The following is a 144,179-nucleotide window of genomic DNA, read 5'->3' as shown; positions in this document are numbered from 1 at the left end:
TGCGTGGGGCCGCGCATCCAGGTGCCCCTCAGACACCGCCTAACAGACATAAGATTAGTGCCCCAACAGACGCAGGGAGGGCCCGCTGGACACACAGAAGACTGTGCGCAGACACCCCTAGCCAGCTCCAGTGGGTGCCAGGCTGGAGTGCAGACCACTTGTTCAGGCTCTGCTCATGCCTGCCCAAGCGGATTTGGGAACGGCGGTGGCTGCGACAAGGGAACAGCAGGCAGCAGTGACTCACAGACACTAACTTTCACTGTGCACAAGTGTCCACGGCCCTGCCCAAAGAGGCGAGAGAGCAACTCCGGGAGCCCGGCTCGGCAGGCCTAAGGCTGGCTCTTGGGCCGTCTTGTGCAGGCATGGGTGCGCAAGTGCAAAAGCACCTCGTCTGGCTCCAACAGACGCCAAAGGAACATGCTGTGCCGGCCACTGCGGGCGCACACTGCCACTGCAAGGAACAGGAAACTCTGGCCTGCCTCATTAGACCAGCTATGGATCCAGAAAAAAAAGACAATACACAAAGACTGAACTGAGTAAAAACATTTCTTTTATATATTTTTAAAATTTTTATTTCTATTTTAGTTTTTTTATTTGTATTTTATTTTATTTTAATTTCTTTAACTTCTTATTTTTAATTTTAAATTTAATTTTAATTTTTACAGTTTTTAAAATTTTTTCTTTCCTTAAAAAACTATATCTTTAATTTGTTTTATAGCATCTCTCCTTATAATTTCTGTTTATTTTTTGTGTGTCTAGTTTAGCCTCCTTTTCACACTAAAAAATAAAATATAACTACTATATAAATCTAATACTATACAATCCCATTTTCTTACATATTCTGCATTCTTCCCTCATTTTCTTTTATCTTTATTAACATACAATGTAAATATTACCTACTGTCTTGCATAGTCTCGACACTACTTGCTACTATTATTAACTGATCATCCCCTCTCTCAAAAATCATATTTTTTCTCATTAAAAAAAACTCTTATCTATTCTTCCTATTTTATAAAAACTCTAATCCCTTTACATTTATATTAATACTGGCTCATTGGCTGACGACTGCAGGATAGAGGGGGGGATATATTTTTGAGGGTGTGGGTTTCCTGCCTGGGCTGTATGTTTATGATTTTAACAGCATCTCCACAAAAGAACTCAAGACAAAGTGGACAGAGTGACTCTCAATCAACTAACCAGAGGGAAGATCCTACCAAAGAGCATCTGAAATATAACCAGACAACATAAACAAACGACATAAAGGGTATCCCAAGAACATCAGGTTTAGGAGATCAAAGAGATTGCACCACTAAAATAACCAGATCTCCTATAAAGAATCTCATACCACAAAGGTGGGAAGTCAAAGCAGACAAATCCAAAAAACAAAAGCAAACAAGAAGAATCTAACATGGTAAGATGCAGAAACAACCTCTCAGTGAAAAGAAAAGAGGAATCCCCAGAAAGAGAGGTAGACGGAATAGACATAGCCCAAATGTCAAACACGGAATTCAAAACAATGGTGGTGAAGAAGCTCAATATACTCAACAACCTCAAAAACAACTATGACAACCTCCAAGGAAGTTACCAACAGCTCCAAGAAAATTACAGGGAACTTGCAGAGAACTACACCAGCATAAAAAAGGACAAGAAACTATTAACAAGAACCAGGAAGAAATGAAGAATTCAATCTCTGAACTGAAAAACAAAAGCAGACTAAATGAAGCAGAGGATCGAATCAGTGAGTTAGAGGATAATGTAGAAAAAAATTCCCAGACAATACAACAAAATGAAAAAAGATTGAAAAGGTACAAAGAAGATGTAAGGGAATTAGAGAATAGCGTAAGGAAAAACAACATCAGAGTCATCGGAATTAAAGAGGGAGAAGAAGAGGAACAAGTAATAAAAAAGCTGATAGGAGAAATAATGACAAAATTTTCCCAACCGAATAAGAGAAAAAGTTATGCAAGTTCAGAAAGCACAGACAATTCCAATGAAGAGGAACCCAAAAAAACCCACTCCAAGGCACATCATAATTAAAATGGCAACATTCAAAGACAAAGAGAAAATCCTAAAAGCAACAAGAGAAAAACAGCAAATAACATACAAGGGAGCTCCGATGAGGCTATCGACTGATTTCTCAACAGAAACACTACGAGCCAGAAGGGAATGGTCAAAAATATTTCAAGAAATGAAAAACAAAGGCTTACAACCAAAAATACTCTATTCAGCAAGGCTCTCATTCAAAATGTAAGGTGAAATAAAGAGTTTCTCAGACAAAAGAAGACTAAAAGAATACATCTCCAGCAAATCAGCATTGCAAGATATGCTAAAGGGAATGTTCTAAGAAAAAAGAAGAAACAAAAAAGAGGAGAGGAACAGAGGTAAAAGGGAAATGAATAAATACACGTCAATAATAACCTTAAATGTAAATGGATTAAATGATCCAATTAAAAGACATAGGCTAACGAAATGGATAAGAAAACAAGACCCACATATTTGCTGTCTACAAGAAACACACCTCAAAGCAAAAGATTTACATAGACTGAAAGTAAAGGGATATAAAAAAGCATTCCAAGAAAATGGACATGAAAAAAAAGCAGGAGTAGCAGTCCTCATATCAGACAAAACGGATTTCAAAGCAAGGGCAATAAAAAGAGAAAAAGAAGGACATTTCATAATACTTAAGGGAACAATCTATCAAGAAGATATAACACTTATAAACATATATGCACCCAGCATAGGAGCATCCAAATACATAAAGAAAATACTAGAAGACCATAAGAAGGATATCAACAACAACACACTCATAGTAGAGGACTTTAACACTCCATTATCAATAATAGACAGATCTTCAAAGCAAAGAAACACCAAAGATATACAGGCATTGAACAACACATTAAACCACGTGGACTTAACTTATATATATAGAACTTTTCACCCCAAAGAAGCAAATTATACATTCTTTTCAAATGCACTTGGGACATTTTCAAAGATAGACCACGTGATAGGAAACAAAACAAGCCTCAACAAATTCAAGAAAATTGAAATTATATCAAGCATCTTTTCAGACCACAATGCTTTGAAACTAAAAATCAACCTCAGAGAAAAAAATCAAAGACACCCAAACTCATGGAGAATGAATAACATGCTATTAAATAATGGATGGGTTAACAATGACATCAAAGAAGAAATCAAGTAATTTCTGAAAACTAATGATAATGAACACACAACAGCCCCAAACCTGTGGGACAGAGCAAAAGCAGTCCTAAGAGGGAGGTACATAGCAATACAGTCATCTCTGAAAAGGATAGAAGAATCTCAAATAAAAAAAAATCTAACCCTAAAGCTACAATAACTAGAAAAACAACAACAAACAAAGCCTAGGGCAAGAAGAAGGAAGGAAATCAAGATCAGAGCAGAATTAAATGACATAGAGACCAAACAACAACTCAAAAGATCAACAAAACTAGGAGCTGGTTCTTCGAAAAAATAAACAAAATCAACAAGCCTCTAGCCTGGCTCATCAAGAAAAAAAATAGAGAAGACCCAAATAAACAAAATCAGAAATGAAAGAGGAGAAATCATGACTGATACCACAGAAATACAAACGATTGTAAGAAATTACTATAAACAACTATATGGCAAGAAATTTGACAACCTATAAGAAATTGACAAATTTCTAGAAACATATAACCTTCCAAAACTGAATCAAGAAGAAGTAGAAGATCTCAACAGACCAATAACAAAGAAGGAAATTGAAACAGTAATCTAAAATCTCCCAGCACACAAAAGCCCTGGACTGGATGGCTTCACAGGTGAATTTTACAAAACATTTAGGGAAGAACTAACTCCTACCCTCCTCTAACTATTCCAAAAATCCAAATAGAGGGAAGATTCCCAAACTCTTTCTATGAAGCCAGTATTACCAGAATTCCGAAACCAGGTCAACACAACAAAGAAAGAAAACTACAGGCCAATATCACTGATGAACATAGATGCTAAAATCCTCAACAGAATATTGGCAAACAGGATCCAGCAACACATCAAAAAGATCATACACCACGATCAAGTGGGATTCATCCCAGGAATGCAAGGATGGTTTAATATTTGCAAAGCAATAAATATAATACATCACCTCAACAGCATGAAAGACAAAAATCACATGATCAGATCAATAGATGCTGATAAAGCATTTGATCAAGTACAACACCCATTTATGATGAAAACACTCAGCAAAATAGGAATAGAGGGAGCATACCTTAACATACTTAAGGCTATATATGAGAAGCCTGAAGCCAACATCATACTCAATGGACAAAAACTGAAAGCATTCCCCATGAAATAAGGAACTACACAAGGCTGTGCACTCTCTCCACTCCTATTCAACATAGTGTTGGAAGTCCTAGCCACATTAATCAGACAAGACAAAGAAATAAAAGGCATCCAAATTGGGAAAGAAGAAGTAAAACTATCATTATATGCAGATGACATGATAGTATACATAGAAAACCCTATAAACTCCACTAAAAGATTACTCAATATAATAAGTGAATTTGGCAAAATAGCAAGGTACAAAATAAATATACAGAAACCTAAGGCATTTCTGTACACCAACAATAAAATATCAGAGACAGAGACAAAAAAGAAAATACAGTTTACCATAGCAACAAGAAAAATAAAGTACCTAAGAATAAATTTAACCAAAAAGATAAAAGACCTGTATTCTGAAAATTACGTAACATTGAAGAAAGAAAATATGGAAGATACAAATAAATGGAAGCAAATACCATGTTCTTGGAATGGAAAAATCGACATCATCAAAATGGCCATGCTACCTAAAGCAATTTACAGATTCAATGCAATCCCTATTAAAATACCAATGACATATTTCACAGACCTCTAAGGAATACTTCAAAAATTCATATGGAACCAAAAAAGACCTCAAATAGCAAAAGCAATCTTGAAACAGAAAACACAGCAGGAGGAATCACAATACCAGACATCAAACAATACTATAAAGCCACTGTGATCAAAACAATCTGGTACTGGCATAAGAACAGACATATAGATCAGTGGAACAGAATAGAGAGTCCAGAATTAAACCCAGGCCTCTATGGTCAACTAATATTTGATAAAGGAGGAAGGAACATAAAATGAAGTGAGAAGAGCCTCTTTAACAAATGGTGCTGGGAGAACTGGACAAGGACATGCAAAATAATGAAACTGGACCACCAACTTACACCACGCACGAGAATAAATTCAAGATGGATCAAAGATTTAAATGTAAGCCGTGACACCATAGAAGTCCTAGAGAAAAACATAGGCAGGAAAATTTCAGATATCCCACACAACAATATTTTCATGAATACATCTCCTAAGGCAAGAGAAATAAAGGAAAAAATAAACCAATGGGACTACATCAAACTAAAGAGTTTCTGCTCAGCAAAAGAAAACATAAGCATGATGAAAAGGAAACCAACCATATGGGAAAACATGTTTGCCAATGATATCTCAGAAAAGGGACTGATCTCCAAAATATATAAAGAGCTTATATGACTCAACATCAAGAAAACAGACAACCCAATTAAGAAATGGGCAAAGGACCTGAACAAACACTTCTCTGAAGAGGACTTACAGAAGGTCCATAGACACATGAAAAAATGCTCAACATCATTAGCCATCAGAGAGATGCAAATAAAAACCACAATGAGATACCACTTTACAGCAGTCAGAATGGCCAACATCAACAAAGCAAAAAACAACAAGTGCTGGCGGGGATGTGGATAAATGAGAACCCTACTGCACTGTTGGTGGGAATGCAGACTGGTGCAGCCACTATGGAAAACAGTATGGAATTCCCTCAAAAAACTAAAAATGGAACTGCCTTTTGAACCAGTGATTCCACTGCTAGGATTATACCAAAAAAATTCTAAAATCATAATTCAAAAGAACTTATGCACTCCTATGTTCATAGCAGCACCATTTTACAATAGCTAAGTGCTGGAAACAGCCTAAGTGCCTACCTGTAGATGAGTGGATTAAAAAACTGTGGTACATTTACACAATGGAGTACTATGTAGCAGAGAGAAAGAAGGTACTCCTGACGTTTGTGACAACATGGATGAAACTAGAGAGAATTATGCTTAGTGAAATAAGCCAGGCAATGAAAGAAAAATACCATATGATATCACCTAATACAGGAAACTAAAGAACAACATAAACAAATGAACTAAATAGGACAAGGAGCAGAATAGCAGTCAATAGGGGGGAGGGGGAGGGAGAGAAGGGGGATAAGTAAGGGAAGCGTTTAGTCTAGGAACATGTACAAATGACTCATGGACATGGACAATGGGGAGGGATATGATTGTGGGAGAAGGGGTGGGATGGGTGGGGGAGAGCAATGGGGTAAAAATGGGACAACTGTAATTGAAAAATCAAAAAATAAAATAAAAATAAAAAAAGAAAAGAAAAAATAAGTATTTGTCATATATAACAGGAAAATATCCACAGGTAAATGTTATGCTAAACAAAATTAGCCAGTCAGTGAAAGACAAGTACCACACAATCTCACTTATATGTGGAATCTAATGAACATAATAAATTAATGAACAAAATAGAAACAAAGCATTAGTACATAGAACAGACTGACAGTATCCAGAGGAGAGCGGGGAGACTGGATGAAAAATGGTGAAGGGGTTAACCAAAGAATATTTATGCATGAGCCATGAACATGGACAACAATATGGGGACTGACTGAGGGAGGGGAGAGGGTGCGGCTGGGTGGAGGTGGAGAAAGGGAGAATAAGCAGGAACAACTGTAATTTCTTAAACAATAAAAAAAAAATAATCTTTAGGTCACATGCTTTCTCAGAACTGAAATGATGTCATGAGTACCCAGTCACTATCTCTTGTCTCTGATCACCATATTGGCTTTATTCTTAGGCTCCGTGTGGTGGCAAATGATGTCAATAGCTCTAGTTCTATTTCTTCCCAGGTGCAAATCCACTTAAAAACTGAACATTTCCCCCCAGTTCCTATATCAGAAGCTGCAAGATACACTCTAATTGGAATAATTTGAGTCATGTGTTTAAAACTGAAATAATAACTGTGATATCAAGGCAATGGAATTACACTGATTGGTTAGGAGTGGGTTACATGCTCATCCCTGAACCAATCCTTGTGGCTAGAAGAAATTGCAATGTTCTGACTACCTGGAATCAAGAACCTCACCAGATACACATGGAATGAGCTAGGAATGGATGAAAAAAATTTTAGGTGTTTTTCTCAGAAGAAAAGGGTACTAGATTCTCAACAGATTAAATCCACAAACATGTCCCCCAGAAGGCTGTGAGACAGTTGTAGAGAACACAACTACAGACCCAAGGTCCACAAAGTTAATGTTAGAAGCAGAAGTTAAGAACAGAAAGCTTTACCTAAAAAGCTCAAGAAAATTACATTTTTCTGAAGGTTGTGAAGATGCCGACAGGCTTTTAGATTTTAATTCCTTCAGACATTTCCCCCCTGGTTCTGGCTGGCTCCAAGGCCAAGAATGGGAGTCACCTCATGCTGGGGGAACAGGTTGCCAGACAGTCTCCTAAGGTATCTGGATGCAATCACACATGGACTTCATAAGAGAAGGCTGGGGTCTTGACTAGAAGCCAGGAATCTAGTGGTCTGGCCAGGCCTAGGTGTCCAGGACTGGCAGGAGGTGCCTTTTGAACACTGTCTCTCCATAGCACCATCTGCAGCTGCCTTCTGCATTTGGCCCAAAGACAGCATTGCCAATCACTTCAGGGGATTTCTGGGCCTTCTGTAAGCAAGACTTGGGAAAGGCCAAATTTGACACTTGGCTGCAGTCCTTGATGTTAAAATATCCAACTTAAGTCAAGAAACATAACAACAACAAAGCATCATGCATGAGAGAATGAAGCCATGTGAGGCAGTGGACCAGGAAGTAGAGGCCAAGGTAATACATGAAGGAGGGCCAGAAAACATCTGTGGCCTTCGGGTGATTAAAAGATGCTAGTAAGCTTAAGGATATCATTTTTATTTATTTTGATTTTTTGATTTTTTAAAATAATTTTTATTTACTTATTTTTTGAGAGAGGGGAAGGGAGGAAGAGAGGGAGAAAACATTGCTATGTGAGAGAAACAATGATTGGTTGCACAGGTCCCCTATGGGAGACCAACCTGCAACCCGAGCATGTGGCCTGACTTGGAATTAAACCAGCGAACTTTCTCTTTGAGGGTCAATGCTCAACCAACTGAGCCACATTGGTCAGAGTGAGGATTTCATTTTTAAGACCCCTCGAAGCTCAGAATAAGGGCAAGAGAGAAAAGAAACAGTGAATTCATTCTTCTACCTTCTTTTTACTAAAAATCAAAGGCATAAACAAACAAGTCAGTCAGTCATTCAGGCAGAGGCTCACTAGCGGACTATGGTTGGGCTGATCAGTGTCTGATCTTTCTCTGTTATCAGGTCAAGGCCACAGGAATGGTTGGTTTATGAGGAAGGGTCCAAGAGACAAGAGCATTGGACATTGTCATGTGGACCAAGACAAGAAGCTGTAACTGGGAAGAATACTAGAGACTACTTCAAAAGATCAGGAAGGAGGGGGAGCCATGCTGTCACATCAAAGGGTCCAATCCATTTAATTTTTAACCCTGCCATACCCCATGCCCTGGCAGGTCCAGGAACCTAACTAAAAGGATTCCCATTTTAGCTTCCATCTGTGGAGGTGTTCATGCATAAGCCCTCATGCTGGCATAAGGCATTCATCAGACCACCAACCTGCATCTCCTTTTCTGAAGTTTTCACTCTTCATGTTTGACCTGCAAGCCTTCCACCCTTCCTGAAGATTGTTTTAATCTCCTGACCATGGCCTTGCTTCTTGGTGTAGATTCCACAACCTTTATGCCCCAGACTGATGTACCCCTGGAATAATGCTCTCGATATCTTTCTCAATTTGACCTTCTGGCTAATCTTAGCTCCAGTGTGAAGACAGACACAGACAATCCAATATCCAAAATTGTAGAGTGTCAAATACCTTTGGTGGTGAGAGAGATGAGGCAAAAAGGCAAACTGAAAATTAAAAACCAGGTGCATGTATCATCAAGCCTGTAAAAGTTCGTTAGATTTGAGTGGAGAGGATATTAGCCAGAGTCAGGACTGACTCTCTATGCCTCCACCCCTTGGAAAAGCCAAGGAAGTTCAAAAGGTGGCTTCTTTTTTCACATCCACTTCAGAAAAGCAGGAGATATAAATGGTAGTTCCCATCTAAGTGTTAATGAGGCACTGCTTAGGGAAGCCCTGGGCACTAGGGCCATTCTATGCCAGAGATGATCATCAAACAGTGATTCACTGTACTCTGAAATGAGACGATTAACAAGTAAATGGTACAGTTCTATTTTTCCTCTATTAAAAAATACCAGACAAACATTCTTTGAACTTTCAGGGATACTATAAAAATATATTTCTATGTCTAATAGGAGGCTGCATATGTCAAAGTTTCTTGATTAGCTCTGAATGTTTCTTGGGTTGTTCATTACTGGTTGATCAGATGCTAATCACATCATATCTTCCAGTCTCAGCTTCTTTATCTATAAACCTGTGGTAATTTTATCCACTCTATCAGCCTGAAAATATTATTGTGAAGAACAACAAAAATGATAGATGTGAAAAGATATTCATGAAGGACTAAACACTAAATAAGGTTGGAAAAACCATATAAACAGTTAAAAGCTTTTGACAAAATTCTTTTTGAGGAAAAATTTGATTAGTAACAAGTAAAGGAAGAAAAAAGGAACATATAAAATTGGCATGCATGGTGAAGTGAGAACATTTGCAGATGCTTGGGTAGCCTAAGAGAAAGGGCAGTAAGGACACCTGGAACTAAAGAGGAAAAGGAAAAGAGGTGCAGACAGAAAGAAGATAGGGAAGAGAATGTCTGACCTTGTGGGAAAAACCTGGGACATGAGATGAAGAAACTCTGAGAATAAGGTCCCTAAGGTAGGAAAGTCTGAGGACTTTAATATTAAATCCAAAGGTACAGTTTTGAGTTATGAAACAGCCCTCGCCATTTCCTTAAGCCTGTTGCACACAACTCTCTTATGAAGAACATATTGAGGGAACAAAGAGAGTAACTATGTCCCACATTCAGGTTGACTCAGGGTGGAGCAAAAAGGAAAGTCAGCCACAGAAGACAAGATGATTGGGAGTTCAAAAGGAAAAGGAAGGAAGAACAAAAGGTGAAAAAAAAAATCAATGCTTTCAAAATGCACAATAATTTTGGGAGGACATTGACTCTAACAGTAAATGTGACACAGCTTTGAAACATTTTTATTTGACTATTAATTATTATCATTATGGTGGCTCTTCAAAGCAGGAGTGGTTGGTACTCATATATGTCTTAGTTTAAGAGCTCTAAAAATATATTTGGTTGGCTGAAACATGGACAAAAATGGCCTACATTTAATGAAATGTAGTTCCAGAGCAGTATTGGTAAATGGTAGAGGCAGGCTTAGGGAGAGTGGAATGGTAGAGTGGATTTATAATGAAAGATCTACTCACCACCCTTGAAAAGGTCCACCTTTCAAGATACACCTTTCACTATGACTATAAGAAGTAATTATGTGAGGAGATCCCCAGTATCCTTGAAGAACTAACTCTGTGGTTGCTCTTCTCTGTAAGCCAGAAGGACAGTGAGAATTACCGCCATTGAATTGGGATGCTTAAATGTAATGAAGATCATCATATCCCAGAGTGGCAGAGACCAAGTGAGAGCACTTTAAAGACAAGGTAGATGTGGTTACTATAGTGAACAACAGAGTCAAAGTAGTAATCAGATGAGTGTTACTTGTAGAGACCTGCAGCATTGGTCTTAGTATCCTTAGAAAAGAAATAGGTAGGCACTCTATATAATTTTTACTTGATTAGTATAAGCAGAAGAGTTGTTTACAGAATAAACAGAAGTCTAACTCAAATCATCAAAAGAGAGATTCACAGAACTTCAATCAATTCCCAGACTTAAATCAGTTTATAGACTCAAAATCCCTTGAATGAAAGGGACGTGGTCCTCTTGAGGAAGGACACAAGTATACTACCCAAAATGTGTAATGCTAACTTTCCTTCCAGCCTACCCCCAGAGACCTATGGCCATATCTCAGGATGAATGTACACTGGGGAAAGGAAAATAATCAGGCCTTTTGGAAACTAAAGGACACTAGCTCTGACTGACATTAATTTCTGGAGACTCAAATGTCACTCTGGTTCACTAGTCAGTATTGGGCCTTATATAAAGGTCAGGCGATAAATAGAGATTCATCTCAGGCCCATTTTAGAGTTGGTCCAGTAGGTCCCTGAATCTATCCTGCAGTTATTTCCCCAGACTTGGAGTGCCTATCAAAAATAGATATATTTGGAATCTCAGAACTAAATGGCAGAATCCCCAGTCTGGTTCTCATATCTGTGATTTTTATGGTAGGAAAAACCAAGTAGAAGCCACTAGAACTGCTTCTACCTATCAAAAATAGTAAAGCAATACTACATTCCTTGAGGAATTGAAGAGATTATTGTCTCCATCAATGACTTAAAAGATGCAGGGGTGATGATTTATATCACATCCCCATTCACCACTCCTATTTGGCTTATGTAGAAAACATGGATATTGGAGAATGACAATGGATTATCATAAACTTAATATGACAGTTACTGCAATTAAAACTGCCATTCCAGATATAGCTTCATCATTGGAACAGATTGACCCATCATCCCCTTGTACATTGCATGTCATTATCTCTCTGGCAAATACCTTTTTCTTAAAACTTGTTAGCAAAAACCACCCAACTTAGTTTGCTTAAGGATGGAAAGTTGAGAGATACACCCTCACTGTCCTACCTCAATGGTATATCAACTTTCCAGACCCATGACATAATTTAGTCCTTAGGTGCAATATCTCAAAATAAAAGATAGAACATTAACCAAGGATTTTGAATGCTCTTCTCACAAAAAATTAACATTTTGTTGTTGTTGTTGTATGCAGAGCTGTTTTATTATTTTAAGTATAAGTATAACTTTACTATTGCCTTTGTTTTGGAAAATAAGTAAGGTTTAAGACGATCTGTATGAAGACCAATTTGACAAGGGATGGACTGTGATGATCAGTTTTATGTGTCAATTTGTCTAGGCTATAGTTCCTAGCTATTCAATCAAGTACTAATCTAAGTATTGTCATGAAGATATTTTGTAGATGTAATTAAAATCCATTATCACTTGTCTTTAAGTAAGGGATATTACCCCAGATAATTTGAATACAGCATAATTCAATCAGTTGAAAGATCTGAAGAGTGGGACTGAGGTTTTCTTAAGGAAGAAGAAATTTCACCCGTGGATAGTAACTTCAGCTCATGCCTAAGAGGACCGGCTGCCCTTCCTAGTGGTCTGCCCTGTTACTTTCAGATTTATAAGCCCTCTCCATCAGCTAAGCCAATTCATTGCAACAAATCTCATATATCTCCTACTTGTTCTGTTTCTCTGAACTCTGACTGATACAGTTGGTTATATGACTATCACAAGCATGATGATATGTTTGGAACTATAAATAATATTCAGCAAATATTATTTTCTCTAATAATCTAGACAATCAAGTTACCCAGACCTGAAAATGAATCCTGCCTTTATTACTTTCTAACCCTGTGGTTTGGGACAAGTTAGATAATCTCTAGGAGCCTCTGTCTGATATGTGTCTTACAACACTGAACTTGTGGACTGAACGCAGAAAGCTTAAGTAATTTGTTAAGCAGAGCATATAACACAATGTCTGGAGTATCACTTCAGTGATTATCTTCACCATTATAGCAACTGATGTGCCCCTTATTCAAATGTAATTGGAAGATTGTTTTGGGGCATATTATAATCTTCTTTCATCAAGCTGGTTTATCTATCTTCTCTGTAATATACCTTTTCCATGTGGTCCAGGCTAAAATTGGTTGCTTCCTTGAATCAAACAACAAGTAATTAAATAGAAAAGCTATTTAGACCTTTTAACAACAGTGGCAATTGCTAATTTTAAGGAACCTTTTTTTCTTCCAATAATTTCTGGAAATAGTCTCCTCTAACCAGTTAAAATAAGGGAAGGTCTTCTATATTTAGAATCTTCCCTCTAAATATCCTCTGCCTGGTGTTCTTTTTGTTCTAATAATAATAGTTTACACGCTTAAGTATATGAGCTTATTTAATTCTCACCACAACACTATGGAATACATACATGTAATAATCCCCACTTTACAGATGAAGAAATATGCACAGAAAGCTTAAACAATTTGTTTACTGCTTCATGGCTAGACAATGGCAGAGCCAGGCTTTGAAACCCAGCACTGTGGCTCCATAGTCTGTGCCCTTAACCATTATACCACATAGCCTCTGATTACTTAGCTTGCTCCCTCTGCCAAGAAGAATAATTGGGTCTGAAAGAACACTGGTTCTACGACCAAACAGAAGCCTGTGTGACAAAATCAAGCTGTTGCTTGATTTCTTTCTGTCAAGGTGGGAGATGAGTTCAAATCATAAAGCCTCCTTATGCTTTCTTGAGAAAATGATGAAATTTGCTAAAAATTCTCTTGTTTCTGCAGACATGATACATCATCTACAGAAGTTACCATATCCCTTAATTATGAAAATGGTGAGCCACCTAAGCTTCTGAATATCTGGAGCTCATCAGAGGGCCATCCTTACAAGGGCCTGCACACCGCAAGGCAGAGGAATCCATGAGAAAGGATGTATAGTCTGGTAACTGTGTGAGTATTGTGACCTTAGGGATAAAAGAGGGAGGGAATGAGAACACTCCCACATCCCAAAACACTGGCCCATGGCCCACAGCAAGACTTGGCTCTCAGCTTTCGTGGAGGCTCTTCAGCACCCTCTACACAACTATATCTCCCTGTAGCAAGTCGGTGGCTTATGCTTGTTTCTTATTTTCACAAAGGGTGATCTTGAGAAAAATTCATAGGGCACCCACTATAAACAACCTCCCTCCCTCTCACAGGTTGATTGGCAACCCAGTTCCGGCACTGGTGTAATAGATGGTGGCCCTAAATGGCAGCATTTCAAAAAGCCAGGAGCAGATGGAGAGCACTTTGTGTGGCAGAAAATCCTTCCCTGTGCTCTCCCTTGCCCCACATTGTCTAACAAAGTCATAACCAAGCCATCATTCTCTACTTTGTCTATCACAAAATCACCAGAGACTTAAAAAAATCCCAATGCCCATGTTGCATCCATATACTTAATTTGCGATCTCAAGGGTAGAACCAAAGCTCTTTGTCTTTTTGAAACTTCCCAGATGAATCCCATAAGTAACCAAGGTTGAAAACACCAGGCAAAGCCCTCATGGGCAATATGGGAATTTGTGTCTTCTACCTCTAAAAATCCTTGAGTCACTCAGAAAAGTATTTTTTTTTTTTTTATAGTTTCCATAATTAGTTTTTTTTTTTTTTTTTAGTTTTATTTTGGTTTTTCAATTACAGTTGTCCCCTTTTCCCCCAATTTCTCTCCCCCACCCAACCCACCCCCTCTCCCACAATCATACCCCTCCCCGTTGTCCATGTCCATGAGTCTTTCATACAGGCTCTTTAATTAAACCCTTCCCTTACTTATCCCCCTTCTCTCCCTCTCCCCTCCCCCCTATTGACTGCTATTCTGCTCTTTGTTCTATTTAGTTCCTTTGTTTGTGTTGTTCTTTAGTTTCCTGTATTAGGTGATATCATATGGTATTTTTCTTTCTTTGCCTGGCTTATTTCACTAAGCATAATTCTCTCTAGTTCCATCCATGTTGTTGCAAATGGCAGGAGTTCCTTCTTTCTTTCTGCTACATAGTATTCCATTGTGTAAATGTACCACAGTTTTTTGATCCACTCATCTACGGATGGGCACTTAGGCTGATTCCAGCACTTAGCTATTGTAAACAGTGCTGCAATGAACATAGGGGTGCATAAGTTCTTTTGAATTGGGGTTTCCAGATTCTTCGGGTATAATCCTAGTAGTGGAGTCATTGGTTCAAAAGGCAGTTCCATTTTTAATCTTTTGAGGTAATTCCATACTGTTCTCCATAGTGGCTGCACCAGTCTGCATTCCCACCAACAGTGCACTAGGGTTCCCGTTTCTCCACATCTTCGCCAGCACTTGTTGCTTGTTGATTTGTTGATGATGGCCATTCTGACTGGTGTATAATGGTATCTCATTGTGGTTTTTATTTGCATCTCCCTGATGGCTATTGATGTTGAGCATTTTTTCATGTGTCTATGGACCTTCTGTATGTCCTCTTCAGAGAAGTGTTTGTTCAGGTCCCTTGCCCATTTTTTAATTGGGTTGTTTGTTTTCTTGATGTTGAGTCGTATCAGCTCTTTATATATTTTGGAAATCAGTCCCCTGTCTGTGATGTCATTGGCAAATATGTTTTCCCATATGGTTGGTTTCCTTTTCATCTTGCTGATGTTTTCTTTTGCTGAGCAGAAACTCTTCAGTTTGATGTAATCCCATTTATTTATTTTTTCCTTTATTTCTCTTGCTTTAGGAGATGTATCCGTGAAGAGATTGTTACGTGAGATATCTGATATTTTCTTGCCTATGTTTTCCTCTAGAACTTTTATGGTGTCACGGCTTACATTTAAGTCTTTGATCCATCTTGAGTTTATTCTCGTGGGTGGTGTAAGTTGGTGGTCTAGTTTCATTTTTTTGCAGGTCCCTATCCAGTTCTCCCAGCACCATTTGTTAAAGAGACTCTTCTCACTCCATTTTATGTTCCTTCCTCCTTTATCAAAGATTAGTTGACCATAGAGGCCTGGGTTTATTTCTGGACTCTCTATTCTGTTCCACTGATCTATATGTCTGTTCTTATGCCAGTACCATACTGTTTTGATTACAGTGGCTTTGTAGTATTGTTTGATATCTGGTGTTGTGATTCCTCCTGCTGTGTTCTTCTGTCTCAAGATTGCTTTTGCTATTCGGGGTCTTTTTTGGTTCCATATGAATTTATGGAGTATTTGTTCTAGGTCTGTGAAATATGTCATTGGTATTTTAATAGGGATTGCATTGAATTTGTAAATTGCTTTGGGTAGTATGGCCATTTTGATGATGTTGATTCTTCCCATCCAAGAACATGGTATTTGCTTCCATTAATTTGTTTCTTCCTTAACTCAGAAAAGTTTTAAGCATCATGTCCGATCCCTGTGGACTGACAGACTGTCTCTCTACTGTGAGATTACTCTCTTTTGGGGAGGAGCAGGGTTCTTCTGAGCAGAACCAGAGTAGGAAGTGTTTGGGTATGTACATGTATGTGCATAATGGTCCTGAGGGATGAAAACACAAGGTTCTGTTTCAGGGAGGTTTTAGCATAATCAGGGACAGCTATGTTCTGAGAAATAGTTGGCCTCAAAAAGATTGGTTTTACATGGCTTCCAGGAGAGCTGTAGGCTTGCTGCGAATGTGACAGAGATTACCTTTTGCAGAAGGAAACACCGCATGTTTCTCTCTCTGCTTCTCAACAGCCTCATGTCTGAGAATTCCATGTCAGTGGCAAAGCTGTGGAGCCGGTCATGAGGGTCACTATTGAAACAAGATGGAATCACGAGGCTCTAGCGTAATGGGGCTGATATATTGTAAGACCAACACGCAACCCACTGGACACTGAAATCATGACTAGAGTGTTAGTAAGTATTTAAAATGGTACAAATGCACATTTCAGACACCTGCTGAGGATAAAAAGAGCCAGAGACTTCCCAGGTCTCCAGCACTCATTGCAGCTATGCTCTGCTTCCCATAAAACAACAGCCTTTAAGAACCAACTACAAGGGTAATTTTGCCTATTTTTAAAAGTTTTCTTTTATTTAATTTTTTAATCCTCACCTCAGGATATTTTTTATTATTGATTTTTAGAGAGAGGAAGGGAGAAAGAGAGGGAAAAAAGCCTCGATTTGGGAGAGAAACATAGATTGATTGTCTCCCATGCACACACAACCAGGGATTGAACCCACAACATAGGTATGTGCTCTGACCAGGAATCAAACCCATAACCTTTTGTGGTGTACAGGATGACGATCCAACCAACCAAGCCACCTGGACAGGACTAAAAGTCTTAATGTGTAGGAAGAGGAAATAATTACCATCTGTGTTACAAACTCTACATGCCTTAAATTATTTAATCCTCAAATAGCCCCAGGCATAATATAGGTATTTTTGCTCCACTTACAAATGATAAAACTGGAGGTATTAGAAAATAGGTGAATTTCCCGAAGGGGATGAAATTTCAGAATTCCTGTTTACCTTCCTCTTTTTGGCTCCAGAATCTGGTGTTTCCTCCATACCAGGCTGCACCAGGGTCTATGTTGAGGTTTCTGGTGATAGTATTCACGTGGTTAACTCCCATTTCTCAAGCACTCTTTGTATTGTGGGTATTTTGCTTGAATCATCTCAGTTAGTTTTTGTCACAACCCTGGGGAGTGAGTACTAGCCTACCCATTGCACAGATGGGAAACAGGCTCAGAGAAGCCAGGAGACTCCTTGAGGACACACTGCCAGTAAATTCAGAGTCGGATTCACCATTCACCACCAGTTCTGTACTTCTTCATTCTCCCTGAGGGGACTCAGGAGACTTCAGAACCCAAAGTTATAGGGGGTTCCTGATAGAATTTCAGACTTCAGTGGGATGTCAGAAGAAATATCTTAGGGTGTAAAGATAGAGAAGCTCCACTGACCTCAGACCATAGCACAGTGTGGGTGGTTTCTCACTCCATCCCCGATGGAGGAAGGGTTGCTGAGAACTTCAGCAGTGACTTCAGAACTCAGAGCTTGCTTTGACAAGGGAATAGGCGATTAAACTGTGAGCAGTATGACTCATTACTTACTTTGAAACATAGTTTATAACATCGCAACAAACTCATTTTCCACTTTTCCTGTATCCAAAATTTCTGTCTAATTCACTATCATCATCAGGCAAATGCAGACAATAAACACTTTCCTTCTCTGATGACAGCAGATAAGCACCTTCTAAAAGTCATTCGAGGATAATAAACACACAGGCAGCCAGGTTGCTGAGATTTGTGGGCAAATTATAAACAATATTTATTATTTCTATATTTTTGCAAGTTTATAAATGAAAAAACTCTGTTCCTTTAAGGCTCATACACTTTTATTTTCAGTGCCCCTCCCTTTTTGTCCTTTCTATTTTGGCATTTCATTTGCAAGAAGTCTCCATTTCCCTTATTTACATGTGAAAAAACATGGAGCGTCATGTGGTGAGTGTTCAGGCAGACACTGAATTCTATTCAATTCTCATTTCCTCTCTGACAGTCACCATTGAATCAATCATGTTTCCCCTGCCCTCTCTCTGACCACCTTAGAGATCCCAAATCGCTTTTCATCTCATGTGTCAATCACCCTCAGACCATGTCCACTTTTCATTACTAACACACCATCACATGACCTGCTAATCTGTCACTTTCTGACAGCGGTTAGTGTGCCAATTGATTTAATTAGCAATCAATTAGCTTGTTACTATTGGAAGTAATTACCTTTTATAGAGAAAAGAGTGCAGCTGGTGAGGGCAATAAACTTGCACTAATAAAACTGCATCTACTTCCCTCTGTACAGCAGAATCACTGCACTCAAGCGCTGGCCAAACTATGGGTGACATACACATCTTGTGAATAGTCTGTAGGGAGGTATGCCTTCTCCTTATTACGTGTCATTGATATTACCCAGAATTGGTATTTGCAGGGAAAGATTGGGTTAATGGTTTGTGTTTTTGCTGTTATAACATGCACCTTTCAAAGGGCTTATGCTTTGGAGCAGGAAAGAGAACTTGGATATACTCCGAGAACGTCCCTTTTCCAAAAATGGATTTAGTAAGGTCCAGAGAGGCCAAATGACTTGCCCAAGGTCACACAGCTAGCCAATGCTGGAGCCCTAAGGAGAGGATATCCTCCTGACTTCTAGCCCCTGTACCTGGTATGTTTGGAAGGGGCCTCTTTGCACCATTCTTGCACCTCTGAAAGTCTGTTTCTGTCCGCATGGAGGACCAGCCACATCTGTGATGGGAAGGGCAGGAAGAATGGACATATTCAAGAGGAAGTCCCTCAAGGTTGTGAAGATAAAAGGCACTATGATTTTACAGGGTCACATTTTGAAAGCGTGGAGGGAGAAAACTCTGCCATCCAATGAAATGGGGACACAATGCAGTATTGAGTGGCACAGAAACGTCCCAGTTTTCAGGACGTTTGTCTCTTCTTGTACACACAGATTTAAAATGTAACCTCGGCCACTCCTGACCCAGGGCTACAGTGCATCTCCCGCACTTTCACTATTAAATTCAGCCTCCAAACTGCTCCCTAGACGCGCGATGACTCGCTACATTAGCTTCGTAGTGAAGGAGAGGCGGTAATGAGATGACTAAGGAGACACGGATTCCATTCATCATCCTGTTTGCTCCAATATAAGTGTTCTTTTATCAGCACTATTGGTACTGATGTCATCGCAGGAGGCATAAATCACCTCACCAGTGACAGGGTCCTATTAAGGGTCACGGCCTAAAATCATTATTGACAAATTAAGGATCACACTTGGCCATTTTGTCTGCATGCCCTCAATTGGGGGTACGGCCTGGTTCCTGTTTCTGGTCGGAAATTAAATAGTCATTTAGAGTCCCTAACAACCAAGCAGGTTAATTCAAAGAGCAGCCACCTCATCCTCTCCCTCAAATTTAAGAAACTCACAGTCGACTTCAGTAAAAGCAAGAACTCCTCCGTGGAGTTCTGTGTCCTTATCATAAATTCTTCTCATTCCAGTGGCTGCAGGGACACATTACATGACATTATAGAGTGCATAATGGCACACCCTAGTCTTGGATCCAAGACAAGCACCCGGAGGCTTGTCAAAGAATAACTGAGAATTCTCATTTGGAATGCTGTCACCTTTGTCCTTCTCCATCGCTGCCTAATGTGACTGCAGAGGACTTTTTCTGGAGGGTAGATGACATGTACATGAGAGAGGAAAGAGGAAAGAATTAATACCATTATTTTTTCTATAACTTCAATAAATTAAAAGACAAAAAAATGGGTTTTTTTCCGGATTATTTGACAAGATCAGTACTCTTACATCTTTTAGGATAAACAACAAAGTTGGCTTCCTACTTAAGTACAATACTTCCAACTTCTGAACGTCAAGTATGTATTTGAAGAAAATGATCTGGGCATGTAAGTAGATTCAGTGCTCCTGACCTACAGATCCTTGGCAGGTTTTTCACACTCCATGAGTTATCCTAAATAACATGGCCTGAAATGATGCTAAAAAATGTTTTTAAAACACATGAGTAGATAAACGCCGTATCAGGTTGTTGGTTGGAAAGAGTCAATATTGTGAAGATGGCAGTTACTTCAAATTAACCAGTTTTAATGGTATATGTCTGTGGGTATATATAAATTTTACTGAATGATTCTGTAGTTCATATAGAAGAATAAACAAGTAAAGCTATGCAGAACTATTCTGTAATGTAGGCATGATATAAGGCTCCTTGTTTCAGCTGATTCTAAAATGCATCACAATTAATAGTAACCAAAACAGTATGGCAGGAGCACCAGAACAGATAACCAAAACAATGCAAAAGAAAGTCCAGAAATAAGCACAAATACAAGAGCTTAATACACAACTTCATATTTCAAATAACAGGGAAGAGATTATTTAATAATTGGTATTATTAAAAATGATACCTCATAAAAACTTAACTTACTTAAAATATAAATGTAAATATGAAACCACAAAAGTGATGATGAAATTTACAGGTAAAAATTTATGTAATTTTGGGATAGGGAAAAGCATCCTAAATATCAGGGGGGACCCAATAAAACAAGACTTATCTTGTGGCAGGTGGGCCCCTTGTAGTACAGTCTTCCCCCATTAGGTGAGCGTTTTAGGAACCCATCTGTATCAGAGTACCAGCTGGAGTTGTGAGAGACTGCATTTGGCTTCTATGAAATTTTTGAAGACTCTTTTAATGTGTTTGTGCATTTGATGGGTGATGTATGAGAACATCTCCCCAACCACATTGAGTGTTCAGCAGTTTTTGACCAAAAGCAGTATGAACCCCATTCCCCACCCACCCTATTTACTCAATCTCACCCAAAAGTGACTTTTCTGTTTGTTTGTTTCCCTTGATGAAATAATTTCTCAAAGGCAAATATTTTGCTAATGTGGAAGAGGTGAAACGAAAAATGACAGAAGCACTAAAAGGTATCAAAATCAACAAGTTCAAGAACTATTTTGAGCAATGGAGAAAACGTCTCAATAGGTGTATTGCATTAAATGGAGAGTACTTTGAAGGTGACTGAAGATTAAACATGTAAGAATAAATACACAATTTTTTATAAATAAATTTCATTTTTAGGGTTCTTCCTCATATGACAACAGAAAGAGAAACTATAAAGCAATGAAAATGAAGGATTTCTGCTGTGGCTCAGTGGATTGAGCATTGGCCTGCGAGCCAAGTGTCACTGGTTTGATTCACAGTCAGGGCACATGACTAGGTTGCATGTCAGGTCCCCAGTTGGGGGCGCAAGTGAGAGGCAACCATACAGTGACGTTTCTCTCCCTCTTTCTCCTTTCCCCTCTCTCTAAAAATAAATAAATATACAAGCAAACAAGTAAATAAATATTTTTTTTAAAAAAGAAAGAAAATGAAATATTTAATTATGTAATAATTATGTAAGTATGATAAAAATTAAAAACAAACTACAAACTAGAATCACATACAGCATGGGGCAAAAGTAGGTTTACAGTTGTGAGTGCATAAAAGTTTATTCTTGTATTATTATTCATTAATAATTGTATTATTTTCCAAACAACTGTAAACCTACTTTTGACCCACACTGTATAGAAGACAAAGGGTAAAAAGTAGCTACTCCAATAGGAAAACACAAAAAAAAAGTATATAAAAAAAAGGAATAACCAATACAAGTGGTCCTTGTATTTATTGGATCTACTTATTGGAAAGATGTCCACAGTATCTTTTTGAACAAAAAGCAGGTTGCAGAGAATGAAAATGCACAGATTTGCATAAAGGGAAAATGTTTATACACACATAATTAAAAACTCTGGTAGACTTTGATCTGAATATCCAATTTAATTTACTTCAATTTGAATATGGTTATGAGTTTGAGTATCTGATATTAATTTTTTCTTTTTTGAAAAGCAGTGCAAATGATAAGTTTGCTTAGGCAGGCAAACTGCACATGGAAAGAAAATATTAACTAGCAATGTAATAAAGAAGTGATTTCTTTTGGGGCTTTAAGCTCAATCTTCAAATTTATACTGTTTCCTTGTGGAATTATTTGATCAAACTGAAATACAAATAAAAAGATTTAACTGTGCCTGGTCAGCCTGCCCTGCTGCCCCGGATAATCACTGGAACTTTCTACCTTCTGCAGAAGCACAAAGCAATGCTTATGACTGAAACCTTACATATAATTCGTCCATTCCTTCAGCTAATATTAATAGAGCACCTTTGTTTATTATGGTCAACTCTCTGCCAGGATATTTTTTTAAAAAAATAACAAGTGTTATGAACAGAACAGATGGAAGTAGTAGAGACAGAACCTGGTACTCTGTGCCAGGAGAGGGAGGATGGGCTATCAGAATTCAAGCTTACTGCAAGAATGAGCCCAAGGCATTGCTCCGGCGAAAATGCAGGAACTCTGACCACGAGCATCAGCAATTGCTGAATTTTTTAGATAGTTTTTTTTTCGCATTCACTCAAGAATCTTCACAAAACATGTACATAACATTTTGATACATTTTCTGAAGGAGGAGGCTTTCCAGTCAAGATGGTGGCAGAGGCAAACACAGCTCAGCTCCTCTCACAATCACATCAAAATTACAACTAAACTAGAGCACAACAATCATTTGGAACCACCAGAAATAGAGCTAAATAGAAGTCCTACAACTGTGGAGTTAAAGAAGAAGCCACATTGAAACTGGTAGAAGTGGCAGGGATGTGGAACAGGCTGGTCCCAGACCTACATGTGGTGGACAAACATGAGGAGGGATATCTTGGGAGTGAGGTGTCTCATCCACATACCAGGCCTTCCAGTCCAAGGAAGATAGGTCCCTATAACATCTGGATGTAAAAACCAGTGGGGAGTTAGGCTGTGGAAGACAGAAACTTCTGGAGTCCCAGGCAGCTCCTCCTAAAGGGCCTGTGTATAGACTCACTTGGACTCACTCTCTCTGAACTCCAGTGCTGGGGAACCACGGACATATAGGGAGAAACTGAATTGTCTGGAATCAAAGTGAGAGCCGGAGAGGCACCTTTTGCTCAGACAGAAGTGATGGCATTGGTCATTATTTTTTTTCTGAAAGCCCTCACCCCCACGGAGCTGGCAGGCAGGTGCCATATTTGAGATTCCATCAACCTGGCTCACACTGTTTGCCAAGCCCTGGTGATTCCATGAGGTCTTGCCCCACTCAGCTTTCAGACCCACCAAAGCTGTTTCCATATGAATGACTTGTCATGGCTCATGCTTCATATTTTCCTAAATTCTCTCAAACAAACAGCATTTGGCCTCTGTGAACCCTGTACTTCTCATTAAGTGACCCCAGGCTCAGCACTAGCAGCAGCTGGTTTTCACAGCTTGGCCTCACCTTGGCATCTCCCAACTCAGCACAAGCAGCAGCCATCTGCAGATCACTTTGTAGCTTATGCCCAGCAGCCCTGGACAAAACACAGGTGGTAGCTGATCTTGGACATGCCAACAGCAATCAAGGCTCAACTATAAGAGGAGGGTGTACACAGCTCAACAATGGGTGCACCATGAATACCCAGCTTGGGTAATAAGGGAGGCTGTGACACTGGAACCTATAGGACACCTATTATATTAGGTCACTTTACCAAACTGGGGAGATGTAGCAGCTCTTCCAAATACATAGCAAGCGATAGGGAGGCTGCCAACAATGAGGAGACAAAGAAACATGGCCCAAATGAAAGAACAGAACAGAACTCCAGAAAAAGAAATAAACAAAGTGGATACAAGCAATATCCTAATGCAGAGTTAAAAACACTGGTTATAAAGATGCTTAGTGAACTTAGTGAGAACTTCGACAGCATAAAAAGGATCCAGTCAGAAACAAAATGTACACTAAAAGAAAGAAAAACAACAATATATAGGGAATCAACAGTAGAGAGAATCAAATCAGAAATTTGGACAATCAGGAATTAAAAACAACCAATCAGAACACCAAAAAGAAAGAAGACTCCAAAAAAATGAGGATAATGTAAGGAGCCTCTGTGACAACTTCAAGCATATGCACATTTGTGTCATAGGGGTTCAAGAAGGAGAAGAGAGAGAGAGAAATAAATTGAAAACCTATTTAAAAAAAAATAATGACAGAAAGCTTCCCTAACTTTGTGAAAGAAATAGACATACAAGTCCAGGAAGCAAGGAGAATCCTAAACAAGATGGAGGGGACAAAAGGGGAAATTGGGATAACTGTAATAGCATACACAATACAATATAACTTAAAAATTCTTTTTCCTGAGGGAAGTAACTAACCATGTATGATCTTTAATTAGAGAATCCTAGCTCTGTTGGTTATCCAGGTCTGCCATATACATTGGGAAGCTGGTTCCATCAAAAGTAACTTCTTTCAGAGTCATGGTCTGCCTTGGTGAAGAGACTGGAGGAGTAAGGAAATATCTATGGGACTGAATCTGGTGGTATAAGGGTCTCTTTCCACCAACTTTACTCCCAGCTGATTCTGGGGGCCTGAATGAAAAAGTCCCTCTTGAAGAAGATAGATGGGATTGGTGAACTGGAGACCACCCAAGTGGGGCAAGGGCCCAACACAAATATTGATGGCTGGGAGATGAATTTAGGAAATAAAAAGCAGGAGAGAAGGAATGGGGGCCAAGATAAAATAGGTACCTGGAGGGCTGTGGGTAAGGATTATTGCCTTTGGCTAGTTCTTGTCTTCTCTGTGTTTGGTTTCCCCAAACTCCAGCCTCATCCAAGCTCCACCTGAAATAATCTTTACCTAATTCAACTTCCTTTTTACCCTATGTAACTCACTTAAAATAAAGGTTTTAAACTTTGTATGTTGCTATTAAATGGAAACCAGTCTCATTTACCATAAATCAATGGTAACTATAAAAGTTTATATAATAAAACCAAACATTAGTGTTAAATATTTCCTGCTGGAGACTCTGTCTCTGTTAAAAAGAAATTTTAGCTTGAGTTAGAGACCAGCCTTTTTTAATTTTTAAAAATTAATTAATTTATTTTTAAATATATTTTTAATTGAGGTATAATTAACATACATTATACTAATTTCAGGTGTACAGTATAATGATTTGATTTTTATATATTGCAAAATAATTACCACAATAGGTCTAGTTAACATCTGTGACCATACATAGCTACAATTTTTTTCTATGATAAGAACTTTTAAGCTCTATTCTCTTAGCAACTTTAAAATATGTAATACAGTATTATTACATTTTTAAGATTTTATTTATTTATTTTTAGACAGGGAGATGGGAGGGAGAACAAGAGGGAGAGAAACATTGATGTGTGAGAGAAACATCAACCAGTTGCCTCTCGCACACCCCCAACTGGGAACCTGATCTGTAACCAAGGCATGTGCTCTGACCAGGAATTGAACCCGTGACCTTTAGGTTTGCTGGACAACTCCCAACCCATTGAGCCACCCAAGTCAGGGCTGCAATACAGTATTATTTTCTATAATCACCATGATGCACATTACACCCCCAGGATTTATTTATTTTATAACTGGAAGTTTGTACTTTTTGACCCCCTTCACCCATTTCACCTACCCCTGATCCGTCACCTTTAGTAACCACCAGTCTGTTCTCTGTATCTATAAACTAGGCTTTTTTTTTTTTTTTTGAGGTTTGACATATAACTGAGATCATATTGTGTTTGTCTTTCTCTGTCTGCCTCATTTCACTTAGCATAATATCCTCTAGGTCTATTCATGTTGTCGCAAGTGACAAGATTTCATTCTTTTTATGGGTGAATAATGTTCCAGTGTAGGATATATGCAAAATGTGATATATTAGATTTTCTTAATCCATTCATCCATTGATGGATACATAGGCTGTTTCAAAGGGAGCTGCTCTTGTTTTCTGTGGGTTTCAATGACTTTTAACTCCTTTTTTTGTTCATCACCTAAAAATCATAAGTCACCCTGACCTGATCAAAATTACCTTGCAAACCTTCCACTGCATGTCCTTCTTTCTCAGGACATGCTGCCCAGAAGCAGGGACTGGTGGGGCTCAAAGGCTGGGAGCAAAGTGGCCTGAAGCAGAGTAACACATGGCACTTAGAGCCCACTTTTGGTCTCAGTGTTTGACAGCTGCAGGGATGACAGCTGGCCTATTTAGCCAGGGAGCAAAGTCATTCAAGAGAGGAGCCCAAGAGCCAGGCTGTGAGTAAACATGCCCTATTATCCTGTGCAGAGACTCAAGTCAGAGTCCATAGGACAGAGGGAGCCCTTGATGCTGGATGAGCTTTCCCCCAGCAAAGGCTTTGAGAAAGAGAGACCCGAGGTGTCTGTCCGTGGGAAAGATTTGGGAGAACACAGAAGGGTGGGCTCAGGGCAGTCAAGGTAGCCATTGGTATAGTGAGCTTCCTCTGAGAACCCTGGCTCAGTGGGGTGGGAGGAGGTGTGGAGAGCTGTGCACTGGGACTCCCATTTCACCTCCTCCACACTCTGCCTCACTCTGTTGGATTTATGGATTATAGAGCAGGGGGTCTTGGGTCATCCATTCCAAGTCCCTCATCTTACAAACTGGAAGATTAAAGCCCAGTACAGACTGTGACTGATTCAAACTACAAAGCTTGTTGGCACTTCCCACCTGGACCTACCTGGGGACAAGATCTTGCCTACCAGCTTCTGGCCCAGTACCTCATTTGCTGTACTGGGAGCAGTTTTGGCTGGTGACCTCTGGGTGAGAAGACATTGATGACAGCATGGCTATCCCCAGCTAGCCACAGCTTTCATTTGGGGGAGCTTCCCTGACAACACAAAACTGCAGAGAATATTTTCTTTTTTAAGAAAAAAGGAAATAAAATCTTTCCTCAGAGATAGTGAAGACTCACAGTGCCCTCCTATCCTCCCCCATTTTTTTGAATTATATAGTTTCAGTCTCATCCTTAAAACTTCCTTCTAGAACAAGTGACCCCCACTTTGCTGCCTTCTAAGCTTTGCCCACATTGTTACACTCCTTCACCCACCTTGCTCTGAGTGGAGGCAGAGAACATAGCCCACTCCTCTTCCCTCCAGCTGTACCTCAGGTCCCTGTCCCTGCCCATGTCCATGATAAACTGTGAGGGTTTGACCAGGTCATTTCTGTAGAACAGATTCTTATATGAAATACTGCGGTTCTTAAGACATGTATATTTAAAATTATAATAGAGCAAATTTATATTAAAAAGTGTTCTAACTTATACTATCATTAAGTAAAATATAAGAGGGCACATTTCCCCACATTCGCACCAGTATTATGTTATCAATTAAGATTGCATTTTGATAATTTGTTACATATAAAATGCACCATTATTATTGCCTTAAATTGCAGTCATTTTCACTTCTTCTATTGATAATTAATATTTTTTTCCTATAGAAGGTTATTATATATTAAGAAATTAACCTTTGCATATTAAATATGTTTCAAATATTTAGTGACATCTACTACTCAGAAACTTAACTTTTCATCTGCCCAAATCATCACTTTTTCTTCTTTTATAATTTTTGGGGTTGGTATCTTACTTATAAAGGCCTACTCATCCCAAAACTGTAGAATATAGTCAGCTTTGTATTTAATCATAAACTTTCATAGTTTTTGTGTTGTATGTTAATATATATAGATTTTAATTTAAGTAGTTATAATTAATTTTTATTTTTTTCCAAAAGGAAAGCCAGTTATCCTTATAGAATATATTAAATAATCTATTATTTTCCCATACATTTGAAATGCTTTTTAAATGAGACTTTCTCTAAATATTTGAGAAAGTTAAGTCAAGGACAGTGGTTCTCAACGTGTAGTCTAGGGAGTTCTAGGGGTTCCCAAGACTCACTCAGGTCAAGACTATTTTCATAAAAATATTAATATGTTATCATAGCAATACATTCTAATTTCCTCATGAGTGTACACTAGGGTTTTCCAGAGGCTATATGACATCTTATTATGTCATTGCTGTAATACATACTAGAATATATGCTTGTATGTTCCTACTTTTTAATTTTTCCTGTTTTAATTTCTAATAGGGTAAATATCAATAGTTATAACTCACATACACAAAAACTCTTTAGGATTCTCAAAAATTGTTTCAAGTAATGTAGGGGGTTCTAAGACCAAAAAGCTTAGGAATTCTTGGTCTAGGCAGATTTCCCATGTTTTATTCCATGACTTCGCGTTTCTCCTGACACACTTACCTAACTCAAGAGTACACATAACCCAGACTGAGAAAGAAACAGTGCAGGCAGAGAGAAAAAGTACAGTTCTCAACGACTTTATATCCTGTCATTTGTCACCTCTACTTATTATTTCTGTCAAGTTGAACAAGGAGTCTAACCCAAAACAGCCCCTAAAATGTGCTTTACCCTTATTTTCTTCTTTATTTATCATTAATCTTTTTCAAATTGAGATGCATTTATTTCTGGTTTGCAAATGGGATCTATTTGTCATCTAGTTGTATGGTTCTTAACTCATCTCAAAGCTCTTTAAGAAAGAAGGAAGTTTGTGTTTGACTGGTCAAGAGATAGAGTAGAATTTCTACTCTAAGGGTATTTGGTCGTTTACTTTCTGGCAGGTGCAACATCCTACATCATTGGAAAGAAGAACTGGGAGCAGCAAGACTCTGGCACCTTGAAATCATCCTGGTGTCCTGGAATAATTGCAACTTATAAGCCTGCCATTGGCAGTCAACTCTGCCAGAAAATGGGAATATAATAAGATGGGAAAAGACAAGAATCATTAGAATCTTAAGTTCAGAGGCATTTCAAATATTATCTAGTAGTGACTGTAATGCTTATCATGCCTTTAAAAACCTCCAATAGTTGTAGAATGTATATGCTAAATACTTGCTTGTTAAGAAGCTCACTACCTCAAGAAATAACCCTCACTGTTGAACAATTCATATTATTATCTCTAACTAGAATGTGCTTAACCTTCCCTCTGCTCCCACCCCATGCAATTGCTACTTCACTCGGGTGTCAATTCTTTCAGAAATCTTTCCCAAACAGTCAACCAGTGCAGAATGAGGAAGCAAGAATTGAAAAAAAATGAGGAAAAATTTCCAAATTTTGCAAAGGAGATGGACATACAGGTCTGGGAAGCACCAAGGGTCCCAGGCGAGCTGGAACCAGAGGGGACCACACCAGGACATATCGTGATTGAGATGACAAAGGTAAAAGATAAAGACAGAGCCCAGGGGGCAGCAAGAGAGAGGTGGACAGTTGCCTATAGGGGGGTGCCTATAAGACTATCAGCTGATTTCTCAGAGGACACTTTGCAGGCAGGAAGGAACTGGCAAGCAGTATTTAATGTGATAAAAGGCAACCTGCAACCAGGATTACTCTATCCAGCAAAGCTATCATTTGGAGTGGAAGGGCAGATAAAGTGCTTCCCAGACAAAGTAAAGCTAAAGGAGTTCATCATCACCAAGCCATTATTATATGAAATGTAAAAGAGACTTACTTAAGAAAAATAAAATCAAAACTATGAACACTAAAATGACAACAAACTCACAAAAGTATCAACAACTGAATCTAAGAAATAAGAACAAGATCCAACTAAGCAAACCAGAATAGGAACAGAATCATAGGGATGGGAATCATTTGGAGGGTTATCAGCTGGGAGGGGGGAGGGGGAGAAATGGGGATATGTTACAGGGATTAAGAAGCATAATTGGTTGGTACAAAATAGACAGGGAGAAGCTCAGAATAATATAGGAAAGGGTGAAGCCAAAGAACTTATATGCACGACCCATGGACATGAACTAAGGTGGGTGGGATTGCTGGAGGGAAGTGGGGTACTGGGTAGAGGGGAGCAAAGGGGAAAAAATGGGGACTAGTATAACAACATAATCAATAAAATATACTTAAAAAAAGAAATCTTTCCCTGAGTCTTTCTCCCCTAATCTCTGTCCAGAGAGTTAGAGACCCTCCCTTGTGTTCCTGGGGTACTTTTGCTTACCTCCAGCATGCACTTATGTGTATTAGTTTCCTAGGGCTGCTCTAACAAATCACCACAAACCAGGTGGATAAATGGCTTACAATAGAAGTTTATTCTTTCACAGTTCTGGAGTCCAGAGTCTGTAATCATGGCGTTGGCCAGGCTATGCATCTTTGAAGATTTGTAAGGGGGACTCCTTCCTTGCCTCTTCCAGTTTCTTGTGGCTGTCAGCATTGTCCGCCTTCTTTGGCTGCATCACTCCAATCACTGCCTCTGTCTTCATGTGACCTTTTCTCTACTGTCTCCTATAAAGATATTGGTCATTGAATTTAGGTCCCACCAGGGTAATCCAGGATGATCTCTTTTTTTTTTTTTTTTTTTTTGGTTTGGTTTTTATATGCAGTTTTATTTTGTTTGTTTTTAAATATGTTTTATTGATAATGCTGTTACAGTTGTCCCAATTTCTTTTCCCTCTGCTCCCCTCCACCCAGTGACCCTCCACCCTCCAGTTGTCCCCCCCTTTTAGTCCATGTCCATTGGTTGTGCATATAGTTCTTCTCAACCTCTTCCTGTCTAATTCATTCCCTCCTACTATGCTTCATTCTTGCATCATCTCCCTCCCTTTTCCCCCTTCCCCCTCTCCACTGACCTCCCTCCAATACGTTCCCCATACCTATATTTCTTTTTCCACTCTTGTTGCCTACTTAGTTTGCCTTTGTTTCAATTTCCTAGCTTCTGTTGTTGGTTGTTGTGATACCAGTTTTCATTTTAATTTTCGTAGTTTTGATCCTCCTTCTCCTAAACAAGTCCCTCTAAGATCTCATATAACAGTGGTTTGGAGCTAATGAACTCCTTCAGTTTTACTTTGTCCTGGAAGCACTTTCTCTGCCCTTCTATTCTGAATGACAGCTTCTCTGGATAGAGTATTCATGGCTGTAGGTTTTTGTTTTTCATTACTTTGAATATTTCTTGCCAGTACCTTCTTGCCTGCAGGGTCTCCTTTGAGAAATCAGCTGATAGTCTAACTGGGACCCCTTTGTACATAATTCTCTTCTCTCTTGCTGCTTTAAGGTTCTCTCTTTATCTTTAATTTTTGACATTTTGATTATAATGTGTCTTGGAGTGGTTCTCCCTGGGTCCAGTTTTTCTGGAACTCTCTGTGCTTCCTGGACCTGTAGTCTATTCCCTTCCCCAAGTTCTGCTTCATTATTTTTTCACTTAATTTTTCAATTTCTAGTTCTTCTTCACCTTCTGGCAATCCTATAATTTGAATGTTTGCTCTCTTATAGCTGTTCCAGAGGTTTATGAGCCTATCCTCATATTCCTCACTTTTTGTTTCCTCTTTCTGCACTGGTTGAGTGTTTGTTCCTTCCCTATGTTCCAACTTGTTGATTTGATCTCTGGTTTTCGTTTCCTTACCACTTGTCTCATGTGTGTTTTCATTCATTTCAGTAGGACTAGCCTTCATTCCTTTTCTGACCTGTTCAATATCTTTTGTTAATTCTGTAAGCTGTCTTATGACTATAGCTCTGGACTTAGCCTCAGAAAGTTTTTCTATTTGTTCATCGGTTAATTCCTTTATCTGCTTTTTAGTTAGCTTCATGACTGGTATTTCAATCATTATTCCTGCCACGCTGACCATTTTCGTTTATCTTTCCTTCTTGGGCGGGGCTGTCACACCTCCTACGCTATCGGGTGCAGTGCCCTGAGCACTCGTCACAACCTGGTGACCTTCTCACCACACTGTGGTGCTTTGTGTAGGGGCGGGGGTCCAAGATGGATTCCTGCTCTTACTCTCCACTAAGAGACCAGGAGCCTCTTCCTTCGCCCCCATGCCCGCTGGGCCTCAGAGTCCAAGGCAATGGGGGTCTGCCTTCCCCAGCATTAGAATTGTGAGCTGAAGTGTCTTGACTGCCACCAGGACTGCTCCCCTGGCATTTCTTGGCGTCCCGCTGCTATCCCTGCTGCTACCTTGGAGAGCAGAGCCCAACCTTTTCGTCCCAGTTTCACCCCTTCTACCCATCCAGACAAGCACCACTGGTTTATAACTTCATACATTGGACTTCCATGTAGTTTTATTTTCTGGAATTTCTGGTTATTTCTGGTTTTGAGGTAGTTGTATTCCTTCTTAGTTCTGAAGGGAGATAGAGAGTGTCAATCTAAGCCTCCATCTTGGCCAGAAGTTCAGGATGATCACATTTTGAGATCCTTAGCATATTTACATCTTCAAAGACTTTCTCCAAATAAGGTAACATTCACAGATTCTATGGGTTAGGAGATTGGTACCCTTGGATTGGCCACCCTTGGGTCCAATCCAGCCTTTTCCTGCATAACATTTTATGCATTTGGACTCTTCACCTAAATGTCTGGGTTTCCAGCTTCTTTAGAAAAATCAGAAGATCTGGCAACACTGAGACTGCCTTCCCAATGGCAGCAGTCATGGGAGCTAAAAGAGCTGTGCTCTTTAGGAGGTGTCTGTGTTCCCCAGTTCACCCAGTCCTCAGCACTTCCTAGCACTTCACTTACTGAAACCTAACTTGACCTGTCAGGTCCCCATCAACAATTGACTTTGTGATCTCTGCTAGTCTTGCTCTACCAGACTTATTGGACTTTGCATTCCTAATGTCTAGAATAGTGCCTGATACAGAATAGTGCTCAAAAATATTTGTCTGATTAAATAATGTAGAACTTAATGATAGCAAATAGAAGGCACTCTCCAACCTTGTTCGAAGAGACTTTATCAGGCACCTAACAACAAATGGACATCTACCTCTGTCTATGAACATTAAAGACACCTCAAGGATAAGATGCTGCTGACATCAGTGGTAGATAGCTGTCCTAAGACATTGACAGGGCCTGTATATCTATGGGTTGATATTGAACTTAGAATCCATTTGTTTGATTATTTTTGCCTATCTCTTAATGATATTTGTCATAATAAGTTATAATTTGTGAGTGACTTTTCTATATAGTCCAACTGTTTATGATTACTAAACATATATAAAATAACTGTTAATACTTTTTTCATGGCTTATGCCAATGTTACACTAGATACCAAATACAGAAAAATGAGACAAAAGGTAAAACTCAATTAATAATAGTTCATAAGCTAAAAATGATCCAGAGAGATTTTCACAAAAAAGGTCATAAGGCTTGATTGCTTTCCATTTTGGGGAAGAATTTGGCCTTAGCTCACATTTCATGGTTACAGTTTTGCCTCATCCCCAATTGTCAACAAGATGACATGGATACTGAAACTTTCTAGAAATGAGCCTTTCTAGCATGGTGAGACCACACTATCTGATCAAAACTTTGGTCATCAATAGATTCTTTGGATTGATTTATTACCAAAAAGGACAAAACAAAAAAGAATTTCTATGGAAAGTAACCTTACAGGATGATCTGATCATAAATTCCTAACTGGGATGGTCATGGTGGGTAGTCATGCCTCAGTCTTATAGCTTCTTTAGTGAAAGATTTTTTAAAAGTATATATTATTGATTATGCTATTACAGTTGTCTTAACCTTTTTCCCCTTTGCTCTCCTATGCCCAGAACCTCCCTTCCCTCCAGAAATCCCTTCCGCTTAATTCATGGTCATGGGTAGTGCATATAAGTTCTTTGGCTTCTCCATTCCTTCTAGTATCTGTAACACCCCCTGTCTATTTTGTATCTACCAGTTATGCTTCTTAATCCCTGCAATTTTTACCTCTTTCTCCTCCTTCCATTTCACCACTGTTAACCCTCCATATGATCTCCATATCTATGATTCTGTTCCTTTTCTTGTTGTTTGCTTAGTTTGTTTTTGTTTTTTAGATTCCTTAGTTGATAATTGTGAGTTTATTGTCATTTTACTGTTCATAGTTTTGCTCTTCTTTTTTTTAAATAAGTTCCTTTAACATTTCATGTAATAATGGCTTTGTGATGATGAACTCTTTAGCTCTACCTTGTCTGGGAAGCACTTTATCTGCCCTTCCATCCTAAATGATAGCTTTGCTGGATAGAATCATTTAGGTTGTAGGCCCTTGCTTTTCATCACTTTAAATACTTCTTGGCAGCCCCTTCTTGCCTGCCAAAGTTTCTTTGGAGAAATCAGCTGATAGTCTTAAGAGAACTCTTTTGTAAGTAACTCTTCTTTCCTCTTGCTGCTTTTAAATTTTTTTTTTTTTACCTTTAGCCATTGACATTTTAATTATGATGCATCTTGGTGTGGTCCTCTTTGGTTTCAGCTTGTTTGGGACTCTCTGTGCTTCCTGGACTTGTATGTCTATTTCCTTTGCCAAATTTGGGAAGTTTATTTTATTATTTTTTCAAATACGTTTTCAATTTCTTTTTTTTCCTCTTCTTTTTCTGCCCCCTTATGATTCGGATGTTGGTATGTTTAAAGTTGTCCCAGAGGTTCATAAATGTCTCCTCATTTTTTTTTCAATTCTTGTTTCCTCCTTCTATACTGGTTGACTATTTATTTCTTCTTTATGTTCTAAGGCATTGATTTGAACCCCAGCTTCCTTCCTTTTACCACTGGTTGCTTCTGTATTTTTTTCTGTTTCACTTAGTGTAGCCTTCACTTCTTCTCTTATGCATTTGCTGTACTCAATCACTTCTCTGAGCATCATTATCACCAGTGTTTTGTACTCTGGGTCTGATAGGTTGACTATCTCCTCAGTTATTCATCTGGAGCCTTGATCTACTCCCTCTTTAGGGCCTTACTTCTCTATCTCCTCATTTTGGCAGCCTCCCTGTGTCTGCCTCTGTGTATTAGGTAGAGCTGCTGCACCTGTTACATTGTAAGGAGCAGAGCCTTAGGTATTCGTCAGTTATGGGCGACTCGTTTCACCACTTTGTTGCTCTGTATGTGGGGGAAGAGTCAGAGAGGAAACAGTGCCACTTGCTTGACACTTGTCCCTTTTCTAGTCACTTCACCCACTTCCTGTATGTGGCTGGCACCCCTCTTGCTGTTGTTCTGGGAATGGTTCCCAGAATGGGTGGGTTTGCATATGTTCTAGGACCATGGGGGACCTATAAATGAACTCTCTTGAGAAACAGACAGTTTTATTCTGGCACTCCAACCCCCACTTTTCACAGTCAGAAGCTATACAGCTTCATTTTCCTGGCGCTTGTGCAATGAGATACATGGTCTAGCCTGGAGCTGGGATGTCCTTCCTGGCTTTTATAATGTGGGACCACTTTTTCCACCAGCCATAGCCTCTGCCTTGCCTCCACCTCCACCACTCACCTCTGTCACACTGCATTCTCTCCACCCCAGCTCCCCAGCTCCACCCCTCCTACCCATCTGGATGAATATTTCTTCTTTAAATCTTTGTTGTCAGACTTCCATACAGTTCAGTTTTATTGCAGTTCTGGTTATTTTTTGTTTGCTTGTTTTGTTTTGTTTTGAGGTAGTTGTAATCATTATGGTTGTGCAAGGAGACAAAGCATGTCTACCTACACCTCCATCTTGTCCAGAAGCCTTTAGTGAAACATTTTAATTCAACCCTATCCATTGTTTTTGTGCATCTAGGTTAACATCTTTGACATACCAGAAATAATACCCCTCAAGGTGGGTGTTAACCCTCAAGAGAGCACATAATCTTGTTAGCTATCTTTGTAATCCAATCCCTGCCTTACTTCTTTTCACTTTCTTGTAATCTTCCTTAAATTATCTCCTTAATTTAAAATGTATAGAAGGAGTTGAAAAACTGTTTATTTTCTGGAGCATTTGAGATTTTGCATATGTCATCAGTTTGGCTCAAATAAACTCATAAAAATTCAAGAAAAGAAAGAAAGAAAGAAAGATTCCTTTAAATAGAAATATGTTTTCCTCTAACTCTTACTTACAAATTTCTTGCATTCAGAGTCATACAGAATAAGGATTGTCTTTCTTCATAATGAAAATCCTTTACATTAAAAAAATGCATAACATAGGAGGATACATTTATGCTAGCATTAACACTGATATACCTCTATTAACAAAGAAGGGTGTTTCAGTTAAAATTTGATTTATGAATAAGACAGGCTTGAAAAATAATGGTTAAATAAAAAGGAGATTATTTTCTAATTATTAAAAAGAAAACTGGAGCTATGTGGGCAAGAAGTGGGATGATGGTACTATAGTGTTACCAAAGACACTGGAAGTCTCTCATCTTTCTCTACTATCCTCAGTATGTTGCCTCCATTCTTGGACATTGTCTTTTCAGGCAGCTCTTCTGTTCCATTCTCTCTTCTTTTTCTGGGATGGAACCTACTTGTATTGTTAGACAATTTTTCATCATTCCCCATGTGTTTCTTATGCTTTTTTTCTATACTTTCCCTTACGTTTCTCCTCAGTAATGTCAGTCTGAATATTTTCTCTTGACCTGTATTCTGGTCTGTCAGTTCTCTTACAGTTATGTCCAATCTGCTATCAAAACCTGCTGAGTTCTTAATTTCAGTTTCTTTATTTTTTAATTTCAGAATTTTCTTTTAACACTTCTTTATATTTTCCAGTTCTCTGCTGAAATTTCCCTCTGATTGTCTAATTCTTTTAGCATATTAATTACATTTACTTAAAATTTTTTTGACTAACTTATCAGTTTCATTTGTGGGTCATTTTTATTTACTGTATTTTTTCTTGGTTTTAGTCATATAACCCTTGTCTTCTAGTGTGCTTGGCAAATTTTGATTGAATATTGCATTATGGATGAAATTTATAGAACTAAAATTAGTTCTATGATTTTAGCTTTTATTTCTGGCAATTAGTAGTGTAGGGGAAGTTTATCTTATTCTAGTTAGGAGTGAGCTGATTTGAAGGTGTACTTCCATTTTTATAAAGACTAAACTATTTCCCACCACTTGTAGGGTAAGGCACTATGGGGATCTCAAGTAAAGCCTGGAGTATTTGCCATGGCTTTTCCTGCTTGATAGGTTTGAATTCCAATGTTTGGCCATGTTTCCTGCCCTTGAAAACTCTTCAGCTCTAGTATCTCAGCCAATATTCTGCTGTTTTTCAGCCTCTAAACCACTACATTGGAATTAACAAATGCTTAGAGGGGAAAGAGGCAGTGAATTTGGGGCTCACTTGATTTCTTTCTCTAAGAATCTCATGATCATGTGCTTGCCTGGATTCAGGGGATTAGCCTTGTGGAAGATAGAAGAAAGGATTCCTCAGAGAGTGTCATGATTTCTGTGTGGGAGATGGTAAGTTTCCTGAGCACATCTCCCATAATCTTTCTCAGTGCAGATCATCCTGCTTAAGGATGGCACCTTTGTGTTTCCTACCCCTGTTCTAGGGAAGAATCCAGCAACAAGACTAGAGATAGCTAGGGATCACAGAAGCTCTGAAAGGTTTTAGGACCCCAGAATCTTTATCCTTAGACCTAAATGATGAAGGAAGGCACAACATCCTTCCCACTTCTGCTCTTTAGCCTCCTAAATATCCCACCTTAATAACTTCATGACTTTCAGATTAATATTTTGTTTGAAAAATCCCTCAGTAAAAAAAAAAAAAAAAAAAAAAAAAAATTGGTTTGCTAAAATTAGGTGCCAGTAGCAAAAGTGAAAGCAATTTAAAATTTAAACTCACTTCATGATCTTAAGTGACTGCATGTACTTCAGCCTACAGGTGCCCCTGTTGACTCCTCCCAGTTGGAAGAGGGGTCAAATAAAGACCTCCCTTGCCTCTAGGGAGACATCAAAAATGTACCACACAATACATGTGATTGACCAAAACTTAATAATGTGGCTACATTGAGATGCCAGAGAGACTGAGAAATGTAGTCTTTTGACTTAGCACATAGGGGTACAATTAAAAATCAAGATATTGTGACTAAGGAAAAAAGGGAGAATGTATATTGAGGGTGACCAACTAGCACTCACTGCCCACAGGAGTGTTCCAAAAATATCCTTTGAGAGAAGTTTTGTATCTATGTTGATAAATTAGCATAAGAGCTACAAGAACAAGTTTTTGGGGGGAGGCAGGTTGCAGTGGGAAAATGTGCACTCTTTGAATTGTTAAAGAGTGACATTAGACATAAATAATGTCTAATTAGCATAAAACACAAAAATATATTTCAGAGCATAGGAACGAAAGATGGCCATGTGTAGATTGAAGATCCAAATGCCTAGAACCACCAGAAAGATTATTGGTGCAGGGTGGCAAATTTATGTTCTTCATGGTAGTAACTGAGTAGATCTAAGTAGGAACCTCAATGGGCAATTTGCCACACTAATGTCTCAGACCCTTGAGGCTGGATCTTGGCTTGACAATGGATGTGATAATAAGGGGCAGAATATAAGCTTGAATATTGGCACACTTTCTTGAATAGTTGTCTTTGAAGTGAAAGGGGAACATCTAGACCCTGGCCCTGCTACTTACCTCCTAACGTCGAGCAAGCTATTTAACCCCTTTGCAGCAGAAAGGCAGAAATGATCATCATAGTAAAAGCCTCAGAGAAATGCTGTGAGGATTGAATTAGAGAGCAATGCCCTCCCCAGTGCAGCAAGTCAGCAGGAAATATGTCTTCCCATAGTCCCTTTCAGAGATGGACAATATGAAAGATGGACCCCACTGAAACCTGCATCCGAGGGCATTCATTGTTTGGTCAAGTGACAGTCTCCTGTCAGGTATCGTCAGTCATATGCATCCAGGCACAAGCTTAGGGATACAAACCTGGTGGTCTTGCAAACCTGGTGGTCTGGGCCCCCATAAGTCTTTGTCTTGCCCTCCTGCTTATGACTCCTCTTGGCTGGTTCCCAAATCTTCAGAATTAGATTGGCTAATCCCACTTTTAATAATGCTCGAGATATTTGCCTCCCTTGGGGTCTACAATCACAGCAGTGGAGAATATTACAGTGGAGCTGAATATCGTGCAGAGCACTTACCTTTAAGCTCTGTGTATGTGGGCACAGCATTTTGCATGCATGCACACAAAGGATGTGTGTTTGTGGGTCTACATGTGTGTATTCTACTAGCCTTCCGAGATTTTTTCCTAAACAGGCTACTACATGGAACACCCAGTTTATTTGCAATGTTAAAACAAAGCACTGCAAAATCCATTCAAAACTCAGATTTCCTAAATCAATGAGATTATTAACTTCCAAATTCCATGTGCTTATTTCTCCTACATAACATTAGCTCAACATTAACCTTAAGGGCATAGTAACACCTCACGAGACCCCAGAAACACTAAGTTAATATACAGTTGAATTTATTCAAAGTTATTTGAATTGTGCTTAGTACTTTAAACTTAATAGAAACTGAGTAGTAATCAGGAACATGCTTTGCTCCCATTTATAATAATACTTTTGGGGAGCCAGGTTTTTCCTCTTAACTTGACCATTTTAGTAATTAAGAAACCACACTAAAAAATAATTGGTAGAGAATGGAGAAAAATATATACAGAGTTACTAATATACACTAGGGTTTAAGCTGACATGAAATTTTATCTTAATTATCAGACAAATTTGTACTCCCACTATCTAATTCAATTTGCATGCATCGGTAGACACTTATTAAAGGTAATATTACATCTGTCATTTTAAGACTGGTGAGAATTTTATCATACGTGCTGCATGAAACAGCCACTCTATTATGTACAGAAGTCTTTTGTATGGCTTAAAATAACCAGCATTGCATCCTAATTAAGTATTTTTTGTAATTGTCTTTGGAGCAGTATAGTTTTGTCCATTTTGTGTCCATCTTGTAAGTTAGTTGGACACAGAATTTAACTTGTGGGAATGTACTTCTCCCCTCTGCTTTTTCATTCTGGGTAAAAAGTTAGAGCTTGACTAATAAAATGTAAACTGGAATCAAATGTTCAAATAAGTTTTTATGAGATGCATGCAATGCATAAACCCATCTTAAAATTCTCTACTGGATTTAAAATTTTGCTGTATACAAATATATTAGGTTATTGAGGCATAAGCAGTTGAATGTGTTAAAGTTATTTCTGAGATGAGTTTATTAGATTTCTATTTTGTACAAAGTGGGTTGGTGGATTCCAATTCAGAATAACAATGGCTGTTTCTGAGCACAAAGCCCTAAAATGCTATTATATTTTTTGTATGATGCTGTCCAAACAGACCCCCAAATAAGCCCACAGATTTGTGCTTTGAGCTTCAGAACTTGGTCAGATTTGAGATTAAAATCTAGTTTCACAAAAGCACTCTTTAAATTGTACATCTGTTCCCCCTGCTACAGCCATCTTGATTTCAGAGCTCTTTTGTTCCACCCACCAAAGAGAAAGAAATAAATGAATTAAGGAATGAAAATAACAGTCAGCATATAAGGAAAAAAGAGAGAAAATTCAGTAGGGCAAGTATGCAGACAGGAACTGCCATGGGTGCCCGTGAAAAAGGGTGGGAAGTTGGGGGTGGGACACCAGTGGGCAGTGGGTCCCTTACTCCCTGTATGCCTTCATGTCCTGAGGTCCCAGATGTTCCTGGAAATGGAAGAATCAAGCATTGCAGTTTTGACTTTGTTCATTCTTGGGTCCATATGTGTATCTGATATGCTCACAGACCCCTTTCCTGCTTGGTAATAAGATTTAGTTTTACTTGTCTTATCTTTTTTAAAAAAATGTTATCTTTGTGATTCATCAAGATTTCCCACAGGGTTCAAACCAGGTTTCACCTGCTTATGAGGCTGTTGGAGCATTCACTTGGTCATAATGCTGCCTTTTTAAACAGAAACTTTGTAAAACAATTAACCAAAACATTTTATTATAGGAATTTATTTTATTTTATGATTTACTGAGACAAAAACCCAACCTTCAACTGCTTACTAGGTATGAGCAATTTAACTTGGGTTAAAGCATTAAAGAGGTTTTTCATCATTGTTTTACAGTTAGGTGGGTCTGTAACAGGATGCACTTGGTCTTGGAGAATGGTCCTCCTGTTTTAAACTATCTCAGAATCCAGATATTCTTTTCTCTCTTCAGTGCTTGTTTCTCTCTAGCAGCAACTCCTTGCTGTCTTAACTCCAAGTCTTGGAGGGGGGCAGAAGGTTGGGGGAAGCCTCCACCACATTTTTTCCTGTTTGGAAGAAGCAGATGTATAATTCATGGTGTCACATGGCGGTCTTCTAGGAGACTTCCGAGACTGCAAAGGGCCAGGGAACTTACAAACAGTCATGGTGTGCTGTGTCAATGAACAGTCAATCAATCTCCAAAGAAATGTGAAGAGAACAGGTTTTTCATGACTGTGTGTTGGTAGGGAGCCAAATGGGTGTTGCCTTTTGATGGTAGAATCAGTGTACACCTGTTCCGACCAGCTGTCAACATAACCTGTGTCAAAGGCACGCATCACACCCTCCACATCCTCACAGCAGGCCATGTCTGTGTGACAGTCAGGACAGACAGCACCAGCAACCTGGGAACCAGGAGAGGAGGAGCTTGCAGTGCCATTACGGGGACACAGATGTGTGAGGAGTGTGATAAAAGAAGGAAACATCCTAGGGAATAACCTCAAACAAAACAGCAAATGTCATTTGCATTATATAATTATGGCCAACCATTGAGTCCTTTGTAATAACACTCGGTAGGCCAATGTTAAACCTACAGTGAGTGATAAAAAGGCCTCAGCTTAAAAAAAGGTCAGTGTGAATTAGTATATATTTGCTGATTAATTCAGAGTGTGCCTTCGTAAATTTTATAGACGAGGGCCGCAGTCTGGTCTGAGACAGCCTCCTATGAAATTCAAATGTGCTTCACTCAGCACAGACTGACATTCCAAGCTGGCATTGTGCTTTGTGGAACCCTTAATTGAGCAAACATGGACACATACTGGCAAGTGGCAAGGTATAGAGATGACTGGACTCATGAACATATAGATTCTGAAGAACTAGGGGCATATGGCTTCAGAGTAAAGAGACCATCTGTGCTGATCCTCTGACTCATACAGCAAACAAGACCTATGCTTGTGGACAGCACAATTAGAGAGGTTTGCTGATGCTTCTGGAGAAGTGCTGGCAAAAGGTTGGGAAAGGTGGACCAGTCCTGCTCTGGACACCAGTTAGATTATAGCTCATGATTTTAGATGTTAGACTAGGGAGTTTCTGTCTGCTTCATATTTTATACGGACCAGGAGTGGGAGGTCCCATTGGAGTTATCAGGCAGGTTTTCAGAGGTACGGCATTATGGCAGGACACAGCCTGGAAGTCAGAAGAGTTGCCCCCATGCCAGATTCTGCTTTATCCTATTTATAATGATACCTTGTATTGTGATGTCATTCATGGTTCACAAAGTGCTCATACAGTATTCCATAAAAATAAATAAAATTTGGAGAGGTGAAATGACTTGTCCAAAGCCAAAAAGGGGAAAGTTGAGACTGACCAGGGTCCATAGCTCCCTCCACTCCTTTCCATCTATGGAATAGCCCCTCAGACATGATGTTCACTTTTGTGAATGTGCTGAGACTGGTCTGTCTCTGAAATGGTATTTCAAACAGTTTCTGAAGCTAGTGTACCTCCCACCCTACCTCTTCTTTCTAATGGCAGTACATGTCTCCACTCTGCCCTATATGGCCTCCTTGGTATTTTTTTCTGAGCTCCTGCCACCTTATCAGCAGCACAGTGAACAGCATTTTGTGTTGTCTGACCTTTACCCCATGGCTCTAAGAATACTACAAAGGTTCTAAACAATCTCCAAGGACTTATCTAGCCCTACCACCTCTGCAGTTGCTTACTCAACACTTGCCTTTACTTCCACAAATAAGCTGCATTAATCTTCACTTGGGTCCTCATTCTGAAAACCCCTGGCCTCTCATGGCCCAGAACATTCTTCATTTCTCACCTTCTCTCCCTAGATTTTCACCGGCTATCTTTTCTTCTTTGTCATTCCAGCTTTAATGTCACTTCCTTAAAACAGACTCCTCTAACTGCAGGGTTGGGTACTATGCCCATTTTATAGTCTCAGAACGCCCTGCAATTTTCCCCTGTCACACTTATCACAAGTTTAATGCATTACCTGTGGGATTACTTGATTAATCTCCATGTTCTCCAAAAAACTGACCTCAGGCTAGGGCAGTTGTACTGAAGGTATGCAGCAGAACAGCAGCACTTACTAAGTGTTCAGTAGATATTTTGGGTGAACTGACTGACCCAGGAGTGACTGGAAGGGTGTGATCTGTCTGCCTGAGCAGGTGCTGTGCCTTCATGTCTGTTTGTTGCCATGACTAGAATGGAGTTGGATGTGCACTAGGTGCTCAAAAATCCTTCTTTGGGAAAAGACGACAGAAGATGGACTTAAGCAGTGTCACAAGGTTCTGCAACATTGATGCAAGCCTACCCTGTGGGAAACACTGCTAGATGCTGACCCCAGGACCTACATACTGTAGGCATCACATTTCAACCACCAGCTGTTCTCACTGTGGCTTGTTGGAGGTGAAAAACAAAATCAAGGCAGGAATTTAATGCAGTTCATTATAAAGCCAGTCAATGGCTAAAGCAGTTTTAGCATTTAAATTTGGTTTCTAAGCTATTGAGACTTTTCTAGAACCCAATTTGAGCAGCAGATAATCAGTTTCCATGAGATGGACCATAAAATATAGCGTATCTATTCCCATTTTCCAGCCCTGAACTGAGGAGTCACCTAGGATGTGGAAGCTTCAGGGCTAAAGCTGGGAGAGTCCCAGGCAGACCTGTGACAGCTGCAGAGATAACACCTGAGACACAAACTAGATTGACTAGTGTGCTTACCCTCATCTCAGTTGGATTCCTTCAAAAGCATACCTCAAGAAGATTTGGGTGCAGGAAGCTTATCTAAGAGGTGATTGTAGGAAACACAAATGAGAAATTGTGGAGAGTAAGAGGGGGAAAGGAGGAAAACCAGAAAGCTGGTTTCTATGATGGGTAGCAGGAGCTCAATTTTACTGAGGGCTCTCTGAGAAGCTGGGCAGTCTTACAAATGTCCTGAGGAGGATGGAGCCAGGGTGGGGATGTATGTGCCCACTGACTTCAATATGGCATTGGCGAGGCTGCTTCTTAGTGGTGTCAACCCCCTTACCCTGGGTCTACTCCTGAACTCAGCTGTTGCCATGCTGGGAACTCCTAGGGCAGCTGCCAGTGATTTCAGTGAGCCAGGGGGGTATGGAATGGGGCATCAACAGTATACATAACATCCTGAGACCAGGAATAGATGGATCCAAGGGGTGAACTTGAGTTATTGTCAAAGAAGAGGGCGAAGGGTCTGAGAAGTGAAATCTAATATAGACTCAAAGGGACAGAATAAAGCCAAGTTGTTTGGGACATAGATCTTGATCAAGGGGAAAGCTGACCATGTAAAGCTGTCAATATTCAGTGCAGGAAAGAGAAATCTTGTAAAGTATTTTGGGTAGAATATATTTAATACATGAAGTAGTTGCTTACATAATACTTGGAAGGAATGGAAGAGCAGATATCAGGAACTACTGCTAAACTACTGATTCCAAGGTCACACCATGATGACTGTGGTCCAGGGATCAGAAAGCTGGTACTCTATTGCTGCTACTGCATCTGACTCTTACTGCCCTGGCACTGCTGTGACCACTGCATGTTCACACCTCTGTCCAGGTTCCCTGCCAGCAGCCAAGATGGTCACTGCCTGTGTATTCCAAATTTCTCCCAAAGTCATTAGATCAGTGTTTCTCAACCTTCCTAATGCCACGACCCTTTAATATAGTTCCTCATGTTGTGGTGACCCCCAACCATAAAATTATTTTTGTTGCTACTTCATAACTATAATTTTGCTACTGTTATGAATCATAATGTAAATATCTGATAGGCAGGATGTTACAAATTGAACATAATTAAAGCATAGTAATTAATCACAAAAACAATATATAATTATGTATGTGTTTTCCAATGGTCTTTGGCACCTCTGTGAAAGGGCCATTCAACCCCGAAAAGGGTAGTAACCCACAGGTTGAGAATCACTGCATTAGATTAACAGAACCTAATCTGTATCTAAAATCCTGGCATCCAGGGTTTCTGGACAATGTAAATTATAATTTTCCAACTTTTCCAAATAAAGTGGGTGAAGAAATGGAGGTTGAGGGAACTGATCTCAGCATTTACTAGATCACATACAATGTATGTTGCTATCTTGAAGTAATTACACTTACATGGAACTGATGGAAATTCCCAAGTCAAACAGAATAAGACCAAGACTGTGTTCATCTTCCTCCTCTATCTTGTGTTCTGTTATTGTCTATCATGACCCATGAAGATGAATGACACTTGGGGACTTAAAAGTTGCATTTCAAAAGAAACTAAACCTTCACTGCCTCCAAGCTGAGAATGACTCTGCTAGCTGCTTCCAGAAATACAGCAGATGCCCTCCTGTGTGCTTCTATAAAGCTCTGAGCTCACTTCATTCACTGTTGGTTTTTATTCTGGCCATGTCCATTAGATGGCAATCTCTTGAAAGTCAGCAACTATTCTTACATTGTCTTCGAGTGCCCTGCACAAGCCCTGGGTGCCTGGAACAGGCCAGACATATAAAACTTGTGTGGAACAAATGCACTTTATGCTTCACCAGGTGTATGGCAGCTTTGTGGAAATTCCATCATTTACTTAGTTCATCAATGCTGCTGTCACAAGGACTCACACATTGGTAAGAAGCAGGGCCTCAGGCTAGGCTGTGGAACAGAGCTGTGGCCTCATGAGATAAAGTGACCATGTAGACATGAAACTGTGGCCTCCTTAGCGGGATCTTTCTCATGGATTTCACATATCTACCGGTAGATTTCCAAGGAAGCTTGCTGTAAAGCATCTGTCTCACCTAGGTGTAACCTGATACTCAGCATAGCAACATAGTTGTTCTTGGTACACTGCATTTGGGAGCCAGGGCTATCTATTATCTCTGGGAAAATACTCAAATCCAAACCAATTTCTCCCTTCCTCATCCCAACCCACTGTGCCCTCTACTCACCAGATCCATGGAAGGGTTCTTCCACCAACCACACCTCTCATCTCTGTTTTTAGAAACTGACATTGCTAAGAAAGCAGAACCAGGCCACTCACCCCGCCAGTGTTGTCTATTTCTTTCCAAATTACTGATACAGTTTCTTTTCCATCAGGTTTATTCAGAGAATATAAAGCTGCTGGTTTTAAAAGTATGAAAAATAAAACTTTCTACCTGATTCCAAGACACCATGCCCACTAAGATGCACAAAATCTCTTTCAACTTTACTTCTTTCTTCTGCTTCCTTTTCCATTTTCTTCTCAGAAAATTAGGTGAGACTGACAGAGCCAGATAATATCATTTTATCATGCAGGGCCTGTTACTCATTTTGGCTTAGTTGGGTCTTAATTATTTGTGTAAAGGGCCTCTTTACTCCCTTTATTACCTGCAGACACCAAAATCAGCCCACATAAAGTTCTAACTAGACCCCTCACAGCCCAACCCACAGTGATCTTCATGTCCAGCCCCACTCATTAGTCTGGCTTATGCCATTTTGAGAATGGTCATAATGCCCAAAAAAGTGAAGGTTGGCCAGTTGGTCTCCAGAATCTAGGGGAAAGGAACTTTACCTATTTTATTGATCCTCCCAAGCAGTCAACTGAAGATCAATCAGTAAGACATCAAAAACTCTTCGTGGGACTTCCGGCCAAGATGAAGGTGTAGACAGACATGCTGTGTCTCCCTCTACAACCAAGAAGGAATATAACTACCTCAAAACCAGAAACAACCAGAAGTTCCAGAAAATCAAACTACATGGAAGTCCATCAAACAAAGATATAAAGAAGAAATACTCATCCAGACAGGTAGGAGGGGCGGAGCTGGGGCAGAGAGTAGGCCATGTAGTGGCAGCAGCAGCAGCAGCAGCAGTGGTGGGCCAGCAGAAAGTGCAGTCACACATTTAAAAAAGTCAGGAGGGACACCTGGGGAGAGTTCCCAGCTCCTCGCCAGACCTCGCAGCTCACGGTCCTAGCACTGGGGAAAATCAAGCCTCATTGCTTCTGACTGTGAAGACCAGTGGGGGTTGGGTGGAGGCAGAAACTGCCAGTCTCAGCAGAGTTTGCTTGTTTAAAGGGCTCCCATAGTTCTAGAACGTCTGCAGACCCACCCATTCTGGAAACAATGGCCAGGGCAGCAGCTAAAGGGGCACCAGTCTGGTGCAGAAGTGGGAAAGGTGCCTGAAAAAGGCGCGAGTGCTGGGCTGGCGGCATTGTTCCCTCTCAGACCTCTCCCCCACATACAGCACCACAACATGGTGAAGCTGGTCACACTGTACTGATGAATCCCTAAGGCTCCACCCCTTACAACATAACAGGAGCAACAGCTCTACCTGGGATGCAGAGGCAAACAAACACAGGAGCCTGTCAGAATGAGGAGACAGAGAAGTATGGCCCTAAAAGTGGAATGAATCAAGGTTCCAGTGGGAGAACTAAGCCATGAGGAGATAGCCAACCTGACAGATAAGGAGATAGACAACCTAACAGATGCAGAATTCAAAACACTGGTGATAAAGATGCTCACAGGCTTGACAGATATGCTTGAGTATGGCAAACACATAAGAGAAGAAATGAAGGCTATGCTAAGTGAAATGAAGGAAAATCCACACAAAACTAATAATGAAGGGAAGAAAACCAGGGTTCAAATAAATGATTTTGAACATAAGGAAGAGAAAAACAGTCAACCAGTGCAGAATGAGGAAGGAAGAATTGAAAAAGAAAATGAAGAAAACTTCCCAGATTTTGCAAAGGAGATGGACATACAGGTCTGGGAAGCATGGAGGATCCCAGGTGAGCTGGACCCAGAGGAGACCACACCAGGACACATCATGTCTGAGATGCCAATGGTGAAAGATAAAGACAGAGTCTTGGGGGCAGCAAGAGAGAGGTGGAGAGTTTCCTATAGAAGGATGCCTATAGGACTATCAGCTGATTTCTCAGAGGACACTTTGCAGGCAGGAAGGGACTGGCAATAAGCATTCATTGTGTTGAAAGGCAACCTGGAATCAGGATTACTCTGTCCAGCAAAGCTATAATTTAGAATGGAAGGGCAGATGAAGTGCTTTCCAGACAAGGTGAAGCTAAAGGAGCTCATCATCACCAAGCCATTATTATATGAAATGTCAAAGGGACTTACTTAAGAAAAAGAAAATCAAAATTATGAACATTAAAATGACAACAAACTCACAACTATCAACTGAATCTAAAAAAATAAGAACAAAATCTAACTAAGCAACCCAAAATAGGAACAGAATTATAGGTATGGGGATCATTTAGAAGGTTATCAGCTGGGAGTGGGGAGGGAGAGAAATGAGGAAATGGTTCAGGGACTAAGAAGCATAATCGGTTGGTACAAAATAGACAGAGGGATGTTAAGAATAATATAGGAAAGGGTGAAGCCAAAGTACTTTTATGCATGACCCATGGACATGAACAAAGTGGGGAAAGATTGCTGGAAGGCCAGGGGTTACTGGGCAGATGGGAACAGAGGGGAAAAAAACTGGTACCACTGTAACAACATAATCAATAAAATATACTTTTAAAAAGTCTTCATTGCCTTTTGGGGTATCTAGACCTTTAAAATGTATCCCTTTACATCTCAAAATTTTATTATTCTTTAAGGAACCCCTATTAGAATAGGATTTCAAGGTACCCTAAAAAAGAGATGCCCTTGAGTCCATCTTAGATACTGATTAAAAAATGAGTTCTAACCCAGGTAAGCAGGCTAGGAGAGGAAGGAACAGAAAGGCAACGATGGAAAAGTTTATGGATGGGTTTTGCCCACTTTACATCTTTGGCAAGAGCCAGTTTTGCCAAAAGTGTCCTTCCTGGCTCTGCTGTGTATGACTGTTCAGGTATCTGGCCAAAGCGATAAGTACCACTGAAATCCAACTCAGTGAGAAGTGGAAATGGCACAGAGGAAGAGAGCATTTTCCCAATTTGTAGAGATATTATATAGTCAATGGTCACTATGCACCAAGCTCAGGGTTAGAATAAAAAACTCTTTGTACACTTAGGTTGGTATGCAACATTTATTCTTGCTAAATGGTACCTGTGAAATTGGGAACAAAGACCTGGCAACAGTCACCACAAATAGGTTCAAATATGTTTTTGCATAAGCTTGTACAAGAAAGAAAGATTTATTTTGCTTTGTTTTGTAGATGATGAGTTATGGAATGAAACATGGAGCCAGGTTTTTGCAAGACGTGGAAGGAGATGAAGATAATGAAGATGAGGAGGTTGACAGAGAGTAGAAAGATCAGCTACCTGTTGGCACAAAGGGATGGACAGCATGAGCTCTGCAGTGCACTTCAGACATGGGTAATGGTATCCCCAGGGTGGTTCACTTTTTTTTAAGCTAGATGTGAACTTTGTTGTCTTCTAAAATTCACTGAAAGGCCTGTTGAGGATACAAATTCAACTGTGTAAGAAACCAAGTTCAGACACAAAAGTGAGCCTCCTTAGAAACAGCAAAAGTTAAAGAAAAACAAAAAACAAACAAACAAACAAAAAAAACCCGAGAACAACCAGTTTTTTCTGATGAAATGGTTTCTTTAGCCTGAATGAGGCAGATATTCAGACAATACAATAATGATTTAATAGATTTGAAGTCAATCAGCTGAATAAAATAACATTAATTAGCCTTTTATGCCCAACTCACAACTAATTCTCTTCTATACTTATTTTTGTTCCAAAAGAATTACTAATGAAATATTTAATATTTCACCAAGTTTCAGACCCATTTTCACTCTGGTTGTTAATTTTCTCTTTCATGGTTTGAAACTGTACCCTCAATAATTTCATCTCACAGTGTATCTACATCACAGGATCACTGACTGCAGGAGGAAAGGCTCCTCTGTCTTTGACAATCAGATAATAGCTTCACTTTCAGCCAGCAGAGGAAGTCAAGAGCAAGAGAATACAGATAATGTGAGTATAGCTTATTATTCAAATCTTCAGATGAAGCACTGAAAACAAAGAGAGAAGAGAAATAATGGTGTCATTATTTTTATTACTCTTGTTGGGCAAACCTAGCGTGAAACATTAAAGGAGACTAGAGTGAGCCTTCTGACTCTACAGTGACAAATTGACTTTTGGAGCAATACTGATCAGGAAAAGTAAAGCAGACAGATTTTCTGTACAAGGTTTGCTTTCTTATTAGTGATCCCATTAACTATTTTTTTGTTGTTGGGTGCTTCTTAAAATTTCCATCTGTTCTTTGGAGTATGTACCAGGGACTGGGAGAAAATGGAATGTGTTCCTGAACTACTTTGAGTCAAGAGCCTTATTCCTGGAACATGAGTAGTGGAGGAGGGTGAACAGGTTTGGGAACATTTTTCTTCAGAGACAAAGGGACTTCAAGTCATAGAAGAGTATCCACCTGCAACGTTCCTTCACCTTTGACCACTTTAATGAATAATCTTTTTAATCATTTCTCTTCATAGATCCCTTGTCACACATTCAGAAACACATCCATTGACACCCCAAGTAGGGCAGTCTCATACTTTGCAAGGAAGCTGGAGGCCTAGCTGGGGACATTTGGGATTATCTTAGGGGTAAGAATGATGGGGCAAGAAAGGTTACCCCTGGGCAGAGCTGCTGTTAACAGGACTAGGCTTTTGTAAATAGAGTGAAGGTGGCCTGATTGCTGTGATTCCAGGGTCACTGGAGAGGGTCTCCATTTCTCTCTTCCCCTTCTAAGAATAGCTCATATACTAAGGTTCATAATTCATGAAATTCAATTATTACAAAAATATTCCTTAGGTTTTTCTCTATAATGAACGCTATGAAAAAGCTAAAGGCTCTAAAAGAAGTAGTGTGCTAACCTATTCCTTATTAAAGTGTTAGTGGTCAATCAAAACAGATTTTGTCTCATCTGGAGAAGCAAGGAGCCAGAGAATGGCTATATGAAACAGGTGTTCCAAAGATCTGGGGAGGATGAAACTGCACAGGAGAGAAGTGAGAGACTAAGATACAAGAGTATGGAAAGCCATGTTCTTATTACCCTGACAGCCATTCTGTGGTTCACCTAATTCCTCCACATTTGAATACCCAGATGATAAAAGGAAATAATAGTAGCAGAAGCTCTAATTAGCCTGTTCAAAATTTGATGAGTTCACTAGCCACAGGAAATGGCCCAATTCATTGTAGAAAGCCAACATCATTAAACCATTGAGTAAGCCAGTAGATTCCTATTAGGGGAACTGGGTTGAACATGGCTTAGTAGATTAGGTGAGCTTAGAAAACTATTTTATCTGTCTGAATATGTTTTTGAAAGGACTCTCTGAAAGTAATTAGGCACTGCAAAAAGTAAAATATTATGATTTTTGTGGAACCAGAAATCTTCCATCTTCACATTCTAATTTGTGTTCTGGGACAAAGCAGAGCAAATGTCAGCCTCCTGGGCAGAATTTTTCTCTTCAGGTATTGGAAGACAGACAACTCTCTTATCTGCTCTAGCCTTTACCTCTTCATACTAAACATCCTGGGTTTCTTCAGGTGTTCTTACTATGGCTAGCTTTGTAGATACAACCCTTTCTGTTTGTATTTACCATGTCCCTTTAAGGGGCCTGAGGCCCTAAAACAGATTTATGGAGAATGTACTGCATTTGTACCTTCATGAAATGAAGACAGCAGAGCAGACTCAACCATGCTCATTTAGCAACCATTGTTTTTCTTCAGCACTAATGTCCACGTATACACAGAACATTCAAGTCAACTTCCAGAGACATCAAGTTTGAAAATGAGACTCCAAGCATCACTGTGAATAGAGAGAAACAGAGCTGGCACATCAGTGTGGCATGTATAATTCAGTGGCCTCCATAATTTCATAGAGAAATAACATTTCTTATTCTCATCACCAGAAAACAATCAGCATATGAATGCACTTTAGGTATTAATACTTATTCCTTGGTGCATAAACAATCTCATTTAAAAATTATCACTCCTAAAGATGCTTATCTTTGACAGGGAGGGAACACACGGGGGGGAGGGGGAAAGTCAGGTAAGCATGATACACCATGTATAGCTGCATTCCCAGCCAAACTCACAGCCTTAAGAATAAAAGACAATTAATGAGTAGTCAGAGCCCCAAATAGTGAGACACAGAATTCCATTCACTCTATCATGGCCATGACTGACATTTAATTATTCTCTCGTTTTTGGTGCTTATAATTCCATTCTTATCATTCATTGTAAATCCTTTGGAACCCCTAGAAAAAGCGAGATCGAGTTACAAAACAGAGATAATGAAATCAGAGGCAGTAGAATAAAATTATATCTCGTAGGTAAAGCAGTGATTCAGTAGAGCAAGTTATTTCATAAAGTTACAGAGCTGCAGGAGGAAATCAGAATTAATGGAGCAGGCTCTCAGGAGAGTTGAAAAAGAATTCATTGGCGGGGGAGTGCACAATAGATAGGAGGGTAGCTTGTTGTGGAGAGAACATTCAACTGAGCATTAGCCCAGCTGTGCTTTCTAGTCCCATTGTGCAACCTTAGGCATATTGTTTAACCTTCTCTGGGTGTTTCACCTTTTCACCTATAAAATGCCATCACTATCACCTACTTCTTAGCATTATTGTAAAACCTAAAACGATGAACAATTGCTTTATAAATGTGAGGACTGAAATTGTTCTCTAACATTAGAAATGTAATCAGAAGACTGTGGGCAATGTCAAAAGATGGAGAATATAGTCAACATTAGCTGGGAAGCATAGGATTAGTGTGGCCTGTGGGACACATGTGTCCTGGCCAGTACACTGTCATCACACTCTCTGACTTGCCAGTTACACTGGATAGTAAAGGTCAAAGGTCTAGCTTGGCCAGTAGGCCCTGCTGAAAAAAGTTGGAAAAGAAATAACTCCCACATGCAGCTGTGGGAGCCACTGAGTCCCAGGAAGCATGCCAAGTTGAAAGCCCACTGGTGTGGAGGTGCCAAAGTTGTTAAACCAGTAAAGAAACATGAATGTGTTGCCAACAAGGAGGGAGGGCCCCAGGCAGTTATGAGAAGTTTAAGTATGAATGAAATCAGGAGATTAAAGATCAAAAAATCAGGAGTAGGAAGTACCTCATGCAGTGGGCCTGTGGAAGAGTAGCCTTACTTTGCAAGTGGCTGGTTTTCAATATCCCAGTCAAAGGGATACAGGCAGGCATCTCCGCTTAGTCTAAACATGCAAAGCCAATTGCATTGGATACCCAACAAGAAAGTTTACCTTTCTTCCCTTTTGCTAATCTTTCCTACCTTTGCTCTATGTCTACTCATGGAGTCAGGTTATATCTTTCTGACCACTGATTTCTCTGTTTGGTAACAGATTATGATTCAGTCTTACCTTTCCAGAAGTGTACCCTTCCTTGCCCCTCAGCATATGCATCAGTCTTGAGAAGTCTCCTCTTATGTCTCTAATTTCAGGAAGCAAAATTAAACCATAGCCTAGCTGCCATGCTCTGAAATCCCTCATTATGTTCATGCTGAGACCACTTTTTCCATGGCTTCCCTTAGCCAATAATCGAGCATGGCAGGGATACTGAGGCAGGGTCCCTCCTGGGTGAAAAGAGACTCCTCTCATGGGAGACCATAGCTTGGTACACCCTGAAAGCCTTGTGAAACTTTTCTTAGAATCATACTGCAGTCTGAAATACTTCCACCCACTCTTCCTTTCTTTCCTCTCACCTTTATTTGAGGTGAGGTCATATAACAGTATGACAGACCTTCCAGCCTCTCCTTTCCCACTTCCTCTTGCAACCATCTTTCCTGATACATATCTTGCATGTCTAATCCCATCTTTATGTCTACTTGTCAAATTTTCTCAAAAAAAGAGTTCCTAGAATTAATCTGGGCCCCACTCACAGCCTCAGAAACCTTCCATCATATACAAACTTGCTCAAGTCTAGAACCTAACATCATGCATTTCTTCCTTTTCAGGAAAACATGCCAAAGACTCTTGAATCAAAGTCTTAATGATAGTGGATTATCAAGTTCAATGGTAGGAAAGAATGAAGAGTCATTTTACTCAAAAGAGTTCACAAAACTATTAAAATACCAGTTGGTCTCTTTCTCATTTTCTTCCTCCTTCCTTTTCCCTTCCCTTTTGGGCATTTTAGTTCTAAAGCTTTTAGGTGGGGCTGAACAAGGTAGGTGTCTGTGCTGGGGTCCAGGGTAGAAAGAGGAACAGTGACCCAGAATGGAAGCCAGAGCCTGGCAGGATGAAGGCATCGATGTGGGGGAGTGTGACCCTGCATAAGGAATCACAGCCCAAGAGAGTCAGGATGGCCCAGCACTGATGGCTGACCTGAGTGAGCTAGGAAGAGACTTCGGGACTTTATCACATTGGGTGGAGGGGTGGAACAGTCCCATGTGTGTGGCCAAACATAAATCTTCAAAGTCTGAATAGATTTGAAGGGCATTTGTGTGAGGGATGGATGGTGGTCAAGAAGGGAGATTGGCTATATACAATAAGCTTGGATAAATGAGTATATTTAGGATAATACAGTCTAATGTTCTCATTGTTAGAAAAGAGAGTTAAAACTATAGAAAGAGAAAAAATCAGACTCACTTGTGGATTGAAATGGGAAGGACCATTGTGTTCATCATTTTCAGTAGGTATAGAGAGATTTAGAAATATATATAAATGTAAATATGTGCATGTATGCATGTATGCGTGTGTGTGTGTGTGTAAATGTCATTCTCCACTGAAAGAACCCAGGACTCCTTGTAAAAGTGGCTGAATTCAGGAGTGAAAATGGGAAAAGTACAAGGTGAGGTGGGAGTGTCTCATGATGTCAGAAATCAAGAAAGCTCAAAAAGTGAGGCAGACACAATGAAAACACACAGGAGCCAATTGAAAATACACCCATTGGCAAAATCAGGGCAATTTGAGCACTAAAATTACTAGTGACTGTAATGGAATATAACTTATTGAGCAAAATAGAAAAACATGCTAAGAAATATCAATAAATAAGTCTTAGGAGGAACAGGGTATTTACACAGTTTCCAATTCCTCCTGACACAATATCAATTAACTATAAAGAGAGATTCACTTTAAAGAGAAGGAGCCAAGCAACCATCACTTTAGTCGAATGATCAAAGTGAATATCAGCAACAAATGGACAAATAAAGATTGCGTGCCACCTGCTAGGATGCAATGAAAAGAACCAGGTCACTCATGTGATATTCCTGACGAAGATGCATAATTTGAATCTTATTTGAAGGAAACATAAGAAGAACTCAAATTGGGGAACATTCTGTGAAATAGCTGGTCTGTAATTCTCAGTCAGGGAAGACCTGAAGGACTCTTCCAAATAGGAAATTAAAGAGACATGACAGTAGAAGCAACAATTGATTCCAGATTGAATCTGTCTGCTAAGAAGATTATTGAGACAATTGGTGAGAGTTGAAAAGGTCTGGGGATTAGAGGGTAGGGATGTATCAATGTTAGTCACCTGATTCTGAAGGTTGCATTATGGCTGTATAGGCACATGTGTTTACTTCTAGGAAGTGAACATCAAAACATTCAGAGGCTATGGAGTACTGGATCCATAACTTATTCTTAAACAGTTCAAGAAAAAAGTTCTTTGTACAATAGCACACTTGCAACTTTCCTTTAATGGTGTAATTATTTCAAAATGAAATGTGTTCTTAAAAACGCTAGTTGGTATAGCAGTGAGAAGTGACACAACCTTTTGGAAAGCTAGTTGGACCTTATCATCTAAATTTAAAATGGCTATTCCCTTGGACCATTAATTCTACTGAATGCTCACACTTGAGTACAAAGACATATACAAGAGGTAATTTCTGCAGTGTAGAAACAATCTAAGTGTCCATTAATAGAGGTCTAGCTAGATAAATTATGGTTCATCCAAATTATGGATAGTTGTGACTGTGGAAAACAATGATTAAAGTGAACCAAACTCCAAATAAATTGTTAAGTGAAGTGTGTGTGTGTGTGTGTGTGTGTGTGTACATAAAAATATCTGGAAGGACGCCAAGAAACTGTTGAGATTATCAGGAGGGGGATTGGTACTCTTTGTTTATTGTTTGTATGTTTTTATCATATTTATTTTATCTTTTTAAAAGCTATATTTTTCTATGTAACTGCAATGCGACCTTCAAAATCAGGTAGTTAGGTTTTAACAAAGGCAATAGGAGAATTTGTCTATAAACTTTGAAAAAGAGAAAAATGTATCTGCAATTAAATGTTTGCCAAACTTCTTAATTGTCTTGATCTGCTTAAACTCTCCACCCCCTGTCCCATCTACCCTCAGACATCAGTATATCATGGGTACCACCACCAAATCATCCCTTATCCATGACAGACATTGCTAATTGATCCCAACACTCATTACCGCTGAGCTCAGACATAGACAGAGAATCCTTCTCTGTCACAGTCATCAGTTTGGTAAAGAAGGAGAAAGCCTTTACATCCCTGTCCTTCAGAGAATTCCATCCCTTCCAAAGACCTACAGGGCCTCTGGCCTCCAGTAAGCAAAGCATCAAGAAGCACTGGGCCTGGCCTGGCCACTCACAGTTTGGCCCAACCCTGCTCACCCACCCCTATATGTGTGCTCCATTTTGAGTTGTGCCAGTCCATTCCCGGAACTTCAGGGGAACCCAGTTAACACTCAGCTCATGGACTAGAGTATGGATTCAATAATACACTTATTGTGGGTATTATGTTCTAGAACCCCCCGCGATAGGTAAAAATCCACAAAGTAGGAACCTTACATTTATTTTAGTATTTATATATATTGTAAGGCTTTATAAACCCTCCCCACACACTTATAAACTGTTCCCAGTCCCTTATTAACCTTTCCCACTCCCTTATGAACCTTTTCCACACTTTTATAAACACTACTTATGTTCTTAAACATATTCTACACTCTTAAACCTATGTAACTTTAACAACATATGTATACAGTACCGCAAAATCCTGCGATATAGTGAAAAATCTTTGATAAGTAATTAAAACAATATTTTAAAAAATTCCACGATACAGTGAGACCCTGATAAGTGAACTGCGATATAGAGAGGGACTACTGTACTTTCAACCAACAGAGCCAGGTACTACCCTGATATGCCCTCAAATCTCTGGGAAGCCTGCAAAAATGCAGACTCAGATTTTGGGGTCCAGGAGGGGCCTGATATTCTGCATTTCTCACAAGCTTCACAGCAATGCCTTGTTGCTTGTTCTGGGACCACATTTTGAGGAACAAGACCTTGGATCAGTAGATCCTACACTTTAGCTGCAATCAGAATGACCTGGAAGGTTCATTAAAACACAAATTGCTGAACTTAGCCCCAGAGTTTCTGATTCAATAGGTTTGGGATGGGTCCCAAGAATTTGCCTCTCTAACAAGTTCTCAGGAGACACCACAGCTGCTGGTCTAGGATGGGTTTTATTCTCAAACATCTTGGAGGAAACCTGTGAAGCAGTGTTGGGCACATCTGGTTTGAAACCCTCACCTGTTATTTACTGAGAGCTGCTTAACCATTCTGAGGCTCAGTTTCACTGTCTATGAAAAGGGTTTAGCAATGCCTTACCTCAGATCGCAGTAATCAAGACTCAGACCAATGCAGGTAAAGGGCTTAGCACAGCACTTGGTACGTTTTAGTTTCTTTTGCCTTTGTCTTGGGGCAGGCATCCTGCCCTCCCAAGGGTTTGAATGAACACAGGATGAAGTCCCCACAGGAGTGTGGCACCCCGAGGCAGGCCTCAGATTTAGAGCTTGTTCACATTTGATGATCACAGGCACCCTGGGTGCTAATGTGGCAATGTCAGCCAAACCGTTCCCTTAATAGTCTTTCCATTGCACACATTGCATAACACATAGACACAGTGCTGCAACTGGGAGGTGGTCTCAGGGCCTCCTACTTGATGAGGTCTGGATACCTTTCTGATTTTACAGGTGCTGGGCTGAGGAAAGTGTTACCATAGGGAAAAGAAAGCCAACCTGAGGTTTCCTTGACCTTTCACAAAAGCTCCCAGGCCCAGGCTCCCACCCACTCCCCCAACCCACCACCACCCTGGTCACAAAATCCACAATCTTTGCTGCAAATTACTGGCTGTGGTGGTGAGATGGTGAGGAGGAAGTAAGGAGGAACTGTCTGGCACACAAGATCTGGGATTTTCAGTAATGCTTTCTCACTGTGTAACTTCCCAAGGCAGCACAAAATAGAGATGACTTGAGCACTTGAGAGCACTGAATTCTCTCACAGATGTCTGGCCATTCAGTGCATGGTGCCCATTGGGGCTCACTGGGAACACCCCACCTCCAGAAACCCGTGGAGATGGTTCCCCTAGAGGAAGGAAAGTGTCCATGGGAGGGCTTGACATTTTGGGGGACTCTAGAGAAGATTTCCAGCTAGTAGAGACTTAATCCATTAAGAATCAAAGCTTGATTCCATAAAATTCCCTCCCCAAATTCGCACTTTTTGTTTGAAAGCTTCCCAGGTAAATTATGCATTTCCATGTTTCCTTCATTAGAGGCTACACATCATAATCTATTTTTTTATCATAATGACTTGGGGTCATTACTGGAACATCAATCAGTGTGTCAAATTGAACCACCTGAACAATCTTTTTAATATTGTATCCCTTGGCTCCCTGTGTGCTTTTCACTTTCTGCTTTTCTTAAGTCAGTTTTTTTACTCTGAACTCAGACTTGACACATTGACTGTATTTGGTGTTTCCCTCACTCTGCTCCTTTGCTAATTCATTTATTCTAAGAAGGGATCCAGTTCCTTAACTGTCATGGATTCCTCTGGATTTCACATGAGTTTAACTTCTACCATTGAGGGAGATAAGTAGAACTGGATTATGTAAAAATACTCGTCCCTATGGTCAACACTCCCTATCTTCAAGTGCTTTTGAATTCTTGTTCCAGGTCCTTAGTAATATTCACCTTTTCAATTCTGGTAGCTTGGTGTCAGGCTGTCACTTCATGCTGCTTCATAAGTACTTGTCTCTAGCTGTTCCTTTCCTGCTACAGGGTTTTTTGCTGTAGGCTATAACATCAAAAAGCCAAGCGTGTTAAAACTGTGCATAAAGTAAGAATTGATAAACTGTGAGTGAGGGCTTAGGTGGCCTTACAAGTAAAGGGCACGCTTTCTTGTTTTGGTTCATTGCCTGTCTCGATGGTCCCAAGGCCTGACTCCCTGTATCACAGTCTGCATCACTGATGTGATACAGTCCTTTCTCTCTAAGTATTAGTTAAGACAGTGTCACAATGCATTTTATTTCTATTTTTATAATCTCCATGTAAATGGAGAAATATAGCCTCATCACTGAAAGACACAGATCATCTAGTCAAAACCAAGCATGTGACAGATGAAGAATGAGAGGCTCAAAGTAAAGATAAATGGCTTGCTGAAGATCTCACAACTCTTTAGGGTAACTCCTGGGGTCTCTTTTATATCTCCTGATTTCTAGTTGAATCTGTTTATATATCACCAGTGGTTTAGCCATTAATTAATCCATTGTATGTTTGCAGCAGAAGCCCAATATATATTGATACAATCAATAAAAGGGATCTGTTCAGAATGCTTTCATCTGCAGGAAGTCTCTGTAGCATCTCCAAAGAAGTATGGCGCTTTTAGGACCCAGTCTGAAAATGAATATACTGTGTAGTCTGCAGTGTATAATTTTGCCCAGCCTTAGATGTACCAACAATTCTATTCTCCATATTTGGAAGATGGTGCAAGTGAATCCAAAGAAGTAATGTGGTTTGTCCAAAGTCAAGCAGAAGTTTAGGACCAGCACAGAGCCTGGGATCTGAGATCCAGACTCCCAGCCCTATCTGTTTCCCATATATTCTATGCTTTTCTCTCCAAAGCATCAATCGCTTCTGGAAGAGAAATTCTATATCCTTGAGAAGGGTGAGCCAGTGGGGGTGTTGTTCTGGAAATGAAAGGATCCCTGGAAGAGTTGCTGGAAAAAAACAAGAGAGACGTCTCACTTTCCACATCCTGGTTGTCATGTGGACACTTGCTTGGCTCTAGAGGATGATTCAAAGTAACCTACACAGGAAGCTTAGGACTTCACACAGTTCCATTGATGGACATTAAAAAATTGATCTTTCTCCAACAACAAAGCCAAAAAATGTATAGAAATCAAACAGTCTTCAAGGTCAGAATTCTCAGAAGCCTGATTATTATAATAGCCTCCTGTCTTGTTTCTTCACCTCCTCTGTCTTCCAATTTATCCTCCACAGTGACTCAAAAACAAAAAAATAAGCCTTCTAAATCATGCTAAAAAAAAATCTATAATAACTCTCCTCTTTTTTGTTTTTGCTTTTTTAAAAATTTTTTATTATTGATTATGCTGTTACAGTTGTCCCAATTTCTTCCCCCCCCTGCTCCGCCCTCCCTCCAGTTGTCTCCCCCCTTAGTCCATGCCCATTGGTCCTGCATATAGTTTTTCTCAACATCTTCCTGTCCACTCCACTCCCTCCCACTATGCTTCCCAATTCCTGCACCATCTCCCTCCCTCTCCCCCTCCCCGCTGACCTCCCCCCAATATGCTCCCCTTACCTATAATTCTTTTTCCCTTCTCATTGCCTACTTAGTTTGCCCTTGCCTCAGTTCCCTAGCTTCCGCTGTTGGCTGTTGTAATACAGTTTTCATTTTAATGTTCATTGTCCTGATCCTCCTTCTTCTAAACAAGTCCCTTTAACATCTCATATAACAGTGGTTTGGACCTAACAAACTCCTTCAGTCTTACTTTGTCCTGGAAACACTTTCCTGCCCTTCAATTCTGAATGAGAGCTTCGCTGGATAGAGTAATTGTGGTTGTAGGTTTTTGATTTTCATTACTTTAAATATTTCTTGCCAGTCCCTTCTTGCCTGTAAAGTCTCCTTTGAGAAATTCGCTGATAGTCTAATTGGGACCCCTTTGTACATGATTCTTCTCTTCTCTCTTGCTGCTTTTAAGATTCTCTCTTTATCTTTAATTTTTAACATTTTGATGATAATGTGTCTTGGTGTGGTCCTCCCTGGGTCCAGTCTATCTGGGACTCTCTGTGCTTCTTGGACCTGTAAGTTCACCTCCTTCCCCAAGTTAGAGAAGTTCTGCTTCATTATTTTTTCACATAATTTTTCTATTTCTAATTCTTCTTCTTCACCCTCTGGCAATCCGATAACCCGAATGTTTGTTCTCTTATAGCTGTCCCAGAGGTTTCTGAGCCTCTCCTTATATTCCTCACTCTTTGTTTCCCCTTTCTGCACTGGTTGACTGTTCCCTCCCTATGTTCTGATTTGTTGATTTGATCCATGGCTTTCCCTTCCTCACCACTTGTCTTATATGTATTTTTGTTCATTTCAGCAGGGCTAGCCTTCATTCCTTCCCTGTCGTGATTCAGCCCCGCTGTTAGGTCTGTAAGCTGTCTTATAACTATGGCTCTAAACTGAGCTTCCGAAAGATTCACTATTTGTTCCTCGGTCAAGGCTTTTATTTGTTATTTTGTTAGCTGTGTGATCAGTATTTCAATCATTAATTCTGCCTTTCTGACCATTTTGTGTTTATCTTTACCTCTTGGGCGGGGCGCTGTCACACCTCCTACACTGTATTGGGTGGAGCCCCCTGTGCTCCTCACAACCTGGCGACCTTTCTCACCACCCTGTGGCGCTTTGCGTTGGGGGGAGGGTCCAAAATGGGTTCCCGCTGTTACTCTCTGCTGGCGAACAGGGCTGCCTCCCAATGGGATCTGCCCTCTCCGCTGTTGGAATTTCCAGCCGAAGGATTGGGTCTGCAGCTGGGGCGGCCCTCAGGTGCCTCTCTCCTCCCCCCAAACACAGGCGTCTGCTCACCAGGTCCTGCCATTTGCCACTGCGACTGCCACCTCCAGCACAGTTCGATCTTTCTCAGCCGCGGGCTCACACTTCCTACCCGTCCGGATGAGCACCACTTGTTTATGACTGCATACGTTGGACTTCCATGTAGCTTTATTTTCAGGAACTTCTTATTATTTTTAGTTTTGCATTAGCTGTAATTTTTCTTAGTTGTAGAGGGAGACAGAGCATGTCGGTCTATGTATGCCTCCACTTGGCTGGAAGTTGAACGCTTTTTTTTTTTTTACAGAAAAAAGAATGTCTAAACTCTTTATCAGGTATTTGAGAATATCCACACCCTTAAACTATAGGCCTTTGCAAGTTCAGTCCCAATACTCCTTATACAGTAGTTTGTTACAAACTCAGCTACCTGAAGTCTCCCAAATGCACTCCTTGCTTTGTTGGCCAGCTATTTTCTCTGCTGCAATTATCTTTCCCTTTAGAGCCTGAGCTCCAAACCCAGCTGCTGCCCCCAGATCCAATATAAGTGCCCACACTACCCAGAAGCAATCCCTGCCTCTTCCCACTTCCTTCATATTTTATGGGTACCTCTTTCAAGGCATTTTTCACACTCTATTTTGTGTCACTATTATTTATAGATATGTCAGGTCTCAACTTTCAGACCTTTTTTTTTTAAACTAGGATCCTCTTCTGGTTTATTTTTACATACTTTGCAGGATTTAATGGTGCCCTGATCACAATAGATTTATTATGGAAGAATAAGATGTGCATGGATTTTCAGTCTCAGAGGTCTGAATTCAAATCCTGACTTTGCTACCCATCAGTTGCACGACCTTCACCAAAATATAACTATCCTGAGCCTCCATTTTCTTATCTGAAGAAAGAGAATACTAGCATCTCCTCTTCAGGGCTGTTAGGACAGTTAGTGATAAGGTGAGTAAGATGTCTGGCATAGTTTGCGGTGTAACTAATTAGATAATAAATAGTACTTTAATAAGTACTTTTGAAAAAAAATAATTTGGGAGACATATATGAGACTGAGGTCCAGCTGAATTGGAATTAACATGTGGGAGACCTCCTCTGATCAAATTCACAAAGCCTGAGGAATGGTTCTGCTCCCTCTCTTCCCTTCCAAGGCATACAAGACAGCATCCCAGACAGGAAATCATCAACTGTATTGCCACTCTTTCCTTCACTTTACTTCTTCCAGTTTGGGGCAATGCCTTCTAGTTCCCCCCAGGATCCTCTCCCTAGAGGCCAGGCTGCAGGGTGTTTAAATATGGCCCCCAGATGGTGCTGAGGAGGGGGCATCCTTATCCTCCCCCTTAGCCCTGTCCTGCTGGCCTCATCTACCAGGCCCAATGAGAAACAGGTGATTGCTGAGGATACTGAGGGAGGCTTTGATCTGCCGGCTGCACAGAAGCCAGCTGAGCCAAGAAGGAGTAGTGTCAGATTTATTGCAGCCCTGAGAAGTACAGATATTAGGTTGGCTGTAGCTCACTGACCTCTTTAGGCTTTCCATTTTTGTCTGAGATTTATTACCTCCTTGGCTTTTTTAATTCCCAGGGATCTGTGCCTTTAACATTTCTGCTCAAGCCCCCCAAGTCACAAGGACTTCCTGTTCCCCGAGACCACAGATAAAGAAGACACAAACCACAGAACACCAACACTATGTAATTTTTTTGTTCCTGACTCCTTAATTTCTCAGCCATCCTAGGTGTTCTGTCAAGATGCAGTCTGAAAGTCTAGACCGAGAGATATCTATGATAGAAAATGTACATCAGTATTTCAAGTCCTCTGAATTTATTCTAGCCATTTGACAGTTGCTTGGAGATACAATCTCAATTTTTTGCAATGGCCCCTTCAGCAAGATATTTATGGCAGATACAACTGTAATTATTTACCTGTAACAAAGTCCAGGTCTGTCTGCTTCAGGTGATTCAGGCAGCAGAGGGACAGGGAAAAAAGATTCATCTTCCTCTTGTCCAAAAGTTGACCTTTTGTCCTTGGGTCCCTTGCCCACTCATTATAAAAATGTTGATGTGCTGGGCACAGGCCATTTCCTGTGCCTCTTCTGGATACCAATATTAAAATAGGTGGACCAAAAACTAAATACATGCAAGATGAAGTGGCAAAGAATAGACTTGGTGAGCTCCTTGAAGGCAGGCACATGCTGTGCTTCATTTTCCCTATTTTTTGGTTCAAACTTACATGAGGTTAAATTCACCAACAGTATTTAAAGGTTTAATTTTTTCCTGCAAACATATTCAAAATAGTACACAATAATGAATGTTTGTCCCCAGTATAGTCCCCTGTGGAGAATGTGCAATTATCCCAAAGCTGCAGCCCCTCAGAAGATCCTGTTGTCATCCTCATTTGCAGCATCTTTGTAAGATGGTCAGTTTGTTTCAGTCTCTGGTATTTCCACTCTCATTTCACTTTTATCCAAAAATGTATCTTAACATAATTGCCCAGTTTAAGGACAGAGTTTTCAAATAGCATTTGGAAAAATATAATCCATCTGAAAAGGCAAAGTGTTGGCAACACTGACCACAGCCACGAGCCTGTAGTGTGGATCCCAAGGCAACTCCAAAGAGGAGACAGAGATTTTCCTGAATTGTAACAGCAATGTGGGCATAAATGTATTGCCTGTCTAAGAGACTTTTCTGCAGGAGCAGCATCTATCTGAAAGAATATTTTAAAAATTCTGTGTGTAAGAAAGCAAATTAAGTCATGTTAATTTATTTTGTTTTGGGGGTTGTTAGTTGTACTCTTGACACAGGTGTCAAGAATGAAGGGCATTTGTATGCCACTCAGGGCTTCATGGTGATGGTAATAACTTTGTCTTTGGCCCTCCTTCTGCATTTGCATGGTTCAGAACCCCCTTGCCACCATGTTGAAATGACCAAGCTGCTGTGCAGTTTAAACCTGCACATAACCACTACATTTTGCTTTTATCAATAGAAGGACAAGAAAGTTCTGCTTTTCAACAATGTGTTTTTCAATTTTAAAATACTACCTGCACCCTGTAGAACATATGAAAATACTAAACTACTACATAAAAGTAAAAAACCAACCAGGATCACCTAGAGTGAAGCAATATATTCTTCAGAAATTGATTTTCCTAAGCCTACAGTTTGCTTATTTGCAATCAGGTGCACATACCAGTTTTTATTTGACATTATAAAGCTCATATCTTTAGACCTTAAGGAAACTCTTTACACACATCACTTTTACAGCTGCAATGTGTCTCATTAGGTCAATGTGCATCTTCATTGCTCTAGTGTTGTCATTTATATTGTTTCTTTTACTTGGTACAATATCTTCTTTAGGATTTCTAATATAGGAGCCCCCCAGAGAACACAGAAGGAAGTGATCAGTGTCTATATCCAGAGTTCTGGTCTGGGGCCAGGGACATAACTCCTCATGACAGCTGCTCCTCAGGAACCCTTGGGCTTCTGGCCTGAGAGGCTCTGCAAGATACCTATAGTGCTGGGTCAGAGGGGTCCCCAATCATCTGTAGAGAGAAGCTTCTCCAGAGCCCTACCTGGGAGCCCTCTGGGCTGATGCTTCAGCCATAGGCTTTGAGTCCTGCTCAATCTTATCAAAAACAGGATCTGAGTGGATTGCCCCTGGTCTTAAGTAGGTTCATCCTGTCCACTGGCCCCTGCATCAGGGACCAGAGGACTTCTTCTGCCTTGCTAGAGGAAATCATGGCAAATTTCAGTGGCCTATTATGGGGCTGGGCTGGAGGCTAATGCTTAAGAGACTCCTGGCCCTTTCGGAGAGCAAAACTGATCTGCAAACTCAGCACAGTGATAAGACTTTTGTTACTTGTAGTATATTGCCCTGAAACTCTCCTAATGACATGCTGGTGTTGAATAAGTGTTGTGGATGGATAGAAACATGGTTATGCCTAAGTAAAGATTATTAATATTTATTATTATGGAGAAACTAAAATGCCAGGTCCCATGCTAGAATAGGAATACCAGCGTCCTCAAGACCACACAGTGAGACGGCCACAGAGCTGACTTCATTCACATCCACAGACTTCAATGTCCAAGGTCCTTCATTTTCACCATGCCGTTGATGCCAAAAATTTCTAGAATTACCTAGTCTTGAGAAGAGCAAGACCTTGATAACGAAAGTTGAATGCCCTGTGGTCACACAGCATGTTGGTGACAGAATTGAGTCTCCAAAGTCTGTCCAAAGCTGATCACTTAACAGTTGACACTAGAAAACAGTTTCCAGGTGGTGCAAGTCTGAGATACTGAGGAAAGAGTTGTCCTCTGTTCTTCAAGGCACCCAGAATTTTCTACTATATCCTCTGTGCTCACTCCTGAGCTCTCTCTCTGCCCAGTCTGCATGCATGCCTGGCTGTACAGAACAGCACATTTCCATGTACTCCCCAAAGCAGAAAGCACTGCCAATTCACCCTAAACATGTATTCCAAACTGGCCTCAGGAATCTGTCAATCAATGATCAATTTGCCTGTCACCTTCACCAGAGCCTTCCAGAGATTAGCCAGCCCAGGACTGGTGGATCTGGTTTCCAAGCCAGGGTCTGTGGTGACTCCTTGGAGCCTTGCTGAAGGATGAGTTCTCAGAGGGGACAAGCTACCGCTCAACATCAGAGCCCCAACAAGTCCTTCCCATAGCCAGGGATGGCACCAGACACTCCAACACCCTAGCTGAACCAATTTGGCACACCCGCAAGCAGATAGCATGGCTCTTCATTTTCCACAGCCTGTGTTGAGAAGCTGTGGACCTAAGCCTTCCTGGTTGGTGGGGTAGGCACTTGGAGCCCATAGGTTTGCTAGTGCTCTTAAGTACTCCAGAAGAAAGTAATGAGGATGGCTACATCTTGTATTTATTGTACATATACTTTTCCCCATTATCTTCCATTTATGTTCTCCTTTCAAAACCACTGCAAGTATATTTGAGAATGGGTTTGACTGATGTGGCAGAAAAGATCTAGAGGAGAAACAAATGCCTATGAATCATACGATTTATTGGAGGCCAAGTGGGCACAAAATCTCCCTTTTCTGGCTGCTGATCCAGACCTCTTTCTGCTCTAGCAGAGTTCCTCTTAGGAATGTTTCCTCATTTCAAGCTATTCTTGTTATCTGTGAGACTATGTAAACACACTGGCCAAAACCCTTCTGTGGCTCCCCACTGGCTCCCTATCACCCACAGGTTTGAGTCCAAAATCCTTACCACAGCATGAATGCATTGCGAACTGACCCCCCCTCCAATTCCCTAAACACACCAGAAACTTATTTAGTACCACTATAATTTTGCATAAACTGTTTTTTTTCATTTTGTCATAGATCCCCTTTCCTATCTGCCTGAAGAACTCCTTTTCATCCCTAAAAACCCTACACAGGCATTAGTTGCTCCTATCTACACATCCTTGAAACATGCTTACTCTGGATCCCTCCAGAACTTTGTACACATCTGAGTTCAAAGCCCATACATATGTACAGGTCTCTCTCCCTTTCATTAGGCTGTAACACTATCCTTATGGTGACATTTGGAACCCCAAACATGGCACAGAGCCTGACACATGGCCTGTTGAGAGGATTCATTGGCACAAATCTTCTGAGGACTTTGGACCCGAGGACTGGGGAAGGGAATGACTCCATTGTACATCTTTGCTTAGGCCCTGAGAGGTTTAACATGGCATCCTAGCAGGGATGACAGAGAAGGACAGAGACAGGATTTTGGCATCTTGGAGGAACTCTGAGATTACAAATATCACCCCTAAGGTGAGGTGTAGGCTAGGTCCTGGTTGTAGAATCAGGTGCCCGAGCCCATTTTCAGCTGGGTCTGTCCGAATCCGCACTCAGCACCGCATTGTTCCAGGCACACATTAAACATGGAGGCAATAGTAGATGACCAGCCTTCAGGGTATTAACTTCTACACTGCCCTGCTTTATCCTGACCCTGGAATAACTGCCCATCTTTTAGATTTCTGCAATTCTGACTTCTGATTTGTTCCACCTTTGATATTCACTCCCAGCTTCTACCCGTGATTTCCATTCTAGTCTTTCTTAAAAACCTATCTCTTCCCAGGCCACCTAATGATGGATAGTTTGTGATATTCTTTGAAGGCACAGTCCCAGGATAGACCTTTCCCAGTAGTACAGTATAGGCTAGCCCACCATCTATATTTTTTAGCCCAGGGAAGCTCAAACTGGGCATGACCCAACCTAGCAATAGGCTTGTAAGCCATGTCCTCACTCTCTAAGTTGAGGGGATCCAGTGTTACACTTATGTCCTGGGATACCGAACCTCAGCTCTGCCTTTCTCATGCTCTTTTGGCTCCAGCTCACCAGGATCTGCAGATTCGTGAAGCACAACACCCTATTTGGGGCCTGGGGTCTCGGCTGTTTTCTGCTGCCTAGGGAAGATTTTCAGCCTGGGTGAAGGTCCACCAAGCCTGAGATATTTGCTGGAACCCATCCAAGTCATATTGGAACATGAAAGTCAAAACCCTTCTCCCCAGCGGGAAGGTTCCACTCTGTCAAGACACCAGCATGCCCTGCCATCAGCCATAATTACTGACAAGAATGGAAGAACTGTGTAAGACACACACACACGCACAAAAGACTAAATTCCTCAGCCATCCAAAATTGTCTATGGCTGTGATATGGGTGTTAGAGGCAGGGAAGGAGACCCTCTTCTCTGAAATTCACCTGCCACCCTCACCCCCACCCACATTGCCCCAGTTCTAAAATTCTTGTATCTCACCCATTTCATGCTGTGCCTGGCCAATTCCTTTCACAGCCTAACTAAAATTAACCCCTGGTGCCCTTGATTCATCTGCAAGGTAGAGCCATTAAATAGTACGAGCGAATTGGAGAAACAAAAGAAAGAAAATAAGGTTTTACATTTACCATTGTACTGTCTTTGAGCTCCTGAAAAATTATTCCTGGATGCTGCGGGATTAACTTGAGTCATTTTAAATGGCTTAAAAATGTTGTTCTTAAAAGACATCTTATTCTTTGACAAAATATCTGCACTGGTTGCATTCATATTAAACAAGTGGAATGTTCTTCCCTGAAGAGTAACCAGACCATCCTGAAGATGCTGTTGTTGATCCTGCCCGACAGACCTCTTGGGGCTGGATGCTGGGAGTCAGAGCAGGGAATGAGGAGAGGTGAACAAAGAGAGGCAGAAGATGAGGGCCCCTTGAGGAACTCAGAGTTAGTTTAAGAAGAAAAATAGGAATGTATGAAAAAGCCAACAAATGCAAGGTATAAACAAGCATTTTGGAGTTCACCTATCAGCACACAAGCAAGCCCAGAAATATGGGGGCCTCCTGGTAGGGGTGGGCCCTAAATGATTAACAGGAATCAGCTGGGTGAGGAGGAAAGTATGGGTTGCAGTATGAGCTGTGGGATCAAGCTGATGGATGAGGGCTACCAGAGAAGGGGAGAGGGCGTGCAGTGCAATTTCAGGCCCAATTCTTCTGGCCTTGCCTCCTAAGATGCCAGAAAATAGTCATGGGTACTATTCTCTTATGGCTAGGCTAACCCCTGAGCTTTAGTTCATCTGTCTGTTTATGTTTTAATTGGATTAGTCAATGAACAGGTGAAGGAGCAGAATCTTGAAGGGTGAGTAGGAATTAGGTGGGCATAAGAGACACAACAATGCCCCTGACAGAGAAGCACTCAGTGCAAAGACCCAGAGGCTGAAAACATTGTGCCTGTCTAGGACACCACATGGTCAGTGTTGGGGGCTGGGCAGGGGCTCCATCCTGGAAGGCTTTACAAGCTTTGTTATGTAGTGACCCAATTCCAGAAAATATAGAAATATTTGTTTTTATTTAGTATACATATAATCTGCATTTCCCAATTCCAGCAAAAAGGTGGGCTTTCCAAGTTTGCTTCAGTAGCTGAGAATTGTTTGGCTGAACAGGAAGCAGACAGGGATCCTGTTTCTGAGAATGAATCTCAAGAAGCCCCAAAGCTTAGCATTAGTGTGCGTGTCCATCATTGCATGATTATCTGGAGGTAGAGCTGATGTGCTCAGGAAGGCAAACCTTCAAGCTTAGGACTGGGCTTCCCTCTCATTTCTCCCTGAGTGTGACTCAGACTGGGGCTCAGTGGCCTGGGTCTGCAGCACCTGTCTCCCACCTTGCGGCCTTTCTCCATAGGAAGTAGGACAATGTACCTGAAAGCAGTTCATCCCTTTAAACAGGTTGGCTCTTGGCTGAGCTCAGCCCTGAAGTTCTCTCTGCAGTTCTCCAGGCAACGAGGATGCCTGTTTGGGCTCCAGTTCAGGTTCATGGATTTGCTGTAGCATTTGGCACTGATTTGCAATCTGCAAGATGATGGCTGCTTAGGCTGCTGGCAGCTGGATGAGTGAGAAGTGACTCTAAGATAAGAGAACCCCTCTCCAGTATTTACAGCTGAACCATAAGAGTCCAGACAGCTTTCCAAGGCCTCAGCCAGGTCTGGAGGGAAGAAGTCAGCTGTGAGTGGGTGGCCTAGGATCCCGGGATCAGTGAGGACATTCCAGGCAAAGAAGGAAGACACTTCAGGCTGGGAATCTGTTTCTCCTGTTGGGTCCTGCACAAACAAGCAGCATGACTATGGGCAAAGTATTTCCTCTGTCAGAGCTTTTTTTTTTGGCCATAGCGTAAAGCCAATAATTTCAACCTCCCACTCAGCTGTGAATATTAGAAGGATCAATTAAGAATATACTTAATTGCAGATCTATATAAGAGGACACATTATAATGCAGCAACACACTATGATAAAGCACAAAACAGTTTTTAGCACATTTGACAAAAGGTGCACACTCTCTAGCTGAGACTACATTAGGAATTTTAAGAAAAACATTTCCCTGTCTTTTACAGTTACCACAGATTTACCATTGTAAATATCAGAGTAGGTTATTTAAGCAAATAAAGTATAATTTTGAAAGTTTTCCAGGGAAGTACAAACACATATAAGACAAGTAGTGAAAGTTTGTTCAACATAAGTTCCTCCTGCAAGACAAAATTCATAGATGTTTAGAACATTTTTGATAAATATACCCAAATATTTTTGTCTCATTTGAAAGGAACAAGTTCTCCATAACATGGGGCTAAACAAAAAGCAATGAAAAGAACATAAGTTATTGTTTCTGAAAGATGACTCAGGTCTTCTTGAGGTTCTGTGGTCCATTGTTCCTCTGCAGCTTTCTTTACTCTGTTGCGATGAATCCAAGGCTTTATTCTCCTACCAGAAGGTCCAATGCTAAAATACATGCTCAACAGCAAAATGAGTACTTCCATATGAAACTGATCTCATAGATATAAGATAGTTTAAACTAACAGTGGGGGAATGACAGGGAGCTCAAATGTTGGAAAATTTTTGTTTTGAGTAACAGATAATGAGCTTAGTAATCAATGTATGTAAAAAGCTATTGTTTCAGGAACTGGAGGTAGGACCCACCTTGACTCCAGGAAACCATGAGCAGTCCCACCTTTGTGCCTCAGGAGGACTGCGGGCAATCAAGACAGTATCAGAGCCATTGTACTCCAGTGTGACCACCACCCAGGGCACAGGGACCACTGCCCAGGACACAGATGAAAGGACACTGCAGCCTTTATCCAATTAACCTTTTCCTTGAATTCCAACCCCCTTACCTACTCTTCTCCTTACAGAAGAGCCCATTTTATACTGAAATTTAAGAGTCTGTTAGGGTACAAACCCGCTGTCTTCTCAGACCGCTGACCATCTGAATAAAGTGCCCATAAAGATTCAAAAAAATAATAATAATAAAATAAAATAAAAAAGGACATCTATGAAAGGACATGTAAGACTTTAAGGGTCCATAAAAGTGTACTGCACAGTAAACTCCCTGAAAGAAGGGCAGGGAAGGGGACCTCTGATGTGCTCACCTGACAATTGTCCCATGGCACCAGGTGAACTTAAGAGGATTTCAGGAATTACATATTTTTATGATTACATACTCTAATGTATATTAAGATATGGATGAAATAAATCCTCTGATTTTTGTGGCCCTTATTGTTTCGTCATCGTCGGCAGCCGTCCGTCTCGAGAGACGATGGTGTAGCTTCTTAAGAGTCTATCTGCACCGCCGAGAATGGCTGTGCAGTCCGACTCGGGAGTGACACGGTATCTGTCTCCTCCCGTGTTGAATCGACATCTTGCGATGACGCTGGAGTGTCCTCTCTAGTGAAGCTGAAGCTACAGAGCCTGGGCAGGGTGATATGGAGGGTCTGCTGTTGCCCATGCAGCAGACCCCCCCTCTCTTCGCAGCTGAAGGGTCCAAGGGAAAGACGGAGTCAATACAGCTTGGCTTCAGGTGCGCCGCAGGAGTTGCCGGTGTTGACTACAACGTCAAACCGCCTTAGGGACTCCGGTTCCGGATTTTCTGTCGGGGTTTACTCCCCTAGCCTTTCCCCTGAAGAGGTATGCTGCAAGGCAGCGGAGGTTTTTTGGAGTCAGAGTTTAGATGTTTAGATGTGGCTAAAATACAAGTGTAAATGAAAGTATTTCAAGTGCTGATGTGGCAAATCTTATGAAGACACTCATGAATGCCTAAAGTTTTGAAAGTGTGGGTTGGACCAGAACTCAGCCTGTACATCACCATCTATATTTAACCTTCTGGCTTAAGATGGAGGCATTGCTGCACCTATTCCCCTCTTGTCAGGTCCATGGTGACATAAGTAAATGGGCTCAGATGAGTAAGTCCTTCAGGTGGGTCCAGTAGCTACTGTGCTGGGGTCCCTCCCAGACCTCCAAAGTCCAGAGTATGTGCTTCTCCCACTACACCTGATAACCATTTTCTTCCTGGTGGGCATTTGTCCAAGCAGTGTGTTTATGAAGGACTTTTGTAGGTGTTCTTACATGATCATCACCCCAGCCCTAGGAGTTGGACAGAGTACTTGCTTCCATGACTTTACAGATATGCTAGAAAAGGAAAGAAAGAAAGGAGGGAGAAAAAGAAATCACACAGAAAATGGCAAACCCAGACCTCTGAGGCAGATTGAATGACATTAAGGTCATTCCCAATTAATCAGTTTTGGCTCTTTCAAGCTTTATTCATGTTGCTGGTTTCCCTCCTGAGAGAGAGGAGAAGATATTGAAATTAAGAGCAGAAGTGACAATTTTAAGTCACACTTTCTGAAAAAAATAAATCAATAAAACCTTTTGAAATAAAGTCAAGTCCTGAGGAAATTACTGAAAGTGGGAGAGAGTTTTTAAACTGGAGGTAGTTTAAGAGAAATATCCCCCCATTTTGGCACAACCCCAACTAGAAAGAAGCACAGTGAAGTGGAAGGCAGTGGGCCATGCAGAAAACTGAACAACAGAGAGCACAGCACAAGGCTGGTTCTGCCCAGGACAGCTCCTGCCGTACCAGGCAGTCATGGGCATCCTGGGCCTTGGTAGCCATGTCCTTAAAATAGAATTACTAATCTCACCAAAAGGAGATTTTAAAAATGTAGTCTTTATATGGAGGGTCCGCAGGCATATGAAAGAATGCTCAATATCACTAGCCATCAGAGAGATGCAAATAAAAACCACAATGAGATACCACTTTACACCAGTCAGCATGGCCATCATCAACAAATCAGCAAACAACAAGTGCTGTTGAGGATGTGGAGAAATGGGAACCCTGGTGCATTGCTGGTGGGAATGCAGACTGGTGTAGCCACTATGGGAAATAGTATGGAATTTCCTCAAAAAACTAAAAATAAAACTGCCTTTTGATCCAGTGATTCCAATACTAGGATTATACCTGAAGAATCTTGAAACCTCAACTCAAAAGAACTTATACACCCCTATGTTCATAGCAGTGCTCTTTACAATAGCCAAATCCTGGAAAGAGCCTAAGTTCCCATCAGTAGATGAGTGGGTCAAAAAACAATGGTACATTTACACAATGGAATACTATGCAGCAGAAAGAAAGAAGGAACCCCTACTATTTGCTATAACATGGATGGAACTAGAAAGAATTATGCTTAGCAAAATAAGCCAGGCAACAAAAGAAAAATACCATATGATATCACCTAATACAGAAAACTAACAAACAACAAAAACAAATGAGCAAAATTGAACCACAAGCATGTAAACAAGGAACAGACTAATGGTTACCAGGGGTGGAAGGAGAGAAGGGACCCCCCCACCCCCACCCCTGGGTAACTGTAGGGGAAAGGTTTAGTGAAGGAACTAGTATAAATTACCCATGGACATGTACAATGAGGTGGGGATTGACTGTGGGAGAAGGGGTGGGCTGGGTGGGGCGGGGGAAGCATTGGGGGAAAAAGTGGAACAACTGTAATAGAAAAATAATAGATAAGTCAAAAAAGTTTTTTTAATGTAGTCTTTGGATTAAAAATGTTTGTACCCCCAATTTTATTTTTCTTCATACTTCTCATCAACACCTACATGTTCTATAAACAGTCTTCAATGTCTCTTGTCATACAATCTCTTTCCACTTTGCTTCACCGAAAGCAACAGCACCTGGATTAAAGGCATTTATAACAGACCCTGTAAACATTCGTAGAATGAAGGAACAAAAGAAGAATAAATGAATGCTTGCACTGTAAGTTTCATTAGGAAGGCTTTGTGTCTCTCATTCAGGTATATATTCCAGCACCTAGCACAGACCCTCTACGTAATCAGGCCTCAACAAATGTTCACTGGATAAATGAATACAAGGATAAGAAAGCATATTGTAAACAGCAAGGGCCCATAGACACTAACATATAACATATATAAATACAAGATCAATGTCCTAGACAATAGGAATCTCAAAAAGGAAACTAAAATCACAGCTGCACACTCAACCTATTTTGCTGCACCCTTCTGACTTCAATGAACTCACTGGTTATCTTGAAAACAACCAGCACAGAGTTGCTTGTTAATAGCCACTTCTAAGGATGTACACTTATTCAGCTGATTGCTTCTGAAACAATGTGCCTGTGGAGACACAGACAGACTCCAAGCTCAAAGTGAAATTATAAAGGTGAGCGCAATGCCCAAGGCCTGCCAAGAGAGGAACCAGCAAGAGCCCATTAGACCTTGAGAATGATCTCTGTGCTAATAATCTAAGCTACCATTAGAGATTTAAGGCAGAGGATTTTTTTTATGCCAGAATGCGTATGATTTTATCTTGACATTATCCCTGTAATCATTGGTCCTGATTAAAGACTCCTGACCTAAAAGATGGATAGGTTCAAACACTTAAATATATGGTAGTCTTTCACCTCTTAAATGCTATTTCTCCCAAGACAGTCTTCCATGCACTTCAATTTAAAAAGTAGCAATTGTCTTTCTTCAGCTATTTGAAAATACTAGAGTTGGGTTGGTGGGGAGATGTTAAAAAATAATAATAATTCTAACAATCTTCATTATTTTCTAAGGAAGTTAACTAAGCAATTAAGAGGTCAGTTACTTTGTTTTTTTCAATGAAGAGCCAAATATTTGAAAAAATAATGCCAAAACATGTTGTGCTTGTTTCTTCATAAATATGCAGGGCAAGATAGTCATCAAAGAGGACACATTGGGGTATCATTCACTTTGCTTCTCTCACATCTGGCTAATGCCAAGTGGGCCAGGATTCTCAGGGCACTCCTGTGGCCTCTGATTCCACAAGTTCCTTTTCCCATCCTGACCCAGTTGTCACCCCACTCAGCTGACAGTCCTCAACATTCTGAGATACTTCCAAATCCTTTTGGCGCACTTCTCACCTCAGGCTCATGTTTAAAAGTGCAGTAATTGGGCTGTCCATATCCAGAGAGTGACAAGAGCTGGACAGGGTTGGGATTCTTTTTCCAGTAGCAAATCTTGAACTTTAACAACTATCACCCTATCAGCAACATCTTAAAGAGCTTCAGTCAACAGTGACTATCTTTGTGTAAATCTAGATGTTTCTCTTTCAAGTTGCCTGAAGGAACAAGTAAACTTGAGGAAGCTTGATGTTCAAGGCCTCCCTGAGTCCAACTTCAAGCTAGATTTTCAGGTTCATGGCTGGCATTTCTCCAAAGATAACCCACTTGTTAATCATGTCCAACTACTCAACTCTTCCCAAATACCACATTTCATCTCCTGCCTCAGTGTCCTTGTTCCTGCTGTCCCTTCTCCATAGAACATCTTTCCTCCCTCTCTCTATTTGCCAAGAGTCTGCCTGTTCACCGAAGCCCAGTTTAGAGGACATTATCTATACCAAGTGTTTCCAGAAAGCCCAGGCAGAAGTAATCAGGCCCTCTTCTCTCACTCCCTTGCAGAGTGTGTTTGAGAAGCACCTGGCCATGAGTCTGTCTTCCCAAGAGGCCAAGGATAGTGTGTTTGGTCTGGATAGCCCAGAACATGGCATAGGACCTGGCACACAGCAGGGTTAGTGTTTGGGAACTGAATCTGAGTCTACTTTTGGTCCTTCTTCAGCCTGTTTGAGGCTTAGGTAGGAGGTTCATACTTCCCATTTTACCTGAAAGTTTCATGATTTTCCTTTCCAAGCTAAACTCTCTAGTTCCTTCCACTTCTCCTGTCACATCATTTCCAGTGGGATCAGGGATACAGACAGGCCTGGATCCAAATCTCAACTTCCCAGTCACTTACTAGTTGTGTAGCTCTAACAAGACCTTAGCCGGTTGTTGCTGGAGCTTCCTTAACTGTAACATGATAACACCACAGAAAAACATCTAGAAGACAGCAGAGCTGAGCAGAGGAAAGCACCAAGCAAAGTGCTGGGAGGATTTAGCATGTGTTAGGCTCTGTCCCATCTTGCTCACACCTGGGGAACTTCTGGTTGGCCAGTGTCCTCCTGAAGCAGTGTGTCACTCTCAATATGACTGAGGAATCAGTAGGGTAGCTGTGCTTTCATCTCCCTCAGCAGTTATGTTTCACTATTAGCAAGTCCTGTTAGCTCAGAGAGAATTTAGGTTTTAACTAAATGATGTTCATAAAGAGTTACAAATAAAGCTCACCAGTGCTCAGCTGCCATTAAAAGTTAGCATTAGAGGATGGCTTTTGAGTCAAGGCACTGAAGGTTCTAATAAAATGCAAATGTGGGGGGGCAATGAATATCTTTTTTTTTAGAGAGGAGAGAATTTTTATTTATTTATTTTTTATTTTTTTTAATTTTTTTAATGTGTTTTATTGATTATAATATTACATTTGTGCCAATTTCCCTTCCCTCTGCTCCCCTCCACCCGGTGGCCCCCCTCCCTCCAGTTGTCCCCCCCTTTTAGATCATGTCCATTAGTTGTGCATACAGTTCTTCTCAACCTCTCTCTGTCTATTCCATTCCCTCCTACCATGATCCTTAATTCCTATATCATCTACCTCCCTCTCCCAATTCCCCCTCCCTGTTGACCTCCCCCCAATATGTTCCCCGTACCTATAGTTCTTTTTCCACTCTCGTTGCCTGTTTAGTTTGCCTTTGTTTCAATTCCCTAGCTTCTGTTGTTTCTTGTGATGCAGTTTTCATTTTAGATTTCATTGTCTTGATCCTCCTTTTTCTAAACCAGTCCCTTTAACATCTCATATAACAGTGGTTTGGATCTAATGAACTCTTTATTTTGTCCTGGAAACACTTTCTCTGTCCTTCTATTCTGAATGACAATTTTGCTGGATAGAGTATTCGTGGTTGTAGGTTTTGGATTTTCATTACTTTGAATATTTCTTGCCAGTCCCTTCTTGCCTGCAGGGTCTCCCTTGAGAAGTCAGCTGATAGTCTAATTGGGACCCCTTTGTACATAATTCTTTTCTTCTCTCTTGCTGCTTTTAAGATTCTCTCTTTATCTTTAATTTTTGACATTTTGATTATAATGTGTCTTGGAGTGGTTCTCCCTGGGTCCAGTTTTTTTGGAACTCTCTGTGCTTCCTGGACCTGTAAGTCTATTTCCTTCCCCAAGTCTGGGAAGTTCTCCTTTATTATATTTTCACTCAATTTTTCAAGTTCTAGTTCATCTTCCTCGCTCTCTGGCAAACCAATGATTCTTATGTTGGGCCTTTTATAGCTGTCCCAGAGGTTTCTGATCCTCTCATTGTTGCTTCCCATTTCCTCTCTCTGCATTGGTTGACTGCTTGTTCCTTCTCCATATTCCAGTTTGTTGAAATGAACTCTGGATTTTTTTTCCTCACCATCTGTCTCATATGTGGTTTTGTTCCTTTCGTTTTGAGTGTTTTTCGCTTCTTTCTCATCTTTTTCCAGATCTTTTGTGAATTCTATAAGCCACCTGATAACAATGGCCCAGAACTGAGCATCTGACAGGTTTCTTATCTGTTCATCTGTCAGGTTCTCCATCTGTTGCCTGGTGAGCTGTGCCACTGGGATTTCTATAGTTGTCTGCCTCATTTTGACAGATGCGTTTTATTTTCTTGGGCCGGCTGTAGGGGGTAGTGCCTGTGTACTTGTAATGACCCAGCGACCGGCGCCATTCAGCAGCCTTTCTTGCTGTGCCGTGGTGCTTTGTCGTCACAATCCAGCGACCGGTGCCTGTCCGCAACCTATTTCGCAGCCCTGTGGCGCTTTCTTTGGGGGCGGGGGTCCAAGATGGATTCACACAGTTATTCCGCTAGGAGACCGGGATCCGTCCTCCCGCCCCCCTGGGCCTCACTGTTCAAGGCGATGTGGTGGCTGCTTTCCCCAGCGTTGGGGTCGCGAGCTGCCGGGGGTTCGACTGCAGCCGGGGTTGTTCTCCCCGCCGCTGTCCCAGGTGCGACCGCAAACAGCACCGCCCCCTTTCGCTCCCCTTACCTGCCCAAAGGGTGCCGCTGGTTTATAACTTCATATGTTGGGCTTCCGTGTAGTTTTATTTTCTGGAATTTCTAGTTATCCTTTGTTTTGAAGTAGTTGTATTCCTCTCTAGTTGTAGAGGGAGACCTAGCGCATCCGTCTAAGCCTCCATCTTGGCCGGAAGTCGCAATGAATATCTTATAGAGTAGTTACAGCCACTCACTCTGGAGAGCAGCAGATGTGGGTTCAAATCCAGGCTCCATAAGTAATGAGCTGTGTAGCTCCAATCAAGTTACTTAGCTTCTCTGAGTCTTGATAGATACTGAGTCCCTGACTCACTTGATTATTATTAGGATTAATACATCTCAAACACTTAGTATAGTACTAGAGAGATAGCAGACACTGAATAGATGGGAAATAAGAAATAAATCTGTTGTGATAATTAAATGAGATAAAGTATGTAAGAGAAGTGCTTGGAAGATATGACTAGCCTAGTCATTGCTTGCTTCTGTGTTTGAGGTCCCAGTGATGGTATCAACCTCAGAGAGTGCCCAAGCCAGACACCTGGACCATTCCTGCCTGACTTGTTTTTCTCCCTCTCCCCCCATCACCCGCTGTCCCCAAACCCAACGTCTTTAAGTCCCATTGACTTTACATCTCTAAGATCTGTCTAATCTGCCTCCTGCCCTTAACACCTTTGGTTCAAAACCAGCAGACTTTTCACTGAGACAGTGAGCAGGACCAGTGAATACACCTCATCATCTGTAAGTGATCAACACATTTCTTCCTCTTTCCATCCTCATGGACCCTGTCAAATGCTCCCACAGCTCCTTTTCCTTCCCTTTCAGTGTCATTATTACAACTGGGCTTCTATTTATTCCTAGTGCTCTATTTTCTTCCCCACTGGACCAGAAGTTGTTCATCATTATTCATTCTCAATCCCTAGCACAGTGTCTGTCATATGGTAGGTACCAAAGATTGTTGAATGAATGAATGAGCACTGTAAAGACCCTCAGTAATGTTCTCCACTCCGAAAACCAGAGTGATCTTTCTAAAAACAAATCTTATCATATCACTCTCCTGTTAAAATCCTTCTGCTATTTCCCACAGTGATTAGAATGAATTCCAAATTGCTCAGCTAATCTCATGATATGGGTACTGCTTGCCCAGGATCACCTTTTTGCTCTGTGTTTACACAATGTATGTGCCACATCAAACCTTTTATAGTCCCAAAACGAACCTGCACACAGACATATAGCCCCCCAGCCACTATGAATTCCTTCCTACTTTACCTAACTCCTAGAGATATCCTTTAAGATTCTTCTGATCACCCCCCTCCCTCGAGGGAGCCTTCCCTGCCCATACATCCATACATACTGGGTTAGAAGGCCATCCTTTGAGCCCACACATATGATTGCTTCTATCAGAGCACTTTGTCTGCTCATTGTCCATTTCTCTCATTAGCCCATGAACATATTAAGAACAGAAACCAGACAGACACTATATTAATGTCTTTAATGTCCTCCACTAGTCTTTTCTTAGAGGAAGCATTCAAGACATTTTTACAGGTGGATGAAAGAAGGAATCAAGGAATGAAGGAATAAATGAAAAAAGAAAACCACCATTCCCCAATAACACTTTAGCCAGAATATTTGTATCAGAGCATCTCACTAAGTATCAATGCATAAATGGAACAGATCACAGAGCAGCATTGCCATAGGCAGAGAAACAAGACCATCTGGGCAGCAATTATAGAGTGCCCAGGACTGAGTGAGGCAGTAAAGTGGGATTTCCTAGGCAGTCAGGAAACTGCCGGGGCCATTAAACACTCTGAGGTAGGTGCTGGGCTGACAGCAAGAGCTCTGACACCATGAAACTTGCCTTCTTTCTCATGGGAGCAATAGATACAAGCAATGCACAAATGGACCAAATAAAGAGACCAAAGATAATTATAAAATAAGGTAAGAGTTTTGAAGGAAGAAAACAAGAGAATTTACATAACATAGTCATGGAAGGCCTTTCTGAATAGTAATATTTAGGACAGAAGGATGAAAAGGGGTCCTGTGTAAAGTTAGTTGAGGAACACTAGAACTTGACTTGTTTGAGGATCCAAAAAGATAGATTACTAATGTTTTAGAGAGTAGTGTGATAATATTAGAGTGGTGAGTATAGTGTATATAATATAATGCACACATACACACTCTTGTGTTTAAATCCCATCTCATCTCAGTTTTCTTACCTGTAAATGGCAAATGTAAAGACATGATAAAATAATGTTCTAATAAAAACCCCACAGAGGCCCCTAGTTGGGGTTAGTCTATGTCCTACCTTGTTTAGCTTTGGAGAGTAGAGGCAGAGCACAAAGAGTGACCCAAGGGCTATGCCAAGGATCAACCCTGCCATCTTCACTGATCTGCCAAGGCTGCCTTCCATATATCCTTCTTCCATATGCAAATGCATTTTATATAGATTCACACAGGCATATATGTGCAAATACAAGCACACACATATACTAATGAATACACTTGGGAAATAGGACAAATTGGATCAACTATAGGGTTTGGCAAAAGTAGGTTTACAGTTGTTTGTATGGAAAGTAATACAATCATTAATAAATAATAATACAATAATAAACTCCTTGTTTGGCATACTTACAACTATAAACCTACTTTGTCCCACCCTGTACAATAGATATGTACATGTGCATATGCCATAACTCAATTAGATGGTTTTAAGTGTTTTATTTGTTTGTTCATGACTTATTTAATAATTACAACCCCAACGTGGAGACTTTTTTCAGCAGTCTTCTTTTAAGTCAAATTCCCAGACAGGAGGACCAGTAGGTTTTACCTTTGGGAGAGAGCCTCATGGTTTTTAGAAATGAGAATCTTGGTTGTTTTGATCAGGAAGCCTAGATTAGGTCACCTCCACCTTGATGCTTGAGAATTAGATGCCATCCACTGTCTTTTCACAGACAGCATGTCCTCACCAACTACTGCTCTCTAAGATAGAAGGGGAAAGAGTGACTGCCTTGATTATTTTGCTCTATGCCTCGCTAAATAATTGGGAAAATATGGAACACTGCCCCCATCACTTTATAAAATGCTTGCATCTGTTCACTTATGTCTAACATTCCAAAAGTTCTAGGTATCCTTAATTATAGGATCCAGAGAATTCTAATATGAAGCACCCTACCCTTCTGTTTTCTCAGTTTTTATCAGCACAATAAAGAAAGTGCTTTTCCTCATCCAAACCACCAACAGGATAATCTCATTTTGTGTTTTGCTGATTGGTCTGCAAACATAATCTTCAGTACCCCCCAAAAATCTTGAAGGCCTGCCTTGAGATTTGAGCATTCAATCAGTCTTAGGAATTTCTTTGGGCAAAAATACTTAGGCTTGGTTCAAATTCATGGGGCTGTGGTTGGCTCTGTGTCTCTTGGGGTTGGGTATGCCCAATGGTGTGGTTAAATATCATTGGCGCTGAAATTGGCCATGGGGTCTGTTTGAGGAAACTATGCTGATGTGATTTTGAAGAAAGGTTAAAGAAAATGGTGCTATTTTGCCTGCAAAATGGAAAACTGAGGAGCAATTAGATATCTGTTTCCAAGTTCCACAGTGTCTGTAACCTTGAGCATAGTAGAGAATTATGACAGGATCCTGTAATAGTCTTTCCACCACTAGAATGGGAGCTTGTGGAAAGCATACCCCTGTTGCACCTACATACAGGGGATGTTTAGAGGACGTGTGCCAACTTTTTAATTCATGAACGAAGAGAGGAAACTATACTCTATTTTCATCAAAAACTAGAGGACAGGTATTCAAGCTAAAAAGTACATTTGGATGAAACCCCTGACCAGTTAAGAGATAGCAAAGATGGAAAACATATATGGGTTTTCTGGAAAAGTTGAAGAAACCCTATTCTTGAAAATATTTTAGATTCTTAGTTATTAGTACTGAATACTTATTTGCCTTTATGTAGGTAAGGGACTGGATATGAGAAGTTCTCTCAAAGTTTTAGTCTCCAGTTAGCATAATTTTAACTGAACTCCATGGTTATATGAATCTAAACTTGTAAAATATTTTAGCCTTTGATTCTACCTGAACTAAAGACTGAATATAGGACAAGCTCTCTATATCAGTGAGTGCTATGTAACAAGTATTTAGCATATGAGCCTGTATTCTCCCATAGAGTGTCAATGGAAGATTTTAATTAGTCATGACAATCCCAATGAGCCCAAGTGCAACCTCAAAATCCTTCTCGACTACTTTCAAGTAATCAGTGTTGCTACACAGGAAAGAATTCATTTGCCACTTCGGATCTAGTAATTCTCTACTCCAAGCTTTTAAAATAGGATCTGTTTGGTCCCCAGGAATATGGGGCAGTCCATAGCAGGGGGTACATGAATTTACAAGAGGAAAAGTGGCTCATAGTAATTAACTTTACTAAAATGTTGAGAGGTGGGGGAGAGATTTTTGAGTCCTTATACTCTTGAAATCAGCAAGTAAACAACATTTCTTGGGTGTCTACTATAGCAGGCATTGCATCACTCAGGAGGACATAACAATATCCAAGACAAGCAGAGTGACTGTCCTTAAGGCACTTTCATTGTAGAGTCAGAGGCAGGTAATAAATATGTAGTCAATAAATACATATTATATTTTCGGACTTAAAATATTAATAATGTGAATAAAATAAAGGAAGACTTTGTGACAGAAGGTGGTGATAGCAGGTGTATTTTTTGCTTTAGCTTGAGCTACAGCATAACAAAGGTAAAAAACAAACTCAAAAATTAAGACTAGACTTATTATATGATCCAGCAATCCCTCTCTTGGGTATCTACCTGAGAAACTCAAAAACATTTATTCACAAAAACATATCTACCACTATGTTCATTGCAGCATTTTTCAGAGTGGCCAAGACATGGAGACAACCAGTGTCCTTCAACAGAGGACTGGATAAAGAAGATGTGGTACATATATACCACATAATACAGTATGGTGATTACCAGAGGGAAGAGGATAAAGGGTAAAGGGAGCTAATAAAGGGTAAAAGGAGCCAAATATATGGTGATGGAAGATGAATTGACTTTGGGTGGTTGATACACAATGCAATATACAGATCATGTATTATAGAAATATACACTTGAAACCTACATGATTAACGGATATTACCCAATAAATTTAATAGAAAAATTCATAATTATTGAAGAGACAAACAAAGCAGACATGCAATATTGAGAGAACTTCCTAAGCAGAATATAGAGCACAGCCAAAATTCCCGAGAACAAACTTGGAATGTTTGAAGAGGCAACATAATGCCAGGGTAGCTGATGCAGAGTGAATGTTAGGTGAGGGGTAAGGTCAGAAAGATGGGTAGAGTGAGGTCAAAAAGAGCTTGTGGATCTAGTTTTGAATTTTATTGTGGTTGTCACTGTAGTGTTTTCAGCACAGGAACGATGACTGCATTGTAAACATTAGATTTTGGGACTGTGGGAAATTAAGCTTAAAGAAAAGGATGGAGGTTGTTGCTGTGGTCAGAGAGAGAAAAGAGGGTGGCTATTATGGACTGAGTTGTGTTTCACCAAAATTCATATGTTGAAGCTCTAAACTCCAGTACCTCAGAATGTGAACATATTTATACATAAGATCTTTAAAGAGGCAATTAAGGTTAAATGAGGTCATTAAGGCAGATCCTAATCCAATGTGACTGCTGTCCTTAAGAGAAAGGGAGAGTAGAAGATAGATAAAAAGAAGACCATGTAAAGGAAAAAGATGGTTATCTATAAACCAAGAAGAGAGGTCTCAGAAGAAATCAACCCTGCCAATACCTTGATCTCTAACTTCTAGCCTCCAGAACAGTGAGACAATACATTTCTGTTGTTTAAGCCTGTCTGTGGTGCTTTGTTATGGAAGCCCTAGTTAACTAATGCAGTGTCTTAGGTTAGTGTTGTGGTCCTAAAGGTAGTGAGAAGTAAATTGGTCAAGTCCAGGATATATTTTGGAGAATTGACAATTCTTACTAGTACATTAGAAGTGGAGTATTAAGGAAAGAGAGTAATGAAAGCTACTCCTAGGTTTAAGGCCTGAGCATTTGGGTATGTGGTGGAGCCTTCACAGAGATGAAAGTGGAATCTAGATTCTTATCTGGGTAAGGCTGGACTGAGATTCCTCTTAGGTTCAGGAGACTTCAAAGAAATTTCATGTGTCCCACACCTGCACACTCCCCAAAAATACAAGCTCCCTTTCCTCTGCCAGTAGATTCTCCAGAAGAAGTGTTGGCACAGTATCATTTTAACTAAGACATAACAGAGCTCCCAATTTCATGGTCAGCTCATTTTACTATTGTTAGGATTATTGTGAGGAAGTCATTCCTTTGGTTTAGTAGAGATTGTTTTCTTTGAAAATTCCTTCCAGCAGACTTCATCCGACCACTGGACAAAACACAACAAATCTATTCTCTCATTAAATGGCTTCTAGAAATTACACACTTAGTAATTAAGACCAACCCTCCTACTTAAAATAAGTAGAATAAATGAACAAAATATTTTTAAAAGCTACTGAAGTAATAAAAAAGTTCCAGGCCAAGATCTAAGAAAAAAAATACAGAGACATAATTTTGCTATGGCTTGCTTTTTCCCTGAGAGCAGATGTTGCTTCTGGAGGAAGGAAAATGGGAACTAATCAATACCCCCCTAACTTTAAGCCTCTTTTGGATAAATGGACAATAGTTGGAGTCCAGAGCCAACCAAGGGAAGTGATAGGGACCTAGTAAATGCCCATATTTCAGGCTACAACCCTAAAGGGCTCTACCCTAGAAATAAGTGAATCAGAAATAAACCAGACCTGACATGGGCAGATACAAATCATCAAAATGGAGCTTAAAATCTCAAGCCATAAAGCAAAATTAAGGTGATCCCTAATTGCTACTTGCCCTGGTTTCTGACAGAACTAACAAAACCCCTTTCTTGGGAAAGATTAAATCATCTTTGGTCTCACCATTTTTTTATAAGCAATTTTTAGGTACATGTTGAGAACACAATCAAGAAAAGTAGGTATACAAAGATGTAAGAAAAATGCTAGGTAATAAATAGAAACAACAGAAGATAGAATCATATCTATAGGGTGTCCAGTTATAAGACTTATCAGATAAAGACTTCTGAATAACAATGCTTTCAATGTTTAAGAAGATAAAAGACAGGGTTGAAAATTTCATCAGAAAACTGAAAATATAAAAAATAACAAAATCAAATGGAAGTTCTATAAATGAAAAGCCACATAATAAAAGCTCAAATGAGTAGATTAAAGAGAAAAACAGTCAGTTAATTGGAGTCCTAAAAGAGAAAAGAGACAAAGGGGCAGAAGGAATAAAGACACAAATGGCTGTGAATTTTCCAAAATTGATGAAAAACATCAACTGATGGATTTAAAAAGTCCAAACACTTAAAGAATGACATCATATTCTCAATATGTTTTCTTCAGCTACAATAACCCTTTTACATTCCATGTTTGGCACTGAATCCAGATTCCTCATCTCTATGCACTGGTACATCTGCATTCATCCTTAAGTGTAGTGTCATCAGTAAAATTCACTGCTTCAGATGCAGTTTGACCAACATCAAACACAAATAATCAACTCACCTCTAAATGGAGGTATAAACAAACATCCATTAAGACAATGTAAGTTTATAACTATTTTGTTTTCACAACCTCCTCTCTATCTTCTATGCTTCATTTTCAACTTTAACATTTTGTCTCTTTTACACAAAAATAACAAAAAAAAAATGTTTACCCAATGCTTTGCTAAAATTAAATCCTCTAACTTTGCTTTCCATATAACTCTGGATAAAAAGGATATGAGATTATCTTGGTGTGACACGTTCTTAATGAACCTATGCTGATTTTCAAAATGCTAACAAATCACTTATTTAACAATATATCTGTCATTAACCAAGGGTCAACATAACTCTACTACTATATAAAGTTTCATGAAGCAATTATTTCCTCATTTAACAAAAATAAGTATATAAACTGTCCATCTCAAATATACTTGAAACTTCTCAAGCATCACTAATGACAAGATAAATCACATGTGCAGGTCCTTTTCACATGCTGAGATGTAATTCATCTGGGCCCAGACACCCAAAATCACCTACAAAAGCTAGAAACTCTCTTACTAACTCATCACAGACCCTGGGCCTAAGTCATGCTTTCTTTCCATGCTTGATCTATGCTTCCCAAGCAGGCACAACGAATAAGAAACAGCTCCACGAAGTGGACCATCCTTACATCTCCTTTGGAACATAGTGAAAACTACTTCCTTTACCTGAAAGGTCTCCATTTTCCTGACCAGCCTTCTCCATGGCCTGGCTAATTCAGTCAGCATTCCAGATGCAGTTTATATGCCCCATCACGTGTCTGAGCAGCTTCTTTAACTCCTCAGTCTGGGTTAGAGTCTCCTCTCTGGAATCATGCAACACCTGTTTCTTCCCTACATTCTAACACTCACAAATCATACTGTAATTATCCTTCTCTTGTTCATATTCTCATCTGAACTGCATGCTGTTCTTATGCACTGCATCATATGTACTAGTGTATAACATAAATACCTGGTATATGTGACAATTAGGAAATAGATTTTTTTAAATATATTTTATTGATTATGCTGTTACAGTAGTCCCAATTTAATTTCCCTCTGCTCCCCTCCACCCTGGGACCCCCCCCTCCCTCCAGTTGCCCCCCCCCCTTAGTCCATGCTCATTGGTTGTGCATATAGTTCTTCTCAACATCTTCTCATTTATTCCATTCCCTCCTATTATGCTTCTTAATTCCTGTACTATCTCCCTCCCTTTTCCCCCTTCCCCCTCTCTGCTGACCTCTCCCAAATATATTCCCCATATCTATAATTCTTTTTCCACTCTCGTTGTCTACTTAGTTTGTCTCTGTTTCGATTCCCTCGCTTCTGTTGTTGGTTGTTGTGATACAGTTTTCATTTTAATGTTCATAGTTTTGATCCTGTTTCTTCTAAATAAGTCCCTTTAACATCTCATATAACAGTGGTTTGGAGCTAATAAACTCCTTCAGTTTTACTTTGTCCTGGAAGCTCTTTCTCTTCCCTTCTATTCTGAATGACAGCTTCGCTGGATAGAGTATTCATGGCTGTAGGTTTCTGATTTTCATTACCTTGAATATTTCTTGCCAGTCCCTTCTTGCCTGTAGAGTCTCCTTTGAGAAATCAGTTGATAGTCTAATTGGGACCCCTTTGTACATAATTCTCTTTTTCTCTCTTGCTGCTTTTAAGGTTCTCTCTTTATCTTTAATTTTTGACATTTTGATTATAATGTGTCATGGTGTGGTTGGTTCTTCCTGGGTCCAGTGATTTTGGAACTCTCCATACTTCTTGGACCTGTAAATCTATTTCCTTCCCCAAGTTAGGGAAGTTTTCCTTCATTATTTTTTCACATAATTTTTCAATTTCTAGTTCTTTTTCTTCACCCTCTGGCAACCCTATAATTTGAATGTTCGTTTGCTTAGAGCTATTCCAGAGGTTTGTGAGCCTCTCCTCATATTCCTCACTTTTTGTTTCCTCTTTCTGCACTGACTGGATGTTTGTTCCTTCTCTATGTTCTGATTTGTTGATTTAATCCCTGGTTTTCCTTCCCTCACCACTTGTTTCATATGTGCTTTCATTCATTTCAGCAAGACTAGCCTTCATTCCTTACCCTTCTTGTTCAAGATCTTTTAATTCTGTAAGCTGTCTTACGACTATAGCTCTGAACTTAGCCTCAGAAAGATTTTCTATTTGCTCATCGGTTAATTCATGTATTTGCTTTGTGGTCAGCTGCGTGATTGGTATTTCAATCATGATTCCTGCCATCCTGACTATTTTCATTCATCTTTCCTTCTTGGGCGGGGTTGTCACCCCTCCTATGCTATCAGGGGCAGAGCCCTGTGCACTCATCACTATCAGGTGACCCTTCTCACCACACTGTGGCGCTTTGTGTGGGGGCGGGGGTCCAAGATAGATTCCTGTTGTTCGCTCTCTGCTTAGAAACTGGGAGTCTTCTCCTCCATCCTCATGCCCTCTGGGACTCAAAGTCCGAGGAAATGGGGGTCTGCCTTCCCCAGCATTGGAATCCCGAGCTGACAGGTTTAGTCTGCAGGCAGGGTCGGTTCCGGGCACTTCTCTCCCCCCCCTTAAGTAAGGGTGTCTGTGCTTACTGGGTCCCTCTGCTCATTGCTACAGCTGCCACCTCCAGCACAGCTTGATCTCTCTTCCCCAGCTTCACCCCTCCTACCCATCTGGATGAGCATCACTTGTTTATTACTTCATATGTTGGACTTCCATGTAGCTTTATTTTCTGGAACTTCTGGTTATTTCTGGTTTTGTGGTGGTTGTAGTCCTTCTTAGTTGTGGAGGGAGATGGAGCGTGTCAGTCTAGGCCTCCATCTTGTCCAGAAGTCAGGAAACTCATTTTTTAATTAATGTTAAAAATGTTATAAGTTGAGTGGCAGCTAAAACTGAGAAAGGGGTAGAAACAATGGTGGGTGCAGAGAGATGGTTTACAATCCTAGGAAGAGAACAGAACTCTCTGAGGTTCATTTTTATGGAGTGGGCTTTGGAACAGCTATATCAATGCAGAATCAACCTGAATTAAAGTCCTATGGAATGATCATGGATGTGTCTGATGACTGAATCACAAGAATGCTAACCTCATTATTATTTTTAATACTAATAAGTATTTATTTAATATAATACTATTTTACTAATTGTGTAATTATTGTATGTTTTTACATAATATATTAATTGATTTGATTAATGCATAAAATAATTTTAATAACTATTTCCAGTAAATAAAATTAAAAATGACTTAAATATCCAACCCTAAGGATGCTTAAATAAATCAAAGTGCATCAGTACAATAAAGTAGTGAGTATAATGCAGATATTTTTAAAGATTATATATTTTTAACTTTTTATTTATTTATTTTCTTTTTATATAATTTATTAGGGTACACAATGGTTAACAAAATTATATAGATTTCAGGTGTAATTGTGTATATATTGATATGTATTTTTATAATTGTAGTTATTAAAATAAAAATGTGATATATATGAGTTGCAAAATAATACATATAAATTAAATATAAAATTGCATATAAAATGAAAGTATTCATAGCTTTATTAGGGTATTACAGGTAATTGAAACTTTTTTCTTAACACACACCTGTCTTTACTAAAGTTTGTTCAATGAACACGTGATATATTTCAGAAAGAAAATATAAGTACAGTTTAGGAAAGTTTTAGAGGCAATGCCTACCATATCTTCCTACCTAGTTACTGGGTTATTGTGAGGTTCAAATGAGATAATTATGTATGAAACACTGGGAAAACTTAAAAAGTATTTTTGAAGCACCATTATTAACATTAGAGATATGACCAAAGACATTTTCATTGATTTGGTCCCAGGTAGAAACAAACCCTATCACAAAAACGTTTTTGTGTCCTACATGGTAAGGGGTTCTTGGATTTCCTCCCTTCACAGTGCTAGGAATAAAACCGCAGCCCCCAACTTCCGGTCAAGATGAAGGTATAGACAGACACGCTGCATCTTCCTCCACAAGTAAGAAGGAATACAACTACCTCAAAACTAGAAAAAAACCAGAAATTCCAGAAAATTAAACCGCATAGGAGTCCAGCAAACAAAGATATAAAGAAGAAATACTCATCCAGACAGATAGGAGGGGAAAAGAGGACGCGGTATGGTGGCAGCAGCAGTGGCAGGCTAGCAGAAAGTGCAGTCACACATTTTAAAAAGTCAGGAGGGACACCTGGGGAGCATTACCAGCTCCTCACTGGACCTCACGGTCCCAGCACCAGGGAAAATTAAGCCTCATTGCTTCTGACACTGCAGACAAGTAGGGGTTGGGGTGGAGGCAGAAAATGCCAGTCTCAGCAGAGTCTGATTGTTTAAAGGACCCCCATGGTCCTAGAACATCTGCAGACCCACCCATTCTGGAAACAATGGCCACAGCAGCAGCTAGAGGGGTGCTAGTCTGGTGTGGAAGTGGGAGAGGTGCCTGGAAAAGGGTCAAGTGCTGGGCAGGTGGCATTGTTCCCTCTTGGACTCCTCCCCCACATACAATGCCACAATGTGGTGAAACAGGTCACCCTGTACTGACAGATCCCTAGGGCTCTGCCCCTTACAACATAGCAGGAGCAACAGCTCTACCTGGGATGCAGAAGCAAACAAACACAGGAGTCTGTTAGAATGAGGAGACAGAAAAGCATGACCCAAAAGAGGGAACAGATCAAGGTTCCATGGGGAGAACTAAACAACAAGGAGATAGCCAACATAACAGATGAGGAGATAGCCAACCTAACAGATGCAGAATTCAAAACACTGGTGATAAAGATGCTCACAGGCTTGACAGATATGCTTGAGTATGGCAGATGCCTAAGAGAAGAAGTGAAGGCTATGCTCTGTGAAACAAAGAAAAATCCACACAAAACCAATGGTGAAGGGAAGGAAACTAGGGTTCAAATCAATGATTTGGAACATGAGGAAGAGAAAAACAGTAAACCAGTGCAGAATGAGGAAGGAAGAATTGAAAAAAATGAAGAAAACTTCCCAAATTTTGTAAAGGAGATGGACATACAGGTCTGGGAAGCACGAAAGGTCCTGGGCAAGCTGGATCCAAAGGGGACCACACTAGGGCTCATCATGATTGAGATGCCAAAGGTGAAAGATAAAGACAGAGTCCTGGGGGCAGCAAGAGAGAGGCGGAGAGTTACGTACAGGGGGGTGCCTATAGGACTATCAGCTGATTTCTCAAAGGACACTTTACAGGCAGGAAGAGACTGACAAGCAGTATTCAATGTGTTAAAAAGCAACCTACTACCAAGATTACTTTATCCAGCAAAGCTATCATTTGGAATGGAAGGGCAGATGAAATGTTTCCCAGACAAGGTGAAGGTAAAGGAGTTTATCATCACCAAGCCATTATTATATGAAATGTCAAAGGGACTTACTTAAGAAAAATAAAATCAAAACAATGAACACTAAAATGACAACAAACTTACAACCATCAACAACTGAATCTAAAAAATGAAAACAAAATCCAACTAAGCAAACCAGAATAGGAACAGAATTATAGGTATGGGGATCATTTGGAGGGTTATCAGCTGGTAGGGGGAGGGGGAGACATAGGGAAATGGTTCAGGGACTAAGCATAATCGGTTGGTACAAAATAGACAGGGGGATGTTAAGAATAATACAGGAAAGGGTGAAGCCAAAGAACTTATATGCATGACCCATGGACATGAACTAAGGGGGGTGGGATTGCTGGAGGGAAGGGGAGTACTGGGCAGAGTGGAGCAAAGGGGGAAAAATTGGAACTACTGTAACAACATAATCAATAAAATATACGTAAAAAAAAAACTGCAGCCCCTAAGGTACTGAACTCCTGACCCTCCACCTTGCCCAGTGTCTGGGATGGAGCCTTGCCTGCCTTTCCAGCCAGCCTGCAAACAGAGCCGTTGTGATTCTGTGGACTCCCTTCTTTGTCAATGCTGACTTCATCTTCAAAGGACAGTCTATTGGATTTGTTCAGAGATGTATCACTTTTAAAACCTGAGCCAGCTTTCCAGAATGGCTGCTTCCCTTCCCTGGACAGACTGCGCCACCACTCATTTAGGCCAGAGGAAATTTACGCATCTCTTCTCACCACCTTGCCTGGGTTGTTGCTAATTCCCTAATCATATTGAATTATTTGGCATTTATTGTGTCATCCCTGGTCACCTACAGATTCCCTCACTTCATTACTCCTTGGCCAAATTGTCTTTGGAGGCCTCTGTGACAGATTTATATTCTGAGCACCAGACAGGAATGCGTTCCTCTGCTTTTCCTTTGCTTGTACCATATAAACATATCCCAGGGCACTCCTGGACAGGAGCCCAGGTCAGACCTTGTTCACAGAGGGGCTCCCAGAGAGGAATCTTCTCACAGGGAGGTAGCCAGCAAGGGAGTGGGATTTACCACCAAGGGCCTGATTCCTGAGAGGTGTGTTTAAATTTCAACATGCCTCCTGATAACCTAAGTTTTTAATTGTTTTGTATAAACAGCTATTAGTTAAATGCATCTATGGGAATTTCTGATATCTGAGAGAAGCTATTTTGACTTTGGATTTCAAAGAGTATATCTCTCTCTCATATATATACACACTGCCAGAGCATGCCCATTATTGATTAGAAGATTAGAAGAAATACATACATGTTGAATGTTTTCTAGCACATTCTTTTATAATTATTAAGTCTACAAATGTCATATGTAGCTGCTGTTTTGTTGTTTTTCCATCAAAACTGCTGGGTCTTTAATTATACCAAGCATTATAGATAATGATGTTATTGTTGTTTTGTTTTCTTTTTCTTGCATGGAAGCTTGGAATAAGATAAAATTCTCACCCTGAGGAGTCATAGTCTAGTAGGAAATATGGGTATACAAATAAATATGTTATCTCATGACAAATACATCATGACATTATAAATAAAACATTAGAGAACCTCAGAAAAAGCAATAACTAAACTTGGTGACACTGGGAGACATTTGCTTGGAGAGGAAACACTTGTAATAATTGTTAAAGTACAAGTGGACTTTGCCCAGAAAAGAAGAGGGAGAAGGCAGCCCAGAAGGTTCTTAAAGAGACAGGCCTTCCTTGAGAACTGTTCAGTTTACCAAGGACAACACAGTTGATAGCAGTTTTCCCAAAGTAAAGTAATATTACCAGATTCCTTTTCTAGATCAGTAGCTCTGAAATTTTTGTTATGGATGTATGGTAGATAAAATAGAGGCTCATAGATGAAAGAACAATTAGGATTTAGGGATAGAAATGTGACAATAAGGACTGAAACTAAGGCCAAACCTATGTTCCTAGAACCATTGTGCAATTCTCAGTCTCATTACCTCATATTAGTGAGAATTTTATTAAGAGGAACTCTCAAGGGCTTTAGAATTCAAACAGCAACTCTACCACTTAGTAATTGCATACTTCTAGACAAATTCTTGAATATTGTTAATCCATAAAGTGGTATGCTGACATCTATCTCATGAGGTTAAGATGAGGATTGGGTGAAATTATATAAGAAAAAGTCTCAGTTATTGTTTTGTATTAGCTTAGAAAACAACCAAAAAGTGTCATTTCTCTTCTAATCAATAAGAATGACAAACTGGAGATTTAAGCCCAGCTCTCAATACAAGAATTGGTATGATACACCTGCACAAGGGTATGACTGGAGCATGAATTGTTACAATGCCATTGAAGTTGAAACACCTTGCACACTTTTCAATAAAATGTCATCATAATAGATTCCACAACGTAACTGGTGTAATTATCTTGTTCATGCTTGTTCTTCTTTGCCTTCAGAAAAAAGAGTGTTCAAAAATAAACTGACTAACAAAATAGAAACAGAGGCATGAATATATGGAACAGACTGACAGGTGTCAGAGGCAAGGGGGAATAAGGGACTGGATGAAAGAAGGTGAAGGGATTAGCTGAAGAATATATGTGCATGACACGTGGACATGAACAACAGTGTGGTGACAGCCAGAGGAAAATTGTTGTTGAACTAAGTAAAGGTGTGCAAAGGGAGCGGTGGGAAATAGGGACGGAAAGAGACTTTGCTTGGAGCAGTGGGCACATGATTTAGTGTACAGATTAAGTTTTATAAAGTTGTACACTTGAAATCTGTATGGTTTTATGAACAAATGTTACCCCAATAAATTTAATTTAAAAAAAAGAGAGAGAGAATGTGCTTAAGTTCATTTCTTTCTACCAGGATTCAAAGGGTTTCCTCATCAAGCTGCTCTCCAGTGGTGACAGGGCAACACCATCCACTGGCACAATTATGCCACAAATCTTCTCAGAGACCCTCCATTGCCACAACTTATTCTGTCCCCATCTTAACGATTTGTCCACTTATCATTATTTTATCCACTGCTTACACCCCTGAAGATAAACTTATGCAGCAAGGATATTGAGTGCTCCCTGTTACCCCAGTGAACACCACAGTATATGTGGGTGGGATAAATGAGGGAATAAGCAACTCTTTAAAGTACACAGAACTCTACAAAGGAACTGAAAAGACATTTTTAAAGAAAAGACATACAAATGGCCAAGAATTATACGAAAAGAAATTTAGCATCAATAATTGTCAGAGAAGTGCAAATCAAAACCACAGTGAGATTTTACCTCACATCTCTTAGGATGTCCATTATCAAAAAAACAAAAGATAACAAGTGTTGGTGAGAAAAGAAAATCCTGGTACACTCTAGATGAGAATGTAAATTGGGGAAGCCTCTATGGAAAACACTATGGAGGCTCCTGAAAAACTTTAAAATACAACTAACATGTGATCCAGCAATTTCACTTCTGGATATACATTTTTTAAAAAGGAAATTGGGATTTTTTAAGTATATTTTATTGATCATACTATTACAGTTGTCCCAATTTTTCCCCTTTGCCCACCTCCACTTGGTACCCCCCCTTCCTTCCTGCAAGCCCCCTGCCCCTTAGTTCATGTTCATGGGTCATGCATATAAGTTCTTTGGCTCCTCCATTTCCTTTACTGTTTTTAACAACCCCATCTATTTTGTACCTACCAGCTATGCTTCTTAATTCCTGAACCTTTTCCCCCATTCTCTCCCTTCCCCATTCCCACTGATAACCCTCCACATAATTTCTATATTTGTGACTCTGTTCCTGTTCTAGTTGTTTGCTTAGTTTTTTAGATTCATTAGTTGATAGTTGTGAGTTTCTTGTCATTTTACTATTCATAGTTTTAATCTATTTTTTCTTAAGTAAGTCCCTTCAATGTTTCATTTAATAAGGGCTTGGTGATGATTAACTCCTTTAGCTTTACTTGTCTGGGAAGCAGTTTATTTGCCTGTCCTTTCTTAATGATAACTTTGCTGGATAGAGTGATCTTGTTTGTAGGTCCTTACTTTGAATACTTCTTACCAGTCCCTCCTTGCTTGCAAAGTTTCTTTTGAGAAATCAGCTGACAATCTTATGGGAACTCCTTTATAGGTCACTATCTTCTTTTCTCTTGCTGCTTTTAATATATATTTTTATCTTTAACCTTTGGCACTTTAACTATGATGTGTCTTGGTAATGGTCTTCTTTGGGTCCAACTTGTTTGGGACTCTCTGTGCTTCTTGGACTGGTATGTCTATTTCCTTCATTGAATTAGAGAAGGTTTTTTTCATTATTTTTTCAAATAAGTTTTCAATTTCTTGCTCTTCTTCTTCTCCTTTTGGCACCCCTATGATTCGAATGTTGGTACATTGAGAGTTGTCCCAGAGGTTCCTAAGCCTCTCCTCATTTTTTTCAATTCTTATTTTTTCATTCTATGCTAGTTGACTATTTCTTCCTTATATTCCAATTCATTGATTTGAACCCTGGATTGCTTCCTTTTACTATTGGTTTCCTGTGGATTTTTCTTCATTCCACTTGGTGTAGCCAGCCTTCATTTCTTCATTTATGCATTTGCCACATTAAATTATTTCTGTGAGCATCCTGATTACCAGTACTCTGAACTCAGCACTTCCCTTTTTTTCAGTCACTTCATCCACTTCTTGTATGTGGCTAGCATCCCTTTAGCTGTTGCCCTGGTGATGGTTCACAGAGTGGGTGGCTTTGTGTACATTCTAGGACTGTGGGGGTCCTCTAAACAAACTCTTCTGAGAGACAGACAGTTTATTCTGCCACCCCAACCCCCAGTGGTTTTCATAGCCAGAAACTATGAGGCTTTCCTTTCCTGGTGCTGGAACCATGAGCTGTGCAGTCTAGCCTCAGACTGGGATCATTTTCCCAGGTGTCCCTTTCAGCTTTTATAATGTGGGACCACTCATTCCACCTGATGCAGCTGCTGTCTTGCCACTGCCACTGCCTCCTCATCTCCATCACACCTTACCCTCTCTGTCCCTACTCCCCATCCCTGCCCTTCCTATCCATCTGGATGAATAATTCTTCTTTTAATCTTTGGTTGTCAGACTTTCATGCAGTTTGATTTTCTGGTAGTTCTGGTTGTTCTTTTTGTTGTTGTTTTGTTTTAAGGTACTTATAATTTTTATGGTTGTATGAGGAGGCTAAGCATGTCTACCTACACCTCTATCTTGGCTGGAAGCCTGAAATTAGGATCTTGAAGAGATCTGCATTCCCATGTTCATTGCAGTATTATTTATATTAGTCAAGACATGGAAGCAATGTAAATTTCCATCAGTGGATGAATATATGTAGAAAATGTGGTATGTGCATATGATGGAATATTATTCTACATTAAACAAGAAAAATATCCTGCCATTAACAACAACATGGAGGAATTTAGTGACATTATGCTAAGTGAAGTAAGCCAAATACAGAAAGACAAATACTGCTTTGATACCACTTATATAAGAAATTTGAAATAGTAAATGCAGAAGGGGGATAAGTAAGGGAAGGGTCAGGTCAAGGAACATATATGAATGACATGGACATGGACAACGGGGAGGGATATAATTGTGGGAGAAGGGATGGGCTGGGACGGGGGAGCAATGGGGGAAAATGGGACAACTGTAATTGAATAACAAAAAATAAAATTAAAAAAAAAAAGCAATAGTAAATGCATAGGAGCAGAGAGTTATCAGGACCTGAGGTAAGAAGAAAGGGGGAGGTCTTAGTCAAAAGGTGCAAAGTTTCAGTTATGCAAGATGAATAAATCCTAGAGGTCTGCTAGATAGTGCCTATAGTTAATAATAGTTATACTCTATCCTATGCCTAAAATTTGCTGACAGAATAAGTGAATCGTATGGTAAATGTTTATATCCCAAAATAATAACAATAATAAGGTAATAAATAAAGAAGATGGGAAGAAGGTGATGGATATGTTATTGTAATAGATTGTGATGATGGTTTCAAAACTTAACTCCACAATCATTGAGTCGCATACAATAAAAATGTGTAGAACTCATATTAATGTCCTTCCTATTAGAGAAATAAGAAGAACAAAGCAGAGAGAATCACTAGATTGCCTAAAGCCCAGACCCAAACCATCAGGTTCTTATTGTAAGTCTTTCCAGAACCCTACACTCTCTTCTACTGATGGAACCTTGAGCAATACGCATGTGCCAGTGTCTATCTCCCTGCCAGGCCTTTGAATGGAATAGACATGGGCTCCTCTGTGGATGCTGCCTTTAGCCTGAAAATAGTGCCACAGAAACTTTGGAGAGCTTGTGCTACCCTTGTGATTACTCCCACCAAGAATGTGCTGGAAGCTGCAGAGGGACAAGATTCCCTGCCACAGAGAAGAAGGCCAAAGGCTCAGGATGAAGCATGGAGAAACTGAATTTCCAAAGGCATAACAGAGGTTCTTCTATCACCCTCCCCAGCCATGAAGTATTGCAATTGGCCTTGTCAGCTTGGTATTTAAAAGAAATGGGTCGGGCAATGGAGCTGGATAAATCACAGCAATTTGAAATGTCACTTTGTTCTATCACATTTGAATTTCTTCCATGTTACAATAGATCTTTCCTTGCCCAAGCTAAATTGAATCCCTCTTTTTCTATTGTTGGAGGGTAAGGTTTCTGGTGCACTAATATTTGGACCTTTCCCAAAAACCTTCTCTCTCTACCCGTCTCAGCAGGCTCCCCCCCCCCACCCCCCTCTTGCCAATCATAAGAAGAACTTCTGAGTTGTTACCAGTGTGCAAAACATCTGCTTTTACTATTTGGCATAGTGTGAGGTTGGGGTGACAGGGGATTTGATTGGCCTCACAGGACTTATTATATTTGATACATTGTGTGTCAGACTTGGTTGGGACCCCTCCCCTCACTTGTTCCCATGCTCTGTATTCAACCTTGTGACTGGTGTTTTTTTTTTTTTTTTTTTTTTTTTTTTTGGCAGCTTTCTTTTTCCAAGACTCCAGGTTCTAGGGTTAACTGTCCTTTTTCTGCCAGTGCCTCCTGGTCCCTCCTTCTTGCACTCTGTCTGAGTAAATATGAGACGCTGCTGGCCTCTTCGTTCTTGGTCATCTTCTGGGGCTTCAGGAAGAGGTTGTGTATAAAAGAAACTCCTGATTTACAGACCATCTCTTCCTGCTCAGTCAGAGCCAACATTCCTCAGTGCTGTGTCCACATGTGTGCTTGGTTGATCCAGTGTCCATCCAGACAAAAAGGGTGGCAGCTCTGGGATCCAGCAAAGTCAGCCGCCCTGTAGCCTGGAATGCCCTCCTCCTTCCCCTCTGCCCATCTGTGTCTTTTCCGAATTTCCCTACCCAGCTCAATGCTCACCTCATTCAAGAGGACTTTCCTAATCTCATCCATGCCCACAATTCCTTCCATCACATTTAATCACTATGACATCACTCATTTGGCTCCTGGCTGGTTGCTTGCCACATTGCTGGCTGATCTTTTCTATGCTTCAGAGAAAAGGCCAGCCGGGGCTTAGTCATACTTGGGGATGAATCTCCACTGTACCTCTCATTTGTTTGTTAGTACTGCCATAACAAAGTACCACAGACTGGGAAGCTAAAACAACTGAAATTTATTTCCTCATTCTGGAGGCTGGAAGTCTGAGATCAAGTTGTTGGTGGTGTTGGTTTCTTCTGAGGCCTCTCTCCTTGGCTTGTAGATGACTTTCTTCTCCCTGGGCCTTCAAATGGCCTTCTCTCTGTGTGTCTGTGTCCAAATTTCTTCTTTTTATAAGGACATAAGTCATGTTGACCTCATTTTACCTTACTTACCCCTTTAAGACCCACTCTCCAAATACAGTCATGTCTAAGGCTGTGGGGGTTAGGTCTTCAGCAAATGAGTTTTAAAGGATACAATTAAGCCTATAACATACTTTTTGTTAGAGCAGAAGTTTGTAACCTGAAGTTAATGTTATTTCATCTGTAAAACAGAGTTAATAATCCTTCCTAAGATTATAAGAATTAAACAAAATCATGTATGTCAAGACACTGGCACCAAATAAGTTTTCAGAAGACCAGTTTCTTTACCACTGACTGCCCTACCCAACTTGACTTCCCTCCCTTGGGAATAGGGACTTATGCTTTCTCATGTCAATTAATTAATAAACATTTGTTTCCTGTACCCTAGCAGGATTGTTGCATGCATCAGATGAGGGAACCCTGTGTGTAGTAACCAGCACATAGTAAGTCCTTTGCCATGGTAGTTGCAACCATTTTTACTGTCAGAGAATGTTTAGCATTGCCGACAAGCATCTGAGCAGGCCAATTTGCGCTATTCAATGAGCAAATGTGTTTTTAAAGTTAACCAAATAAAACAAGAAACTTGGGTAATGTTTTGTCTTATAAACAGGTTGCTTGGGTCTAACCTGCCTTTGTTGAAATTGGCAACTGAATGCTTGTCATCAAATGGAGCCCCAATATGCTGCGTCCTTCATGGCCAAATGTAGCCAAATCGCCAAATATAGTCAGATTGTCCTAGCTTCAATCTTCCTTTCATGTTGGGGTCACCAAAGCCTTGGTGAAATTTTGGTAGCTGGCCTCGGAGAGGAGGTAATTTGTCAGTCATCCAGCTAGCCCAGGCTGAGAGCAGAGTCTGAGTAATGGCATTCAGAATAGGTAGGTTTCAGGGTGGAGGGTGGGAGAGGAGGTAGGAGTATAACTGCAAGTTAGGGAGTTCCTAATACCACCCTCACTTTTGACACTAATTGCAACTTCTGGAGTCTCCCAGACTATCCTTGATTTCAGTAATTCACTAGAAGGACTCCCAGAACTTACTGTAAGTTGTCATACTTACAGCTATGGTTTATTACAGTGAAAGAATATATATTAGAATCAGCCAAGGGAAGAGTTCATGGGCAGAACCTAGTAGAGTTCTACATGTGAAGTTTTTAGTTATCCTCTCCTGTTGGACCCATGGACATTCGTAACTTCTCCTGATGATGGTGTGTGACAATACACACTAAGTATTGCCAACCAGCGAAGCTCACCTGAGCCTCAGAGTTCAGAGTTTTTGTTGGGGCTTGATCAAGTAGATATGGTTGACAATATGACCAAACTGTATGCTCAGTTTAGTCTCCAGCACTGTCAGAGGTCAAACTGATACAATATAACCCAAAGCCCCCATCATAAATCACATCACATTAAGACATGGCAAAGGCTTAGAGAACACCTCCCAGAAGTTGAGGGTAAAAGACAGATCTCTTTTTAGTACTACACAGGCCTATTTCGGCCTTTGACCAAGGCTCTCGTACAGGAAAATGATCACATTTGTCTGAGCATCTACATTTAGCATAACATTTATATCAGATACAGCAATAATATCATTATGAATTATCAGTATGAATATGTCTAACATTTGAAGGAGCAAGTGTGATGTAAGGATATATCTAAAACAAAAATTAATCCGGTCTATAAAGCCATTACAAAATTTTTATATTTTTGTGCTAATTTGGTTACTTGTTCTACCATTGTTTGTGCTTTATAATAAACTTATGCAGAATTATTTGGCACATAAATTAGCTAATGATTAGCTAAATCCAGCTCCTCCTCAAGCCAGTCATTTTTCTATCAACATTACCTCCTAAGGAAGATTTAACCCAGTCTATCAGTACATTTGATTATCAATCAATATCAGTATTATAATAAGATTTGCTCACATAATGTAGTCGAATCTTACCAACAATGCCAATGTTAACACTATATCATGGTATGGTAATAAACGTAACTGGAAAAATTAGTCAAAAGAGATAGGTAGATTAGAATCTCACTCATTCATTAACAGTTGGTGTATCAATTCATCATCATATCATATAATCAAAATGTCTTCCATAGCAATGCCACTCAGGTTTACAGATTTACATTTAGTCTCATTAAATTGCAAAATTAGGAGTGGTTTTAGCATAATACTGTTGAACCCTTTCAGGTATCTAAAGTGAGCTAAAAGAAAATATTATCTCTTGTTATTTGTTTTTATTGAAGCACTATTGTAATATTGGAGTCCCCTTATTGGATTAACCTATATTCATCCATTCATTTACCCTCAGCTACTCTCCCTCCTTCTCTCCATGTACCATTGATTTTTACCCAACTTTGGGAGTGTTTGGCTACTGTGCTGTCTAGATACCAGCTGCAATACAGCCTAGCTAGTGATTCCCCCTCAGCCCACTTTCTCTAAATAGGGTAGAATTACATAGACACAACTAGTGGACTATCCCAACCACTAAGTAATACAGCTTCATTCACTGTCAACACCAATTTTACCAGATGGAGTGAATCATAGTCCACCTCCTTAATCTGCTAGGGATTCTGCTATAAAGGTTTAGTTAAATTTACAGTTTATTGCTTAGGGATAATCTCTGTTTCTAGTACCCACAGTTGTGGCTTGCATCCTGGCATCACTGAATAATTTAAAAGAAAAGAAAGTAACAATGATACAGGGGAAAACGAAGCGGCTGTGGGGAATAATTGTTTAATTGTACTGTCATTCTCCCCCCCCCCCCCCCTCAATCCCTCTTCCTGGATAGGAACCTGGATAGGGACCCCAAGAAATAGTCCCTATCAGTAAGAGACCTGTTATAGCGTGAGTACAACATTACCATATCTTCTCTTTCCCCCATATCACTGAGTACATAGCTTATGAGAGAAAATATGTGCTGTTTACCATGCATGTATTTCTTACTGATCAGGTGCTGGGCTCACTCACTGAGATACTTAGAGAGAAAATGGAGTCTGAGTAGGAGAAACTGTGAATCAGCCTCCCTTGTTCTAAATATTGAGGAGTCTGGAAAGAGTTTCTGGGAGTGAGGCTTAAGGATAGTGTGGTAGACAAAATATGTGTTCCAAATAAGTGCACATCCTAATCCCTGTGAATTTGTTATCTTCCATGGTGTAAGGGACTTTGCAGATATAATTTAGTTAATAGTCTTGAGATGGGAAGATTATCCTGGATTATCCCAGTGAGCCCAATGTAATCACAAGGGTCCTTTTAAAGGAAATAGAGAGGTAGGAGAGTCAGTCTGAAAAGAAGATATGACCAGGAAAACAGATGTCAAGATAGAGATTTAAACTTGTTAGGCTACTGTCTTTGAAGATGAAGGAAGGGGCTGTGAGCCAAGGAATGCAGGCGGTCTCTAGAAGCTAGAAGACAACTAAAGAGATTCCCCCTAGAGTCTCCAAAAGGAACACAGCCCTATAACATCTTAATTTTAAGACTTCTAACCCAGAACTAAAAGAGAATAAAATTCTCTTATTTTAAGCCACCAAGTTTGTGGTGATTTATTATAGCAGCAATGTCAAGTGAATAGCACCAGCTATGGAAATTTAGGAAGTAAGGAGCCCGCACATGACTGTTTTCTTCTGTGTCTGCCAGGGTCTGTAAATAGACTGAGAGAAAAAAAATGTAGGGGTTCTTTATGGAATATATAGTCTATACATAAGATTTGATAAATCTTCATACCCAATGAAATTATAAAATTTCATATGTCAACAATTTTTATGAAAGAGATGGTCCAGGGATCTGTGGCCCTGAATGATTAAGAACTGCTACCTTAAGAGAAAAATCCAAGCTGAGAAACAGATCCAAAATTGTTAGAAAGAAATGATGCCAGGAGTCAAATGGAAAGAATATTGGACTGTTATACCCCAAGATCAAAATGGAGGGGAAACACTGGATATGCCTGAGACTGGGTTTGGTGGGGAAGGGGCCTGTTTCTCATGGGGGTTGGAAATGAGGATATGATGCTAATTTAACAGAGCTGCATAAAGAAGAGAACAGAAATTTAGCTTCATACATCCTGAAAAACAGAAATTGAATACAGCCCATTATATGCAAAATAATAGACACCCCAGTACTTCTAGGAAACATGAAGAAGTAGCTACCATCATGGATTGCCCTTTATTCTTGCCTTGAGGTAAGTCTCTTACATGGATCCAGGAAGGCAGAACATTTGTGCCAGGACATTGCTTCGAAAAACCCTGCCAGCCATGGTTGCCCAGTCTCATCAGGACCACACCTTATGGGATATGGGTCAGCTCAGACTTAGTGTAAGGTAGGTGACCATCATAGGAAACAGAGGCTTCTAAAAATTCTGGAGACAAAGAAGGGAATGTCCTCTTGTTTGCCTACTGACTACAGAATTACAATTTTATGACCTAACTGTAAATCAATAAAAAACACAAGTTTCATTTTAATCCAAATGAACAGAGTATTGCAAATTTTAAAAACTCATACCTTAGAATAGTGATCCAAAATATGGCATTTAAAAACTCTCCGGGAATACCTGGTGGCTTCCAGAATGCAGGGGAGGGGGAGGGCAGTGAAGTGAAAGCCACTTCAACAGGTGTCTCTGTCTAGCTGACACCTTAAGGAAGGTCATCAAGGGAGGTGACAACCTCCCCTTAGAAAGCACCTAGACCACATGAGCATTTGTCCATGCATAACCCTATAACCACAACTGTGTAAAACACACTCATAGAATATTGCTTAGCATGACTCTAAAATAAAGATAACGTGTGTGTGTGTGTGTGTGTGTGTGTGTGAATCTGTTTGTATGTGTTTACAGTGTATGTGGGTCTGGGTGGGAGTGGAGAAATGAAGTATGTGACAAAAGAGGGCCTGTCTCAGCTGGAAGAGAGAAAATGTGTTTTATTCATATGTAATAGTTTTTCCATAAAGTCACAAAAATGTTAGCTTGGAAATCTGGTACAATTGACTCACCTAATGGGCCAACAAGGACTCCAAAGTGCAAAAAGATGAAGCACTCTGTCAGGTCTCAGGGGAGCTGACTGAAACTATTCTAAGTGTGGAAATCTGAGGAAGGTGTCAATGGCCCATAATTAGCTTTCTTGCTATAAGACATTTGCACCGGCTTTTCCTCTGTCCTGGCTGCTCGTTTACAGACATCTTCATGGTTCCTTCTTTCATTTCAGTCAGGTCTCTGCTCACATGTTGACTTGTAAGAGAGACCCTCCCTGACCATTCCATCTAACACACACACACACACACACACACACACACACACACACACACACACACACACACACTCAGTGCCTTGCAGACAGTAGAGGCTTAACACATATTTGTTGAGAGTTGTTAAATGAGCAGCAAGTGATGCTTCACTGTGGCACCCTACATGGATAACAGTGGCAGGGCTGTTGAGAGCTCCAGCACCTTTATTTTATATTGCTTTGTTACAGAAACTCAAAACATAGGAGATGAGAGGACACTGGCCTCTACTCAAGGAGCTCATGTTCTAGTTAATGATGCAAAGATTGTACACATGAAATGAATTCACTTAGCACACTAAGTAATCAAGATCCCATAGAGGAGATAGAAGACAATGCTGTTATGAGACAGTCAATACAGATGAAAAGTTCTCTGGCCAGTTCAGAAGAGAGAGAGGCCAGTGTGGGCCAGGAAAGTCTTCCATATGTGATCTAAGCCCCAACAGAAAAAACACATGCTAATCACATGGGCACCTAAGCCAGGTGAAGAGGAGAGCCAGGTGGGAACCCACACAGGACACCAGATTATATGACACTCCAAACCAAATTACTGGAAGAAGCTGGAACTACAGTGCCAGCTAACTTGGAATTCCTTAAATGAATGGCAAAATTTGTTGGTTTCCACTCTTTTCCTGTGACTAATAAAGGCCTGTTTTTTTCATTTAAACATGTAAAAGGGGAAAAATATTTATGGCCTCTCTCTACTTTCTAAGATACTTGGAGGAAATTTTGTTTTCTCAGTTAGTTACTCAGTTAGTTAATAAGTATTTATGAAGTGCCTTTTCTGTGCTGGACTTTTTTCTAGGTTCTGAAGGTCCAGCTGTGAACAAGAGAGCTGGAGCCTTTGGGGCTCTGCTCCCAGTGACTGTGGTCCACAGGGAACAATGGGTTCTCTGGAAATGTACTTCCCAGGGATTTATTCTTTGCTGTGGGGGACTCAAGACTTTTGCATTTTGCTGAACATATAGTATACTTTAGTTAATTGTTTACTTGAAAATAGAATACAGAAAAAACATTAATGGTCCCCAAAGAGGACTTGGGTGCAAGCATCCCAGGAAGTGCTTAAGGTGGTAACAATCCATGGAAAAAAAATTTCCTATATGTTAGCATTAGGGGAAGCTGGGTGAAGGGTATATGTTAACTCTTTGTACCATGTTTGCAATTTGCTATAAATCTAAAATTGTCCCCCTCCTCAAAAAGTTTATTTTCTTTTATACTATTTTATTTTATTTTTGCTTTTATTTTTATTTTTTATTATATTTTTTCATTACCATTTATTCCCCCTATACCCTCTTCTACCTCCATTCACCCCTGTCCCTCACAATTACTACACATTGTTGTCCATGTCCAGGAGTATTTTTTCCCTCTTTTTTCATTTTTGCTTGATTCCTCCACTCACCTCACCTCCCTCTCACTCTTCCCCACCAGAGTAGTCATCCTACTCTCTATCTATAGTCTGTCTCTATTTTGCTTGTTAGTTCAGTTTGTTCATTAAATTCCACACATCAGTAAAATCATGTGGACTTATCTTTCCCTAAATGGCTTATTTCAAAAAGGTTTATTTAAAAAAATACTTTCGCTAAATGATTTATAAGGATAAGTGCAATTGCAAGTCAAAACATTCTTTTTAACCACTTCATAAGCATTCAGTCACATTTATTTTTAAACAATGAGTGTTTCTACTTATCAACATTTCATACAAATAAAGGAACATCATTGGAATATAGGAAGAAAATATTAAAACTATTCGTAGTTATTTGTATCCCACACATTTTAATTTCTTCTTGGTGTATGTTCCATTATTTACACACATTTTAGTACAATAGTTTATATATATAATTTATATACAAATAAAAATGCACATATTGCAGGGGTACATATCCCATATATTTTTCAGAAAAAAGTACGCAATCAAAATAATTTGGAGACCATTGAGAAACGTACACTAAGCACATTGTACCCTAAAAATTTGTCTGCGAGTCTATCTTCTCACTTGTCCTTAAGGAAAGAAATCTGTTTCTTACTGAGACATGCACATAATAAGTTCTTGACTGTCTTCATTGAGTCTGTACTCCATATTGCTTCAGGCCACCTTTATGCTTTGAGCATGAAAGAAATGTAGTTAACCTGGGGATTAGGTCCAGAAACAAACTCATTCCAGGTGTTTGGAAAGCCTATTGTCAGAACATGGAGGCAGCTAGAATGCCCACCTGGACTTTTGACATAGGCAAATCAACCATATGCAAATCAATCTGGTCCTAGCTGGTTCCCAGAGGAAATGCTGATAGACTTAGCCCTTTCCCAGAGGAAATGTTAATGGACCTAGCCTGATAATGTTAACTAACCTGGGGGGGGGGGGGACAAAAAGATGTAAATGACCTACTGAATATGTTGATAAGCAAACTCACCCTCAATGAAATGTGTGTTTGGCAAGTATAAAAAGGGCACCTGCAGAAGTCCAGGCAGGCGATTCCTATGGCCCATGAGGTGGACTGAGAGTCTCCATTCCCCGACTCCCTTGCTCCTACGGGCCCACGAGGAGGACCTAGAGACATCTTTCCCCTGTTTCCCTTGCTCCTACAGGACCTTGAGTTGGTCCAGGAGTTTCCTCTTCCCTCCACCCCCTGCCCCCTTTTCCCTCAATAAACCCATTGTCTAATCCTACAGTGGTCTCCGGGTGATTTCTCAGAGCAAGGCTACCTGACACCTATCTCTGGCATTATAATTGCTTTTAGTTTCTTTTTTCTTTTTAAAATATGAATTGTTGTGGTTTATATATTTTTTAAGATTCCTCACATCCTTCTTAGAGGAGGTAGAGAGCATAAGTCATAAATAGCTATAATAACAATCTATGAAAAAACATGAGCTAAACAGCTTAAAGGGACAACAGTAATTGCAGAGGATTTCTTAACCTACTTAAGAGAAGCCTACACACTTTATAAGAAAATATTTGCATTTCAACAATTAATGTTCTAGTTACTAATTTTTAATTAAATTAAGCCCATTTCTTTTGGCAATGATTTGTTAGCCAATGCATAACTGTTTTTGCTTTAACTGAAGGCAGTGGCAGGTCCTTATCCCAAATGGGATGGTATAGTCTGGCTCTGCTATATTCCTTCACTTACCCTGCAGGGCCCCGAATGCTGCCCTGCCCAGGTTTAGTGCTTAACAAATACTACAAAAGGTAGAATATGGGGCATAGAAGTGTTCTTGCAGGTAATTTATTCAAAATTTCCACTTTTGTGAGAAAATTTAGGCACAATAAGATAAAGAATGTCACTAAAGTCACCCAGTGAGTCAATGGCAAAGCTTGGATTAAAACTTGTGTTTTTAACTCCCTGTCTAGTGCTCTCTGTTAACATCAAACTCTCTTCCAATTATTGACATGGATTTAATATAATTTAGCCCTTTCAGTAATTCTCACCATCCTTCACAATAATTAGCCAAAATTACTAAAACTTTAGAGGGTTTATAATGATTTTTCTTTGGCCATCTCTCTTAGCCACAGATTTCCTGTTTGTGTGAAGAAAGTGCTCATTTCCATTTGTTCCTAGCCTCTGGCAGCTCCCTAATGTGTGGAATGAGGACAACTGATGAAAATCCACTCTCATCATGGGGAACTCTGTGCCCAAATGATGTGATGGGGCAAACCCAGCCTTGTCCTGGGAACCAGCTTCTTTATTCAACTGTCCATGAAGAATAAACAACTATTGTTTTTCTGAGACCCATCATGCTATTGTTGTCTCACAAGACACACTCCATGATGGAAAAACTCAGGTGATGACTGGTGATAATACAACAACGGGCCTTCCACTCATCAAGAGTCACTCTGGGAAAAATAATTACAGGCAGGAATGCTATCCAAAACCCACAGATGGCTCCACCAGCTTTTTCCTAAGAGTTAAAGACAGACCTGACAAACACCATCAGCCTCAAGGATATCAAAAGTAGAGAGAACTGGATAAAGAGGGGAAGATGAAGACATTGCTAGCTGGACCAAAAGAGACTCTGAGGCAGTGAGCAGTGGGATGGGGGATTCTTGAGTGAAACAACATCACAGCTGACATCATTCAGGAAGGGCAAATTGAGAAACAGCCAACCTAGCAAAACAAGCTCCGAGGAGGCTCTAGAGACAATCCTGCAGCAAAATATAATCCTGTAATAATTATTTATCTGTGGCACAGAAAATTCTAGCAAAGCAGAGGCAGGATCTCCGTCAAATAAAAGATTTCTTCAAACATAGCAAAGCAGTATCAAGACATTTTACCCTCATTTTTAAGCCTGCATGGATTCTGTCTTCATCCAGAATGATCTAGAAATGGGAGTTGGTAGTCAGCCAAGATGGGGAGAACTGGTTCTAAGCCTACTAATGGCTACTTATCTAAGGGCAGGCAGCTCACTCCAGGTCTCTAGACCAGTTATTATTTACAAAAAAATTAGGTTAGTTTTGTGGTTTTTTATTTTTTTATTTTTTGCCACCATTTTTTAATTACCACATAATATTTTACAAAGGAAGTCAAAATTAAAACCAAACATGAGGGAAACTTCATGTTGAAATGTGAGTGGCAAGTACAGAGCTTAGCTTACAGGACCTACTCATCATCCTTATGCAGCTGAGGCCCTCCTTAGACCCCAATGCTTGCAGGGTTTGAAACTGCTGAACTGGAAGCTACAAAAGCTTTCTAGCTCTCAAGTTCTGTGACACCATGACCCTGAGAACTTATGAATTTGGAAGGATGGTAAACCTCCTATAGGCTACAGGAGATGGGCTTTGAAGAATGGGCCAAGTTGGGGCAAGAAAATGAGAAAGAAGGAAGTATTCTAGGCAAGGAGCAGAAACACCAAGAAGCAACAGAAGTAACTTTTCAGGTGGAGTAAAACATTTGGATAGATACTGTAGACTCTCCAGTATAGCATCTGTGCTCCCCAGGAATGTTTGCTGTGAAACCCTGTTTTCATTATATTCTACCTCAACCAATGGGAAATGCTTTCTAATGAAATCACAAAGAACAAATAAGGATGAAAAAAACATAATTATGCTTGGCAGACAGAAAGATAGCTCAATTCCACCCCAGGTGTCCATGGGAGCCAAAGCCAACCCACTTTATCCATGGGGAAGGGGCTGTAAGTGATGGACTGGGGCCTTTGCACAATGGCTGTTATTGTAACAGGTCACACAAATGGTTGTTCCCATTTAGAATTATATCAGTTTTCTGAAATAGGAATTGTGGCTCCTCCTTAGGGAAGTTTCAATTTGTCAAGACAAAGCAGACATGTATTTCTGAAAAGAGAAAAATGCAACATACACTATATAACAAAGTTCAAAATAAGCAGTGGAGTTTGCAGATGCTATGGATGTCATTGTGACACTGGAAGAGTAATGAGGCTGGAGGTAGTAAATGTAAGCCTTGAGGAACAGGCCACACTCACCTTCTGATGGTCTTCATGGTGACACAAGAGAAGAAACTCATTAGAAAATACATTTTTGAAAATCAGGAAGCAAATGCTCAGGTTGCAACGCAGGAGCTCATTGCCCTGGCTGGTACAATGGGGTTACCCTTAACACTCATGAGTCCTCTCACACTTTGCATGAACCTAGTATGGTAGATTGTCTCCAAAGATGGCCATTAGCAATCTTGTCATCCTATATGTGCCCAGTGCTCCTCCAATCAAGAGGCAGGGTTTTTTTCCTCTCCCTTTAAACCTGGAATAGCTTTGTGACTTGCTTTGACCAGTAGAATGTGGTGAAGGTGACGCTAACGGTTTTGGGCCTAGCCTTTAAGAGGCTTGGCAGCTGCCAGTTTTTCTTGCTTGAAAGCCATCCATCAGGCTTCACTACTGACTAATGTGGTATCACATGGAGAAAAAGATAGTCCTAATGGAAGAGAACTAAGGTGCCCAAGTTGATGGTCAACACCAAGGCCTCTGGCATGTGGCTGAGGTCATGTTGAACATTTCAGCCCCAGCAGGGTACCCAAATGAGGGCCCAGATTGATGCAGCCATATCTGTGACCCTGGCCAACACCACATGCAACAGAAGAACCACCCAATTGATACCAACCAACACAGAGAATTGAAAGAAATAATAAATTGCTACTGTTTTAAGTCACTAAGTGTTGGAGTGGCTTGTTATGCAGCAATTGGTAACTGATATAGTTGGACTAGATGATATGGGATTGTATTTAAGAAAAACAGACACAGTTCTTACTCTCCAAGGCAGAGGTACTGAACTGGAGATCCATGGGTTTTTAGGGCTCTAGGGTTGGACTTTAAGGAGTCTACAAGTCTCCCAGATGCAAAATTGTAAGTTCCTGGGCATAAATGCATTTTTCAAGGGAAAGAGATTGCTAAAGGAATCTAATTCTTTCACCTCAGGAGCTCCCAAGCTGGATGAGGAATGGAGAAGACCTATATCTCTTTGTTGTGACTTTAGATGTTGCTTGATCTAGCTTAACATAGTAAAAAAAATTGCAAATATAGGACAAGATTTTTTTTAATGGCAATGTTTAAAACAGTTAAAAAATGAAGCTTCTCCAAATGAAGTATAGGCTTAGATTCTTCTCAATGCTATTTTACCCTCATCCCCATTGAGACCAGGAGATACCCATGGGATTCAAATCTACTTGCAATGGGGTGATTTTTCCCAATAGATGCCTTTTCCAGAAAGTCATATAAATGGAATCATACAGTAGTGTTTTGAATCTGGATTCTTTTACTTAGTACAATTTATCTGCATTGGTCCATCTATCAGTAGTTCCCTCCTTTTTATTGCAGAGTAATATTTCATCACATGAATGCTACAGATTTTTTTTTATCCCTTCACCTGTTAATAAACATTTGAGTTGTTTCCTCATACATCTTAAACACTGAAGGAAGTTTCCAGAGAAATTTGAGAATTTTCTTTCTTGAGATTCAAAATTTACTTTGGCTTCCTGCAAGGGTGATAGAGGCAGGAGAATATCCCCAGTGGCCTGGATCTTAGAGACATTAGGCGACAACTTCACTAAAATCAACAATCTAACTTTGTGCTGATCATTTCTTCCAGCATGTCATTTGGTGGTTGTGGGAGTTCTGCAAAAGCCAGTCTGACCCCTCCTTCCCCGCACCCACCCACTTTGGGATATGCTGCCACCATTGTACACATGAGGATGCTGACAAATTCCCAGACAGTTGTGTAACAGCATCAGTGTAACAGATAGGCAGGTGTCACAAAGCATGGCGCCTTGAACCAAACCAGCTTTATCACATTTCACAGTGTTCCAGGCCTCCCCTTCCCAGCCCCAATTCTATGCAAGGCCCTGAAATCGATATGCTTGCTGGAGAGCCCCTGAGGGCCCCCATCCAAAACTGCCTCTGCAGGATGTGCTTTAGTCCTGCTGCCTGACACAGGCCTCCCAGTCACCTAGGAATTTGGGAGACAGTTACTGTTGTAGGAAATTCCTCTTTGCTTCTGGCACCAGTGGTTTCATGGGCATCTTTTCCTGCTTGACAGCCCCCAGGAAGCGGAGATAACATAGCCTGTGAACTCTACCAATGGAATTATAAAATATATTCAGTTACTTGTAATGGGGCAAGGAAAACTGTTAGTCCCAAAACATGTGGCCATGGGTTGGCACCAAAAGGAGAAGCTCTCAATGGTGAAGGGGTACCTGGAGTTGGGAATTCACTTTTCCCTGGAATTTCTTCATTTCTATCCTTGCTGCAACATTTGCAGTGACCTCCTGCCTTGTCAGCCTGGCCCAAGGTAGAGAAGCACTCATCCTGTTGCCCTGCAGAGACTGGGTTGGTATCCCACAGAGAAGCATGGAGCTAGAAAGTCTGCAATGCAACAGATAGCTCCTGCTTAGCTCTTGGTCTCCTCCAGGCCCTCCTTAACCACATCACACAGGAGAACATACACATATTCCCTGATTCTTGGGGTCTCCAACAAGAATCAGAAGCTGAGCTTGCTCTCTTCCCAATCTGCTGGGACCTATAGCCTCCACTGTCCAAGTTCTTGTGTGAGAATTGGCCTCTTTCATAAATAGGTTCAACAAGCAAAGCTTTATTAATTGTGAAATAGCCACACTATGACTCACAGGGTCATAGCTTGACTAAATATTTCTTGAAGAATACCAAAGAAAGTAATGACATGGGGTGGAGTAGGGAGAGCAGCATAGCAGACATGTTAAGGGCAGAGCCTCTGGATTCAGACTGCCTGGCCCTATCACCTCCCCACTGTGTGACCATGGGTAAGGCACTCAGTTTCCTTCCACTTGAGTTGCCAGACATGTAAAACAGGGTAAGAATAATGCCTGTTTCATTGGACTATAACTAAGTAATAACATTTAAATAAAACACATATCTTGGTACCTGGCACATAATTAGTACTCAATTAACAAAAAGCATATTATTGTTGATATTTCTGACAATCGTCTGTTAGGGGAAAGTTTCTGGCTAGGTACAAAACTCCCACTGATGGGGTTGCCTTAGCTGACTAGTGCTCCCTCATTTTCAAGCTGGGCCCTAAGGCTCCAAGTAGGGACCTGTCAGAGTAACAGGGATCATTTACCTGAGGCCAATAGCGCTTGGCCCATAAGCAGCATCAAGCAGCACATAAGTAAATGTGGATGGCCAAGCTGGCCAGATCATCTCACCTGGGCATCAGCCTCAGGGGCCTGGGCAGCAAGGGCATCCAAATATATACCAAGAAATAGAATCCACCTACCCCACAACCTTCTAGACTCCATTGAGAACTATGGTCACTTACATCTCAGCCTAAGCCTTCACACATGCTCTTCCCCTTGCTGAACCTGGCTCACTCCAAGTCATCACTCAGGTGCAGCTGAAATGGCACTGCTTCTGAGCCACCTTCCTTGATTGCCTCCATTATGCTTTTGTTACCCTGAGTTTTTACCTTTATAATGTTTATCACAATTTTTAATTATATATTTAATACTTATTCAAAAATTTGTTTGCTGTCTGTCTCTCATTCTATCTTAAGGTCAAGATCTTCCTATTTATTACTGTATACGCAGTACCGGACAGAGCAGTCACTTGATTTACTGAATGGATGATGTAATTAATTGCTTAATTCCAGAGGACTCTATCATATTGAACAATATGAAAATGCTGTTATTCAACCATCTTTGGCCTACAAAAACAGTGATTTCTATTTTGACCTATTATTCACCATATGAGGAGTTAACCTTCACTTACCTATGATAGACATAAATTATAAAGGGCATAGGAGGCCATTGGTGAATGCGGACTTACCTCACTGGTTGCAAATGCATAGTTTATCTCCAGAAATGTAACACATATGAAGTACATATAGACCTCCTTGACTCATACATGATGAAACTAAGCAGTATCAGTTTTAGTTGTGGTTTAGATTATATACATGTATGTTTATATATACCATCAATTTTTAAAGCCCACATTCAGGAGAATAAAAAAGCTTTGCAAATTGAGGGAACATACATTGTTGAATTTAAAACAACACAGTTAATAAAATGCTCTCACTGTTTTGAACTTAATTGCAAGTGAGGTTTTATTGATTTAATTTTTCTACTCACCATTAACTCAATAAAATTGCTTTTTAATTTAACTCAAGTGCTTTTAGTTCCCAATTTTTGAATTCCATAAAAGTCACTTTAAAATTTGCTTTATCGCTTTGTTCATTCTGAATTAAGCATTTCCCTGAACTTGAACAGGACCCATTTGCAAATAAACACTTTCTGCAAATATACTTTCTCATATACCTATTTCTATCTTCCATAATTTAAACCTGAGAGCAAGTCAATGGGCAAAATCTCCAGTCAATTTTCTCATTAGTCAGAAGGCTGTGGCTGCTATCAATGCTTGGTAAGAGTAGAAGCTAAGTGATTATTAAATTCCGATAGGTGTCCCTTGGCTGAGTAGGTCAATTGGTTAGAGCATCGCCCCAGTATGTCAAAGTTGTAGGTCAGATCCCAGGTCAGGGCACATACAAGAATCAACTGATAAATGCATAAATAAGTGAAACAACAAATTGATGTCTCTCTCTCTCTGTCTCTCTCTCATCTCTGTCTCTGTCTCTCCCCCCAACCTTTCTCTCTCTCTCTAAAAATCAATTAAAAAATTCAGATAGGTATCCTAATTTTTGTATTCACTGGTGTTGACCATCTTAACTGACAATATAAAGCTTGAGCAGCTGTAAAGATTAGCTTGTTCTTGTTAGCATTAGCACCATGAGCATCATTTTGGACTTTATTCAGGGCAATGGTTTCTCACGCCCTGCCACTAACTCCTAAGCTAGCAGTAACAGTCTGCAATCACTTCTGACAAACACTGCCTCTGTTTGTTTTAGGAATCTTCTTTCCACTACAATTACTTCCCCCTGAAAAGCTTAGATTTGGGGTTACAGTACAAGTTCTACAAGTGACATTGTTACCACATAAAAATTTTATTAGCAACTTTACAATCTTAAGTTTTTAATACTAAAAATTCTTCAAATTTTCCTATAAACATGGCGGGGGAAAGATTATCACTCCTGTCACCTGTTAAGTACAAAAATACTTCCCATGTGTTCCTCATCTTCCCCACTCCTATTAATGCCTAAAGAGTCAATGACCCTACTTCTAACATATCTTATTTTCTGGGCTCTGGTGTAAGTGCCAGGGCACATTAATTTTCTGAAATTGTTGATTATTAATGCATCTGTGGTCTCTTTCCATGGTATCTGTAGCGACAGTTTTTGAGACATCATATGAGACAAAATGGCTTTGTTATGGTGCTTTGTGAGGTAGAAGATTAAGCTAATGATCTTGTTTAAACACCAGCCAAGGGCACTCACCCTCCTCTAAACCCTACTTCAATTGGTCACAGGTCTGCAGCTCCAATGGTACTGGTGACAAGTGTCGCCAGAGGACAGAGAGGAACAAGAAGATGGTAAGGCAGGCTGCCGCTCTTTCACCCTTCTGAGAGAAGAAAATAAAAACAGAAGATAGTTTATTACTGAAATCCAAAGACCAAAAGATACAAAAAGCAGAAGATACAAAAATAGATATCGTGTCCGTATTTCTCATGCCAGGGCAAGGGAAGGGGAGATAATCATTAAAGCATGCGTGAAAGCCAGTGTGTCAGGACCATGACAAAGCCTGCTCAGATGGGGCAGAGGAAGAGTTTGTTGCAAAATGGGTGGAGCTACAAAATTGCACACACACACAGATGCCCCCAACACAGGCCTGAGAGTGGCTGGCCAGTAGTGTGGTTAGTACCTGATAGCTCAGACCACAGGCAGCATATCAAAACTTCTTTTTAAAAAGCACTCAGTTGCTCAATGTGTGAAAATGGAAAGTGGCTAACACTTTCTCCTGGGCCACAATCTTATTATAGGTACCTAAACCCAGACACTAGCTCCGCATATGCCAACAACCCTGCACTTATGAGGCACGAGCAGGTTAACCTGGAGCAGACATCCAGAAATGGTCTGCAGATGAGGAGCTCTTTCTTTGTGCACTTAAGGATTAGAGGTTTATGAGTGGAACTGTGGCTCCAGACCTTCTGTGAGCTCTTAAACTCAATACTTTAAGCTGAGTGTTCTTAACCCAAGAGTAAATTCAATCTGTCTTTTTATCTTCCCCTTTGGATGCTGGTCAGCCCTGTGTACACACAACTCACTTTCTCAGATTCCCCAAAGCTCTATGGTTAAAAACCTGAGCTGTAGACAGACTCTTGGCTCTATCACTTTCTGTCCATATGACACTGAGCAAGATATTTAAACCTCTTTGTGCCTCCACTTTTTAAAGTGTGAATAATAAAAGAAGCCTATTTCATGAGTTGTTACAAGGATTTGATGAGATCTGAATTTAAGATGCTTGTAATACCAATAAATATTAGCTAACACCGTAGTTATTGTAGCTATTCCCATTGCCCAGGACTGCTAAGAGCCAAGACTACTTTATGGCTCAGTTATGATAGAATATAGAACAAAATTTTCTAATTCTTCTTTATTCTAACTCTACTTTTCTATTCTTACCTCCAGTGTATTAATTTTATCTCTGGCTGGACCATAATTTTTCTGATCCCTTGTTTCCCTTTGCCTCACTTATTGTTAATAGCCACCCTACAATCTCTATCACCAATACCAATACCACCAGCAGCACCAGGATCACCTCTACTACCACAACCAACAACAACACTTCACCATCTTTACCTCCTTCTCAATTCCATGAAACACCACCTCCACCACCACCTCTACCACTATCATTATCACTATCAGCTCTATGGCAACCATTTATTGAGTGAATGTTTTCCATCCTTAAGTTTCATGTTCACCTTCTTATTCTATTTTTATTTTGAAGGTACTATTGTAAGGTGTATCTTGTTTTATTGTACTCTGCTTTATCTTTGCAGATACTTCCATTTTTACAAACTGAAGGTTGTGGCAACCCTGTGTCCAGCAAGTCTACCAGTAGCATTGTCAAAAAGGTTCACATGATGATCAGCACTTTTTAGCAATAAACTATTTTTAATTAAGGTATGTACATTTTTAAAACATAGTGCTATTGCACACTTAATAGACTACAGAATAATATAAACTTTTATATGTATTGGAAACCAAAAACCTTGTGACTCACTTTATTAAAATAACTGTCTTCTTATGATGGTCTGCAACTAAGCCACAATCTCCCTGAGGTATGTTTGTATTTTATTTTTGAAGCCACTTCAAAACTTTTTTGAAACAAGTTAGGGTATAAATATATTGATCTATAACTAGCCATTATTTAATAAAAAGGCATAAAGGCAATATGTGCCATCTAAACTCGTCTACAAACCTAAATGATAGATTTTATTGATAGTAAATTAGGAATTAAAATGCATGAGACTTACCTTGTCCTTACTTTTTGTTCATTTTGTGTGTATCATTTCATGCAGATTTCTTAAATTCTAGGAGGCTTCATTTCTCCTGTAAAATGAAGATGACAACCCTGGAAACAGCATGCTTTTCAGGATTGTTTTTAAGGTAAAATTAGATAATGGGCATGAGAGAATATTGGAAAAAATATAGCCTGTGATGCAAATGTCGAGCTGTACTCATTTAAGAAAATGTCCTAAAGGGCCTTCACTCTGACCACAGGTGCTTGAATGAGACTTGCCCCATCCCATTTTTTGTTAAACCGTGTTGTTAAGTCAACAGTGGGCACAGTGGTTTCCTCTGAAATTGTGAAGCTGCAGAATCACAGGTCCCTGGCCCATGCCTGCTCCTACTCTGGCTAAAACTGAAGCCCTCACTGCCCTTCTTCTTCAGAGAGTTGGAGAAAAGCCTCCAGACAAGCAGTTAGGGATTTTTTGGTGTTCAACGCATACAGATCCTTCTCTCCGCCCCGTTTGACATGAAGTTTGTCACTTCCAGTCATGCAACCCTTTCTCTTACATAAATACCTCAGCCAATTTGAAATCTGAATTTAACCTTTAAATCTGCTTCTATTAGTTGAACAAAATACTCATCAAAACATATTGCTCAAGAGATATTAACTACCCCTGCCATTGCCCTAGGTGATAAACAACAGTATTGAAGACTATTTCAATAACCAAGTTGTATTTCAATTCATTTGGAAAACATTTACCCAAAATGCTTGTCTTAGAAATAGCTGGGCAAGCTTGCTGATCTCCTTGCCATCCTCCATCCAACCTTACATCACCCTGCAGGTACCTTTCACCAGACACCACACAAAACAGTAACAGCAGCATATCTACAAATTTAGTTCTAACTGCTTATTCCTTTCCCATTCTCACACTAAACTCCATTTCTGTTATTGGTCCTTGAAGCTACTATGCTCACTATTAACCCACTATTTTCAGCCTTGGTCCTTCAGACTTTCTTTTCGAGCCTTACATTGCCGGACTGGCCTCATCCCCTGTTCTCTTTTCCCCCAAAGCCAGTCAAGCTCTGTGTTCCTTCTCTAAGCTGCCTTAGTCTTCCTTAGGCAGCTCTCCAGGTTCAAGCCAGCCCCAGGTCCTATACATTGTCACTTCTTCTTTTAGGTGGCACCTCTGCAGGCTTACTTGAGTCACCTCACATTTCTTCACCCAGTCACTAATTTCTGAAACTTCTTGAATAGGAAACACATTTATGGGAAGCTTTGTCCTTATTACTCACCAAGAAAGCTGGCAAATGAAGCCTGTGGCATGCCCAGAAAGCAGACTACATAGGACATAGCATTGCCCATTTCTTTAGGCACTTTCAGTGACTTCATACTATGTTCCCACTGAAGGTTCTTTCACAGTGGAAATGAATTTTCTTTTTTCCTGCTTAGTAATGTGGTAATGGTGAATATAGACTTTCCAGCAGATTAAGTTCTGTAGGAGGTATGTAAAGCAGCCCAATATATTAGCCTTGGGGACATAGTGTGGGAAGAAATATGTGCGACAGAACAAATTCCTTCATTAACAGGGGAATCAGCCTTGGACACAGCCTTCTTGGTTTGAGAGTGCAGGGCTGGAACAAGATATCTTAAGACAGTTAGGGGGAGGAGAAATGGTTGGACTATAGCTCAGCACCAAGGATTTCAGAGATGAATGGCGTCAAATGGAAGAAGCAGAGTCAGAATCAGAGAGAAAATTTTAGGACCTAGAATCAGGAAATTGGGATCTAGTGAAATCTAATTTGTCAAGCAGATGAAAGAGAGAGGTTAGGATTAAATGGGGCTGAGGGGGAAGTCAAAGCATTGCCTAAAGCAACAATAGGAGAGTTAATCCTGCCTTCATGGACTAACAAGCAGCTGATGAATAGGTCCACCTGGCTTATGACAGAGTTTTTAATTTACTCATATATTTACACACCACCTTCCTCCAGAGAGTCTTCAAGGAGGCTCAATCTTGTATGACACACAGTGCCACCGAACATCATAAAATTGATTTTATTTTTCTACTTTCAAATCCTATTCATATCCCATCTCACTAATTCTGATAAAATCAGGAGAAAGATCAATCTGCATTAGAGGCTGGTTTAAATTAAAAAAATATTTTGATGAAATACCATTTGGTAGTGAGTTCTTCAACCTTGCTTGAAGTCACAGGCTAAATGATTATTAAATAGGATGTGGAAACAGCAATTTAGGCATTAGGTTGGCATGAAAGAGGGGATGTAATAATAAACTTCTAAGGCCTTTCCTTCAGATTCTGAGAACCTGGATGCTAAGTGCAGTTAAAAAAAAAAGCACAGAAATATTTATGTCTACAAGCACTTACAAAAATAGTTAGGTTTGTTTTGTATGATCCATGGCTAAAAATAAAGAAACAATTTCAGCTGTTCCCAGGAAGTACCTTCTGTTGGAGCTCACCAAACAGACCCTTGTAATGTAGTGACCCCTCTGCCCCAAAGTATCCAGAATGAGATAGAAGGGCATTTGGAGGGAGATGTTATAGAAGGGGTAAATAGGTGTAGCCACAGTTAATGACCTTTGACTCCATGATTCTGGAAAATAACATATATGTAACCATTATACTGTTTGAAAAACTTAAAGACATCAGGCTCATAACCCTTGTAAACTTGATTACGCTATAAATTTGTTTGGAAAATACTTCTTTATGTATCTAGAGCTCATTCTTCATCAAAATTACCATCACTTCAACATTAGTGGCATTTTAATTCATGAGAATTTTATTGCAACACCAAATGGTCTTCTTGTAATTCAGCTTGCAGCTAGCACTTATTCTATTAAAAAGAAAAGCAAATTTCTCCTTTCTGATACACATGACCAAGATCTAAATTCTAGTCTGATTTATAACTCTTCAAAAAATGATGTTATCTGGGGAAGATCTGTGCGTTCACAAGAGGCCTAAATGAATCCAGTAATTACAGAAGTATTGATTGAATTGTCTCTGGTGTGGGCATGGCCCCCATCCTAGCAGGGCCACCACCATGCTTACTTTCAGCCTGGAAGGCAGACCTCATTACCTAGCTGTTTATTCTTTGGCATCTTCTGCCACTAATGCTGACTACAACAGGATCAATATTTACTCAATAGCAAATGTGTGTTATATTAGGAAACAGAAAACATAACCCATAACAAACATGCAACTCAATCTAAAGAGGTGTGAAATCCCCTCCTTAAGGTTATTATCTTTGTCTGCAAGCAAAGGCAAAAACAGTCCACTCTGACCTGTGTTGCAGGTGCTTCAGGGCCCTGATAACACAATTGCAGAGCAGCAGTGGTAGGGCTGCAGGCAGGTATAAAGCCCACACAGTCATCATGGATTAGTGTCTCCTCAGCACTCCCGGACAATAGGCAGACTGCCCTTTGTGGGTCTGAATATTTGTGGTTTGAGGAGCAAGCAAGCTCTCTTCAATACAGCCCTGGCTTTCCCTTTCTTTCTGGCCCCATGAGCACTGTGTGCCAAGATGGAGGTGGCAAGGGTCAGTGTTTTCATTTCATGGTCAGCCAGGTTGGGATGAGGAGTGCCCTAGAGAGTCTGGTTGTGTCTGGGAGCCCACAAAATTCAGGATGAGAAATGGCTCCTGTAGGTGGCAGGCCAGTTGCCTCCATTACTCCCTTTGCACAGAGAGCTATACAAGCTGAGAGCTCCTTCTCTGCCCATAGTCCTTCCCTTCCCTGGACCTGCCCCAGGCTACATATACCTCCTCAGGACTCATCAAGCCTTCCCTGCACCCAGAACCCCCACCTCCAGCTGTGTCTCATTCAGCCTAAGCCTCCTCCTGGGACAGTTTAGAGCCTTGGGTCTGGATCAGACTCTGCCATGGCTCTCTCCCCACTAGACTGGAGCTCCTCCAGGACAATGACAGCATCTTGTCACCTCTGCATCCCCAGTGCCTAGCCCATAGCAGGTGCTCAGTTGTCAATGTTACTACACTTTCCTGAAAGCTTGGGTTAAAGGAGAGACATTGCAGCCCTGTTTCCAAAGCTTCTTCTACCTTTCCACAAGGGATTCTTAGAACTGTCTCTTCTTCTTGGTCCTCTTAAGCCTCCACGGTGTAAGCTTATGTGATAATTGCACATCTTTTCTCCTTGTTTTTCATGTCACTTCAAGAATCACAAATACCAGATTCCTGGCCTATGAGGGAAACACTAAAGTTCCTTCAAATTCAGAAGCAATCAGTCTGCTTGAGCACGCTACTGTTGACTTTTGCACACAGAACAATTTACATCCTTATCACCTACTGGAAGAAGCGCAGGAACTAATACTGCCACCACCCAACAGCCCCCAAAGCGTTTTTCCAAACAAAACAGGAGCTTCCCTTAGCCACAAAGCTTTCTCTACAGCACATTTCAGCACCACTCTACAGCCTAGAATACATAAATGGCTCCCAACTTTTTAAGCAGCAAATATTTGTCGATAGAGCTTTTATTTGTGGCTTTGTATCATGGGACCTAGGAAAGGAGAAATCCACAATGCCACCCAAGAAAAAGTTTCCTAGTACCATCTGCCACAATATTGAGGAAACCTCAGTCAAGGAGCTTGAAAAGGAGACCTGAGAGGTCATGTCCTTTTGCCTCCTGTCCTCTAAACTCACCTTGCCACATCACAGACAACAGACTTCTTTCTCATTCTGAACTCCTCTCCCTAGCCTTTCTTGATTTAATTTCCTCAGATTGCTATTACTAAAATTTCCTCTTGTTGAACTTAAACCTACTTTCTCTCTGTCCTACAGGAAAGATAACCAGTCAGTAACCTCTTTATAATTCCTGTTTTCTTAATTATAAGATCAGGGAACATCTAGTTTGATGGTATAAACACAAGCTCTGACTGAGATAACAGGAAAAACACTCATGTCCAGGGAACTTCAAGTCCAATGGAAGGCATGCAGGGTAACAGGGCAGACCCAACATAAATGTAGGCTGTGTTTTCCTGGTTGTCCCTTCACTAACACATTCAGCTCTTACAAGTCAGGATTGGGCAGCGCTATCAATAGAAACTAACACTTTCATAGCCTTGCAACACGCCAGACACTGTTCTTTGTTCCCAATGAATTGTCCATGCGGTAATTAGCTTTAACTTCATTTTGCATGCTCGGAAACTGAGGCTTTGTAAAAATGATTACTTGTATATGGTTAGGTAACTTTAGGTTCTTGTCTAGTCTTTTCACCTAGATATCAGATCCCAGATAAGAGGGGCCGTGGTCAGTAAGCAGTGTTCTGTATCCTTAGAGACTGATGTCAAGGTAAACAACATATCTGGCACATCCATTACTTTCAATAACTGTGTTCTCCTCCAAAGAGTAGATGGTCTCTCTTTACCAGATTCACTCCAATACTGAAAATTTGGTACTGTATGCATTTCTATAAGCTACATCAAATATCCTTTGTATTAGAGGCAAGTCCAAATGTAGAAGTAAATAAAAAATAGAACAATTATTACTCTCTCCAATTTTAAATAAACAGAAGAAGTGAGACAAATTCTAATTGCCGTTCTAACAGCTCTAAATTTGGCCCAGGAGCATGAAAACAGCCAAATAAACATAGTAATATCAACAATATACATAATGTCAATTGCACAATTTATCAAGCTACACTATGGTCAGTTTTTTTTTTGCCCATCTCTGTGTCCCAGTGGACACAGGGAGGCCTTGAATCCCCAATACCTGCAGTAGTCACTTGCTCATTATTTCTTTGAATAAGTGAATGAACAAATTAACAAATTAAAGAAGAAACTAATGGGTGAATAGATGTAGATAGATCACACCCACATGTATTTCATATATGTTCATTTTATACCAAGTAAACATCAAAAATGGAATTATATAAATGTTAATGAGCAATTTGACACTAGCTTGGTTATTTTTGAGATATTTTTCCCTAAAGTAAGATGACTTCAGAGGTAGGGAACTGGGACTGCCAGGTGATTGATTGCCTGGAGGACCAATCAGAGCTCCTAGCTGCTTCAAAATTGATGGCCCCAGCCCCACTGTGGTAGTGCAGTTTTTCATTATATGAAATAGAAAAGTGATTTAATAATTCTTTCTGTCTTATATTGCTTTAAAGAATTTCAGACAGTTAAAAATTGCATGGCTTTTTCCACCATCTGTGAGAAAGTAGGGGAAAAAATGCTGGTTTTGTTTTTTCTATTTTTAATATGAGCCAGATGAAACAAAAAGATTGTTTCCCTGCAAACTATAGGTCAAGTACCTACAGAGGCTCAGGGATGCTCTCTAGGTTATCATATTATACTTCTTCCTTGACAGGATACCATTAGATGGTGTATCATTTCATCATTTATTATCTTTCATGTCCTTTTATCTTCACACTAGGATTTCTTTTAAAATTCTGACCTGTGCATTTAGTTTCATTATACAGCACTGTCATTTACAAAATCAATTTTTGAATATTTTTCAATATTCTTCAGTTTCACATTTGTCATATCAGCCTGAAACAGTGCCCTAGTTATGTCTGTTTTAGCTTGTTAAAAAGAAACCTATACAGGGAATGAGGTGTTGGGAGCTCACACCTTTAAAGGTAAGCATTAGGTGTCCTGGAGAAATAGAAATCATTCAATGAGGAAAGACAGCCATTGCAGAAAATGAAACAAAAATGTTGAAACCAAATGTAACAACTGGTGTTCATTTTTGGAATATCATCAATTATTTTAACATCTGGAAACATTCCATAGACGGCAGCAGCTTTCTCCTACAGCCCATGTGGGGACATGTCCTGATTCACAAATGGGGTTGCCCTGCCCAAGTGCAAAGTGTCCCAGAGTTTGCCTTGCTTTCAGAATCAGCAACATAAAGAGTTTCTAGGTGAAAAGCAAAAACAAACAAATGAAAAAGAACTTTCAGCTTATTCCATTTAGCTGCAAACAAAACAGCCTATGTTTGTATGATGGCCAGTGGCCTTCTAAAGCATCATGATACTGTCTTATAATGTTCTGAGAACGTTTTTAGGATCTATTTAGATGTCTTCACTTCTACCATAGTTTTACTAAGATAAAGAGATTTACATTGCAGGAAATTTGAAGGATTTTGGAGAAATGCTTACAAATCTCAGTTGCAATGTTGTCAGTTAGAATTGCATGAAGCATAACAGATTGGCTGGACTGGGAAATGTCAATTCAACAGAGCCAGACACTAACAAAGCAGCATAAGGTGCTGACGTCATCTTAAACATAAGTTTCACAGGACACTGTTCCTCCCGCATCATACTGACAAAAGAAGAAGAACCTTCAAATCTGGTTCACTTACCCTGATGACAGGACAGATTTGTCATATTTTGATAAAACAAGAAGATTCAGGTTATAAATTCGTTTGGCAAAAGATAGCATTCTATCAGAGTGAAATGGAGATTTTAGAAGAACAGAATTTAAAGTAATGTCTAATTCAAAAAACTGAGTGTGAACAAAATGTCCAATGTGAGGCAAAAGTGGGTGAAAAATGCCACAGAAACAAAGAAAGGGTGATTTGAAATGTAAAAGACTGGTTTGGTTTCCTAGGGCTGCCATTATAAATTATCACAAATTGAGTGGCTTTAAACAACAGAAATTTATGTTCTCACAGTTGTGGAGGTTAGAAACCCAACACCAAGGTGTCAGCAGTGCCATGTTCCTTCTAAAAGCTCTAGGGAAAAATACACCCTTGCTTCCTCCAGCTTCTGGTGGTTGCTGGCAATCCTGGGCATTCCTTGTCTTATAGCTGCATCACTCCAATCTCTGTCTTCGTCACATGGCCTTCTCCCTGCATGTATATGAGTCACTGTGTCACTCCATATAAGGACTCCAATCATTGGATTTAGTTCTTACCCTAATCTAGTACAACCTCATTTTTACTAATTACAAAAACCTGTAAAGACTCTATTTCCAAATAAAGTCACATTCTGCAGTTCCAGGAAGGCTTGCATTTTGGGGAGACACTATTCAATCCAGTATAGAGATCAATCATAGCCATGGAGATATTTGTAAGTTTTCTCATTCCTGTTGAGCTTTCAACACATGACAACATCTTAACATATTCCTTCCAAGTTATTCTTAAGTTTCATAGCACTCTTCAGACAACAAAGATAGATTTCTAAATTCTGAACAAGTTGTTTGCATTAGAGCCAGTGCTCTCTTTGCATCTAGAATAAACAGGTTTCCTGCTTTAGCAATGTAACCTCTAAAGTGCTTAGTCTAGTAACTACAGTTAAGTAGTTACTTAACAGTAGGTGGGATAAGTTGAGGAATTTATTAATAGTATGATGGTTCTATATATTTCTTGGATTGAATACCAGACACCAGAAAGCATTTATGGAAACATCACATCTCATACATAGAAGGTACTGAACAAAAGTGGAATTGAAGGCTAAATCATGGTTTGATTTTTGTTTGGACAACTTTGAATAATTATACTAGTTGAGTTTAAATTAAGCCATAAACGAGATTCAAAATAATAGCAGCTTAATCAATGGAGGTTATTTCTCACATTATGTAACATAGAAGTCCAGAAGTAGGCAGACATCTATGCTGCATAGAATCCTAAGGGACTCAGGCTCTTTTAGTTCACCATCTGCTATCCCTAGAAGAGTGATCCCTTATCTTCAAGGTCCAATATGGCAGCACCCATTTTTCAAAATTAAAAAAAAAGGTAAAGAAAAGGACACATGCCAGATAACTTTTTAACTTCGGACTTGTATGGGCCAGGCTCACTAAACTCACCCTTTCAACAGAACCCAGTCATTTCTTGCACTCTGAATTTGAATCCATGAAAGTTACGTGCCTTGGTGCCATGCTGAAAAAGGAGCAAGCACCCATATTCATTTATCATCTACTATACTATTTTCATTTTCATGTACTTTTTGAAGTATGATTTGGAGACAATAAGATGAATGTACCCATTGAGTGTAGTTTGATGAGTTTTGACAAATATAAATATATCTGTAACCACCATCCCAATCAAGGCATAGAATATTTATGTCATTCCTTGGCCTGAAGTGAACATTGATCTGATTTCTATAACTACAGATTTTTTTTTCTGTTCTAGAACCTCATATAAATGAAATCAGGGATTGTGTGATCTTCTCTGTCTGGCTTCTTCCACACAATGAAACATTCTCAAGATTCTTCCACATTGCTGTATTTGTCAGCAGTCTGTTTTCTGTTTCTTCAAAAGCAGTATTCCATTCTGTAGATGTATCCTTATGTGTTCATCCCTTATATTGTTATGAATATTTCAACGTTTGAGGCGATTATGACAACATTACTGTGACCAGTCTTATATAAGTCTTAGTGTGAAAAAACATTTTAATTTCTTTTTTCTTTTTAATTTAATTTTTATTGTTTTTCTATTACAATTGTCCCACATTTTTCCTTGTTGCTACCCCCCACCCAGTCTACCCCTTCTCCCATAGTCGATTCTGAACCCATTTTCCATGTTCATGGGTCATTTATATTAGTTCCTTTATTAAACCCTTCACTTACATACACCCCACCCCCAAAAACTGTTACTCTGTTCCTTGTTCAATTTTGTTCATTTATTTGTGTTATTCATTAGTTTCCTGTATTAGGTTATAGCATATGGCTTTTTTTTTTCATTGCATGGCTTATTTTGCTAAGCATAATTCTCTCTAGTTCCATCCATGTTGTCGCAAACAGCAGGAGTTCCTTCTTTCTTTCTGCTACATAGTATTCCATTGTGTAAATGTACCACAGTTTTTTGATCCACTCATCTACTGATGGGCACTTAGTTGGTTTCCAGCACTTGGCTATTGTAAACAGTGCTGCAATGAATATAGGGGTGCATAAGTTCTTTTGAATTGGTGTTTCAAGATTCTTCAGGTATAATCCTAGTAGTGGAGTCGCTGGTTCAAAAGGCAGTTCCATTTTTAGTTTTTTGAGGAAATTCCATATTGTTTTCCATAGCAGCTGCACCAGTCTGCATTCCCACCAACAGTGCAGTAGGGTTCCCATTTCTCCACACCAGCATTTGTCGTTTGTTGATTTGTTGATGATGGCCATTATGACTGGTGTAAAGTGGTATCTCATTGTAGTTTTTATTTTCAGCTCTCTGATGGGTAGTGATGTTGAGCATTTTTTTCACATGCCTATGGACCCTCTGTATATCCTCATTAGAGAAGTGTTTTTTCAGGCCCTTTGCCCATTTTTTAATTGGGCTGTCTTTCTTCTTTGTGTTGAGATGTGTAAGTTCTTTATATATTTTGGAGATCAATCCCTTGTCTGATGTATCATTGGCAAATATGTTTTCCCATATGATTGGTTCCCTTTTCATCTTGATGGTGTTTTCTTTTGCTGAGCAGAAACCCTTTAGTTTGATGTAGTCCCATTGGTTTATTTTTTCCTTTGTTTCCCTTGCCTTAAGAGATGTATCAGTGAAAATATTGTTACATGGGATATCTGAATTTTTCCTGCCTATGTTTTCCTCTAGGATTTTTATGGTGTCACGTCTTACATTTAAGTCTTTGATCCATCTTGAGTTTATTCTGGTGTGTGTCGTAAGTAGGTGGTCTAGTTTCATTTTTTTTGCATGACCCTGTTCAGTTCTCCCGTCACCATTTGTTGAAGAGGCTCTTCTCATTCCATTTTATGTTCCTTCCCCCTTTGTTGAATATTAGTTGACCATAGAGGCCTGGGTTTATTTCTGGGCTCTCTATTCTGTTCCATTGATTTATATGTCTGTTCTTATGCCAGTACCAGGCTGTTTTGATTACAGTGGCCTTATAGTATAGTTTGATGTCAGGTATTGTGATTCCTGCTATTGCATTCTTCTGTCTCAAGATTGCTGTGGCTCTTTGGGTTCTTTCTTGGTTTTATATAAATTTTTCAATTATTTGTTCTAGGTCTGGGAAATACATCGCTGGTATTGTAATAGGGATTGCAATGAATCTATAACTTGCTTTGGGTAGTGTGGACATTTTAATGATCCTGATTCTTCCCATCCATGAATATGGTATATGCTTCCATTTATTTGTATCTTCCTTAATTTCTTACTTCAGGGTTATGTAGTTTTCCGAGTATAGGTTTTTTGCCTCTTTGGTTAAAGTTATTTCTAGGTAATATATTTTTCTTGTTGCTATAGTAAATGGGATTTTTTTCTAGTTTCTATCTCTGATATTTTATTGTTGGTGTACAGAAATGCCTTTGATTTCTGAATATTGACTTTGTACCCTGCTATTTTACTGAATTCACTTATTATGTGGAGTAGTTTTAGGGGGATGTCAATAAGGTTTTGTATGTATACTATCATGTCATCTGCAAATACTGACAGTTTTATTTCTTCTTTCCCAATTTGGATGCCTTGTATTTCTTTTTCTTGTCAAACTGCTGTGGCTATAACTTCCAATACTATGTTGAATAGGAGTGGAGATAGTGAACATCCTTCTCTTGTTCATGATCTCAGGAAAAAAGTTTTCAGTTTTTGTCCATTGAGTATGATGTTGGCTTTGGGTTTCTCATATATGGCATTTATTATGTTGAGGTATGCTCCCTCCATTCCCAGTTTGTTGAGTGCTTGCATTGTAAATGGGTGTTGTATTTTATCAAATGCCTTTTCAGCATCTATTGATATGATCCTGTGGTTTTTGTCTTCCATTTTGTTTATGTGGTGTATTACATTTACTGATTTGTGAATATTAAACTATCCTTGCATTCCTGGGATGAATCCCACTTGATCATGATGTATGATCTTTTAAATGTGTTGCTGGATCCGGTTTGCCAATATTTTGTTGAGGATTTTAGCATCTATGTTCATCAGTGATATTGGCCTGTAGTTTTCTTTCTTTGTTGTGTCTTGACCTTGTTTTGGAATTAGGGTAATACTGGCCTCATAGAAAAAGTTTGGGAGTCTTCACTCTTCTTGGATTTTTGGAATAGTTTGAGAAGGGTGGGTGTTAGTTCTTTCCTAAATGTTTGTAAAATTCACCTGTGAAACCATTCGATCCAGGGCTTTTGTGTGCCAGGAGTTTTTTGATTACTGTTTCAATTTCACTTTTTGTTATCGGTCTGTTCAGGCTTTCTGCTTCTTCTTGACTTAGTTTTGGAAGATTATATGTTTCTATAAACTTGTCTATTTCATCTAGTTTGTCAAGTTTCTTGCCATACAGTTGTTTGTAGTAATTTCTTACAATCCTTTGTATTTCTGTGATATTGGTCATGATTTCTCCTCTTTCGTTTCTGCTGTTGTTTATTTGGGTTCTCTCTTTTTTTCTTGATGAGCCTGGCTAAAGGGTTGTCTAGTTTGTTTTTCTTTTCAAAGAACCAGCTCCTACTCTTGTTGATCTTTTGAATTGTTTGTTTAGCCTCACTGTCATTTAATTCTGCTCTGATCATATGATTTCCTTCCTTCTATTCGCTCTGGGCTTTGTTTGTTGTTGTTGTTCTAGTTTTGTATCTATAGGGTTAGATTTTTTTATCTGAGATTCTTCTATCCTTTTCAGGTAGGCGGGTATTGCTATGAACTTTCTTTTCGGGACTTCTTTCTCTGTGTACCATAGGTTTTGGGCTGCTGTGTGTTTATTATCATTTGTTTCCAGAAACTTCTTGATTTCTTCCTTGATGTCGTTGTTAACCCATTCATTATTTAATAGCATGTTATTCATTCTCCATGAGTTTGAATGTTTTTGAGTTTTTTCCTTGAGGCTGATTTCTAGTTTCAAGGCATTGTGATATGAGAAGATGCTTGATATAATTTCAATTTTCTTGAATTTGTTGAGTCTTGTTTTGTGTCTTACCATGTGGTCTATCTTTGAAAATGTCCCATGTGCATTCAAAAAGAATGTATATTTTGCTTCTTTGGGGTGAAATTTTCTATATATATCAATTAAGTCCATTTTGTCTAGAGTGTTGTTTATGCCTCAATATCCTTGGTGTTTCTTTGCTTTGAAGATCTGTCCACTGTTGACAATGGAGTATTAAAGTCCCCTACTAAGAGTGTGTTGCTGTTGATATTTTTTTTGTAATCTTCCAATATTTTTCTTATATATTTTGGTGCACCTATGTTTGGTGCTGTATGTTTACCAGGGTTATATCTTCTTGATGAATTGTTCCCTTAAGTATTATGAAATGTCCTTCTTTGTCTCTTTTTATGGCCTTTGCTGTGAAATCTGTTTTGTCTGATATAAGTATTGCTTCTCCAGCTTTCTTCTCATGTCCATTTGCTTAGAATACTTTTTTTTCCATCCGTCCACTTTCAGTCAGTGTAAATCTTTTGTTTTGAGGAATGTCTCTTGTAGATAGCATATATGTGGGTCATGTTTTCATATCCATTCTGCTACCCTATGTCTTTTGATTAGAGCATTTAATCCATTTACATTTAAGGTTATTATTGACAGGTATTTATTCATTTCCTTTTGTACCTGTGTTCCTCTCCCTCTCTTTTTTTCTACTTTTTCTCACAGCATTCCCTTTAGCATCTCTTGCAATGCTTGTTTGGTGGAGATTTATTCTTTTAGTCTTCCCTTATCTGGGAAACTCTTTATTTCACCTTTCATTTCGAAAGAGAGCCTTGCTGGGTATATAATAGTCTTGGTTGTAGGCCTTTGTTTTTCATTGCTTGAAATATTTTTTGCCATTCCCTTCTTGTTTGTAGTGTTTCTGTTGAGAAATCTGATGATAGCCTTATCGGGGCTCCCTTGTCTATTGTTTGCTGTATTTCTTTTGCTGCTTTTAGAATTCTCTCTTTGTCTTTGAATGTTGCCATTTTAATTATGATGTGCCTTGGAGTAGGCCTTTTTAGATTCATCTTCATTGGGACCCTCTGTGCTTCCTGGATTTGTGTGACTTTTTCTCTCATCAAGTTAGGAAAATTTCCTGTCATTACTTTTTCAATCAGGTTTTCTATCGCTTGCTCCTCTTCTTCTCCTTCTTGTATCTCTACAATTCTAATGTTTCTTTGTTTTGTGTTGTCCTGCAGTTCTCTTAAACCCTCTTCACTCTTTTTCAGTATTTTTCCATTTTGTTGCATTGTTTGGGAATTTTTTTCTATGTTGTTCTCTAACTCACTGATTTGATCCTCTGCTTCATTTAGCCTGCTTTTGATTGATTCTACTGTGTTCTTCAGTTCATAAATTGTATTCTCCATTTCTTCCTGGTTCTTATTGGTGGTTTCTATGTCCTTTTTTATGCTGGTGTAGTTCTTAGTAAGTTTCTTGTAGTTCCCCTGGAGCTCGTTGTAGTTTTCTTTGAGTTTGTCAAGTTCATTGAGCTTCCTCATTGCTATCGTTTTGAATTCCATGTCAGATAGCTTGCTTGCTTCTGTCACCTATCCCTCCTTCTGGAAATTCCTCCTTTCCTTTTGGTGAGGTGTTGTTTCTGTTTGGTGGGGTGTTATTCCACCTCCCCATTTTGGGGAGCTTGTTTCTGCTTCTTAGATTGATCTGCTCTTATTTTCTGCCTTTATGGTGTGACCTTCTTGTATACAGTTGTTGAGCTGCTGCCTCCAGCTGACGCCACTTGGAGGGGAGCAGTCTGCTTAAGTAATTTCTCCCATAGCACTTGGGATGCTTCTGTACTGGGACCTAGTCTGCTGTTCTCCCAGCTCTTTCTCAGGAGCCAGCACCCAAAACTTATTAAAAAGTGCCTCCAGTTCAATTCACTGTCCTTTGGCCTCAGCCAGAGGTGAGTGTATTCACTCCTGCAGGCCAGGGGCGGTTTGACCCATTGTGAACCGGGGCAGGTGGGTTCAAGGCAGACTCATGGCTCTCCTGTTCTCATGGAGGGGGAGGCCTCTACATACCAGTGGACGGGATTGTTCTGGGCCTATTAAAGCGGCTGTCATGTTGGTTTCACACCTATTGGGGCGGATTCAAGTGGCACCTGTGCACGGTGATTGGTGCTCTGGTCCTGCGCCCACGTGCAGCAGTCGGCGATTTGTTTTTGTGCCCATTGGGGCATGGCCACAGGAACCTTTGCATGGCGGTGGTGGGCACCTATTCATGGTGCCAGCTTGCTGGCGTGGCACCCACTAGGGCGTGCCCAGGTGTTGCCTGGGCACGGCGGCCAGCCCGTTGGTTTGGCACCTATTGGGGTGGGCCAGGGGTGCCTGTGCGAGCGCTAGCCTCGTACCGGTGGGGGCACGCCCCAGCTAGTTTGTTTTGTGCCTGGTGGGGCAGGGCCACAGGGACCTGTGTGCGGCGGAGGTGGGCATCTGTGCCTGGTGGCCAGCGCGTTGATTTTGCGCCTGTTGGGGCAGGCCCAAGAGGCACCTGGGAGCAGCGGCTGGTGAGATGGTTGAGTGGTCTGGATGGGCGGACTGGGGCTCTTCCATGTGCACGCTTGTGTGACCCAGCGGGAGGGTAGGGGAGTGGGCGAATGCGCTTCTGCCCCTGTGGTCCTCAAGAATCTCGTCCCACCCCTAGTCTCTCCTCCCCTCTCTGCAAAAAACAAAAGAGAAAAAGGAAAAGAAAAAACACATTCATTAACACACAGCAGTACGCTGTTTCTTGCCTCTCAGAGCCAGATGCCACCTGGCCCACTCCTGGCTCTACCAGTGGGCAGAGCTCTGCTCTCCTCCTGATTCCTCTCTGGAGAAACCTGGGGTCACTAAAAAATCTTTGCATACTGCCAACCATAGCTCAGGGAGCCAACCCAGCCAGAAATCTCGTCTCATCTCTTTCCTCTCCGCTATCCTCACCAAACAGGTCACTCCCAGATGGTCTTCTCTGATCAAGTAGTGTCAAGACTCAACTCCTGCCAGTCTCCAGATGTTAACTGAGATGATCTGTCTGCAATGAGTCCAAACTACAGACAGGACTTGGGAGCAAGAAAGCGCAGCTTCCCCTCACTCCTCCATCTTCCAGAACTCCAAACGTTTTTATTTCTTTTGGGTATATACCTAAGAAAGGAATTGCTGGGTTGTGTGGTAAATGTATATTTAAGTTTATAAGAAACTGATAAACTGTTTTTCCAAAGTGGTGTACCATTTCACACTTCCACTAGCAAGGTATGAGAGTCAGTTGTTCCTTACCTCTACCAAAATAGTGTTATTATCAAGTCTTTCAAATTTTAGCAATTCTAATGGTAGCACCTGATTATAATTTTAATTTGCATTTTTCTGGTGAATAACAATGTTGGTCATTTGTTCATATGCTTCTTTGATAATTTTATATTTTCTTTTTATACCCATCTTTTTTGGGTTGTTAATTGCCTCAATATTGAATTATAAAAATTCCTTCCTTACATATTCTGGTTACAAGTCCTTTGTCATATGCATTGTACATATTCTCTTCTAAGGTTGCAAAGATTTTTCTCCCATGTTTTCTTCTAGAAGTTTCATAGTTTTGACTTTTATAGTAAGGTCTATGATTCATTTCAATTTTATCTCTTTGTATGGCAGAGATAAACTTGAAAATTATTCTTTTTGTTTGTTTCTCCTTGTGAATGTCCAGTTCTTACAGCACCATTTGTTAGAAGGATTATACTTAGTCTGTTGAATCAACAAGTTGTGTCCCCCTGTCAGCAGGGTATGCTTTCCCATCCATGTCTAAACAGAAGCTTTAACTTTAATGATATATTTTGCTTTGCTAGTAACACTTCTAATTTCTGCCTTGAGAACAGGGTCTCAAATAAGAGGATATGTAGAGACAGTTGTCATTTGCACACAGTTTATACCAGATTATCACTCTACCCATAATCCACACTCATGTGAATGAGAAATGAATGTTTGCAGTTATAAACCACTGAGACACTGATGTTGTTTCTTACTGCACCAAAAGTTGACTAATACACTTCTCTAATACACTTTTCACAGCCCTGAAATTTGACTTCTCAATTCTTTCCTGAATGATGTTGCACACACATTCACCATTTTACATTGATTGGATGTCTCAAATACAGGAATCACTGTGCCAATCACATGTCCACTCACAATAAGCATACAATCTAATGAAGAAAGCAGACCAGAAACATGAAAGTGCACAGCAGTTGTCTAAGTCAGGGGTCCCCAATCCCTGGGCCATGGACCAGTACTGGTCTATGCTCTGTTGGAACTGAGCCACACAGCAGGAGGTGAGTGGCAGGCGAGCAAGCAAAGCTTCATCTGTATTTACAGCTGCTCCGCATCACTCACATTACCACTGAACTCCACCTCCTGTCAAATCAGCAGCGGCATTAGATTCTCATAGGAGTGGGAACCCTACTGTGAACTGCACATGTGAACAATCTAGGTTGCACACTCCTTATGAGAATCTAATGCCTGATGATCTGAAATGGAGCTGAGGTGAAGATGCTAGCACTGGGGAGCAGCTGTAAATACAGATTATCATTAGCAGAGAGGTTTGACTGCACAGAGACCATAATAAATCAATTGCTTGCAGACTCATATCAAAACCCTATCAGTGAATGGCAAGAGACAATTAAGCTGCATCTGGTGGCAGGCTTTATAGTGGCAGGTGAGCTGATGCCTTTCAGTTGTACAGCTGCATCTGGTGGCAGGCTTTATAGTGGCAGGTGAGCTGATGCCTTTCAGTTGTACAGCTGCATCTGGTGGCAGGCTTTAAATCAGAATCTGACACTTTAGTCTGTGCATGATCTGTCCATTATTTTATTTACCGATTTTGTGAATGCCTCTTTCCTGCACTGTGCACTTATCTCAGTCACAGTTTTGGTAAGCCTACATGCTAATCCTAGCCAAAATAAGTAAAAAACAAACATCACTGGATAGCTTCTTTGAAAAGGGTGAAAGACCCAATGATGGGACAGCAGAAGACTCTAAGAAAGACTGCCAACAAAAATAAAGCTGCATTTGAAAAAGAAACACTGAGTCCTACTTAAATGATGGGTTCATTGCAACAGGTGATTCACATTCTCCAAACCTGCTTTGTATAATAAGTGATGACTAACTGTCCAATAAAACCATGTAACCTTCAAAACTGCTTCACCACATGCATTAGAAGACAGTCCTTTGGGTTTTTTTTTTTTAATAAATAAAAACAAAGAACAGAAGTAATTATTGAAGGCTACCACTTCATCAAACGTGTCTGCACTAAAAGCATCATTCTTAGTGTCTAACTGCTTTACTAAAGCTAAGAAGCCCTTTATTAATGGTGAAGAGCTGATCCTGCCTGCTGCTAAGGACATTTGTCATTAACTTTTAGGAGAGGCTGCAGTTCAAAAGGTGGCACATGCTCCTCTTTTGGCTAGCACCATAACTAGATGAATTGATGAAATAGAAGAGGATGTTAGGGCACAACTGTTCGAGAGAATTAATGAGTCACTGTGGTACATAATACAGGTTGATGAGTCTGCCAATGTTGACAACAAGGCAACAATACTTGTTTTTGTGTGATATATTTTTCAGGAAGATGTGCATGAGGATATGTTATGTACACTTTTGTTGCCAATCAACACCACAGCTACAGAACTATTCAAGTCTTTGAATGATTACATACCAGGAAAACTGAATTGTCCATTCTGTGTCAGTATATGCATGGATGGAGAGGCTGCCATGACTGGATGGCTTTTTGGTTTCACTACTCAAGTGAAAGAAGTTGCTTCTGAATATGAGTCTACTCATGTGTCATCCATAGAGGAATGCTGACTAGCAAAAAAAAAATGTCACCTGAACTTAACAATGTTTTTGCAGGATGTGATTAAAGTTATCAACCACATTAAAGTACATGCCCTTAACTCATGTCTGTTCATGCAGCTCTGTGAGGAGATGGATGCAGAGCACACACACCTTTTCTTACACATAGAAATGAGATGACTTTCTAAAGGTAGATCACTGGCAGAGTTTTTGAGTTACCAGAGCTGCTCCAGAGATTTCTTTTAGAAAAACAGTTACCACTGGCAGCATATTTCAGTGACACAGATTAGGTCACAAAAATTGCTTACTTGTGTGACATATTCAACCTGTTCATTGAACTCAGCCTGTCACTTCAGGGGAGAATGACAACTCTGTTCAAGCCAGCAGATAAAGTGGCTGCATTTAAAGCCAATCTGGAATTATGGGGGTGATAAGTGAACATTGAGATTCTTGAAATGTTTCAAATGTTAGCAGAGTATTTGAAAGAGACTGAGCCAGGCCCTTCTCTCCCCCAGCTTGGGCATGACCATCTATCTCAGCTTTCAAAAGAGTTTGAGCATTACTTCCCAACCACAAAAGACCCCTAAACTGGGAAGGAATGGATCAGCAATCCATTTCTGAATGATCCAGGTGAATTGACTTTATCTGTGCTAGAAGATCAACTGCTTGAGATTGCAAATTATGGTGGCCTTAAAAGTATGTTTCAGACAACTTCAAATTTCCATTCATTCTGGATTAAAGTCAAGGTGGAATATCCTGAGATTGACATAAAAGTACTGAAAAGCCTGCTTCTATTTCCAACATCCTATCTTTGTGAAGCAAGTTTTTCTGCAGTGCCAGCAACCAAAATGAGATTATTGACTAGACTGAACATAAGCAACACACTTCATGTGTCCCCATCTCCCATCACCCTCAGAAGCTCAGGGCTCCCAATGATTCTGAATTATAGTGAGTTGCATAATTATTTCATTATATATTACGGTGTAATAATAACAGAAATAAAGTACACAAGTGTAATGCACTTCAATCATCCCCAAACCATCTTTGCCCCAATGGTCTGTGGAAAAATTGTCTTCCAAGAAACCATTTCCTGGTGAAAAATGGTTGGGGATCACTGGTCTAACTGTTGTAGTTGAAAGCACAGGGACTGTAGAAGCATGAAGGAGAAAACACTGGAACAAACAGAGGGAACCAAAAGCATTGAGGAAAGATCACAAAAGATTCCCTGTAGAATTTGCCATCTGAACTAGTCCTGAAAAGCTTATCAGGCTAGCTCTGGCTGGTGTGGCTCAGTTGCTTGGGCCACAAAGCAGAAAGTCACCAGTTTGATTCCTAGTCAGGGCATGTCTGCATGTGAGAGGCAACCCTTGCATTGACATTTCTTTCCCTCTCTTTCTTCTCCTTCCCTGCTCTCTGAAAAATAAATACATAAAACCTTTTTTAAAACAATGTTTATTAGGGCAAAAGAGGCCCAGAAAGTGTAGGGAAGAATTTGTGAAAACATTATGGACTAAATCTTGGAAATAAGAGTGATCCTAGTTTACTCCCTTTCCAAATAACCTACTAATGACTTGTCATCATAAAGGCTCTTGTAAAGTTGAACCATTTCTCAGATAACAACTCCTTTTTATTAACTACAATAAGTCATTTGCCTCGTCGTCGTCGGCAGCCGTCCGTCTCGAGAGACGATGGCGTAGCTTCTTGAGAGTCTATCTGCACTGCCGAGAATGGCTGTGCAGTCCGACTCGGGAGTGACAATCCCTGCCGCACTTGTTACAGGTGAAGGCAGATGGCTGTTGTTGCTGCTGTTGACGCTGCTTCCGCCTTGATCTTTTCTGGGCCGCCTCCTCGTTGCGCGCAGCCTCCGCGCGTGACGTACCTTGCCTGACCGCGAGCCTCCAGGCTAGGCGGTCGTCTGCTTGAACTTCCCATGTGTTGAGATTGATGGAGCATTGTGTCATGTCCTTTTTGCAGATGTCTTTGAACCGCAGTTTTGGGCGCCCTGTCATCCTCTTGCCTTCTGCTAGCTCGCCGTAGAGGAGGTCTTTGGGGATACGGCCTGCATCCATTCTTTTGACATGGCCGAGCCACCTGAGGCGTCTCTCGCTAAGAACTGCATGCAAACTGCACATATTGGCTCGCTTCAGCACCTCGGTGTTGGGGACCTTATCCTGCCAGGCGACATGCAGGACGCGTCGCAGGCACCTCATGTGGAAGCTGTTGAGTTTCCTTTCGTGCCTTGCGTAGGTGGTCCACGTCTCGCTGCCATAGAGGAGAGTGCTGAGTACGCAGGCTTGGTAGATGCGCAGTCTGGTTTTCTCAGTGAGGCTGGAATTGTTCCACGCTCGCCGGTTCAGTCTGGCCATAACTGTGGCTGCCCTGGCGATTCTCCGGTTGACCTCCAAGTCGACTGACAGAGAGCTCGAGATGGTGGACCCGAGGTAAGTGAAGTCGTTGACAACCTCCAGGGTGTATCCGTCGATGGTGATGCATGAGGGAGTCCCCGTGCCTTGAGCCATAACATTCGTCTTCGTCAGGCTGATGGCTAGTCCGAACTCCTTGCATGCGTGGGAAAGGCAAGTGACTAGCTGCTGGAGTCCCTCTTCGGAGTGTGATGTCAAAGCTGCGTCGTCGGCGAAGAGCATCTCACGGATGAGCACCTCTTTGACTTTGGTCTTGGCTCGTAGACGGGCCAGGTTGTAGAGCTTGCCATCGGATCTGGTGTGAATGAAGACACCCTCGCTGCAGTCCTTAAAGGCGTATTGGAGGAGCATGGAGAAGAAGATTCCGAACAGCGTAGGCGCGAGGACGCAGCCCTGCTTTACTCCGCTGCTGACTGGGAAGGCCTCAGAGGTTGCGCCGTTGTAGGACACCGTGCTGTGCATGTTGTCGTGAAAGGACATGACCACAGCAAGCAGATGTGGTGGACAGCCAATCTTCCGTAGCAAGCTGAAGAGTCCGCTTCGACTGACCAGATCAAACGCCTTCGTGAGGTCAATAAAGGCGAGGTAGAGTGGTTTATGCTGCTCGTGACACTTCTCCTGCAGCTGGCGTAGGGAGAAGATCATGTCCACTGTTGATCGGCCAGCTCTGAAGCCACACTGGGACTCTGGGTAGACGCGGGAAGCAAGGGTCTGCAGGCGGGCAAGAGCGACCCGGGCGAATACTTTGCCGACGACGCTGAGGAGAGAGATGCCCCGGTAGTTGTTGCAGTCGCTGCGGTCTCCTTTGTTCTTGTACATGGTGATAATGTTGGCGTCTCTCATATCCTGGGGGATGTAACCCTCCTTCCAGCAGAGACAGAGTAGATGGTGGAGCGGCTGTAGCAGGACTGGTTTCCCGCTCTTTAGGATTTCTGGGGGGATTCCGTCGCTTCCTGGTGCTTTCCCGCAAGCGAGGCGGTCGATGGCTTTGCCGAGTTCTGCCGCAGTAGGTGGGGTGTCTAGCTCCTCCATGACTGGTAGGTCTGGGATGGCGTTAAGAGCAGTGTCTGTTACGGTGTTCTTCGTTGCGTACAGCTCGAGGTAGTGCTCGGTCCACCGCCGCATTTGCTGTTCCTGGTCAGTGATGACCTCACCTGTCTTGGACTTAAGGGGGGCGATCTTGGAGGGGATTGGGCCTGTTGCCTTCTTGATACCCTCATACATTCCTCGTGCGTTGCCTATATCGGCGGCTTCCTGAATGCTTCTGCACAGGTTTAGCCAATAGGTGTTGGCACAGTGGCGGGCGGTCTTCTGGACTTTGTTCCTGGCAGCCCGTAGAGCTTGAAGTGTACTGGGAGTGGGCGTGACCTTGTAAGCCAGTAGGGCCTTCCTCTTAGCCTCGATCACAGGTTCCATTTCTTCCCAGTGAGCCTCGTACCAGTCAGCGTTCTTCTGCTCTTTCTTCCCGTAAGCAATAATGGTGGAGTTGTATATGGCGTCGCGGAGACGTGACCAATTGGATTCGATAATGTCGTCTGCCGCCATTCCCTCGCCGAGTGCATCTTCCATCTTGTTGATGAATTGCTGGGTCTTAACTGGGTTGCTGGCACAACTGGTGTTGATGCGTGGGCGACCCTTCATCTTGGAGTGGTGCAACCTCTTCAGCATTATGCGCACCTTGCTTACCACGAGGGCATGGTCCGTGTCGCAGTCTGCACTGTGGTAGCTGCGGGTGAGGAGGGTGCTGCCAATATCCGTTCTTCTGGTGATGACGAGGTCAAGCTGGTGCCAGTGGCGGGAGCGGGGATGCCTCCATGACACCTGGTGGATCTCTTTGCACTTGAAGAATGTGTTTGTCACGCACAGGCCGTGGTGACACGAAAGCTCAAGCAGTCGCTGACCATTCTCATTGATCTTTCCTCTCCCAAAGTTTCCGAGGCAGGTGGGCCAGGCCATGTGGTCGGCTCCTACTCTTGCGTTGAAGTCTCCAAGGAGATAAAGAGCGTTACTTCTGGGGATCTTGGATAACGCTTTGTCCAGTGCATGGTAGAACTGTTCTTTCTCTTCAGTGGTGGCGCAGAGGGTTGGGGCGTACGCGCTAAGAATGCTGACTGGGCCAAAAGTTGTTGACAATCGGAGGGTAAGTAATCTCTCTGTGCCTCCTGTGGGTGGTTCTATGGAGTTAACAAGCGTGTTCTTCACAGCGAACCCAACACCGTGCTGTCTTGGTTGGTCCGGAGACTTCCCTTGCCAGTAGAAGGTGTAGTTGGTTTCTCTGATAGTTCCGTTGTCGGCCAACTGGGTCTCCTGTAGAGCCGCAATGTCGATGTTTAGTCATGCCAGTTCCCTATCGATGACAGCGGTTTTCCTGGCACCATTGATCCACGGAAGGTCTGCAGTAAGTCCGGGGCACATGGTCCTGATGTTCCAGCTAGCGAGGCGAAGAGTCGGAGGCTTCTTTCTTGTTGTTTGCTTGGAATTAACTGGTGCGGGTGTTTTGTGGCCCACTTTTCGAGAGGCGCCTCTCTGATCCCCACGCACCCAGTGGGGCAGGCGAGCCATGGCGAGACGGTAGCTGTCCAGTGAGGTGCGATGACCTCTCCCACCATCAGAGGAGACCCCTGGCGCTCGTTTCCTTCGCCAATCGGATGAGCTTATAACCGGTATCTGTCTCCTCCCGTGTTGAGTCGACATCTTGCGATGACGCTGGAGTGTCCTCTCCAGTGAAACTGAAGCTACAGAGCCTGGGCAGGGTGATATGGAGGGTCTGCTGTTGCCCATGCAGCAGATCCCCCCTCTCTTTGCAGCTGAAGGGTCCAAGGGAAAGACAAAGTCAATACAGCTTGGCTTCAGGTGCGCCGCAGGAGTTGCCGGTGTTGACTACAATGTCAGACCGCCTTAGGGACTCCGGCTCCGGATTTTCTGTCGGGGTTTACTCCCTTAGCCTTTCCCCTGAAGAGGTATGCCGCAAGGCAGCGGAGGTTTTTTGGAGTCAGAGTTTTCCTTCTCTGATTTTAGAGATGTCCTTCCTCTTTCCTCCTTTACAGGAGTAGAGTAGCACACTGATGGAAAATCGCTGGTCTAGAGTCTAGAGAGGCTGTAGGTCTAGAACAGGGCTGGCTGTGGAACACAGATCCCAAGTGTCTTGGTAAAATGGTGGACCAGGAATCATTCTCTCAGCTTGTTTTTCTACCTTGGATGGATGAGCGGTCCATAGCAATCTTTCCAGGGAAGATAGTGAGTTAGTTGTAGAAATATCTCTTTTTGCATACTCTTTTTTCTTAAACTAAACATAATTTAATAGCATGTTCCTATATATAATTCTGCTTTTAAGGACTTCTTTTCTTTATGTTGATCTTGAGTTTCTGGCTTGTATTATTTTCCTTCACTGTAAAGAATTTCATTTACTGACTTACAGCCAAGATGGTGGCCTAGACAGACATGCTGCATCTCCCTCCACAACTAAAAAGAAATACAATAACCTCAAAACTAGAGAAACCAGAAGTTCCAGAAAATCGATCTGCATGTAAGTCCAACAAACAAAGATATAAAGAAGAAATACTCATCCAGACAGGTAGGAAGGGCAGAGCCAGGGTGGAGAGGACGTGCTGTGGTGGTGTCAGTAGCAGCAGCAACAGCGGGAGGCCAGTGGAAAGGCTGTCATTTTTAAAAATCAAGAGGGACATCTTGGGAGCACTCCCAGCACCAGACCAGACCACAGAGCTCACAGTCTCATTGCTTCACTTGCCTCAGAACACTCTAAATAAATATAAGTGAAGTTTCGATATCCTGGCTTCAAGCAAAGACTCACCAATTTACTTGACACCACAATTTCTAGTTAAAGATTATCATCAGGGACAAATCTGAATACATACTTGGATAAACTCAAAGATTTTTGCCTCATGCACACCCAGAAAGAGAAATGAAGAGGTAGCATCTTTTATGCCTTTTCAGTCTGTTAGGAACTTGTTATTCCCCCATGCTCTAGTATACTTAGCCTTTATTTTAGTTAAAGGTGATTTTCAGTGCCATCATTTTTTTAAAGTATATTTTGAGTGAAAAATAACTAAAATTTCCCTCCAAATTATAAAATGTTTAAAGATATAGTACAGAGAAAGAAGCAATTATTTTCTAAATAATGACTTCTTGGCCTTCACCTGCGATCACCTAGTGCCAAGTCTTTTATTCTTCCTTTGCTAAGTAAAATTATTCTCTATTTTACTTATGAATAAAATGCATGTATTTAGTTTCAAAATGTTCTTCTTATTTATATAAACTTATTTTTATTGTCCAGTTGATAGGCTTTCCTGTTGGTGAAAATTGTTGGTTCACTTGACACATCAGATCTTCCTCTAACCTAATCCTACACTTCCAGTCCATCCACCTCCCCTTAATTTCTTGTCACATGTTTTCTCTGGTCCAGTGAAGTTTTCTCAGCCCCTCACAACCCCCCGCCACTATATTCCTACCTTTCTCCTTAGAACCTCCCTGCACCTTTTCTTACTCTCTCTACCTGTTTGAAAATTCGAGGTTTCAAGGTCCACAGCATGTTCTTCTTCCCTGCAGTACTTTTGTACATATGTGTAAGTATAAATGTAACCATAAATTATTCTACAAGAGTTTCATTTTGACTTCCCAATGAAGGTCAAGGTTATCCAGTGCTTAGGACATAGTGGGTGCTTTGTTGTGCTGAGAGGAGACATTATGATCTCCAAGTAAAAGTCTTATATTGTCTGTAGCTAGCTGTGTGATTGCTTAACTGCTCAGGACCCAGTTTATGCCATTATATACAATGCAAAATGGATATATTTTTAAGAAGAGTGATCTTTATTGTATTTTCTATCTCTGAATGCCCTGATGCCTATTTAAAAATTTGTTGCTAGACTGCACTGATCTTTAATTATAAAACCCTTTTATACTTGTTTCCAGAATTTTCTCTACATGGTCTGATCTAAAAACTGGCCCTCAGAAGTCCATCAGATTCTAAGGATAATTTATGCTTGTAGCTGAACCCCAGTGCCCCACTGTGATCAACACACACACACACACACACACACACACACAGTCTAGTACCTAGAATTGTTGTTCAATAAATGCTCAAGAATGGCTTTTACAAATCTATGTACTTAGCAAGGTCATAGGAGGAAAGATGTGGAGCAAAAGAATCAGATAAGAAACAATGGAAAATGTGATGTCGCTGTATAAGCAAGCGTTCCAGAGGTATAGAAATAAGAATATTTGTGATAGTCTAGAGATGAACGTCGCTAGGGGCAATGACCTGAAATCAAGAAAAGAAAGTGTGGAGCTGAGCAGGAAATTTCCCAGTTGGCCTGTTATGCCTGGCTTGATAGCCCCAAGGAGCCAGTGGAAGCTCATGTCACTAAAAAGCTCTTGCAGTTATGTGCTACTAATTATAATAATCCCACTTTGCTGGGATTAAAGAATGTCCTTTAAACTAAAAAGCTCAACCCCTTCATTTTTCAGGTGAAACACTGGGACTCAGAAAAGGGAAATCACCTTTGCAGAGCCAGAGTTCAACTTGAACCTGTAACTTTACTTCCTCACCTCCTATTCTTTGGCAAACCCAGGCAGTGTCCCTACACTTCCCCTGCTGCGACCTTTAAGCCACTATGGATAATTAAGAGCCAAATTTTACTTGCTGTCTGGGAAACAGCAAATTTAACTGCTCCCTGTCTCT

This window comes from Furipterus horrens, unplaced genomic scaffold, assembly GCF_987537825.1.
Source record: "Furipterus horrens unplaced genomic scaffold, mFurHor1.1.pri manual_scaffold_1, whole genome shotgun sequence".
Taxonomy (NCBI): Eukaryota; Metazoa; Chordata; class Mammalia; order Chiroptera; family Furipteridae; genus Furipterus; species Furipterus horrens.
This window is presented reverse-complemented; position numbering follows the sequence as displayed.